The sequence below is a fragment of the Lithobates pipiens genome, unplaced genomic scaffold (genome assembly GCF_037356315.1).
Source record: "Lithobates pipiens isolate NorthernLeopardFrog02 unplaced genomic scaffold, aLitPip1_a1.2 Scaffold_8, whole genome shotgun sequence".
Classification (NCBI taxonomy): domain Eukaryota; kingdom Metazoa; phylum Chordata; class Amphibia; order Anura; family Ranidae; genus Lithobates; species Lithobates pipiens.
In genome coordinates, this window is record NW_027507903.1 from 288,613,032 (window position 1) to 288,757,210 (window position 144,179).

Consider the following 144,179-nt stretch of genomic DNA (forward strand, 5'->3'; position numbering starts at 1 on the left):
GCGGATCTGAATTTCCAGGAGGCTGTCATCCCCTGTGCATGCTCCTTGCACGCGCCATGATCACAGAGTCACTGAGATCTGGGTGATCACCGATCCGAATAAGGGGCCGGTCCTGGCCCCTTACCATGTGATCAGCTGCCAGCCAATGACAGCTGATCACATTATCAAAAGAAAAGCTCGGTTATCGTTTTTTTTTCTCCTCACGCTGACAACGGAGGAGAAAAAAAAGGCCGATCACCGGCTTATCTGAAAAAGACATCGGTACCGAAGAGGAATAGGCAATTATGCCTCATTTATGCCATCTGACAGTGCCCACAGTGCCCACAAGTGCCACCTATCAATGCCCACAAGTGTCACCTATCAATGACCACAAGTGCCACCTATCAATGCCCACCGGTGGTGCCGATCAGTGCCACCTAGAAGTGCTGCCTATCAGTGTAACCAATCAGTGCCCATCACTGCAATCCATCAGTGCCCATCAGTGCTAACTCATGAGCGTACATCAATGACGGACAAAAACTACCCGTTTTAAAATTTTATAACAAAAGAAAAAAAAAATGTAATTGGGTCTTTTTACATTTTTTTTAACAAAAAATAAAAATCGCACAAGTGATCAAATACCACCAAAAGAAATTGTGGCAAAAACATTATAAAAATGTAATTTGGATACAGTGTTATATGACTGTGATTCAAAGTGCATCAGCGCTGAAAGCTGAAAATTGGTCTGGATAGGAGGGGGGTTTAAGTGTTTTCTTCTAAGATTGCTATGTATTTGCTTCCATCCATCTTCCCATCAACTCTGACCAGCTTCCCTGTCCTTGCTGAAGAAAAGTATCCAACAACATGATTCTGCCACCACCATGTTTCACAGTGGGGAGGGTGTGTTCAGGGTGACGTGCAGTGTTCGTTTTCCACCACACACAGCATTTTGTTTTTGGGCCAAAATGTTCAATTTTGGCCTCATCTGACCAGAGAACCTTCTTCCACATGTTTGCTGTGCCCCCCACATGGCATCTTGAAAACTGCAAGTGGGACTCTTATGGGGTTTTTTTTTCCAACAATGGCTTTCTTCTTGCCACTCTTCAATAAAGGGCAGATTTGTGGAGGGCACAAATAATAGTTGTTCTGTGGACAGATTCTCCCACCTGAGCTGTGGATCTCTGGGCCTCTTGGATGCTTCTCTGATTAATGCTCTCTTTGCCTGGCCTGTCAGTTTAGGTGGATGGCCATGTCTTGGTAGGTGTGCAGTTGTGCCATACTCTTTAAATTTTCAGATGATGGATTGAACAATGCAATGATGAGATATTTAAAGCTTGGGAATTTTTTTATAACCTCACTCTGCTTTAAACTTCCCCACAACTTTACCCCTGTCCTGTCTGGTGTGTTCCTTGGCCTTCATGATGCTGTTTGTTCACTAAGGTTCTCTAACAAACCTCTGAGGGCTTCACAGAACAGCTGTATTTATACTGAGAATAAATTACACACAGGTGGACTCTATTTACTAATTAGGTGACTTCTAAAGGCAATTGGTTACACTAGATTTTAGTTAGGGGTATCAGAGTAAAGGGGGCTGAATATAAATGCACGCCACACTTATCAGATATTTATTTGTAAAAAAAAAATGAAAACCATTTATCATTTTCCTTCCACTTCACAATTATGAGCCACTTTGTGTTGGTCTATTACATAAAATCTCAATAAACTACATTTACGTTTTTGGTTGTAATAAGACAAAATGTAGAAAATTTCAAGGGGTGTACTTTTTTAAGGCCCTGTATGTGGACTTTTTAGCAAACTCGAATGGCTTTTGGACCAAGTAAAGGGAAAAAACAGACACATTACGGTGAGGTGGGCTAATAGTAACTAACCCCTCTCTTAATTAGTGAGAGACACAGGAGAGCCTACTGAACCCGGAATTGAACTAAAAAAAAAATCACTGACAATTAGGGTTTCTAATGTTGCGTACACACGACCAGACTTTTTGACGGACTAGGTCTCACGGAATGAATCCATCAGATATTACAATCGTGTATGGGCTCCAGCGGACTTTTTTTTCCCAAAGATCCGACGGACCTAGAAATAATACATGTTTCAAATCTTTCCGACGGAGTCGAGTCCGGTCAAAAAATCAGTTCGTCTGTATGCTAGTCCGACGGACGAAAACCGACGCTAGGGCAGCTATTGGCTACTGGCTATGAACTTCCTTATTCTAGTCTGGTCGTATGTCAACACGTTCGAATTCGTCGAACTTTGGTGTGCTTGTGTGTGGCCAAGTCCAATCATTTGGAAAGTTCGCTGGAACTCCGCTGAAAGTCCATCGGGAAGACCGTCGGACCTAGTCCGTTGAAAAGTCTGGTCATGTGTATGCGACATAAAACAGAAAACCCTGACCCTATCAGTCTCTGTCATAAACCCTTCTCCTGCCTGTCAGCAGTAATACATACTGAGCCATGCATGCACAGCTCTGAGTACATTTATGGTACCGCTTTTTGCCATTCAAGCGGGTGAACAGAGCAAACCTAAACCTGGAAAGAAGACCTGAGAGGATGGAAGCACCCAGGAACGGCAGGAGCACTGACAGTGCACCACTGGAGGTAATTGTTTGACAAGTATGTCTTCCATAAAGTGATAATATGCACTGCATACAAGCACATTATGGTATAAACCTTCTGGGGGCCCATGTATTTAAAAAAAAATCCCGCTTTAAAGGCTAGATCCACCTTTTGCATCATATTATACCCATACTTACATGATACATATGGGACCCCCCTACTCCCAAACCAACACTAATGGCAGGTGCAATGCTTTGCAGGTTCCTATGGAAAAAAAATATATAAGTGCACATTTTGTATAAGGCAAATATACCTGAATTCACTTTTTTTTTTTTACTAAAATGTGGACCAGAAGAATCTGTTTGCATTAAGGGTCTCATTCATGAGTACTGAGATTGACATATAGAGGCTATGAATATTACGGTTGCAGCAAAACACCAAATTACAATACTAGGTGATACTGCTAGGTATAATACTAGGTGATACTGCTAGGTATAATACTAGGTTAAACTGCTAGGTATAATACTAGGTGATACTGCTATGTATAATACTAGGTGATACTGCTAGGTATAATGCTAAGTGTTACTGCTAGGTATAATACTAGGTGATACTGCTAGGTATAATACTAGGTAATACTGCTAGGTATAATACTAGGTGATACTGCTATGTATAATACTAGTTGATACTGCTAGGTATAATACTAGGTGATACTGCTAGGTATAATACTAGGTGATACTGCTATGTATAATACTAGTTGATACTGCTAGGTATAATACTAGGTGATACTGCTAGGTATAATACTAGGTGATACTGCTATGTATAATACTAGTTGATACTGCTAGGTATAATACTAGGTGATACTGCTAGGTATAATACTAGGTGATACTGCTAGGTATAATACTAGGTGATACTGCTAGGTATAATACTAGGTTATACTGCTAGGTATAATACTAGGTGATACTGCTAGGTATAATACTAGGTGATACTGCTAGGTATAATACTAGGTGATACTTAATTATTACAGCTTGGCTCTACAGCTCAGGCAGTGCTAAAAAAATTACAGAGGGGAGGATGGGCCATGTCACTTCTGTTTTGATCATGCGGTCAGGAAACCACACTCTCATTTAATAAATACATGTTTTGATAGGAGAGTGTGTATGTTTCCTGTTCTGGTGACCTGGAGTTCCTGAAAAAATAAGGATAAACATGCATATACAAAGGCATGTATTTGAAAAATAAAAAGCAAAATAATGTTCCTATTAACACTGTTATTTACTATAGGATGACCAACACTTTTTCTTACCTTTAAAACTCAGGTTAGTCCAAGTCTGTGTGCAATACAATAATTATTATGGATTAAAGTAGTTTTTAATATATGCTATTCAAAATATCCATATACTCCTCACTTTCTCTCCTAGTGTAAATGCTGTCACTGGAACAAGAAACGGGGTGACATTTTTCCGATAGGGATCAAGAGGACAATAAACACTTGGCAGGAGGTATAATCATACTACAAACTATTGAAATGTAAAGCCTAACACAAAGTTTACTTTCACGTTAAACAGTCCGTTTGGGCCAAGATATATCTTTAACATGTTAAAGCGTCTGTTATTGCTGTAGACCAGCGGCCATCAACCAGTGGTCTGTGGACCACTGATGGTCCATGGGAAAATTTTGGTGGTCCCCAAGGGTTGTGTCGCAAATCAACAATGGGGCGGATGTATACTTCCCAATGTGGTTTCCAGTGTTGTTCACAATGCGTGCTTACAGTCAATACTGTCAGCACACATTGAAACCCGATGACTCCTCTGTAGTTCCGGTTCCTGTGAACTCAGAGGGAGGTGTCGGGAGTCGGGCAGAGAGGGGGAGGTAAAGAAGGAGGGGAGCAGGTAGCTTGTGTACATGGGTGGATAAGGGGGTGAGATCCAATGAGGAGTCTGTGTTTAGGCAGCAGTGTGCTACAGAGTTCGGGGGAAGGGGGGGCAGAGAGCCAGAGAATTGTGTGTATAAGGCAGCATTGTGAACCAGGGGGAGGGGGCAGAGAGCTGAAGCATCATTTGTATAAGGTAGCAGTGTGAACTGGGGGGCAGAGAGCCGGAAACATTGTGTGCATAAGGCATGTAAAATTCATGTTAATGGTCATGTTAATGTGAGTTTAGTGGTCTGTGAGGTTCGAAAGGTTGGTGACCACTGATATACACCAAGTTCTATCTCAACAGCAAGAGAATACACAAATTTATTTGGATATCCATTTATTATAATAAATATAATATCTCCATATTAGTGTACTCTTAAAGTAGTAGTATTATTGATCTTCACGTTAAGACATTTACAGGAACGGTATCACAGCTTTATATTGATGTATTGGGGTTTTGTCATAAATAAAGGACATATGTTTAGGTAATAATTATATACAGTGTGTTGTATTAATTTTTACTAAACACACACAGTGTAAATCGTCCCTTTCATTTCTGTACAGTGTGTGGATGATAGCACCACATTTATAAAAAAAATAAAATAAATCCAAGTACCTTTTTCCGAATCGATATCCAGCTGTAACGTGACCCAGATCTTTCCCAGCCTGTCTGCAGGGAACCATAAGCAGGAGGAGCTACTAGTCCTCTACTGCTGGTCACATGTTCAAAATAAAAAAAACTGCTTTTGGAATACAGAGTAAAAATAAATAGATAATACCAATAAACTGTTCTAAACTGGAATACAAATTTATATTTGAAATCAAATCTTTATTATTGTGTGGATAAAACAAGATGTGGGCAGATTTCTGCCAGTCACAGGCTGTGTCATGCCCCTCCCGGCTGTGTTAGAATAAGAGGGAGGTGAAGTCACCATTAATCTACATGTAATATGCCACCCCAATTGTATTTAGCTGGTTGGTGGGCATGGAGGAGAGAGGGAGTGGGCTGTCATTTATCACCGTGTATACACCCACATGTGTGATTCTATAATCACATGGGCTGCTCAGATGTGATAGGAAATGCTCAGCATAGAAACTCACTGAAAACTGAGCATGTGCAGAGTTGCCACCAGAGCTGCAAAATGATTTAGCTGAATTGGAGACATGCACAAGATGGAGAACAGCAGGATCAAAAAGGTTGTTTTGAAGAATACAGAAAATAAATCTCAGTTACTGAGTATGAACTGCGTGTAATACACCATTTGTTGAGAGTTTTTTTATGATGTGAGTTTAGTGACATCAATTATTTTCACTGACAGTCTGCTAATACAGTTTTCATCACTTAGGACATAAAAATTGAAGATTCTTCTATAAAGTCTAAATTCAGATTGGGCTATTGGGTACTAGAAATCTACCTCACAGCTTTCAAGCTCAACTCCAGGAAAATAGCAAAATTCCCAGATGAAATACATATTTTACATATCTTCTACCTCTCAAGAGATTTTTTTATCTGTGCAGTCCTAAGATTTATACAGAGCAGCCATGTGTATACAGAGCCCCCCTCACCTGTGCCTGATGGTATAGGGATAGTAAAGCACACATCGGAAATCCCGCCAGAAAAAGTCAGATGAGAGCTTTTGATCGGAAATTCCGACCGTGTGTATGCTCCTTCGGACTTTTGCTGGTGGAATTTCCGCCAGCAAAAGATTGAGAGCAGGTTCTCTATTTTTCCAACAGAAAAAGTTCAGATCGGAAATTCCGATTGTCTGTAGCAATTCCGACGTGCAAAATTCCTACGCATGGCCGGAAACAATTTGACGCATGCTTGGAAGCATTGAACTTCATTTTCTCGTCTCGTCGTAGTGTTGTACGTCACCGCGTTCTTGGTGGTCGAAAGTTCAGAGAACTTTTGTGTGACCGTGTGTATGCAAGCCAAGCTTGAGCGGAATTCTGTCGGAAAAACCATCCAAGATTTTGCAGACGAAAACTCAGATTGTGTGTACGCGACATAATAGAAGCAGCAGTTTAGCTCATCTCTCTCTGCTCTTTCCTATCAGAATGCTCCTTTGTTAGCACATGAGCTCTGCTGCATGACTGATTGGCTACTTGTGCTGCTTTTCACACCTCCAGCCTGAGCTCTACTGTAAAATAGATTGCAAGAGCCTGAAACCAAATCAAATTCAGGTACTTATGCCCTGTACACACCGTCGGAAATTCAGACAGAAAAAGACTGATCGGATTATATTGTCGGAAAATCCAATCGTGTGTGGGCTCTATCTGACTTTTTCCGTCGGAAATTCTGAGGGAAAAAATTTGAGAGCAGGATCTAAAATTTTCCAACAAAAAAAAAAACTGATCAGACTTTTTCCGATCGTTTGTAAAGAATTCTGACGGACAAAGTGCCACGCATGCTCCGATCAAATTACGAGACCAAAGCTATTGGCTACTAGCCTCTACATTGTCCCGTCATACGCAACGAACGTCACCTCGTTCTGAACGATTGGATTGTCTGACAACTTTGTCCGACCGTGTGTATGCAACACCAGTTTCGGACAAAATCCGTCGGAAAAAATCTGACGGATTTTGTGGTCGGAATGTCCGACCGTGTGTACAAGGCATTACACTACTTGTTATAAAAAAAAAACATGTATTAACCACTTCAGCCCCGGACCAATTAACAGCCTAAGGACCAGAGGTCTTTTTACAATTTCGCACTGCACTGTTTTAACTGGCAATTGCGCGGTCATGCAATGTTGTACCCAAACGAAATTTGCGTCCTTTTTTTCCCACAAATAGAGCTTTCTTTTGATGGCATTTGATTGCCTCTGCGATTTTTATTTTTTGCGATATAAATGGAAAAAGACCGAAAATTTTGAGAAAAAATGATATTTTCTACGTTTTGTTATAAGAAAAATCGAATAAACTCAATTTTAGTCATACATTTAGGGCAAAATTTATTCAGCCACATGTCTTCAGTAAAAAAAATGTCAATAAGCGTATATTTATTGGTTTGCGCAAAAGTTATAGCGTCTACAAACTAGAGTACATATTCTGGAATTTACACAGCTTTTAATTTACAACTGCCTATCTCATTTCTTGAGGTGCTAAAATGGCAGGGCAGTACAACCCCCCCACAAATGACCCCATTTTGGAAAGTAGACACCCCAAGGAAGTTGTGGAGAGGCATGTTGAGCCCATTGAGTATTTTTTTTTTGTCCCAAGTGATTGAATAATGACACAAAAAAAAAAAAAGTTTACAAAAAGTTGTCACTAAATGATATATTGCTCACACATGCCATAGTTATATGTGGAATTGCACCCCAAAATATATTCTGCTGCTTCTCCTGAGTATGAGGATACCACATATGTGGGACTTTTTGGGAGTCTAGCCACGTACGGCACCCCGAAACCCAATCACTGCCTTCAGGATTTCTAAGGGTGCAAATTTTTGATTTCACTCCTCACTACCTATCACAGTTTCGAAGGCCATAAAATGCCAAAATAGCACAAAACCCCCCCCCAAATGACCCCATTTTGGAAAGTAGACACCTCAAGCTATTTACTGAGAGGCATATTGAGTCCATGAAATATTTTATATTTTGCCACAAGTTGCAGGAATTTTACAATTTTTTTTTTTGCACAAAGTTGTCACTAAATGATATATTGCTCACACATGCTATGAGCATAAGTCAAATTACACCCCAAAATTAATTCTGCTGCTTCTCCCGAGTACGGGGATACCACATGTGGGGGACTTTTTGGGAGCCTAGCCACGTACGGGACCCCGAAAACCAAGCACTGCCTTCCGGATTTAAATATAAAATGCTACCAAAAAAAACTGTTAGCGATCACAGGGATCAGGCCTGACTCTGCGATCGCTGCAGTTATGTGTTTAGTGTTTTGTAAGTGACAGTGATCGATCGATACTGCACTTGGGTGGGCTGGGCAGAGGGGCAAAACGCAGGTGCCAGCAGGTATCTGGGCTGATCCCGCTAACAATGTGTTTTTCTGGAACCCTAAACTGCTGGGGATGCTAGTATAGATCTGATCAGATCAGATATTGATCTGTTCAGATTCTATACCACTACGGGTGGGTGTTAGCGGTACTGGCACTAACCTAGCGCTGCCTGGGGCGACGCAGACCCTGACCCTAAAACCTAATTGATATCACCTGCCGAGTGATCAGGGGGTTAAACCTTTATTGGGTAATAAATGGTGGGTGCCCTGATGCTATAAAAAGCAAACTAACCAGAGTCACCCGTAACACTTATACGGTGATCACTGGTGAAAGGGTTAACTAGGGGCAATCAGGGGGTTCAAATTTTTATTAGGTAGTATATGGGGGTCCCTGGCGCTATATAAAAACCTGATGGGGAACCTAAATAACTAACTGGCTAACCAGCGTCACCAGTGACACTTATACTGTGATCGCTGGTGAAAGGGTTAGCTAGGGGCAATCAGGGGGTTAAAACCATTATTGGGTAGTATATGGGGGTACCTAGCGCTATAAAAACCTGGCGGTGAACCTAAAAAAATAACTAGCTTCCTAGCGACACTAGTGACACTAATGCAGCGATCAGAAAAATTATCGCTTAGTGACACTGGCAAAAGGGGGTGAAAGGGTTAACTAGGGGCAATCAGGGGGTTAAAACCATTATTGGGTAGTATATCGGGGTACCTAGCGCTATAAAAACCTGGCGGTGAACCTAAAAAAATAACTAGCTACCTAACGACACTAGCGACACTAATGCAGCGATCAGAAAAATGATCTCTTAGTGACACTGGCAAAAGGGGGTGAAAGGATTAACTCTAGGGGCAATCAGGGGGTTAAACCTTTATTGGGGGGTGGTAGGGGGCTACCCTGGACCTAACACTAACTGCCCTGACAGTTTTTACTTTTACAACTGACACTGAATGCAGTGATCAGTAAATAAATGATTACTGCAATCAGTGACACTGTGACTGGGGGGGGGGGGGGGGGGGGTTGTGTGCCTGTGTGTGCCTACATGTCAGTGTAGTGTTGGTGCACACTTACTTTCTGTCTTCTCCTCGTAGTCCGGTCAAAAAGACCACCCCGAGGAGAATGACATCACTTCCTCCCTGCCTGTGTATACAATACACAGTGGGAGGAAGCTTCTCAATCGCCAGGAGCGATCGAGAGGGGATGGCCAGAAACCAACGGCCATCCCCTCATCCCGGATCGCTCCTGAAGCGAAACGGACCGCCGTATCCAGCGGGAGGGGGTCCGATCGGACCCCCCACCCGCTGGAAGGCAAGCACGTACATGTACGTGCTTGTGCCTGTACATGCCATTGCAATGACGTACATTGGCAATACGGCGGTCCTTAAGTGGTTAATAAATACAGGGCTGCATTAATGTGTGCCTTTTACAATCTGCCTGGACATCAGCTGTAAATACAACTTTGGAATACTACAAATTTCAAACGAATCCAAAGCGTTGCACAAACTGTTGGCGCTATATAAATCCTGTAAAATAATATTAATAATAAACATCCTAATTGCAAAGTCATACACCTGCAGCTTTCAGATCAAAGAATCACAGTTCTGTGATGTTGTATCAAGTGTAAAAAGAATGCGGCCCCCCCCCCCAGAATGGAAGGACATATTGTAATGCAGCATATCAGCAATTCTTAGGAGACGTGTATGGAATAGTTCCGGTGTCCTTTTGTGGAAGTTCAGGAGAGGTTGGCTTGGTTTCTGCTTTACCTGCCAAGTTTTGGAGACACCCACTGCGATTCACTCTCTCAGATCTTCATCTCAGCAGCTGTCAGTGACATGCGGATACTTGCTCCAAGGATTTAATGTAAAGGATGTAATTCTCGATGTAGAAAAATCAAGCTAGACAGCTTGCTGTTTTAATGTGAACACCACAAATGGGTAAATTGTAGAACAAACTCAAAAAGGACAAGAGTTCAGTGAGTCACCTTCAAAAGCACATTGTGATGTCTGTCAAGACTTATTTCCCTGTAACTTGTCAGTACCAGATGCACATTTATTTTTTTTACTTTAAAGTCTCAGCATGCAAATCTCTTACTAAGCTGAGAACCACTGCATCATTTCTGTGTTAATAGCGAAAAAGCCACTCTAATCATGTCAAGTGGGGGAATATCCCCCTATATATACACTGTATGACAGAAGCACAAAAAAAAAAGGGTCAGTATTCGCCCCTCTACATGCATCCTCCATATCATGGTGATCAATCAGGCTTAGAAGCTAGGGAGCCAGGCCAGACCATTTGCCCCCTTTGTGTTAACATGTTAACCACATTGCGGTGCAATTCATTTTGGTTGACTTGCATTTAACCACTATGCAAAAATGTGGAAAAGTACTGGTGTGGCTTTAATACTTACACAGTTACTGATCTAGAACAAGCACATGAATTAGATGCAGACCAACTCTCGTGCTGCACTAACAAAAGCATTTTTGAACATTTTTCCATGCGATTTATCACTCGTATGTGCGTTTTAAAACGCTTCAGCATTTTTGGAAGTCAGCACTCACCACCTTCCTAACCAGTGACTCGTTCCTGCTGTCAGCAGCAGGGATGAATAAACAGTTGTTAAGGAACTGGCGTCCTGACAATGACGAGTCATCCCTCCTGTCAGTGGGCATTCCCCACTTACAGCAGAATATAAACTAAAGGCATTGAAAAAAAAAAAAGTGTGATGGTCCCCCAATCCATGTGGGCTTCCCATTAAAATCCACACCGGGCGCTTCAGTCTGGTATAGATTTTAAGGGGCACCCCCCACCATAATCCGTACCAGACTCTTACCTGAACATGCAGCCTGACAGGCCAGGGAAGGGGGGTGCACTTGCCTCCTGAACCATACCAGACCACATAACACTCAAGGGGGAGGGCACTTTGCCAGGTAGGGAGACCCCCCCCCCCCCCCCCCGGCAAAGCACCTTATCACCATGTTGATAGAGACAAGCGCCTCTACCCCAAAACCCTGGCAAAATGCTTGTGGTGGTCTGGGGAATAGCTTATTGGAACCCCAGATCCCCCCCATGTGAATGCATATTGGGTACATAGTACCCTTACTCATTCACCCCCAAAAAATTTTTTAAAGTAAAAAAAGTTTTGACAAGTCCTTTCTTACAAAATAAACAAGAGTGAATCAATCGTCAATCACTATGAACGCCAACCACCATGAATGCCAACCACTGACCTGCACAAAAAAAACCCGCCGAACAATACCGGTCTTGTCGCTTGTCACTTGCCGAATGACAACATTGCTTCCCTCCACTGGGAGGGAAACAAAGGGGTCACCAGGTGATGACAAAGTAGGTCCAAAACTTTTCTGAGCTTCAAGCATTTGGCTTCAGGTGACTTATAGTGAAGATGTGAACCATCTCCATAGAGAATACCTGATTTTTTTTCTCCCTAAGCATTTTGGAGCTTCAGCCTCCAAAACGCTCAGGTGTGAATGAGGCCTTATTCATACATAGTTGGTAAGGTTGAATAAAGACAACAGTCCATCTAGTTTAACCTGTGTAGGTGTCTGTATAAAAATCATTACCCATATCCCTGTATATTGTTTTTGCTAAGATTGCCATCCAAAAGTCTTTTAAAACTATCCATACTTCCTGCCGACACCACCCATTGTGGAAGGGTGTTCCACATCCTTACCGCCCTGACTGTGAAAAACCCCCTACGCAGCTTAAGGTTAAACCGCTTCTCTTCCAGCCTCATTATATGGTCCCTTGTCCTCTTACACTCCCTGGGACTGAAAAGTTTCATACCTGCGCTGGGATCACCGTTGAAATATTTGTATAATGCTATCATCTCTCCTCTCAAGCGTCTCTTCTCCAGGGAGAATAAATTTAGTGTTTCCTCATAATTAAGGTCCTCCAGTCCACATATTAATTTAGTTGCCCTTCTCTGGCTCTCCCCAGCTCCAGCACATCCCTTCTGAGGATTGGTAACCAGAACTGGATGGAATACTCCAGATGCGGCCGAACCAAAGCCTTATAAATTGGCAGAATAATTTTATCTCTGGAGTAAATTTCCTTTTTAATGCATGCTAATATTTTGCTGGCTTTGGTAGCCGCAGATTGACACTGCATGCTATTTCTCAGTCTGTTTTCTACTAGGACCCCTAGATCCTTCTCCATCCTGGAATCACGAAGGAGTTCTCCCCTTAATGAGTAATTTGCATTTATATTTTTACCCCCCAAAGTGCATTGCCTTACATTTTTCAGTGTTAAACTTCATTTGCCATGCATTAGCCCACTCCATTCATTTATTCAGGTCCTCTTGTAAAGTTTCTATATCTTGCTGTGTTGTTATTGGGGCCCCCCAGCCAGCTTTCTATCCAAGAGCAAACCTTACGGTCCATGCCTACAGACCCCAGCTTGTAGATTAAACATTTGTGGGGGACTGTATCAAATGCTTTTGCAAAATCCAGATACACCACATCCACCGGCCTACCCTTGTCCAGGTGGCAGCTCACTTCCTCATAAAACGTTAATAGGTTGGTTTGGGAAGTGCGACCTTTTGTAAACCCTTACTGATTACTACTAATGATACTGTTTTCATCAGCAAATTCTTGGATATAGTCCCTTATCATCCTTTCAAATAGTTTAGAAACTACCAACGTTAGCCTGACAGGCCTATAGTTCCCAGGAATAGATCTCAGCCCTTTTTGAATATTGATACCACATGGGCTTTTCATTAATCTGGTATAATTAATCCTGTGAATATGCTGTCCATGAAGATTAGGAATAGCGGTCTGGCTATAACCCGACTGAGTTCTTTAAGGACTCTCGGGTGTAAGCCATCTGGTTCTGATGATTTATTTATGTTAAGCTTCTCTAATCCTTTCCGGACTCAGGCCTCTGTTAGCCACACGGGTAGATACTGTGACGTGTTACTAACAGTACTGTCCTGGTCGGTATACACCTCCTTTTCCTGTGTGAAGGAACTGAGGAGAAGAAAGCATCTTTTATGGGGTCTATGTGTTCCATCCTCACCTTTTTACTGTTAATATATTTCAAAAACTTTTTGGGATTATTTCTACTCTTCTCCGTTGTGTCTCTCAACCCTCAGATTCCGACAACCAAATTCATCGGATTTTGTCCGCCGGATTTTGTCCGACGGATTTTGTCCGAAACTGTTGTATACTGTAAACTGTTGTATACACACGGTCGGACAAAGTTGTCAATGTCGCAGTCCCGCTAAAAATCGATGATCACCGCCATTACTAGTAAAAAATAAACAACAATTAAATATAAAAGTATATAAGACAAAAATATATATATAAAAAAAAATATATATATATTTATATATATACACACACACATACATACACACTATTCATTCACATCAGTCCCTGACTTACAATCCAAGGTCCCTAACTCACATACATAAGCATTCTAGGGCCAATTTAGTCAGGACCTAGGATTAACCTACCACCATGTCATTGATGCGTTTTAGGAAACCAGAGTACCTGGAGGATACCCACACAGACTCAGGGAGAACATGCAAACTCATTGCAGGTAGTGCCTTGGTTTGGTATTTGAACCAACACCCCAGTGCTGCCAGGTATTGTAGAAGTGCTAACCACATAGCCACTATGCTGCCCATGTGCATAAGGTCTAAGTCTAGATACACACATTACTCACCCTTTGAAAGAAATACAAGACACGTAAAAAAAGAAAAAAAAAAGAAAAAGAAAACTTAGAAATTTAATATTATAAAACATAATATCTAAATGCAATTTGTTGAAAATGTGTCACCCCCCAACCCCCTTCCTCCCACTGTTATGTATCCCATAGTGTTTACTGGCTCTTTTTAATATGTTTCACAAATCAGCCTTACCACACTTTTTGTTCTGCGAAATAAAACACTACATAGCCATTTATAAATTAGAAATACAAATCCAATTTATTTGTACCTCACTCAATTGCTTCACATTTAAAGTCTGAACATAATAAACAACATAAAGGAAAACACAAAAATGTAAAACTACTACAAACTACTACAGGCCCAAACTGTAGTAGTTATGGTCAGAAAACTTTACTTAACGTGTTTGTTCAAGATTTCTGCCTTCCTTCACATGTCCTGCACATGCAGCACAAAGGCTGGTCTAGATTAGATTGATTGGATTGGTTCTGGCTAGCTAATCAGAGCTTTATTAATTTCCTGTGATTGGCACAATTCAGATACAAGGATATTCTCATTCTCAAATGTCCCATGCAATGTGACAAGTCATGGAAGAAAAAAAGTAAACAATAGATGACACAATGCATGTGTTACTCCTTTAACTAAGCTTTCAGAAAGTAACATTTCTGGAGTCAAGTTCTACTTTAATCATAAAATAATTCGGACTGGGTGTACATTTTTGTAGTATCGATATTAGTCTTTCGATTCAGTCTTTACCATGAAGGTTTTATGATTCAGTTACTCTTGCATAACCTGTTTTGAAATCCAAATAAACCACAAAGAGAAAGGACCAGCTTTGTCAAACAGGTTGAAATGACTTAGTCACGCCAGACTAATAAATCTTTTTATTCCAAAGATCACAAATCGCATAGCTAAGCAATGTGAATTGACCATGTTCTTGCCCAAAAGCTCAGGGAAGTAATTTTCAAACTGGGAAGGGGTGGGGATCACTGCAAGGGGGCATGTGTAGGTGGATGCCCCATGTCAAATAATACATAAGAAAATAAATGTGTACAGGTTGGGAGGAAATGAAAGTTGAGAACCACTAGCTTAGGGTATATATACGTATCAGATATGGGTCACCAAATCCTGCTTCAATTGGCAGAACCTTGAAATTATGCAGGTGTCTATGGTAAGATCTCAGCAGACATTAGGCTTAATTCACAAAGCTAACATATTAACAAAAGGACATTTTCATGAAATTTGAAAATTATAGTCACAATATTATAATAAGGAACATTAGCCTAGTGTTATATTTGGCCTGGACTTAAAAAGTGACTTACTATAAGAAACATCTTGAAATGTTTTTGTGTCTAAATGGTACCCATATTAATCTTTTATATTAAATTCTGCATGAAAAAAAGCAGTGCAATTCCTGTGTCTATGCACTTCTGTGGCTTGAAACTCATAGCTGTATATCTGCTAATTGAGATCATCCAAGGCACAGCTGCCTCTGACTGGTGATGACTATGTGTTGTTCGCTGTTCTTTTTAGAGCAGAATTTGTACCCGAGGACCTGAAGAATCTCTCTGCTTGTGCTTAATTCATTCAGTAGATATGTGCTATCTGTACCCCTCCTGTTGCTTCTTGAATATAACCCCACCATCAGGAAGGCAGCTTTGACACAAGGAAGTCCTGCTCCTCTACCAACATGGCCACCACCATAAAAGGTGTCCAAAAAGTACAGAACAAGCCTTAGTAAATCAATATTAGGAAAAAAGCTCCAGGGAACATACAGGCAATTTTATGGACTAGAGATTTGCTCTTTGCTTACTTTTTAAGTACCGTAGCCACAGTTAAGGTCCTCTTTAAAGCTTTATGAATCAAGCCTATTCGCTGCAAACCATTCTAGATGCAAATGTCTGCAAGGTCGTATTTTCTGGCCAGCAGCCTAATATTGCCATGAAATCAGGCTGCGGTCGGGATGTTTTTCTCTACAGTACATTACTGGTGATCTACCTGCTGAATCAGGGTGGCAACATTCAGTGGTTAAAGCAATGTCTAACCACCATTTACTCTATATGGCTAGCTCATCAGAGAACCTTTATCTGACTTTTTTGCTGTGACGTCAGTTAATTACCCTTATGTTTCATCACTTAAAGACTTAAGTGTTTTAAGCTCCTAAAACATAGGTTTGTCTTCACAGCTCATATAAAAAAAAATTAAAGTATTGTCCATAGTGCTGTAAGTCACAAAGGAGAAGTGGCCACAAAGACAAGAGGTAAAGTGCCACATGACCTTTAAACATAGTTGTAAAAACACCACCTTTTCTCATTCTCATGGAGTTATTGTGGAAATACCCTCATACCCTCATGACAATAAATCGATATGGTACATCAGCGTTTACTGATGTATAAAGTCATAAATTGGTTCTTCCCATGGTCATTCAATGCTAGTAACTTCCTCCATGTAATACATAGAATGTTATTGAAGGTCTCATAACTTCTATGAAATATCGCTTTGTTTTCTATCCCCTCTTTGACAGTAGCAGGAGACTTGAGATGAGCAAGTGTCGATGAATAGTCTGACTTGAGGGTGCCATACCATTAATTCCACTGAACACAGCAGTTATAATGAGAATAATGTTGGCTTACTCACATTGTTCCAGCACATAAATAAAATGTTCTGTCACCCTGTACAGGTTTTAGCTTAGTAGTAATATCATGGCATGTTCTGTGTTTCATGTTGTCTCAAATGATTCCATAGCATCCATCCACAATGATGGGGTACTTGGAGACTGTACTGGAACCTGTCTCAGTTCTTGGATCTGCTTCTCAAGAGCCTGGTTACGATAAAACATTTCTAAGTAGCTGGCCTGGATTTCTTTCTGGTACCTTAGTACTTTATCCTTTTCTTCTTTCCATGTTTTTCTTTCCTGCTCAAAACTCAGGATCTGGGCCTCATTCTGACGTGTCTCCAAAATAAGTTCAGCCCTTAGTCTCTCTGTGTCCGCAGACTCCAAACCTTCTTTTGGGTTTCCATGGGTGTCCATTAATGAAGCTGGAGAAAGTTTTTCTTTGGCATCCTCAAAAGCCTGAAGGCGGACTTTTAGATCTGCCGACTCTCTTTCTCTCTCTCTAGCTAATGCTTTTGCCTCCCGAAGTTGTGTCTTCATCAGAAAGACCTCCCCCATCTTCTGTGTAATTTCAGCTTGTGAATCTTTAAGATGACGTTTCAGTAGAGAGATCTCACCAGCTTTCTGAGAAATCTGCAATATAAATAAATTCTGAATAATAAAAATATATATTTTATAGGGAATGTATACTGTAGTTGCATTGTACATATTTTTTCATTACGTTCGGGACTAATATAAATATAAGTTTTACAAATGATATAATAATTCTAATAATAATTATTATAATAAGTTTTCTACAATTTTCACAAGTTGTTTGTGTCATCTTTTCATGGTCATGTTCACATTTAGAGATGGTCAGCCGACTTGGAATGTGTATACTAGTGCAATAAGTATCTTTACTGAATGTCTGTGTTAAAAAAATAAAAACAATTTTTTCAAGATCAGATCAGATAAGCCACTGCTCTGTACCCAGATATCACATTACGACTAACTAACCAGTACACTCAGGTCTGGAAAGTGCTAAATGTAGAGCCCAGTGCCTAAATGTAGCATTCCAGGTTCGTTCCACACTCGTCTAATGCTGTGGAGTTGCTGATCCGGATAGCTGCTATACACAGACTAGCTCAAGCAGAGGCCTCCAAGCAATCCTGACTGAAATTGAAAAAAAAAAAAAAAAAACACTAGGCATGTAACAAAAAATCTTTTTTTGATGTCACTAAGGATAGAAGGCTAGCAAAAAAGTTAGACTGTTTTTCAGAAAAGATGAAGAAAATGTGTCCAATATATTTGGCCCAACCAGCAGTTTTCTTCATCTTTTCTGAAAAACAGTCTAACTTTTTTGCTAGCCTTCTATCCTTTGTGACATCAAAAAAGATTTTTTGTTACATGCCTAGTGTTTTTTTTTTTTTTTTCAATTTCAGTCAGGATTGCTTGGAGGCCTCTGGTTGAGCTAGTCTGTGTATAGCAGCTATCCAGGAAAAAGAGGATCTGGGCTGCTCTGTGCAAATCCATTGCACGTAGCAGGTAAGTATGATATGTTTACTATTTTTAAGAAAAATCAAAAACAAAGAAGAGCATTTAGAACCACTTTAAAGCGGGTCAGGAGGAGGTCAACTGTAAGTCAAAAGGCAGCTGTCAATGAATTCTGATTGAGGTCAGAGTCATTTCAAACTGATGCTTTCCGCACAAGCCCAAAGCTGGTGACACAAGCCTTAACACTAATAAAACTGGTTACATTTATGTAAACATAATATACAATTTTGAAAATTTTCACACATATTAGCAAAAGCACTATGTTAGATAATTCAAAATTGCTTTTATATATGTAAAAGTAAAATACAGATGTAGGGGGATAGGGCTATCCACTTAAATGTTTTGCAGAGGAAGGCAGGAGAATTTTTTTTCCAAGGAACCAACTTAAATGTGTGACTTGAAAACACCATAGATGGATCTAATGTAGACTACATAATTGCAGGTCTTGTCAACATTTCATTTATATAAAATGTGGGATGGGAAAGTGCAGACAAAAAAAGACGTTTAAAATAAACAGAAGTGTTTTTTTTCTCAGAGCAATTATAGACTGCCCTAGTTCACTAATAAACTACAAAATGATATAATGTGGAAAATTCAGTACTGCTATTTCTTAACTCCCACACTTTATTGTGTACCACACAGCACCTATAGTTGTTTGTATTTTATCATTTTAAATCAATACCGGTAGTTTATTTAACAGGATCTACAGTTTTTTGGTATGGGCAAGTTGATTCCCCACTGTTCTTCATTATGAAGCCAAGCTGGAGGAACTGTTACGTTCTACTGAATTTGATATAAATGAAATAGGAAATGCTCTAGAGCTGGGTCTCAAACTGGCATCCCTCTGCCTGTTGCAAACTACAAGTTCCATGAGGCAGTGCAAGGCTGACAGTTACAGGCATGGCTCCCACAGGTAGAGGCATGATGTGATTTGTAGTTTTGCAACAGGAGGGCCGACAGTTTGAGACCCCTGCTAGAGAGAGAGTAAAGAAAACCAGACATTAGTTCAGTTGCCTGAAACATCTGGCAATCCTATGTGTGCACTTGTCTGTGAAAAGTGCAAGCTAGTGATCAGAGAAGTGAGAAAGCATGTCCCAATCACCACTGTACTTCTCAACAAGTTAGCACTAACCGGGACCTTGCTCATGCTTCCTGTTCCTCCCAAACCTTCTCTATTCATATAAAATTGTGAGCCCAGACAAGTGTGCAACTTTATTGAACAACCACCTGCAAATGTAAAAGTTACCTAAACGTAAGAGGGAGAACTGGAGGGAGGTATTGCATTTAGCTGAATTTTGTTCACTATGAGAGACACTGCCCTCTGTGGCCCTCCGTGGCTAACATCTGCACTGTGGGATTGATTTACTAAAACTGGAGAGTGTAAAATCTGGTGTATTTGTGCATGGTGCCAATCAGCTTCTAACTTCAGCTTGTTAAATTAAGGTTTGACAAAAAAAAAACCTGGAAGCTGATTGTTTTTTATGCAGAACTGCACCAGTTTTTGCACTCTCCAGTTTTAGTAAAGTAACCCCACCGTCTCTCTCTACAGAAATTACTTGAAAATTGGCCAGGGAGGTTGGGTCACCCCATGACAGCAACACCACCTACACAACTGGTACAAGCTACACATTTATGCACACAAATTTCAATGCATACCGGTATGTTTTTTTTTGCGTGTAGAAGCTGGCAATGCCACCTGATAATTTTCAGTTGGTTTATTAGTGGCTCTCTGTAGTAATGAAGATGCATCCTTTGCAAAGTCTGTATGGTTGGCAGATGAGTGAGTGTGTAAGACCATAAACACGGGGGGTTCCTCAATGAACCAAAAATAGGATTTTACAGTGATTACAAAAATCCCAACAAAAACTAACTGAGCACTAAAAAAAGAAACAGAACAAACTGGGGATTGTCTGCAGCTTAAAGAGCTGCCTGAGGATCTTACACTCAATGATGGCATCAGATGAGGCCTAAATATCCACCTGGTGAAACCCTAGACTGTCTGAGTAGAGGACAAGGTGGCTGCCTTGCATTCAGGAAATGGTTCCTCCTAAAAGCCCAAGAAGCACTCACAGATCTAGTGGCATGTACTTTGACAGAAAAGCATGAACAATGACCCGTCTAAACCACTGAGAAGAATGGTGGAGCAAGTAGCTGGTTAACTCTGCGGTGACCATCTGAGATGACAAAAGGGAAAACCAGTCTTCCTAATGAAAGCAGTGGATGCAAAGTACACACTAACAGCAAGGACCACATTCAGGCAATGAAGGGAAATATCCTTCTATTGTACTGGAACCAGACAGAAGGATGAAAGTTTAATATACTGGTTGAGGTGAAAGGCTGAAAACACCTTAGGAAGGATAGGGGTTCTGGGCCTCAAAACAACCTTGCTCACAAAGCATTCTGTACAAGAAAAGGCCACCAGTTTAGACATGTTCTTTGTGGAGGTGATGGCAACAAGGAAAGCAACCCTGTGAATAAGCATGGAAAAGTGAATATCCCCTAAATGGTTTAAAGGGCAGTTTTTTTTCCCGTAAGAACCAAATTCCAATCCCACAAAAGTACTGGGTGAACATATACCATAGAGCAGGGATATGCAATTAGTGGACCTCAAGTTGTTGCAAAACTACAAGTCCCATCATGCTTCTGTCTCCGGGTGTCATGCTTGTGTTGCTATGCCTCATGGGACTTGTAGTTCTGCAACAGCTGGAGGTCAACTAATTGTATATCCCTGCCATAGATGGAACCACATAAGAGACAACCTGCAGAAAAGTCTAAATCAAAGAATAAGAGGCTAGTGGTCTGTGGAACAAGATTGCAAGTGTCAAAATTTCCCTTTTAAAAAGGTACAAATGTACTACTGAACAGTGACATTTACATGTCGCCCCCAAATGAGTCAGTCAGTCCGGTATCATCTGCGCAGAGTTTAAGCTCCTTGGATTTATCACACTACTATGACCCAGCCAATCAAATTATACACAGGCCGAAATGGCTCCTCCCACAGACCAGCAGACTTGATGGAGAATGGCAACACACTAAACCATGTAGGCTCTGCCCCCAATGTCCAGTCAGACATTGTGAAAATATCAGCTTCATGGGGCTGAAAACAGAAGACATCCCAAATCTCTGGTGAGGTGCAGGATTTTCCCGCATTTGACTGTGGCTCTCAGACACTCACGAGTGCCAGGCAGTATCCTGATTGAGCCTGTCATTCACCCACAGACAGAAGACAGTGCAGCCCGAGTGGCCGAATGGAGTATGGTCGCAGCTGCCACTCGGGCTGCTCTGTCTGTGGCTGAGTGACAGGCGGGTATGATGAAGTCCTCACCAGGGAAGACCAGTCTGTCTGAGGAGGAGGAGGACTGTAACAAAGTCCCGCCTCCTAGATAGAGGGAACATAGGAGGCGGGACTTTGTTACAGTGATTGCCAGGATATTCAAATCGAAGGCCCGTGACAGAGCTCTGTGTGATCAGGCTGCATTTAATTGGTACTGGTAAGGCTGCATTTCATTGGCACTGATCAGGCTGCATTTCATTGGCACTGATAAGGCTGCATTTCATGGGCACTGATCAGGCTGCATTTCACATACTGACTCCTACCACCATGACCACTTTAAATCACTGAAATGGTCATGGTGGTTAGAGTGTTCCTTTATTATCCTTCAGAAGAAGTAAACCTCTGTATACTGATTCCCCTAGAGCAGGGGTGTCCAAACTTTTTTCAAAGAGGGCCGGATTTGATGAAGTGAACATGAGCGAGGGCCGACCATTTTGCCTGACATTCTTTGAACCATTAAAATTCGGTCTAAGTGTGTTAGTTTGAGCACTAATACACTGCCCAACAAGAATTCTCTTGCTTTTGTGGCTGTGTGTGGGAAGAGATGAGCTTGGACGTATTTGTACATACTGTATTAATTGGTGTACCTTCACTTTAAGAGGGAATTTTCAGGAAATTATTCATTTTTTTAAAATAAAGAACTGTGAAGCAATATAATGGTCAGTGCCCACCAATGCAGCCTAATCAGTGCACATCTGCAGACCCACCATTGCCATGAATGTAGCCTCACCATTGCCAGGAACGCCTTACCATTGCCAGGAACGCAGCACCATTGCCAGGAATGCCTCACCATTGCCAGGAATGCCTCACCATTGCCAGGAACGCAGCACCATTGCCAGGAACGCAGCACCATTGCCAAGAATGCCTCACCATTGCCAGGAATGCCTCACCATTGCCAGGAATGCCTCACTATTGCCAGGAATGCAGCACCATTGCCAGGAATGCCTCACCATTGCTAGGAATGCCTCACCATTGCCAGGAACGCAGCACCATTGCCAGGAATGCCGCACCATTGCCAGGAATGCACTGACGAGCACCAAAGGAGAATCTTCTGTTTACATGGTGGCCTCTTTAATAGAAAGTCCTGCCTCCTTTGATGGACAGAACAGTCGTCCAATGGCAGTGCCGGAGACGGACTTCCTATTACAGAGGCCGCCCGTAAACAGGAAATTCTCCTGTGTACGGCGCTTGGTCCTGTTCTCCCTGTACCTTCCGAAGCATATATATCTTTTGTGGCCCCGACGCTGGGAGATCGTCAGGGGCCACAAAAGATATGTATGTCCAAATAACCAGGCAGGCCGTTCAAAATCGGGCCGCTGGCCGCGATTGGCCCGCGGGCCGGACTTTGGACATGCCTGCCCTAGAGGATTAGATCATCCTCTAGTTGTGTTAAATTGCAGGTGGTGGAGGCAAAGCGCCAGCTTCCTGAAATGTGTTTTTGCAGGTTGGGATGTTTGGAACAGTATACTCCACTGTCCTGAATGCAGACATCATGGGCAACTGATTGCCACAAGAACTGCATGATAAATAATACATACAAGTAGCACTAGCTCTGCTCACAATGCTGTAGGCAGTTAGAGCCATCTAGCATCTTTCATTGCTAGTGTGCAAGTGTATCGGGCCACTTAGCATGCTAGAATCCAATAGTGCACATCTGTGCTAGACACTTGTAAAAGTGAAGAAATTAACAAAATTTACATGTGTACAATGTACCGACACTATGTTACCTAGGATCTTGCTGCCAGCTTCTAGATCCAGAATTGATAGGCCTATTTTATTAAGCCTGTGTGCATGAGCCCTTATACACTTTTTTTATATTAGGTTAAATAAATCAGAAATATTGCACCAATGTAGGAATAGTACATGTGTATGTCAGTTTTCTTACCTCCCATTTAGATTCTTCTAACTTAGGGCTAAGGTTTTCAGATTGAGAGGATTGTTTTTGCCGGAGCTGCTCAAATTCTGTTCTTAAGGAGTTGAGCTCCTCGTGGAGGCGCTTTTTTTCTTGCTGTACTTTATACAGCTGTAGCTGTAAGGCCCGCTGGCTACGCAGTGCCTGCTGGGAGATCTGTTGCAGCTTGGACACATACATCTGTTTTAATTCATCCAATTCCTCCATCCATAAACGGCGCTTGTCCTCAAATACCTGCAAACAATACACAGAAAAAAAAAATGAAAGAAAAGCCTATTTAAATTTTTAAAAAGCGCTACTTGCTTCAGGTATTTCCAGGTCAGTGAGGTAAATACTGTAGCCACTGGATTAACATTGCAGCTAGGCAATCAGCATCAGCAATTGCAGCCTACATACTTTTTAGTAATGTATAAACCTCCTTTAATATTAGCAGTTATACAAGCAAACAAGTGGCTTTATGAGACAGTATTGCTGTGGATTAGAATGGCAATAAAGTGATTTTTTTTTTATTAACTAACAAAACATGTCATACCTACATGTTTTGTGCAATGGAGAGCAGCCCCAATCTTCCTCTTCTGGGGTCCCCTTCTGGCGCTACAGGCTCCTTTCCCCTGTGAGTGCTCCTTGCTATGAGGGCACTGGTATGGGTTCAATCCAAGCTGTGCATGTCCATTTACACACACAGCAAGGCTCAGCACCGCCCCCTGCTCTCTGCTCAATGGATCCCTCTGCTACTTTCATGTTCCATGTTCAGTGAGGAGAGAGCTGCTGCTCTCAGGTACAGAGCTGAATCAAGATAAGCATGGATGGGGAGGGGAGGGGGGGGGGGGCGGCAGGAGCCAACAACAGACGTCTTTCTACCTTAATGCAGAGAACTCATTAAGGTAAAAAAAAAACACATCTACACATTTGTAAACATTATGCAATCGTCTCAAGAAAACAGATGATTACTATGTGTGGGTCATTCTTGTGATGCTATGAAAGCTCTGGATTCGTTACATTTAAATTTTACAGCACAACAGCAGTTTCAAACCTGTACATATAATAAATGATGATGATAGTATATTTACACCACAATTAAACAGCAAGTGGAAAAATAGAGGTAACAACCTCATGGTGCCCAGGGCCCCTGGGAGTGCCAATTCTTCTCCAAATTATTTTCCCTTTTACACTGGAAGCACGAAAATTTTTACAAGGCAGAGGATACTTTCACGATCACCGCTTTGTTATCCTATGTGTAGGTGTAGGTGTAAATAAATAATAAGGAGTGCTGGGTTCTTTTTAACAGATTTGCTCAGGGCTTTAAGGGAGTTTAGCTATGCCTCTGAATAATGGAAACTGCACTATCCACATTAGAATACAAAGCTTCTTTAACGTGGCCATACATCTTTTTTTTTTTTCCCCTTTTTTCCTTTGTTTTCTTTTTACATTGAAGCTTCAGTAAACAAATACAATAGGAATAATACACACACAGACATGTCCCGCAATGCAGCTGTGAAATATAGGAATGTCCAACTTTTAATTCGATGACCTGACCTCATCAAGTATTAAGTTAAAAAAAAAAATCCTCTTTTTTTCCTCCTCTTCGTTTATATATTATCTTGGTAAGGTATATCCTTGACAATCATTGGACATACATTGTATCATTGTATAATGAATTGTGTTGGGTCCTTTTTAACAGATTTGTTCATGGCTCAATGGATTTTAGCTATGCCTTTGAATAATGGAAACTACACCAATCACATTAGAATACAAACCTTCCTTAATGTGGCCATGGGTCCTAAAAGTGATCAGAAAATGTCAGCCTTATACATTTTCATATTAAATCGCCTTTGTAATTCTTTAAAAATATTTACTGTATTCCCACTAGGGGTACAGACACTTGAATTTTATGATATATGATATTCTGTAGTGCCAGATATGCCCTCTGTTGTTAAAGTGACCCTGTTGCCTGAACATTAATTACAACAAAAATCCTTTCCATAAGTTAATACATGCATTAAACATACATTATGCATTTCACTACCTTGTAAAAGCATAACATACACACACACCTTACGAGGGTTATGACAATTGGAGGAAGGGGAGGGGGCTGTGCTAAGAAATTGACCTATAAAATTTTGCAACAAGTTCAACATTTCAAGTGCATAAAAAGAATGATTTATGTAAAGGAAAAATACTGCAAATAAGCATTTAAACTCTGCAATTTTTAGTTTAGATTGGTGAGAGGGTCTCTTTAAAGACTGGCTCGAGTGTTTCCTACAAAGCGTCCACAATGCACACCCACTCACCTGAGTAAAGGGATCGTCTTTGTCACTTGGATTCCTTCTTAGTTGTCTCAGCTCTACCCCTTTCTCATGGAGTTTTTCTTCAAGTTGACGGGCTACATCTTCTACAGACTGAGAGTACTCATACGGTGGAGGAGGTTCTCCTGAACACTGTAGGCGGCTTAGTGTTGCCATGCTCTTGCAGGACAGTGGAATTTTTTCACCAGGTGCCATGTCTCGACCTGTCCGTGATGCTCGGTCTAATGAGCCTCCAATATGGTTTATATGTCCAGTGGATGCACTGATTTGACCCCGTGCCACACTGAATCCAGGGCTATAACCTGAAAAGCTGTTGACTGAATTTTGTCTGCAGTCAGACAAGCTGTCATTTTCTTCACTTTCACTTTCGTGATGGCTGACAGAATGGTTATTTGTTGACTTCAGAGGCCCATGACGTGGTGGACTGTTAAGACTGCCTAGGGTATTTAGACTGCCATTGCTTTTTGATAGCTTGTGCCCACCGGAAGAACATAAACTCTGCATTGACATGAAATTCTTTCCATTGGAAGGCTTCAAAGCAGCTGGTCCAAAACGAGACTGCAAACAGAAAAAAATAAGTGTCACAAGCAGAGCCAACAATGATACATTTTAACCCTTTCGCTGCCAAAGCCATTTTTTCACACGTTTAAAAAATAATTTTAGCCCTGGAGATTACATAAAACCCCCCAAATATTATTTAATATTTCTAAAAGCGGACACCTTAGTGAATAAAATGGTTGTAGTTCCAATTATTTATGTTAAACAGTATTAGTGCAGCGGTTTAGGAAACTCACTAAGGTTCATTTAAGGGCACACAATCGCATTCAATTCACAATTTTTAGAGTCAAATCTAAAAGATGAGGTTGTACCGAGTAAATAGATACCAAACATGTCAAACCTTAAATTTGCATGCACCATTGAAATTGCAATAAACTTTGGTACCCTATTTTGCATAGTCGATCCTTTAAAAGCCCCTACAATCATCAGCTTAGAGTTACCCAGCAGCTCTGGTGCTAGAATTATTGCTCTTACTCTTGAGTACATGGCAATATGTAACATGTGTAGGGGGGTCTCCTGTTACTAGGAATGCTTCCTACCAGTTGCGCCACTGGAACTTGACACTCGGCATCTCTTGCAGGAGGCTCGAGTTCCCAAGGCTTTGACCAATTGCTGTCAAAATCACCAGCCGCATTCATAATATCCTACATGAAATTTTCTGCCATCAACCCGTGTGTGGCTCACAGCATCATCCAGTTGCTCCCCTTTGTACCACATGCAGCCACATGTAATCCTGCACTTAACATGAATAAGCTGTAATCTGCTGGGGGTACAATGGTGGGGCAGATATGCCAGGGAGTACAGCAGTGGAATAGGCATACTGATGGTGCAGTAGTAGTGGAACATGTGTGTGGGGGTACAGTGGTGAAACCGGTGTGCAGGCACAATGCGGTAGTGGAACAGGGTGGTACAGTGGCAGAATATGTATACAGAGAGGGTACAGTGATAGATCGCGTGTCAGAGTAATACAGTGGTGGAACACATGTGCTGATGGCACAGTGGTGGAGCCGAAAGTGAGTAGGATAGATGGAGGCCAAGGTGTAAAGAGTGTACAGTCGTGGAAGAGATGTGTTTTGGTGGAGGAGGTGTGTGTGTGTGTTTGTGTGGGGGGGTGGGGGAGGATGCAATGCTGGAACATGCCTGAGGGGGTGCAACATGTATTAGTGGAAAAGAGGTCCAAAGAGTGCATATGTGAGTAGCGATGAAGGATAGGCATGGAAAGTGCAGAAGAGATCAGTGGTGAGCAGAGTAATGACAGGAAATTGCATACTAGACTGTCAACTACAAAGACTGGCCCATGGCCCACCTACCACCCTGACGATACTGAAAGAGGATTTCCAGTCAGTGGCTGGGTATTCCAGTATGTTAAAGAAGGCCCACACACCTACATTCTTCCTCTTGCTTAAAACTTGCAACAGGTACGTAAAACTCTTGTGTTTCTGACAGTGCAGGGCTTGGAACTGATCTGAAGTGTGAAATTGCAGGAACTGGGGGTAATCTAAAGTCTAAGCCCCTGTACACACGGTCGGACATTCTGCCAACCAAATCTGTTGGATTTTGTCCGACGGATTGTGTCCAACGGATTGTGTCCGAAACTGTTGCATACACACGGTCGGACCAAGTTGTCGGAAAATCCGATCATTCAGAACGTGATGACGTTATTTCGTTACGGCGGGACTACATTCAGGCTAGTAGCCAATAGCTTTGGTGTAGGAATTTGATCTGAGCATGCGTGGCACTTTGTCCGATCGGAATTCTCTACACATGATCGGAGTATGTCCAATCGGACCAGTTGGTCGGAAAATACTTCCAACATGTTGGAAAACTTGGTCCAACGGATATTCCGAAGCAATCAGTCCGATGCATACCACACACAGTCGGATTATCTGACAACACAGTCCGATAGGACACATTCCGACGGATTCTCCGACCGTGTGTACAAGGGCTAAAGGTGCATGAATTGGAACTGATCTTAACTTTGAATGTGCAGGAAATAAAGCTGATCTGAGATCGGATATTGCGGGAATCTGATCTGAGGTCTGAAGATGCATGAATTAAAGATAATCTGGGGCTGACCTGATGTTGAAGGTGCAGGAATCAGGGCTGATGTGTGGCCTGGAGGTTATGCATTGGGGCTGATCTAAAATCTGGTGATTTTAGGTCTGAACATGAATGAATTAAAGATGATCTGAGATCTGAAGTTGCAGGAATTGTGGCTGATCAGTGGTCTGAAGGTATAGGAGATCTGAAGTTGAAGGTGCTGATGTGAGGTCTGAAGGTACATGCATTGGAACTAAATATAAACATGTTTTATGTGTGCACCAGTTAATATAAGAATAAATAATGAGTTAGCAGTACAACTATGAGTGCAAAATCTGAAAACAAACAGAATATGACATGCTATTGTTCAATGACACTTAATGTAGAACAATTTGGGTTCAACATGAGCTCTATTAATTTTCTGTATTGCATAATTTAAGCTTCACAAAAAAGACACCCCATCTTAGGAACTGAAAAGGACATACCTTTTCAAAACGTCCCCGTTCCGGAAGTGATGTCTTGGTGAAGTCTGTATTCCTGTGCTCTTTTTGATACAAGCCAGGGTAGTCATTTTCTTCTCCTTCCATGCTGTGTTCCCTCCTGAATCCCAGTCCAGAAGGTATCTTCTTGGCACTCTTGCCATCTTTCTTTGTAATACTCAAGTAGCTGAGCAGTTCTCTTTGATTCAGACTCCTCTTCAGGATATTCCCTGGGCTGTGAGAATCTGGGAGGGGCTTAAAGTCTAATCTGAAATCATCTTGTGAAAAGTCATGTTTCTCTATCAGACTGCTCACACTACCCATATTGCACCTGTAGATGTCCGTATTAAACGAATGGAGGATTTGGTTCCCAGGTTCACAGGCTAGGCTGAACGTCTGTGCAGCTGCCATGGAGAATTAACAGAAGGCCTGACTGATCTGCAAAAAGGAAAATAAACATAATTTAAAACTGTGCATTTCATATCGTAGTTTTTAGACAGTTTTCTTTACCTGTCAGCTGGCACAAACATTTAAATATAATAACTATGCCCAACAGAGGTACTATAAGACTTCTGTTAGCCAAGAAAGACTATTATATTCTCCATTTGATCTTGCTTTTACTTTGTTATGAAGTGCTCACTTTCTCAACTTTTGGGTTTAGGCCTCATCCAATAGAGTGACAACTGCCACTATTAAAAAAAAAAAAAAATATATATATATATAAATATATATATATATATATATATATATATATATATATATATAAATAAAATAACATATATCCAATAGTTATTTTCTTACAATATACACATAAATAATGTTAAAAACGTGTGCAACATCAACACAGGCAAGAAGTGGTTAAATATTCTAGTCCAAATAAGTGCTAACACTTAGGTCTTAAAAAGAAAAATCCAGCAAAAATCACACTTATGCGAATTGGATGCGGAGAAACTGTATTACTGTCTTCATTTAATTCAATCTCCATCTTACACCATCTTAAAAAAAAAATCGACCCTAGGAATTGTATAATACGCAAAGGCGAACATCAGCAGAAGAGCTTCCTAGCATTACACACAGCATGGCTGTAAGGCAGCAAATGAAAGGACTGGAGTTCTTCTTTACCAGTCATACAATTAAAGAAAGTAAAGTAACAGAATAGTTAGCAAAAGAATAAGAAAGAAAGGAGCACTGAGTCAGTGACAGCTGAAGGCCACCCACATGCTTTCATACGAAAATCAAACACATGTTCTTTCACAGATATCCTGATACATGCAGTATGTTCACTTCTTTTATGCAAAAACTGGGAAAAAAAGAAAAAGTGCCTTTTAAAGACATCAATTTTATTCAGTTCATAGACAAAATGATTATTTCAATTAAGCATGGAAATTAAAGGCAACCCCATACAGCCATAGCACCATAATTATAGTTTTAACTCTTATAATTGCTCATAAATATTGGATGCAGTGCAGCTTACAGTAACCTTGTGGGATGGTGGATTGATGGAGGCCTGCATGTGTTCAGACCAACCCTATATCTAAAATCTGTATTCCCATTACCAGAACATTAACAATACGTGGTGGTAATTTTATTACTACTGCTATCCCCCTAGTATACATTGCCAGTATACAGAGTGTGGTGTAGGGAGTCTGCACACAGCTATGGAACAAGCATGGAACCGGGATGTCCCCTGTGCTTCTGCATCTGTGACCTGTTCTGTAAAACCCACAACAACTCCCCTCAGTCTGACACGGGTCCTGTACTACTGAGCAGGTTAGAGAAAACCTTCTGTAACATCACATGCACTACAAGAACTGCCACAGGGATCCACAGTACCTGTAATGCCAGAACCAGAACATTTTGAACTAAATGAATAGACTAAGTAGACAAAGTTTGGATTATCTTTTCTTCTGACACTTTTTGTGCTGCCCAACCAATTTTTCATATGTATTTTTCGATCTTATATAATGGATCTTACTGTAGGGAACATAACATGCAGTCACAGTAATTTGTAAAGGGGGATACTTTTTAGATGTGTGCTTTCACATGTGGAAGAATTCTTATATAACATATCCCCAATCTTGTACCATCTTTTGTAGCAGGTCTGTAGTTTTCTGTAGTAGCATTTACATATTAAAGAATGTTACCCCAACATTTCATATTCCAGATATGTGTCTATTGTACCATGTACTTGGGTTTAAAGGTGTCCTGCTCTCCTTGTAATTCTTCTTTAGTGTGAACTGCCTGGTGATCCTGCCAGTTCCCCTGCCTTCCTATTTTAAACTGACCACACTAGGCACAGACGCACATCCATTCCAGCCTGTTCATTTTCTGGCTCTGCTGGCGGAACAGCCTGTCTGTCCTCCAATGGCCAAGACCTGTGATGACATGCTCTCCACCCCCCCCCCCCCCCCATGCACAGCCATTCACTGGGAAGATTGTTTATACACCTCACCTCTCTAAGCCCCCTATGCAGCTGAGAACAGAGATTATCTGATCAAAAAAAAAAGGTATTGAAAATGTTTAATATATATATATATATATATATATATATATATATATATATATATATATGTATGTGTATATATATATATATATATATATATATATATATACTTTTTGTGGGGGGAAAAGCAAGTAAAAAAATAAAAATATAGCATATACAATTGAGACAAAAGTCATATTATGATGGAATATTATTAAAAAAGACCTTTCTGTCATCTGCAATGCAATCTGTGTACAGAACACCTTGAAGTAGCCATATTGCATTGCATCTTACAGAACATGTAATTTCCTGCTTGGCTTACTGATTTTCCCAGAAGTATGAAACACGTCAGAGTTTTGGCATCCCCTGCAACAAAAATGTAATTTTTTTGTGAGATACTACTAAAGGGAAGTCATGTCTAAAGGGATGCAGACCATGCCACTTTCCTCATTAGAGCCCTACAATTACAGCAGCTGATTGATAATTGTACAATTACTCATAAACAGATTCACTGTGTACACGAACAGACTAACAAACAGCTATTTCGTCAGAACAACAAAAAGGTAGGAATTTGCAACAAAGTTTGTTAGAATCTTTGCATTGTACATAGATCACCCAGAGGGGAATGTTTTTTGTCAATAAAACTGGAGTTACTCTTTAAAAAGGTAAGTTCAGCTTTTCACAAAAAATTAGGTGGTAAACCAACTCCAAATATCCGGACCAACCTTTTGGACCCTGCTGCACATAGAGGCTGTCATGCCTTGTGCTGCTGTCCATACACAATACGCAGCCCTGGAGTGAATATCCATCATAATGCTCCCAATGGCAAACGGCGACTGGTCAGCACAGCCACATGATTATGAGTGAATATCCATCATAATGGAGTGAATATCCATCATAATGCTCCCAATGGCAAGCACCGACTGGTCAGCACAGCCACATGATTATGAGTGAATATCCATCATAATGGAGTGAATATCCATCATAATGCTCCCAATGGCAAGCACCGACTGGTCAGCACAGCCACATGATTATGAGTGAATATCCATCATAATGGAGTGAATATCCATCATAATGCTCCCAATGGCAAGCACCGACTGGTCAGCACAGCCACATGATTATGAGTGAATATCCATCATAATGGAGTGAATATCCATCATAATGCTCCCAATGGCAAGCACCGACTGGTCAGCACAGCCACATGATTATGAGTGAATATCCATCATAATGGAGTGAATATCCATCATAATGCTCCCAATGGCAAGCACCGACTAGTCAGCACAGCCATGTGATTATGAGTGAATTTCCATCATAATGGAGTGAATATCCATCATAATGGAGTGAATATCCATCATAATGCTCCCAATGGCAAGCACCGACTAGTCAGCACAGCCATGTGATTATGCTGAACAGTGAGAAGTGCATCTGAGGTGTCTCTTCCAGGCAGGTGTCCCAGAAGAAATTAGTGTTTGCCATTGCAAGAATAATAATGGAAACTTGCTTCAGGGCTGTGTTTTGAGGTGTACGGACCTCTATACAGGCAGCACAGGGCATCATGGCCACTAAGTGCAGCAAGATCTAGTGGCCAAGATATTTGGAGCTAGTACACCAATCCAAGGCACTTATCAAAGCAAATTTCCACATAAGAAATAATGGAAAAGCAAATGATTTGTTCCACAATCAAACCCTCAGTTTATAGTCCATATAAAAAGATTATAGCAATGTGATAGGTTGTGTAACCATAAAATGTCCATCCACAAATGGAAGCCTCCACAAGGGGATTAGAAGCAAAATCCAGCAGGAGCTACAGAGTATAAAAGAGAAGAGAGGCGCATCTAAGTGTAGCAATATGATTACATTTAATGAAGGAACATTTACCAACTCACATGGTTGATGATTAAAAAAGGCACATCTAAGTATGCAGGCATCCGAGGTAAAGCTGTCCAGATAGACCTTCCACCGCACCGCCAGCTTTCACCAATGTCAGTCTGCAATCGTGACTGGGAAGACTACCCTGCAGTAGAGTTATCTAAAAGTGAGGCTTGAAGCAATCGTGGTGCACGGCGTGGAAGGGACAACATCGATGGCGGTGAGGAGGATGGTCTATGTGGACAGCTTTACACATAGACAGAGAGAGCTGTGTACAAAATAGAATGGGTTGTGTTTTACATTCAGATAGACAGACAGAAACATGAAAGCTGCCAATGCTGACTTCTCCTAAAAATGTTTTATCACCTGTCTTTTAGTTTCCAATCTCATACTGGTTCCAGGTCACGATTGGCTGATCTTTACTTTCAGCACCGATGTAATCAAGTGCCTTCACATACATGGTTAGTACTGAAGTGAGCCTGGGGTAGCATTTTCTCCATGAAAGTTATTTTAGTCTATTCATCTGTAAAGCGGATAACATAGCTTTAGGGTTGAGTTTTGACTAGATGGGCCACTTCATTATCCAAATGAATGCCAGTAAAGAGTTGACCAAACTTTTCAGATTTTTGGCTAAACATTTGTAGGAAAATCATTTGTCAGAACATTCTCTTTCTTGCCATCACTGAGTCAACTAATTTCATCAAAAACCCTTATGTTTACTTAAACCGGCTATTTCTTATAATGGAATCCCAAAAGTAATAACAGGCTTCATTGCAAAATGATTAAAAGAGAAGTATGGATTTTTTTTTTTTTTTTACATTATACTGAGCCAGGTGGCGGTCCAGGCATGTGGGTGGATCCCTACCATATGGTCGCGATCTTTCTTGAGCCTGGACCGGCTCTGTGACATCAGACGACAGCAGCCTTCAGCCCTCTCTCTGCTGAAAACGGGAATGGAAAATGGAGAACTTTTCTCAAACAAACTAAATTCTAACTGTGAATATGGCATTCATTCGGGTAAAAACGTTTGACTGTACTTCCATGGATCACAGGAGTGCAGTTCGTGTTCTACACTCCTGTGATCATAGAAGTACAGTCAAACGTTTTTACCCGAATGAATGCCATATTTACATTTAGAATTTAGTTTGTTCCAGAAAAGTTTTCCATTCTGCTCCTTTGAGTTTTGTTGTCACTGTGGTTGAAAATGAATGTCAATTTGACCCCGACTAACTATTAGAAAATCAATTGAACGTTCTGGAAACAAACATTTTCAAATGGAAATCTACTGGTGTATGGCCAGCTATGGCTTTAGCTTGAATGTCAATCTGCCGAATAATCCCTTTGTTTAGTTGAAGCTTTAGTGAATTTGTATATGTAGAGCTGCAGAACGTAACTTAATTACAAACTAAGACCTTGTTTACACTTGGTTGGGCTCAGCAAAAACATGCAGTTGAGCTACTTTTTTTTTTTAAGTTGCAGAGGTAGCAGATAGGGTTGTACACATGCTGTCATGCTTTGCAACGCCGAGTGGCCAGTGTTAATTTAGGCCTCATGCACACGAGACGCAGTTAAACGCGCGTTCAGATGCAGTTGGACAGTTTTTTCAACTGCCCCTGAACTCATTCAATGTTATCCTATGTGTCCATGCACACAGTCTCGTTTTTTTCCGTTTTTATGCAGTTGCGTTTAGTCTCGTTTTTCCAGAAGCAAAAAAATGCGTTCAGAAACAAAAATTTCCACGTTTCAGACGCAAAACGCGGTAAAACGCGGCAAAACGCCGCTACCGCGTTTAGCCGCGTTTGCGTTTATATGCGTTTTTAAAGGTGACCTTTTTTTTTACATTAAAAATCTCAAAAATGATTGCAAATGATGAAAAACCATTAGAAAAATATTTTAAACAATTGCAATTGCAAGTGGACAATCCACAACTTGTGGCAAGTGACATGGCAGGTGGCAAGTGACGTGGCAAGTGGACAATCCACAACTTGTGGCAAGTGACATGGCAGGTGGCAAGTGATGTGGCAAGTGGACAATCCACAACTTGTGGCAAGTGACGTGGCAGGTGAAGTGGCAAGTGACGTGGAAAGTGGACAATCCACAACTTGTGGCAGGTGACGTGGCAAGTGACCTGGCAGGTGACGCGGCAAGTGACCTGGCAGGTGACGTGGCAAGTGGAAAATCAACAACTTGTGGCAGGTGACTGGCATGTGACGTGGCAAGTGGACAATCCATAACTTGTGGCAGGTGACGTGGCAAGTGACGTGGCAAGTGGACAATCCACTTGTGGCAGGGGACGTGGCAAGTGACGTGGCAAGTGGACAATCCACTTGTGGCAGGGGATGTGGCAAGTGACGTGGCGAGTGGACAATCCACAACTTGTGTCAGGTGACGTGGCAAGTGGACAATCCACAACTTGTGGCAGGTGATGTGGCAAGTGATGTGGCAAGTGGACAATCCACTTGTGGCAGGTGACGTGGCAGGGGACGTGGCAAGGGACGTGGCAAGTGGACAATCCACAACTTGTGGCAGGTGATGTGGCAAGTGATGTGGCAAGTGGACAATCCACTTGTGGCAGGTGACGTGGCAGGGGACGTGGCAAGGGACGTGGCAAGGGACGTGGCAAGTGGACAATCCACAACTTGTGGCAGGTGACGTGGCAGGTGATGTGGCAAGTGATGTGGCAGGTGATGTGACAAGTGGACAATCCACATCTTGTGGCAAGTGACGTGGCAGCTGACGTGGCAGCTGACGTGGCAAGTGGACAATCCAAAACTTGTGGCAGGTGACGTGGCAGGTGACGTGGCAAGTGACGTGGCAAGTGGACAATCCACATCTCGTGGCAAGTGACGTGGCAGGTGATGTGGCAAGTGACGTGGCAAGTGGACAATCCACAACTTGTGGCAGGTGATGTGGCAAGTGACGTGGCAGGTGATGTGGACAATCCCCAACTTGTGGCAGGTGACGTGGCAAGTGACGTGGCAAGTGGACAATCCACAACTTGTGGCAGGTGACGTGGCAGGTGACGTGGCAAGTGGACAATCCACAACTTGTGGCAGGTGACGTGGCAAGTGACGTGGCAGGTGATGTGGCAAGTGACGTGGCAAGTAGACAATCCACAACTTGTGGCAGGTAATGTGGCAAGTGACGTGGCAGGTGATGTGGCAAGTCACGTGGCAAGTGGACAATCCACAACTTGTGGCAGGTGATGTGGCTGGTGACGTGGCAAGTGGACAATCCACAGCTTGTGGCAGGTGGCATGGCAGATGATGTGGAAAGTGGACAATCCACATCTCGTGGCAAGTGACGTGGCAGGTGATGTGGCAAGTGACGTGGCAAGTGGACAATCCACAACTTGTGGCAGGTGATGTGGCAAGTGGACAATCCCCAACTTGTGGCAAGTGACGTGGCAAGTGACGTGGCAAGTGGACAATCCAAAACTTGTGGCAGGTGACGTGGCAAGTGACGTGGCAGGTGATGTGGCAAGTGACGTGGCAAGTAGACAATCCACAACTTGTGGCAGGTGATGTGGCAAGTGACGTGGCAGGTGATGTGGCAAGTCATGTGGCAAGTGGACAATCCACAACTTGTGGCAGGTGATGTGGCTGGTGACGTGGCAAGTGGACAATCCACAACTTGTGGCAGGTGGCATGGCAGGTGACATGGAAAGTGGACAATCCACATCTTGTGGCAAGTGACGTGGCAGGTGATGTGGCAAGTGACGTGGCAAGTGGACAATCCACAACTTGTGGCAGGTGATGTGGCAAGTGACGTGGCAGGTGATGTGGACAATCCCCAACTTGTGGCAGGTGACGTGGCAAGTGACGTGGCAAGTGGACAATCCACAACTTGTGGCAGGTGACGTGGCAAGTGGACAATCCACAACTTGTGGCAGGTGACGTGGCAAGTGACATGGCAGGTGATGTGGCAAGTGACGTGGCAAGTAGACAATCCACAACTTGTGGCAGGTGATGTGGCAAGTGACGTGGCAGGTGATGTGGCAAGTCACGTGGCAAGTGGACAATCCACAACTTGTGGCAGGTGATGTGGCTGGTGACGTGGCAAGTGGACAATCCACAGCTTGTGGCAGGTGGCATGGCAGATGACGTGGAAAGTGGACAATCCACATCTCGTGGCAAGTGACGTGGCCGGTGATGTGGCAAGTGACGTGGCAAGTGGACAATCCACAACTTGTGGCAGGTGATGTGGCAAGTGGACAATCCCCAACTTGTGGCAAGTGACGTGGCAAGTGACGTGGCAAGTGGACAATCCAAAACTTGTGGCAGGTGACGTGGCAAGTGACGTGGCAGGTGATGTGGCAAGTCACGTGGCAAGTGGACAATCCACAACTTGTGGCAGGTGACGTGGCAAGTGACGTGGCAGGTGATGTGGCAAGTGACGTGGCAAGTAGACAATCCACAACTTGTGGCAGGTGATGTGGCAAGTGACGTGGCAGGTGATGTGGCAAGTCACGTGGCAAGTGGACAATCCACAACTTGTGGCAGGTGATGTGGCTGGTGACATGGCAAGTGGACAATCCACAGCTTGTGGCAGGTGGCATGGCAGATGACGTGGAAAGTGGACAATCCACATCTCGTGGCAAGTGACGTGGCAGGTGATGTGGCAAGTGACGTGGCAAGTGGACAATCCACAACTTGTGGCAGGTGATGTGGCAAGTGGACAATCCCCAACTTGTGGCAAGTGACGTGGCAAGTGACGTGGCAGGTGGACAATCCAAAACTTGTGGCAGGTGACGTGGCAAGTGACGTGGCAGGTGATGTGGCAAGTCACGTGGCAAGTGGACAATCCACAACTTGTGGCAGGTGACGTGGCAGTTGGACAATCCACAACTTGTGGCAGATGACATGGCAAGTGACGTGGCAGGTGATGTGGCAAGTCATGTGGCAAGTGGACAATCCACAACTTGTGGCAGGTGCCGTGGCAAGTGACATGCTAAATACAAGTACACTGCAGCTCTCACAGCTGCTGCTACTCACTCTGGTCTCACAAAATTGCTGAAATAGTTAATTTTTGAGCTGGGGAGGGTCTATGATGTTAGCTTAACTAAACGCTTCTAGACGCAAACGCGGTAAAACGCGGTAAAACGCCGCTAAATCGCGGTAAAAATCGCGGCAAAACGCGCGTTTCTAAACGCCGGTTTCAACATGTGTCCAGCAGCGTTTGCATCTGCGTCTCGTGTGCATGAAGCCTTAGTCGACTAAAATGACTAAAACAATTTAGTCTACTAAAATGACTAAAACATTTTAGTCTACTAAATGAATACTATTTTAGTCTAATAAAAAACGACTAAAACAATTGAGATGACTAAAATACGACTAAAACTAAAATGCCATTTTAGTCAAAAGACTATGACTACAACTAAATTGCAATTAATGAAATGTACTGGAGATTTTAGTCAACTAAATTGTACTGGAGATTTAGTTGACTAAATTTGACTAAAACTAAAACAATTGCAGAAGACTAAAATGGGACTAAAACTAAAATGCCATTTTAGTCCTATAACTAAAATGAACACTGCGAGTGTATTCAGCGGGTAGAACTACTTGCCAAACACAGCCCACCCAAATGAATAGTACAAAAGGGAGAGAAAGTGTGCCAGACTAAGTGCAGTATACAGGAAAAGGCATTTATTAAAATTAAAACATACAGCCATTTCATTTTAATAAATGCCTTTTCCTTTATACTGCACTTAGTCTGACACACTTTCTCTCCCTTTTGCACATTGTATCCTTTAGAGAGCCCTGCTTCTCCTCTCAAGATTGTTGCAGCCAACGGTGCATCTTCATTTTATCCCAATTGATTTTGACATTTTAGCCTATTTACCATTGTTTTTATCCGTGTAAAGAGACTTTACAGTGACTGATCCCTTGCGCCATCTGATCCCATGTGTGCTCTTACCCAAATGAATAGGGCCACCTAGGCATACATGACATGACACCTCCTCACTGCTTGTCAAACGCCCTATGAATTGCAAGCTTTTGTGGATCGCTCTTCAGAGGTTAAGGCTACTGTAAATGAGCACTTAGGCTAATATTATTATGCAGGATTTATACTGCGCCAACAGTTTGCGCAGCGCTTTACTACATGAGGGCACACATTACAGTTACAATACAATTCAATTCAGCAGGGATCAGAGGGCCCTGCTGAATACCAGGGCAGAAGAGGGTTAAGTACACCTGTCTGATCACCTAAACACCTATTCCCACAGTAGGCTTCCTTATCGCACATTCCTTCACTGATATTACTGTTTGTTTTATTAATTAAACAGTTCAAACATTTCATGAGTAGGCTGCAGGGTCAGGGCTGCTGGTGGCTGGAATGTGCTGCTTAAACCCATTGTTACAGACACAATGGCAGATCCTTCAAAGATCTGCGGAGCAAATTCCTTGCATGCCTGGCAGAACCATGATTAATTCATGCTAAAGAGACTGCTGTATGGGCTAATCGTCTTTCCAAGAAGCTAACACCACAAAACATGCCCACCAAGCCATTTTACCATCTGCCACCAAGAATCCAGACATACTGTAGATATTCACTACGTTTAGCTCTGTTGGCTTCACTCAACTGCTAATGATCCAGAAATAAGACAATGTATGCATCTTGGACATGTTTGTCTTTACTGTCGCACATGGATTTTCTGCCACACATGGGACAATTCAGGTAGTTTAATGAAGGCACACACATAAATGATGTCATTCTATAAAACATACAGTACAGCTAACAGGTGCAGTTATTGGGTCATGTAAGTTTTGTTTAACCACTTGCTTACCCGGTACTTAAACCCCCCTCCTATCCAGACCAATTTTCAGCTTTCAGCTCTGATGCACTTTGAATGACAATTTCGCAGTCATACAACACTGTACCCAAATTTATAATCCCCCCCCCCCCCCCAAATAGAGCTTTATTTTGGTGGTATTTGATCACCTGTGCGATTTTTATTTTTTGTTAAAAAAATGTAAAAAGACCAAATAAAAAAAAAAAATGTTTTCTTAATTTTGTTATAAAAATTTAAAACGGGATATTTTTGTCCGTCATTGATATATGCTGATGAGGTGGCAGTGATGGGCACTGATAGGTGGCAGTGATGGGCATTGATCGGTTACACTGATATGTGGCACTGATTGGCACCACTCGTGGGCATTGATAGGTGGGAATTCACATCCATGCTGTGGCCGTCATTCGGACATAGCGTGGATGTCAGGTGGTTAAGGTTTTGGTATGTGTCTTCATGTGTTCTTTGAATTACTCTTTGTTATCCTGAATTATAGTGTATTAAAGTGAACTTGTTCTATATCCTTGCAGGAAAAGCAACAGGTTTGCCTAAATCTTGCCCCTATTAAAGAGGTATTAAACCCAAAAGCAAACATTTCTTATACTGCAGCTTACCAATTCTTAGGCTCTAATGTACACTGCAGCTGCTAACTAAACTCACGTTAGGAGCAGTTGGGCGTTCTTTTTCAGCACCCCCTAAACTCTCCTCACTGTTATCTTATGTGTACATGTAAACTCAGTCCTTTATATAGAGGTAGTTGAGTTTACTGACTTTTTTTTAAAGCAGATAAATCGCATACAGGACTGTAGTTTACCGGCATTTCAAACGCAAAATGCTTAGAACTGCTTGTAAACGCGTGGAAATGTTAAGATACAACTTTTAGCCACATAAAGCGTTTTTTTTGGACGTGTCAAAATCAATGGTGCCCTATGAGAGCCGTCTTAACTGATCTGACTTTCAGCCCATGGATTTGAATGGGATCCGCATCCAAGTTGGATCATCATAATCTTTTTTTTTTTTTTTTTACTAGTAATGGCGGTGATCAGTGATTTTTAGCGGGACTACGACATTGTTGACTTTCTTTGGGAATCAGTGACATTATTAGTGATCGGTGCTAAAAATATGTACTGACATTGTACTAATGACACTGGCAGGGAAGGGGTTAACATTAGGGGCGATCAAAGGGTTAAATGGGTTTCCCCTCAATGTGTTTCTTACTGTATGGGGGGATGGGCTGCCTGGGATAACACACAGATCCATCTTCCTGCATAGCAGAAATCTCTGTGTGATCCCCTGTCAGAATGGAGATCTGCCTTGTTTAGTGTCACTGCATGGAGCGATCATGGGTGGCCAGCGGACTGAGTCAGTTGAACCTGCTGATTGGCTCCCCCACTGGCCAATGGGCGCCCACAGCTGAGCCAACCTGCTGCAGTATAACTGCGACGGCTGGTCGGCAAGAGGTTAAAGGGGAACCCCACACAAAAAAAACCCAAAAAACAAAAACACCCCCAAGATCCATACCAGAACCTTATACGAGCATGAAGCCCGGCCGGTCAGGAATGGCAGGGGGTGACGAGCAAGTGCCCACCCCCTGGACCATACCAGGCCACACGTTCTCAACATGGGTGGTGTGGGTGCTTTGGGGCAGGGATCTGCGCCCCGCTTATCCCCCCCTTTCCTGACCTGCCAGGCTGCATGCTCAGATAAGGGTCTGGTATGGATTTTGATGGGGGGGCCCACACCTTTTTTTGTTGTTGTAGGGTTTACCCTTAAAATCTTCGGTCTGGTATGGCTGTTTTTTTTCCCCATTTTGGTGTGGGGTTCCCCCTCAAGATCATCAGAGCACAAGCCGCACCACAAGACGGATCAGGATGATCTGACTCAGATGCAACTTCTATTCAAATCAATGGGTAGAAAGTCAGATCAAAGACGGCTCTCATAGGGAACAATTGATTTTGAATACAGGCAGAGAAACGCTGCTAAAAGCTAACACAGCTAAGCGCGCATTAACGGCAATGCAAAAAGCTACTAAAAGCACGTTTTTACAGCTGTTTTTTATGGCATTGCTAGTGGCTTTGCAGCTATTTTTTTCTAACTCCCTTAGTGCATGAAGCCTTTTTAGGCTATTTCTGTTTTCATCTGGTAATCCAACCAATAGGTCTGTTTTTAAAAAGAACAAGCTCTCTGTTACAAAAAAAAATTTGAATGAAACGGTGTTTCATGTATTACTATTTCTATGTGTGAAATGATAAATGAACAGACTGGTGGACCACAGAAAACCAACACAGTATTCTTAGTGCCTGGATCTGTTTGGAAACTCCTGAATGATACTGTAAGGCTAAGTTCATACTGGCATGAAAAGCAGGCATTTGAGGGGTGTTAAAAATGCTCCTCAAACGCCTATACAAATGATATCAGCACATAGTAAATGTAATTCTAAACAAAATAAAAAAATGGGGTGAAATGGGGGGGGGGGACGATGTGGGTTCCCCCCCACTCCATACCATACCTGGATTTTAGGACCCCACACCAAAATTAAAAAAGAAAAAAAAATGGTGTGCCCCCCCATACCAGACCCTTATTTGAGCATGCAGCCCAGAATATGTTAAGGGAGAGGGCAAGCGAGTGCCCCCGCCCCCCCCTGAACCATACCAGGCTGGCCACATGCACTCAACATGGGGGGGGGGTATCAGCCCCCAGGTCCTGCCCCCCCGCAGACCCGCACAACCACCGCCCAGGGTTGTGGGGAAGAAGCTCTTGTTCCCATCAACATAGGGACAAGGTGCCCGAAGGCACCCCCCATGTTCAGTTGAATGTGTCTGCGGATGTGAATAATAATTACTTTATGAGAATGTTATTTCAACCGTGGCCACCTTTAAGAAATCTGTGCAGATTATGTCACATTTGATCAGTAGTAGTTGGACTAGCTGGCAATACACCTGTACTGCTGGAAGCCATGCTTCCTTGTTTTGAAGTCTCCTCTTGGAGAGGGAACGCTAGCAGTGAAGCATTGGTGTGAGAGGAGGGGAAAAAAAGAGCACAATAGCAATTCACAGGGGAGGATTAAAGAGGAAGCAGGTGAGGCTGTTTGGACAGGACGCACCTCGCATCTTGTTAAAAGTACAATCATGATGTTTTTACAGCAAGATGATTTACTACAGCTTGTTATTTCCCCCCAGTTCTGGCAATGACTGGTCACAAAGCTAAAAAAAAAAAGAGATAAAACGTATGTTTTTATACAACAGCTATCAAAGGTGTCATTTTATTATTGCAGGACAGTCATTTTGAAACTTCTGTGCTATAACTCATGGTTAGGTGTCAGATGTGCAATTACCCCTATTAAATAATAGACACCTAAATAAAGGAGACAGAAGCTTGGTGTGAAATGGTACCAGTTGCTCGCTCATATGCCATTAAGCAACTATAATATATATATATATTTAATTAACCCTATTGGAGGGATAACAATTTAAATAATTATTATAAGATGTACTTTCAATAATATAATATAATACCTAGCCGATTAGGTTTATTTATTTATTTTATTTGTGACCAAAGTTATGTAAAATCCATGGATGAGTTATTCCTATTTTATTTTATTTTTTTATTAGTTTTATTTTTAAATAAAAATAGATTGTATTTAGCAATACAGAAAGTATTTGTATTTATCTCATTCTCTGATAGGGTGTCTATCCATTCCTAACACTGGAGTGTGTGTTAGGGGCGAGTTACAGTATCTCACAAAAGTGAGTACACCCCTCACATTTTTGTAAATATTTTATCTTTTCATGTGACAACACTGAAGAAATGACACTTTGCTACAATGTAAAGTAGTGAGTGTACAGCTTGTATAACAGTGTAAATTTGCTGTCCCCTCAAAATAACTCAACACACAGCCATTAATGTCTAAACCACTGGCAACAAAAGTGAGTACACCCCTGGAAAATAAAGGTGGCCACATAAAATATTGACACTTTGGGCCCAATTTGGACAGTGTCATTTCTGCAGTGGTGTCATATTAAGAGATTCAATAAAATATTTACAAAAATGTGAGGGGTGTACTCACTTTTGTGAGATACTGTACATAAAAACAGCCTATTCATTTGAATGGGATGCCTAACACACCAAAAAATGTGTATGTACCATTTCTGGCAGCACACTGCATGATAGTATGTTCACATACATTGCTTGAACAAAAAGCATGTTCGTGAATCAAACCAACATATTTAACGTAATGTGTGTATGTACTAGTTCTTCCTCTGTGTGTAAATGGCCCCTTAAAAGTCCTTGTTTAAGCTTGAATATACACAAATGGGATACTGACACTGTAAAATTAGGCTTTTGCTCCTGTTACCCTTAAACTTTATATATTGACCTAAATACTCTATGCCCATGGACAAACACAGGATGATTCATGTTAATGTGACAGTCAACAATCGTTTAAATTAAACCGATCACATTCACATGGATATAGAAAAAAAAATCTATAATTTCCCTTAAGGTATTTAACAAAATGGGAGACATACTAGTTAGTTTGTAAAGCTGGCCACACATGGATTGACATTTAGCTGGTTCAGCAGGAACCAGCCAAATTATGTTCCATATATGGGCAGGCGAGAAAAGTAATTTTCTTTCGTTCAACTTGCTGGCTGAACGAAAAAAAAAGAATAAAAAAAGACTCGTGTATGGCCAGCCTGAGACAACAGATTACATAATAAAGAAAAGTGGCAGAAAAAAAATGAAACAATGCTGCCAAATTGTGTACAGAATCTAATTTGGAATATAAAAGTATATAAATGCCATATGGTAAATAAGAGGGATTAACAGTTAGGCAAGCCATAGGTTAAATCGATTTTCTTTCTTTCCACCAGGGGTGGAAGGAAAGCAAATGACTTGATTGTATTCTGCCAGTTGGAGAGCCATCCAGCCAATGAATATGTAGAAAATTTGGACAGGCTGGTTGTACCCAAGTTGATCAATGGATTGACTTTCGTACAATCAGCCTGCCCATACATAGATTGAAATTCAGTCGGTCCCTGTTGAACTGGCCAAATTTTGATCCATGTATGGCTGACTTTAGGCACAGGCCCAGGAAGCGTTGCTCCTTCTGCACTCCATGCAGTGATGTCCTGTTTACCTTTTATCCATTTAGAATACAGTGGAGTTTTAAGCTACAAACTACTCATTACAGTTCCAAGCTTTTGACATTTAGTCAGTAGGTCTTACATAGTACATAGTGTTCTACAAAGTACAGTATATACATTAATATAGTGCACCAGTACATCCCAACAGATCTATACTGAAATAGTGGGCTCCTTACAATCTCTCATGTATCAAAATGTCAGTATTGAAGAAAATCCATAGATTCAGGAAACCAATCTACCCATGTCGTGTTAGGAGCTCAAAAGAATTTGATTACGGAGAATTATAGAGGACTCGTATTATGAGAAATCAAATGGGCTTCTTGACTATAGTAAAATTGCAGTATGTCCTGGTTAGCATTATCGCTTCACTGATTGATTTGAATTATTGACTGAAATTGTCCTTTAAATAAAATTTATTTAGTACATTCAATGAATCTGGCCAAGATATTAGGCTCAATTTACAAAGCTAAAACATCAGGATAGGAATCCTGTAAATATAAGTGACAGTGGCATAAGTGTGGCCTTGTCTGAAAGAGAATCAGCAAAGTGTTATGTTGGTCACATAGAAAACCGCGGCTAGCTAAATAAAATAGAACATAGCAAATATATATGTACATTCAAGCCCTACAAGTGATCCATATGTATAGATCTAGGATGACCAATGAAAGATCCAATTGATTTAAATGATAGCAATAACTTTGAGACACAGTACACCTTCACAGACACAGATCTAGGGGTAGGGAACCTCGGCTCTCCAGCTGTTTTGAAACAAGTCCCATGAGACATTGCAAGACCCTAACAATCACAGGCATGACTTCTAGAGGCAGAGGCATGATGGGATTTGTAGTTTCAAAACAGCTGGAGAGCCAATGTTCCCTACCCCATTTGGTTGAGCTAAATTTCCCAGTCAATAAGCTACTTTTCCCTTGACATAACAGAGATGAGAGTGGGTTGCATGTCTTTTCCCCATTCTAGCCAAAGTAAACACAAGTTCCCTGGCTCCCTAAAAGGGTTCACTTGCTCCTGGACTGGCCTGCAGGGCTTCTGAAGACAATATTAAAGCACAACTCCATAAAACTGAAAGTGTAAATTCACCTTTTCACATTACATGCAAAGGTGAACTAGCACCGTATACCCTTCCCACCCCCAGTCTTCACTGCACTTACCTTCATGGGTGATTACCTGTCACTGCCCAGCAAGCAAGAATAGCGGTCCAGGGGATTTCAAATCCCCACTCCTCTTCTGCTTTTTTCTGTAGGTCTTCTGGGATGGATCAGAGTGATTCCAATTGGTCAGCGCTGGCACCAATAGGATAGCAGGGTTTAAAATCCCTTTACCGCTGCTCCAGCTGCATGGGCAGTGACAGCTAATCATCCATGAACGTAAGTAAGTTCATCGGGGAATGGGGGAGTATTGTGGGGAGAATATAGGGCGAGTTCACATTAGAAACTATCTGGTGGTGGAAATTCTAAAAAAAAAAGCTTGTTCTGTAATTATATCTTTAAATGGCCTATTCTTTTTACCTTGTTGTTTTTGCCAGGGGTTCAGCTTTAAATATTATCCATTTGAAAACCAGAATATTTCACACACTATTAAATAAAGCCAACATTTTTTACTAGTCCAACTGCCAATCGTTTCCACTGGTATTCGATATTTCAACCAATGACAAATACACAGCACCTTGCCATGTTTACAGCCAAGCCCAAGCCTCTAATCTCAGAGCAGTCAAACCTGATCTGAAAGTAGAAAAGAATACCTGCTTTCAGGCCCAGAGCAGAGCTCTCATTTGTCCCTGCAACAGAAATCACTAAAGCGGCATCTAAACCAGAGATGGGAAAGATTACAGGATACTAATCTTCTGAGAACTGTCTTGTCAATACTGGGCCAGGAGATGCTGGTAGGAACAATGAGTCTTTCTGACTGTGCAGCCATGCATAGGTGCATGTCTATAGAGTAGTCGCACTAGTGCTAGCGCTTACATAATGGGACGTGCACCTTTGCTGGCCCTTGCTCAACCATGAGAAAAGTTCAGACTTTTCTATAGTACACATCGTATAAGTAATACAGTAACTGGATTTAAACATTACAGCGATAAAAGAATGGATAATTATTTAATTTGTGGTAGGATGTTAAGTAGTACAAGAAATTATGACCTGCCATAAACTGTGAAGCCAACTTAGTCAAAGTGACAGCCTGATGAAAATGACTGACGGCACTAAAAAAGTGTAGGCAGGTATAAAACCGCGAGCAGCTGATGACAGACTTATCTATTATAGCAGAGCAAAAAATCAATGATAATGTACAAACTGTATTAATTACAAACAACCAATTAGAACTCATCTCTTGTTGAGTGATGGAAGCATTTGTTGCACATAAATCTTGCTCAATGGGCACATTCATGTTCTTACTAATGAACTTTAGAAGACATGATGTATGCCTTAAAACCTAATAAGTGTGCCACTAAAATGACAAATATGTATAAACAAAGTGTGGACATCAAGACAAGTTTTCTTTTTTTAAGTGTTCTTTCTTCTATTTTCATCTTGTGATCCGACCAGTGTTATTTTTCAATAGAACAAGCTCTCCTGCAGATGTAGCAGTTATAAGGATGAGACAAACCATTTTCTACTGACAGGGGTGCTCACAATGATAAACTTATATTTATGTAAAAACTTTATCCCAAAAGGAAAAAAAAAGTTTGTTTCTAAAGTGTCAGCTGGAAGTGTAGTTTTTCTAAGCCCCTGTACACACGGTCGGAGATTTCGACAACCAAATCCGTCGGATTTTGTCCGTCGGATCTTGTCCGAAACTGTTGCATACACACGGTCAGACAAAGTTGTCGAAAAATCCGATCTTTCAGAACGTGATGACGTAATTTCGTTACGATGGGACTACATTCAGGCTAGTAGCCAATAGCTTTGATGTAGGAATTTGATCTGAACATGCGTGGCAGTATGTCCGATCGGACCAGTTTGTCTGGAAATATTTCCAACAAGTTGGAAAATTGGGTCCGATGGATATTCCGACAGAATCAGTCCGCTGCATACCACACACAGTCGGATTATCCGACAACACAGTCCGATAGGACACATTCCGACGGATTCTCCGACCGTGTGTACAAGGGCTAAGAGTAGTGTATCTAAATCTGCTAATACATCTAACATTCCCCTCTACCCAGATGGACAGTGCTGTTGTCTGTTGTGAAGGAAGTGTGTTACTGGCCAAGTCACCAAGTGAAAAAAGAGTGAAAAAAGCCTAAAAACAGAAAACGAATGCAGCCATCACATGTAATGACTGGTAAGCTGTAATATATAACATTTTTGGTTTAAAACTGCTTTAATCCTACCCTAAAAGAGTAGAAAGAATGAAGTCTTAACCATGCTGTGGTCTGTTACTTTAAAGTATAATTCCACTTTTGTTGAGAAAAAAACATTCCCCCCAGGTGATCAATGTACATTGCAAGGATTATAGCAACCTTTGCTGCAGATTCCTATCTTTTGTTATTCTGAAGAAATTCATGTGTGTTTGTGCCAAGTGAGTTTAATGGGAGCGGTTTCATAATTACCAGTCAGTTGTGGCAGCTGCAGGGCACTAATGAGGAAAGCTGCTGGGCCTGCATCCCAGTAGATGCATTTCTGTTGGAAATAGCTCACCAAAAATGACATTTTTGTTGCAGGGGATGCCTGAAATCTGACTTGTATCTTAGTTTAGACTTCTGGGAAAATTAATGAGCCAATTACACAAGCAGGAAATTATGTTTTCTGGGGAGTGGTCAGTACACACTGTGCGTACAGAACACCTCCAGGTTGCCATATTGCATTGCATTTATAGAAAATTAATGCGGCTTCAGATTGGAAAGGAAAGGTAATTTTTAATAACATTAAATTACAATATAACTTGTATCACAATGTACATGCTATATTATTTTTGTTTTTTATTTGCTATTTTTTTTTTCCACACAAAAGTGGACTTACCCTTTAAAAGGAGAAGTAAAGCCAAAGCTCATTTGGCTGTATTTTTCCTGTGCATCACAGGACTACAGTTCGTTCTGCACTCCTATGACCTATTTTCAGCAGAGAGCAGGCTGAAGTCCGCTCTCTGCTGACATCACAGAGTCGATCCAGGCTCAGGCAAGATCGCAACACTGGGGTCGGGATCCACCCACATGCCTGGAACTGCACCTGACTCAGCCACTCAGCGAGACACTGAGAGCCTGAACCAGCCGCTCCCACAGCTCAGCACTCCAGTGAGTGAAGAGGGGGCAGAGCAGAGAGCTGTTGCTGACAGTCAGCAGCTCTCTGTTCAGGGAGCTGTGAGGACCCAGCGATATGAGGTGTTAGATTGCTCGGTTTTCAGTGTTATGCTGCGCACACACGACCGGACTTTTCGGCGGGCTAGGTCTGACGGTCTTCCCGACGGACTTTCAGCGGAGGTCCAACGGACTTTCCAAACGAACGGACTTGGCCACACACGAATGGACTAAGTCCGTTCGGTTTGAACGTGATGACGTAAGATGGGACTAAACAAGGAAGTTCAATAGCCATTAGCCAATAGCTGTCCTTGCGTCGTATTTGGTCCATCGGATTAGCATACAGACAAACTGATTTTTCGACCAGACTCGAGTCTGTCGGCAAAATTTGAAACATGTTTTATTTCTAGGTCCGTCTGATTTTTCCCCCCGAAAAACGATTGTACTAGCACACACACTGTCTGACGGACTGATCCCATCGGACCTGGTCTGCTGTAAAGTCCGGTCTAGTGTACGCTGCATTAGAGTCAGCAGGGGACAGGTGCAGCATTAGACCGATGCTGCATCCACCTAGTTAAGTATAAATCTGAAAAAAAAAACATATTTCTCTTTTAAGTAGAAATAAGTGGTATTTAAATTCTACCTTCAGAGCTGGTCAAATTGATTATTGCCAACAGGAAGTGTTCAAATATACAAATGTAAAAACAAGCAAAGCCCTCTTGTCCCTTCAGTATTGAACTATATTGTAATTGTGCTGTCCCCCCTCTACATCGTAAAGTACTGTGCAAACTGTTGGCACTATATAAATCCTGTATAATAATAATAAAAAAGTAGAAGGCTGACCCACAGCCCTAAATCACACTCCGTGTTTTATTATCCCACTGCATATTCTAGCGTAAAAACCAACACCCACTTGGTGGTTCCAGTTTTCATTACTAAATCCCATTATGGAACTCCACTACAAAGGCGCTACAACATTTTCTTTACAAATGGCTCATTAATGGGAAATGAAAAAGTCCTAAAATTAGATGTTTCTTTAACCACTTGGGATCCGCGCTATTGCAAAATGACGGCAATAGCGCGGACCCACATTTTCGGGACTACGTCTATTGACGTAGTCCCGGTTACGAGCGGCCTGCGCGCCCCCTGAGGGGCGCGCGCGGCGCGCTCTGTGATCGGCGAGTCCGTGAGACTCGCCTGATCACCGATCCGTGTAAGGGGTCGATCCCGACCCCTTATCACGTGATCAGCTGTCAGCCAATGACAGCTGATCATGTGATAAAACGGAGCCGGTAATCGGCTAGTATTCCTCCTCGCGCTGACAGCGCGAGGAGAAAAAAAAAAAGGCCGATCGCCGGCGGCCGTGTTCGGGACATCAGTCCCGATCACGGCCAGCAATTTAAAAGGACACCTGCCCCCTGCCAGTGCCCACCTGCCACCCGCAGTGCCATCCTGAAATAAAGTAAGTGCCCCCCTGTCAGTGCCACCCAGCAGTGCCCATAGTGCCCACAGTGCCACCCAGCAGTGCCCACAGTGCCACCCAGCAGTGCCCACAGTGCCACCCACAGTGCCACCCAGCAGTGCCACCCACAGTGCCACCCAAAATCTGCCTCAGGTGCTGCACCCCAGTGCCGCCCATCAGTGCCCAGCAGTGCCGCCCATCAGTGCCCAGCAGTGCCGCCCATCAGTGCCCAGCAGTGCCACCTATCAGAGCCACCTATCAGTGCCACCTATCAGTGCCCATCAGTCCCATCTATCTGTGGTACCTATCAGTGCCCATCCGTGCCACCCATCCGTGCCACTTATCCGTGCCACCCATCCGTGCCATCTTATCTGTGCCCATCTTTGCCCATCAGTGCCGCCTTATCTGTGCCCATCGGTGCCGCCTTATCTGTGCCTATTAGTGCCGCCTTAACTATGCCTATCAGTGCCCACCAGTGCAGCCTATCAGTGCCCACCAATGCAGCCCATCAGTGCCCACCAATGCAGCCCATCAGTGCCCACCAATGCAGCCTATCAGTGCCGCCTAATCAGCGCACTTCAATGAAGGAGAAAAATGACCCGTTTGCAAAATTTTATAACAAACTATTAAAACATGATTTTTTTTTTTTGCATCTTTTTTTGTTTGTTTAGCAAAAAATAAAACTCCGAGCTGTAACTAAATACCACCAAAAGAAAGCTCTATTTGTGGGAAAAAAATGATAAAAAATTCATTTGGGTACAGTGTTGTATGGCCGCGCAATTGTCACTCAAAGTGCATCAGCGCTGAAAGCTGAAAATTGGTCTGGGACTGAGGGGGGTTTAAGTGCCCAGTAAGCAAGTGGTTAAATAACAAATCCCCTTTTGACTTAGTCATGTAAAAGCTTTCATCTCCAACATTTCTCCATCATACACTCCCAGGTGATACATAGTTTATCAAAGTCAATTATTTGCCAGTGAAGCCCTCAGTCACTTATAAATGTAAGCAGAAACTGTTCCACTTTTGCTCTCGGCAAAATAAAATCCCAGCAGATCGAGTTTCGCCCATTATGAATGCAAGCATGCTGTCATGTTCTGGATGTGAAACCGCAAGATGTCTTAAGAAAAAGATTTGAAAAAAATCCCGGTGCTTATTAAATTCTAATTGGACAAACTGACTTTACAAAAAAAAATAAAAAAATGGTAGATCTAAACCCCAACTGGATGTAAGTTTGTTAGCAAAGTATAAAGTTTTGTTTGTGCATCATAAACAATTTTCTTTATTTCCGTAGAATACTATTTTCACTTTTTTTGCCTCTGCTTTTTAGCACTGTAAACTATATAGTCACGTGGGCTTCATTTATCGGTCACATATCCCATTTTCCTCCTTTTACTTCCCAGCGGGATTTCTATGATGTCCTTGCACTCACCCGGGGATCACAGGTTCTTGTGCTTTTTCAGTATTAAGTACCAACAGACAATTTTATTAATTTTAATTAAATTCATTTAAATTTAATTGGATATAAGTAAAACTTTTTGTGACAATTTATCATGTATTCATACAGAAGTATTCACCCTCCCGATGAAGCCGATTATGTTTGAGAAATGTGTAGAGCAGGGGCCTCCAAACGTTCAAAATGCCAGTTTACTGCCCTACAAATATTAGAAGGGCCGGGCCGTGACCAGTGGAAGTAGAAAATGCTCTGGCAACAGTGGGAGTAAACAAAGCCATAGGCTTGGTGCTCAGTGGGAGTTAAAAATATCATCATTGGTGTCAGTGAGAAGAACAGTGTCCCATTGTTGGTGGCAATTGAAGGGATTGTGCCCCATTGTTGGTGGCAAAGGAAGGGATTATGCCCCATTGTTGGTGGCAATGGAAGGGATTGTGCCCCATTGTTGGTGGCAATGGGAGCAATATTGTTCAAATGTTGGTGTCAATAGAAGGAATAGTGTCCGATTGTTGGTGTCAATGAAAGAGTAGTGTCCCATTGTTGGTGTGAATAGAAGGAATAGTGTCCCATTGTTGGTGTCAATGGAGGGAGTTGTGTCCCATTGTTGGTGGCAGTGGAAGGGATTGTGACCCATTGTTGGTGGCAATTGAAGGGATTGTGCCCCATTGTTGGTAGCAATGGAAGGGATTGTGCCCCATTGTTGGTGGCAATGGGAGGAATATTGTCCAAATGTTGGTGTCAATGGAAGGAATAGTGTCCGATTGTTGGTGTCAATGAAAGAGTAGTGTCCCATTGTTGGTGTCAATGGAAGGAGTTGTGTCCCAATGTTGGTGTCAATGGAAGGAATAGTGCCCCAAGAGCCAGATAAAGGCAAGCAAAGGGCTACATCCAACCTGTCGAGACCCCCAACTTATAGGAAACTAAGCAACTTGGTAACTCAAAAGTTCAATTATATTTTTCATTTTTGAATTCTTATTAGCATCTTATAACTTCTGATCTGCTCCAGCTTTGTTCAGCCACTTCCTATCTACAAGCATATCATTGCTCTGAATGGGCTTCCTGGTGGAGACAACACTGGAACATGCCTGAGCCAAGTGTGTGAGGAGAGCTGCTTGTAGTCTTCACCATAGGACAAGGTAACAATGCTGGTGGACAACTGGAAGATAGTTGTCACCATAAGCAGGAAGTGTCTGAACAAGGACTTCATTTCATGGTCACCAGGTTTTTTTTTTCAATACAAGCTGCAGGGGTAAAAAAATGAAAGCAACTTTTAAAACTGCATGTTAAAGCTTATGAGAGCTTCATGATTGGGATTAGATCTACAGTATATTAACTTATAAAATATTTTTTATAAGAACTTATAAGAGAGACTAGTATGTAAAATCAGTAACTGTCCATTGTAAGCTAATAGTGTCATGTTTATGCAAATTAAAACTTCTATATGGGTCTAACAGTTTTATAAATATATCCCATTATTATGAGAATTTTATACAGCTTTACAGCCAATAAAGTGTATTTTTTACTGTTTTTGGGAACCTCATTTTTGCTTGACGTCCCCCCTTTTTAAACTCCTTTGGACACAGCTGATCACAAATCGAGGTAAAGGGCCAATCACAGCCGCCCTTTACCATGTAATCAGCTGTGTCTGATCACAGCTAACCACATGTAAACAAACTTGCTGGTTCTTGCCATTCCTTTCCCCACGCACTGTCACAGCTCAAGGAAAGTAGAGCCAGTAACCGGAAAGTGCAACAGGGAAAATATACACTGACAATCAGGTCACTAATTAACAGTGCCCTGAATACCAGTGCAGCTCCAACATTGCCAATCAGTGCCCATTAGTGCTGCCTATCAGTTCCACCTTTAAGTGTCGCCCATCAGTGCTACCTATGCGTGCCACCCATCAGTGCCACCTATGAGTGCCGCCCATTGCCACCAGTGCTGCCTATCAGTGCCCATCAATGCCACCTATCAGTGCCACCTATGAGTGCTGCCCATCAGTGCTACATATGAGTGCTGCCCATCAGTGCCACCTATGAGTGCTGCCCATTGCCACCAGTGCTGCCTATCAGTGCCCATCAATGCCACCTATCAGTGCCAATCAGTGCCACCTATGAGTGCCCCCAAGTGCCACCTATGAGTGCTGCCCATCAGTGCCACTTATGAGTGCCGCCCATCAGTGGCACCTATGAGTGCCGCCCATCAGTGGCACCTATGAGTGCTGCCCATCAGTGCCACCTATTAGTGCCCGTCAGTGCTGCTTCACCAGTGCACATCAGTGCAGCCTCATTAGCGAGAAGTGAAGAATTAAAAATACTGATTTCCAAACTTTTATAACAGAAACAGGTTTGTTTGTTTTTTCAAAATTTTCTGTTTGTTTAGAAAAAAAATAAAAAATAAACTGTGGTGATTAAATACCACCAAAAGAGAGCTCTATTTGTGTGAAAAAATTATAAACATTTCATGAGTACAGTGTTGTATGACTGTGCAATTTTCATTCAAAGTGCGACATCACTAAAAGCTGAAAATTGGCCTGGGCAGGAAGGGGGTGAAAGTGCCCAGTATTGAGGTGGTTAAAATAAGTGGGGAGCCTCCATGATGTCCGTGGTTCCATAGAAACCAGTGACTTTAGGAATATCGCTTCTATATATGATTTTTGGCTCTCACCAAACAGAGGGTCAAACAGGCTAAAATTTGGTGTCCTTCCCTACACCCAGACAGTCAAAGTTTAGACCAAATGTTGGCTCATCCCTAACATACACAATTCCTTAAACAGTCATGTAGACACAATAAGAACACTCCCAGATTACTAAGAATTACCAGAAAGGTCAGATATATGTGTTCTCTTAATTGGCTGTTTCTAAACAAGTAATTCCGTTTAGTGTGAAATGTGTCATGGTTCTTTGTCATCAATGCCTTGCTATTAGGTGTCTTCTTTGAAAATAAGCCTCCAATTGAGCAGTGAGCACTTGCATACAGTACTTACAGCAAACCACAACAGCACAGTAGTGTGAACTGACTACATAGAATATCGGGAACATTTATTTATCTTTGTGCTGGGACTTCACTGGGTAAGGGTGCTCAATGCAAACAGTGTGAATGGACCCTAAGTGCTTGATTATCCTTAACTTACTTGTTTCGCACTGTTAAATGATAAGGTTACTAGGCCTGTTCTAGTAAGGGCTTTTAGTAGCCTTTCATAACCTTTTCAACACAGAGGAACCCTTGAAATAGTTCTACGGTCTCGGGGAACCCCTGCTAAATATTAGAATTCTACAACTCATGATACATTAGTGTGATGGTCAGTGGGATGAAAGGTCCTTACACTGGTGGTCATTGGGAAGCATTATCTCCTTACAGATAGCTAAAAAGATCAATGGTGTCAGTGGGAACGTATCTGGGAAGCAGAAATTGCCCAATGCTGAAGGAACCCCTAGCAACCTCTGGAGGAACCCTGGTTGAGAATCACTGGCTTATAGTAAGTTACAAAGTGACACAATTAACATTAAGCACAATGATAAATCCAAGAAAGACAGGTGTCTCAATTTGACAACAATGTATACATTTAAAACCAGGACGGCATCACCTCTAAGTTTCAGGTGAACGATTCCTATCAGAATGTCAAAACATTTTGTAGAGATGACATATGACTTCTTTTTTTTTTTTTAAGATCCAGCGGGCTCTTTAGGTTCCTGGAATTTCAGGTTGACAGCAAGCAATTAGTAGCAACCTTTTTATCTTCCGGTTCTATTGATTTCTGGAATTTCCAAAACCAAGACAAAAAGGGCGACTGAGCGTTATCGTTCTTAGATATCAATGTCTCCATCAAAGGGGTTAGTCAAAATAATGGAATAAATTTGTCAGGTGATAAACTACTCATTCACAGAGGAATGTCTGCTAAAATGGAAAAATAGAAAGAGTTGAATTGTTTAGCCCACAGCGATTTATAGAATGGAAGGCAAGACAACGCATACTTTCAATATACACTCACTGACCACTTTATTGGGTACACCTTGATAGTTCCAGGTTGGACCCCCTTTTGCCTTCAGATTTGCCTTAATTCTTCATGGCATAGCTGCAACAAGGTGTTGGAAACATTCCTCAGAGATTTTGGCCCATATCGACATGATCGCATCACAGTTGCTGTAGATTTGTTGGCTGCACATTCATGATGTGAATCTCCCATTCCATCACATCCTAAAGGTGCCCTACTGGATTGAGATATGATGACTCTGGAGGCCATTGGAGTACAGTGATCTCGTTGTCATGTTCAAGAAACCAGTGGTGAGATGATTTAACCACTTTCAGACCGGACCATTTTGCTGGTAAATGACCAGAGGTCTTTTTACAATTTGGCACTGCGCTGCTTTAACTGGTAATTGCGCGGTCATGCAATGTTGTACCCAAACAAAATTTGCGTCCTTTTTTTCCCACAAATAGAGCTTTCTTTTGATGGTATTTGATTGCCTCTGCGATTTTTATTTTTTGCGATATAAACGTAAAAAGACCGCAAATTTTGAAAAAAAAAGATATTTTCTACTTTTTGTTATTAGAAAAATCCAATAAACTCAATTTTAGTCATACATTTAGGCCAAAATGTATTCAGCCACATGTCTTTGGTAAAAAAAAAAGTCAATAACTGTATATTTATTGGTTTGCGCAAAAGTTGTCACATCTACAAACTAAGGTACGTTTTCTGGAATTTACGCAGCTTTTAGTTTACGACTGCCTATCTCATTTCTTGAGGTGCTAAAATGGCAGGGCAGTACAAAACCCCCCCAAATGACCCCATTTTGGAAAGTAGACCCCCTAAGGAAATTGATAAGTGGCATGTTGAGCCCATTGAATATTTTATTTTTTTGCCTCAAGCGATTGAATAATGACAAAAAAAAAATTTTTTTTTTTTTTACACAAAGTTGTCACTAAATGATATATTGCTTACACATGCTATGGGCATATGTGAAATGACACCCCAAAATAAATTCTGCTGCTTCTCCTGAGTACGGGGATACCACATATGTGGGACTTTTTGGGAGCCTAGCCGCGTACGGGGCCCCCGAAAACCAAGCACCGCCTTCAGGATTTCTAAGGGCATACATTTTTGATTTCACTTCTCACTACCTATTATAGTTTTGAAGGCCATAAAATGCCAAGATGGCACAAAACCCCCACAAATGACCCCATTTTAGAAAGTAGACACCCCAAGCTATTTGCTGAGAGGCATGTTGAGTCCATGGAATATTTTATATTTTGCCACAAGTTGCGGGAAAATTACAAACTTTTTTTTATTTTTCACAAAGTTGTCACTAAATGATATATTGCTCACGCATGCCATGGGCATATGTGAAATGACACCCCAAAATAAATTCTGCTGCTTCTCCTGAGTACGGGGATACCACATATGTGGGACTTTTTGGGAGCCTAGCCGCGTACGGGGCCCCGAAAACCAAGCACCGCCTTCAGGCTTTCTAAGGGCGTTACAGTTTTGAAGGCCATAAAATGCCAAGATGGCACAAACCCCCCCAAATGACCCCATTTTGGAAAGTAGACACCCCTAAATTTAGGGGTACACTAGTGAGACTAGGTAATAAATGGCGGGTGCCCTGAAACTATAAAAAAATAACTAACCAACCAGTGTCACCTGTAACAGTTATATGGTGATCACTGGTAAAAGGGTTAACTAGGGGGCAATCAGGGGGCTTTATGCGGTAGTATATGGGGGTCCCTGGCGCTATAAAAAGCTGCAGCGAACCTAAATACCTACCTGCCTAACTAGCGTCACCTGTGACACTAATACAGCGATCAGAAAAACGATCGCTTATTAGGCTGGGTTCACACTGGAGCGATGCGGGAACGCCACGAATCCGCGGCGGGTTCCCGCATCGCATGCCTCCCGGTGGCAGTTCACACTGCCCTATGCGAACTGCTGGGAGTGTCAGTGAAATGTTAATTACACCCCCAGATCAGTTTGCATATCGCAGTGCGATCTGCAAACTCGGATCGCATGGTGTGAACACCCATGCGAGCCGATTCTGCTGCGGACCAAAAAAAGGGTCCCGTGCGAGTTTGCGGCGGGTGCGACACGAATTCAGCCATACTATCTGTATGGCTGAACTCGAATCGCACAGAGATCGGATGTGATTTGCACTGCAGTGCGGTGCGAATCACATCCGTTCTCATAAACCGCTGCAATGTGAACCCAGCCTTAGTGACACTGGCGACGGGGGGTGATCACGGGGTTAAACCTTTATTGGGGGGGTTAGGGGGGTACCTTAGAACTAAAGGGGGCTAACCCTAACTGCCCTAACAGTTATTACAGTCACAAATGACACCCGCCGGGTGATCAGGGGGTTAAACCTTTATTAGGTAATAAATGGCGGGTGCCCTGAAACTATAAAAAAATAACTAACCAACCAGCGTCACCTGTAACAGTTATATGGTGATCACTGGTGAAAGGGTTAACTAGGGGGCAATCAGGGGGCTTTATGCGGTAGTATATGGGGGTCCCTGGCGCTATAAAAAACTGCGGCGAACCTAAATACCTACCTGCCTAACTAGCGTCACCTGTGACACTAATACAGCGATCAGAAAAATGATCGCTTATTAGGCTGGGTTCACACTGGAGCGATGCAGGAACGCCACGAATCTGCGGCGGGTTCCCGCATCGCATGCCTCCCGGCGGCAGTTCACACTGCCCTATGCGAACTGCTGGGAGTGTCAGTGAAATGTTAATGACACCCCAGATCAGTTCGCATATCGCAGTGCGATCTGCAAACTCGGATCGCATGGTGTGAACACCCATGCGATCCGATTCTGCTGCGGACCAAAAAAAGGGTCCCGTGCGAATTTGCGGCGGGTGCGGCGCAAATTCAGCCATACTATCTGTATGGCTGAACTCGAATCGCACAGAGATCGGATGTGATTTGCACTGCAGTGCGGTGCGAATCACATTCGTTCTCATAAACCGCTGCAATGTGAACCCAGCCTTAGTGACACTGGCGACGGGGGGTGATCACGGGGTTACACCTTTATTGGGGGGGTTAGGGGGGTACATTAGAACTAAAGGGGGCTAACCCTAACTGCCCTAACAGTTATTACAGTCACAAATGACACCAATGCAAAAAAAATAAATAAAATGACATTGGTGTCACTGTGACTGGGGGGCAGGGGTAATTGGGGGGGTGATCGGGGGGGGTGTGAGTGTGCCTGGCATGTTCTACTGTGTAGTGTCGTGTTGGTGCAACTCACCGATCCTCTCTCCTCGGTGTCGGAACGAAAAATACCGACACGGAGGAGAGATTACATCACTTCCTCTCCTGTGTTTACATTACAGGAGAGGAAGTGATGTCACGGAGCATTTCCATTCGTCGGGAGCGATCGCGAGGGGGTGGCCATGAATGAATGGCCGCCCCCTCATCCCGGATCGCTCCCGAACGAATACCGACCGCCGCAGGCACCGGGGGGGGGGCCCGATCGGGCCCCCCACCCGCGGGAAGGCAGGGACGTATATATACGCCCATATGCCTGCCCGTGCCATTCTGTCGACGTATATCGTCGTGCGGCGGTCGGCAAGTGGTTAAGCTTTGTGGTATGGTGCATTATCCTGCTGGAAGTAGCCATCAGAAGATGGGCACACTGTAGTCATAAAGGGATGGACATGGTCAGAAACAATACTCAGGTAGGCCGTGGGGTTTAAACGATGCTCAATTAGTACTAAGGGGCCCAAAGTGTGCCAAGAAAATATCCCCCCCACACCATCACCACCAATATGAACTGTTAATACATCCATGATTTTGTGTTGTTTATGCCAAATTCTGACCCTACCATCTGAATGTCACAGCTGAAATCTTCTATTGTCCAAGTCTGGTGAGCATGTGTGAATTGTAGACTCAGTTTCCTGTTCTTAGCTGACAGGAGTGGCACCTGGGGGGGTCTTCTGCTGCTGTAGTCCATCTGCTTCAAGGTTCGATTCGATGTGCTTTCAGAGGTGGTATTCTGCATACCTTTGTTGTACTGAGTGGTTATTTGAGTTGCTGTTGCCTTTCTGTCATCTCGGACCTGTTTGCCTAATCCCCTCTGACATCAACAAGGCATTTTCGTCCACACAACTGCCGCTCACTGGATAGTTTCTCTTTTTTGGACCATTCTATTAGCTTGTAAGCTCTTCTGAGCAAGGCCTTCTTAATCCTCTTGTATTTTATTGTATTGTAACTGTATTGTCACCTTTTTATATTGTAAAATGCTGCGTAAAATGCTGGCACTATATAAATCCTGAATAATAATAATAATAATAATTCTCTGTAAAACCTAGAGATGGTTGTGCGTGAAAATCCCAGTAGGTCAGAAGTTTTTCAAATACTCAGACCAGCCTGTCTGGCACTAACAATCATGTCATGTTCTAAGTCACTTAAATTCCCTTTCTTCTCCATTCTGATTCTCGTTTGAACTTCAGCAAGTCATCTTTGCCACGTCTAGATGCCTAAATGCATTGAGTTGCTGCCATGTGATTGGCTGATTATTCATTTTTGTTACCAAGCAATTGGACAGGTGTAACTAATAAAGTGGACAGTGAGTGTAGGTTTCAATAATTACAGCAATATGTTTGTATATGTACAAAAAGGACTGCCATAATCCTTTTATCTTGCATACAATAAATAAAATCAGCCTCTATAATTATATACAATAAAAAAAACAATAAAACAAGGCATGCAGGTTAGAATTAAAGTGGATGTAAACCCTAACCATGAACTTCTCTAATTTGCAAAAAATACCTGTTGATCCTTTCAGAAATTCAGAACCTGTCATGTGACTACAAAATAATTAGTGTCTATGTTGTAGACAACTGGGCAGGGCTGACACCACTCAGACCAGAAATATGCGTGCTGTCAACTCTCAACAGGATTTAAAAGCCGAGTACATTTTTTTTTTTTTGCAGATTAACAAGTATTTGTACTTTAAAGGGAAAAACATGGGAAAATGGGCATGTATTGCATATGTTTTTTTGCTCCAATATACACTTTAATATATTTATCCCTGAAGTGCTTTCGTATTCTTGCTGCTTTAAAAGTACGACCCTTGGTAGATTTAATGTGTTCTATTATTAAATACAGATCTATGTTTTATTTGAGCATTATTTGCTATACAGAACATGTTATGAACATTCCACCTATTTGTATTTTAAGAACATTGCACTTAAAGCGGAGTTTGTCATATTTGTGTTTATTAAAAGTCAGCAGCTACAAAAAGTGTAGCTGCTGACTTTTAATAAACAGCCACTCCCCTGTCCCACGATCCAGCGGTGCACTCACCCACTCTGTGTTCTCCCCATGTCCTCTCTTGGCAGTGCTGGCATCTCTACTATAAGCACCCGGCTGTGACAGCTTGTGGATTCACAGCCGGGGTGCCCACTGCGCATGTGCAAGCAGCGCTGCGCTCTATGACTGGTCCCGAAGTCTTCTAATCCCAAAGTCTTCCCTAGCGTACTTCGGAAGGGAGAACTTCCGCTTCCAATCGCCTATGGCAACTGTAACAGAAGTGGAAGCAGGTACCTGACAAAATCAGGTACCTGCTCCCCCCTCCACTCCTCATCAGAAGCTCCATTTCACAAACAGGAGCTGGGGAGTAGGCCTTAAAGCAAAAGTTCCACTTTTGGGTGGCACTCCGCTTTAACTAAGCGAGGTAATGTAAATTAACTGATTTCCTATTCTGTTCAGTTTTTTTGTGTGATTCGTATATATTGACAATCAGTCAGTATGGACAAAAGGGTGACATCAATTTATTTATTAGAGTAAAGAGACACTAAGGGGTTTATTTACTAAGATTGAAGAATACAAAATCTGGTGCAGCTGTGCATGGAACCCAATCAGCTTCTAATTTCAGCTTGTTCAGTTTAAGGGGTTGTAAAGGTTTTTTTTTTTTTTTATAAAAATAAAAAACATGTTATACTTACCTGCTCTGTGAAATCGTTTTTCACAGAGAACCCCTAATCCTCCTCTGATCCGCCCCGCTGGGACTCCAGCCCCTTTCTCTTCATTGGGTGCTCCCATGGGAAGCAGCTTTCCATGGGGGTACCCGTGCGTGCTCGCTCCCGACTCCTGCTGCATCCATTGACAGAGACAACGGTACTCCGCCCTGCACCCTCTGCATCACTGGATTTGATTGACAGCAGCAGAAGTCAATGGCTCCTTCTGCTATCAATCTGTCCATTGAGGAGATAGACAGCGGCTGGAGCTGGTATGCTCCTGCGCATCGCTGGATCAGATCGGGCTCAGAGGAAGAAGAAAGAGTAAGAAGAAGGGAGGGGGGTCTGGGGGAAGCCTGGAGCAAGGAAGGTTTTTTACTTTATTGCATAGAATACATTAAGGTCAAAAACCTTGAGACTTTACAATCACTTTAAGCTTTGACAAAATAACCTGGAAGCTGATTGATTTCTATGCAAAGCTGCCCCAGATTTTGCACTTTCCGGTTTTAATAAATCAACCCCACTGTCAAATTGGAGTATATACAGAGTGAAGGGAAAGGTGAATTTACTAGTCCCTTGTCACCACTCCTCCCTTCATTGCAGCTAGAAACAATTATTAGTGCTTCTAGGTGAGGAGGAGCACGGGACCGCCTTCCTGGTCTATCAGCAAAACACAAGGCAGTATGACATGACTGATGGAGTGACATCACCATTTACCCTAGCATTGAAACTCAGCCAACAATTATGCCCTGTACACACGGTCGAACATTCCGACGTCAAAATCCGTTGGATTTTTTCAGATGGATTTTGGCCCAAATTTGTCTTGCATACACACAGTTGCACAAAGTTGTTGGAAAATCTGATCGTTCAGAACGTGGTGACGTAAACCACGTACAACGGGACTATAAAGAGGGCAGTAGCCAATAGCTTTCACCTCGTAATTTATTCTGAGCATGCGTGGCACTTTGTCCGTCTAAATTGTCTACACACGATCGGAATTTAAACAATCGGATTTTGTTGTCAGATAATTTTAGATCCTGCTCTCAAACTTTGTGTGTCGGAAATTTCCACGGAAAAAGTCCGATGGAGCCCACACATGATCAGATTTTCCGACAACACGATCCGATCGCACATTTTCCATCGGAAAGTCCGACCGTGTGTACAGGGCATTAGAGTTTTAGTGCCAGCTGCAACGGATGAAGGAGATGTGTATACAGCTCAGTCTCATTGCCTCTTAGCCCTTGTACACACGGTCGGAAATTCCGACAGAAAATGTGCGATCGGACCGTGTTGTCGGGTAATCCGACCTTGTGTGGGCTCCATCTGACTTTTTCCATCGGAATGTCTGACCAACAAAGTTTGAGAGCTGGATCTAAAATTTTCCAACAACAAAATCCGATCGTTTAAATTCCGATCGCGTGTAGACAATTCCGACGGACAAAGTGCCATGCATGGACTTTGTCCGATCGTTTGTAGAGAATTCCGATCGGACAAGGTGCCACGCATGCTCATATCAAATTACGAGACCAAAGCTATTGGCTACTAGCCTGAACGTAGTCCTGCCGTAATGTACAAACGTCATCACGTTCCGAACGATCGGATTTTCCGACAACTTTGTCCGACCGTGTGTATGCAACACCAGTTTCAGACAAACTCCGTCTGAAAAAATCCAATGGATTTTGTTGTTGGAATGTCCGACCATGTGTACAAGGGCTAAGGCCCCTTTCACGTTTGTGCCATTTTACTGCAATTTATTTACATGATTTTGACACGACTTGAAGCAATGTCTGTGTAATGTTAAGGTCTATGGACCTCAAGTCGCATCAAAGTCTGACCAAAGTAGTGCAGGGACCAAGTCGTACAGATATGAGTGGTGGTCTGGAAATCATGGGGTACGACTTGTCATGGGACTCTGCGGTCCCAAGTCACAGGACAAGTGGCACAAGTGTGAAAGGGGCCTTATATCTGAACTTTTTCATTCAGTTGTATGTAAAAATACATAGGATTTAATTTAAAGGAATACGCAACTGTCTTAAATGGTGTTTTTTTTCTTTTAATTTAATCTTCCTGAGGTGCAAGGTCAATGCTCTCTCTCAATGATATCTGTTTAAGCCTGGTACACGCTGAATGAAAAAAAAAACCTGACAGCTCAGGTCAGAGCAACAATCCAATGTTAGTACAGGCATCCTCCTCTGCTGTTCTATTGCATTCTGACAGGGGTTCTGCCCCCCCACCAAAACACTCTGGTCAGCGCTTTCCTCCATTGGCTCAGGGCGCTGATCGGGAGGCAGCCTTCAGACTTTTTTTGGTCATGCCCCTTCGGTGGCTTCTGTTGAGCCGAGCCGGATGCCATACACACGGGCCAAATGTCAATTCAACATAAGCCAGCCAATGCCACCTGAAGGTTGTATGAGCCACTTCCCACCATTATGTCTTTTAGTGGGTTAAACAATAGACTTCCTGCTGTACCCATAATGCTTGTAAATGAAGATGAAGCTAACAGTCCCTATAACATACTAAACCTGCATGTGGGCCAGAGCAGTAGAAAAGTTCAGAAGGAAAATTCATTAACCAAACCCAATTTTCCTGCAGATGATACAGTTCTGTGTAAAGTAACCAATCATTTCAACTACCTCTGAAGACAAAGCTCATAAGCTTACGCAAAGCTGAAAATAGCAACCCACACGCTGTCATTGCAGGGTTTGACCCAGAAATGCAGTAATATACCATCTCACATGTCTGCACCCGATAGAGGCGGCTCTTGTGAAATATAAACTGCATCATATGTGCAACAACAAGTGTGCACTGCACTTTGTTTTCCTACTCATGTTAGCAAGGGCTGTTTCTCTCTGCTAATAGCTGCACCCTATTTACTACAAGGAGTGGTATGCTATAGACTTCTGCTTCAAGTGAGTCAATGTCTGCACTAAAATGTGGTTGACTCGTAGCTTGTGTCAAGAAATGGCAACAAACTAACCGATTGAAGCAGTATTAACCCCAAAACCAAAAAAGTTATATTGTAGCTTACCAATCATTGGATGTGACGGCTGCATTTGTTTTCTTTTTTAAGTTTTTCCCTTCTGTTTTCACCTGATGGTCTGGCCATCTTTATTACAGTGCCCCCATTTAGGATAAATGAGCACAGGGGGCACCTTTGGACAGCAGTATTATCAGTCTGGGGGCAGAGGAGTGTTAGGCCCCTTTCATACTGGGGCGGTGCGGGCGACGCTTAAGCATAATTTTAACGGCGCTATTCGGCCACTAGTGGGGCGGTTTTAGCCCCCGCTAGCAGCCGAAAAAGGGTTATAGCCGCGCTGCCCCATTGATTTCAATGGGTAGGAGCGCTGAATACACCACTCCTTCACCGCTCCAAAGATGCTGCTAACAGGACTTTTTTTTACCGCCCTGCAAGCGCACCGCTCCAGTGCGAAAGCCCTCCGAGTTTCACACTGGAGTGAAAGGAACGCCTTTTTCAGGCGCTATACAGGCACTATTTTTAGCTCTGTAGTGCCTGAAAAACGCCTCAGTGTGAAAGGGGCCTTAGATGTACTAGCAGATTTAGATAAATCAACAAATAGAAGCCAAACTCCAGCTAAAAGTTTTTAAGCAGTTACAGCAACAGTTTTTTCCTTTTTTTAAAATAAATAAGTCCATTTTCACACTGAGTGCTAAAAATAGTGCCTGTAAAGCGCCTCTCCTGTCACTCCAATGTGAAAGCCCGAGTGCTTATTCATTTAAGTCAATGAATAGGCACCATTACTGTACATCACTGTCTAAGCATCAAGGCGTATGACCCACTAGATATTGCATTAAAATGTTTAACCACTTGGGTACCGCGCTATTGCCGAATGACGGCATTAGCGCGGACCTAGATTGCCGGGACTACGTCTATTGACGTCGTCCCGGTTACGAGCGGCCTGCGCGCCCCCTGAGGGGCGCGCGCGGCGCGCTCTGTGATCGGCGAGTCCGTGAGACTCGCCTGATCACCGATCCGTGTAAGGGGTCGATCCCGACCCCTTATCACGTGATCAGCTGTCAGCCAATGACAGCTGATCATGTGATAAAACGGAGCCGGTAATCGGCTAGTATTCCTCCTCGCGCTGACAGCGCGAGGAGAAAAAAAAAAGCCGATCGCCGGCGGCCGTGTTCGGGACATCAGTCCCGATCACGGCCAGCAATTCCAGCGGACACCTGCCCCCTGCCAGTGCCCACCTGCCACCCGCAGTGCCATCCTGAAATAAAGTAAGTGCCCCCCTGTCAGTGCCACCCAGCAGTGCCCATAGTGCCCACAGTGCCACCCAGCAGTGCCCACAGTGCCACCCAGCAGTGCCCACAGTGCCACCCACAGTGCCACCCAGCAGTGCCACCCACAGTGCCACCCAAAATCTGCCTCAAAGGTGCTGCACCCCAGTGCCGCCCATCAGTGCCCAGCAGTGCCGCCCATCAGTGCCCAGCAGTGCCGCCCATCAGTGCCCAGCAGTGCCACCTATCAGAGCCACCTATCAGTGCCACCTATCAGTGCCCATCAGTCCCATCTATCTGTGGTACCTATCAGTGCCCATCCGTGCCACCCATCCGTGCCACTTATCCGTGCCACCCATCCGTGCCATCTTATCTGTGCCCATCTTTGCCCATCAGTGCCGCCTTATCTGTGCCCATCGGTGCCGCCTTATCTGTGCCTATTAGTGCCGCCTTAACTATGCCTATCAGTGCCCACCAGTGCAGCCTATCAGTGCCCACCAATGCAGCCCATCAGTGCCCACCAATGCAGCCCATCAGTGCCCACCAATGCAGCCTATCAGTGCCGCCTAATCAGCGCACTTCAATGAAGGAGAAAAATGACCCGTTTGCAAAATTTTATAACAAACTATTAAAACATGATTTTTTTTTTTTTTTTTTTGCATCTTTTTTTGTTTGTTTAGCAAAAAATAAAACTCCGAGCTGTAACTAAATACCACCAAAAGAAAGCTCTATTTGTGGGAAAAAAATGATAAAAATTTCATTTGGGTACAGTGTTGTATGACCGCGTAATTGTCACTCAAAGTGCATCAGCGCTGAAAGCTGAAAATTGGTCTGGGACTGAGGGGGGTTTAAGTGCCCAGTAAGCAAGTGGTTAAAGGATGCAGATTGGCTGCTTTGACCTATCTTACCCTGCTTTAAGACAAATTGCAAAATCGCACTTTATTGCATTAAAACATTATACTCTTGGCTGTCTAAACGCTGAACACCATCTAGTAAAGTCACAATTTATTAAAAAAAATGTATTTTTTTAGTCATTATATTATGTTTTAGCCCTATTCACACACATTTTTCTGCTCATTTCCCGACTACATTCGTCATCTCAGCATCCTGTTCCCAATTGATTTTAACATTTGTACATTCAGTAGCTCTACACTTAAAGTATAGGAATTTTCTTGGGTGTATTCAGGCATTTTTGGCCCCACAGACTTCGATGGGCGCGCCTTTACATTTAGATTGCACTTCTTTTTCGTGCATTTGGACAACTGAAAAACTCCTCCTATAGAACTTCTCTCTTCCCCTTGCCCAGTAAATGGAAACAAACTCCTAAGGCCCCTTTCACACTACTGTGACTTGAAAGTTTTCGTTCTTTTGCCTCAATTTTGCGACCACGATTTTGACGCGTTTTTATCGCGATTTCAGGGAATGCTTGTGTAAACCTGAGGTCTAGTCGGATCAAAGTAGTGCAAGGACTACTTTGACATTGGTGTGACTTGAAGTCGCACAGCCATTGGGAACCATAGGGTATGGCTTGTCATGCGACTCTGACGTTCAAAGTCGCAGGAAAAGTCGCACAAGTGTGAAAGGGGCCTAAAGCATGATACACATGCAAAAACCCTTGTAAAACATTGGTAATACCCCTGTAAAATGCTCCAGGGTACTCTCACATTATAGGGTTTCATGAATGAGCACAAAATCGCGCATGCATAGGTCAGCCCATTCATTTCAATTACCTACCCTATGCACACCACACATGGCAAAGTAGCTCATGCACCTTCTTAAGCTTTGAGCTCCCTGTGTTTTGCTGTGTTTATCGAACAAAAAAATGCACTTGTGTTTTGCCGTGTTTGGGGTGTGATTAACAATAAATGACTGACGTGTTTTCTGCGTGTTTCCTGAATGTGCACAAAATTGCACATTTACAAAACACTTTAGCGTGAATGCAGCCTCAAAATCCCCAGGATTCTTCCACTTTGCATACAGTCGGGCACTCTTTATGAGTGCCTATCGCAGCCCCTTAGTTAACCACTGCCACTGCAGGAGATTGCAGGGGTGGGGGTAAAACGAAGGAGGAAGATTTTGCAGCACAAGGCATACATCTCGCTGAGCCCCTGTTCACACCAATGTAACTGGTCATGCGATTTGACAGATTAAAGTCACATGACAAGTCGCACCCTACTTCTGGCTATGGAACTGTTCAAATTGGTATGACTCCAGCTTGTACTGACTTTGAAAAGGTTTCTGCACTACTTTTGGTGATTTTATGCGCGACTCGTATTGACATCTGTACATGAAATTGCACAGATGTCGGCAAGCTGCACATGAAATTGCGCTGAAGTAGCACACATTTGGTGTGAACTGGAGATGAAAGTAAGTCATGTCCCTTGCGCTAATTATTTTTGCTTGTTTTAGGTAAACTAATGCTGTGTACACATGATCGGAATTCTCGTCGGAAAAAGCTCTGATGGTTTTCCCGACGGAATTCCAACGGCTGTTTTGCCTACACACGGTCACACCAAATTCCGATAGTTTAGAACGTGGTGACGTACAACACGTACGACATGACTAGAAAAAGGAAGTTCAATAGCCAGTAGCTAATAGCTTCTGTCTCGTAGTTGAATCTGAGCATGCGTGATTTTTTGGAGTGTCGGAATTACCGATAGAAAGTTTTTCCGTCGGGAAAATTGAGAACATGCTATCAATTTTTGGCTGGCGAAAATTCGGACAGCTAAATTCCGATGGAGCATACACACGGTCGCATTTTCAGATGAAAAGCTCTCATCAGTCTTTTTCTGGCCGGAATTCCGACCGTGTGTACGCGGCATTAGGTTTTAAAAAGTTGGAGGTGGCAGTGCACTATAGGCACTGAATAATTACAAAGGCTAAAAATAGGTAAAGTCAAATATCTTTTTCATTGGTTCACCCAAAAGTGGAAGTTCACTTTTCAGTAGTTGCTAGAATCTTGATAAATCACACACAAGGAGATCTCCACACCAGAACTATACGGTCTGCCAACCTACAGCAATCATTATGCAAATGGCATCATTTATTTTACATTACGAAGAATGCAGCAGAGGCACTGAAACTCCATGGCATGAAGGAACAGGAGGTGAAAACCATGACAAGGACATCTCGCTACATGAGTTTCTCGGAATGAAAGAAGCTGTGGATGATTCAGCCAAATGGCATTCACTTTACCAAACAGCAGTTTTGGGACAGCTTGGCTGTTTAAAAGAAACCTGTAGTGAAAGAATATGGTAGCTGTGATTGCTGACCTCCTTCTGAATATTGGTCTGGGTCAATGACTCAGAAAGCACTGAAGCCCCTGGATCAGCATGACAATATAAGAACTGACCTATCCAGAAGGAGAAATCAGCAATGCCAGATTACAATTCTTTCCTGTCGATGCAGATTTACTTTAAGCCAACATGTACATAGGCGTAGGAAATTTACTGATCAAATAGACATGGTTTTTCTGGCACACAAGTTCCTGCATAAAGGGTTTAGATGTGTATAAATGATTAAATCACTAGTTTATTTCTATATCCTCCGGCTTTGTTTTCAGTCCCAGAATGCATTTTTTGCATCTATGTATATCCGTATACATGCATTTACACACGCATAAAAAAGCATGTCCTTAGTCGCAGATTATCTGATAATCTGAATGCATCGAATGTTTATGTACCTGCACCTCCAGCACTGCAGTCTTGTGCAGCTTGTCAGCCACACGGGCACCCAAGGAAGGACCCTACCACTCTGCAGTAAAGAAGATAGAAGACTTGGGAACCCAGATGGTTGCATGACCACAGAGTAAACCTTGGTTCACACCAGAACGCGGTGCGGGAAACCCACAACCTGCGTGCGCTTCCTGCGCCACATACAAATCGCACTGCCCTTGCAATCTGCAGTGGATGTCGGTGCAATATTACTGATACCCCAAACACAGATCGCAAAAGCAGTGCATCTGCCTGCATCAGATCCCATGGTACAAAACGACCATTTGATCAATTTGGTCCGATGCGTTGAGATCTGACTCCATTCTGAATCGTATGTGACTTGCACAGTAATGTGGTGCACTTCCTGTACGATTCACAGGTGATTCATAGTGTGAACCGAGGTGTGAACCGAGGCTTGGGTAATTAAAAGGGGTTAAAATAAAACAATCATTCTCACACTTAGGTAGACGTAGCATCAGTTTGATGCTGCATCTGCCCCCCACCACCTCTAATGCTGCGTACACACAATCGGACTATCCGGAGGACTTGGTTCCGCGGACCAGAGTCCGCCGGACAAGCCGCCCGTGTGTGGGCTCTTTCTCTTTCCAAAAGTCCGGCGGACTTAGAAATTGTCCGCCGGAATCGGCAGTCCGGTGGACAATCCGCCCATCTGTGTGCTAGTCCGTCAGACTTTTGAAATGAACGGACTTGCCCACACGGAGAAAAGTCAGTTCATTTTGAACGTGGCTCCAGGTAGAAGGGACTAGTGAAGGAAGTGAATGTCGCCGTCTCCACCGGCGAGATTGACACCTCGCTGGCCCCATCACCTGGTATGGATTTAAAGGGGAACCCCTACGCCTAAAAAATGGTGTGGGGGTCCCCCTAAGGACCCTAGCAGACCCTTATCTGAGCACACAGCCCGGCCGGTCAGGAAAGGGGTGGGGACGAGCAAGCGACCCCCCCTCCTGAGCCGTACCAGGCCGCGCGCCCTCAACATGGGGGGTGATTTGGGAAAGGGGGGCCCTGCGGCCCCCCCACCCCAAAGCACCTTGTCCCCATGTTGATGAGGACAAGGGCCTCTTCCCGACAACCCTGGCCCCCAGATACCGGCCCCCACCCTATGTGAATGTGTATGGGGTGCGATGTACCCCTACCCATTCACCTGGTGAAAAAAAATGTAAATAAAAAAAACACAAGTTTTTAAAATAATTTATTAGACAGCTCCAGTGGTCTTCTTCCGTCTTGGGGGGGGGGCCTTCTCGCCGGACTCCTCCGCTATCTTCTGCTATTTTACTAGCTTTTTTACTAGCGGAGGAGCCCGGCTTTCTTCTTCATCATCGCCGCCGCCATTTGGGGGTCTTCTTCCGACTTCGGGGTCTTGTCCCGCTCTTCTGGGGTCTTGTCCTGCTCTTCGGTTCTTGTGCCGGGCCTCCCCTATCTTCTTATAGCTCTTTTACTAGCGTTGGCCCGGTCTTCTGTCGCCGCCTTCTTCTCTTCTTCTTCCTTGCGATGTTGACATATATAGGGGCAAGGGGCGGGATCACCGGGTGATGTCACATGGCGACCCCACCCCTTATGATGTCACAGTCCCAGCATCCTCCGGGACTGTGACATCATAAGGGGCGAGGTCACCATGTGATATCACCCGGTGACCCTGCCCCTTGTCCCTATATAAGTTGCCGCACAACGTGACCCTGCCATTGCGGCCAAAGAGAGCGTTGTGTCAACATCGCAAGAAAGAAGAAGAGGAGAAGAACCGAAGAGCGGGACAAGGCCCCAGAAGAGCGGGACAAGACCCCAGAAGAGCGGGACAGGACCCCGAAGTCGGAAGAAGACCCCCGGATGTCGGCGGCGACGACAAAGAAGAAAGCCGGACTCCTCCGCTAGTAAAAGAGCAGAAGATAGAGGAGAAGTCTGGCGAGAAGACCCCCCCAGACGGAAGAAGACCACCGAAGCTGTCTAATAAACTTATGTTGTTTTTTTATTTACACTTTTTTTCACCAGGTGAATGGGTAGGGGTACATCGTACCCCAAAATAATTCACATAGGGTGGGGGGCCGGTATATGGTGGCCCCCTTATTAAAGGGGGCTCCCGGATTCTGATAAGCCCCCCCGCCCGCAGACCCCGACAACCAATGGCCAGGGTTGTCGGGAAGAGGCCCTTGTCCTCATCAACATGTGGACAAGGTGTTTTGGGGTAGGGGGGCGGCAGGGCCCCACCTTTCCCAAAGCACCCCCCATGTTGAGGGCACGCGGCATGGTACAGGTCAGGAGGGGGGCGCTTGCTCGTCCTCACCCCCTTTCCTGACCGGCCGGGCTGCGTGCTCGGATAAGGATCTGCTATGGACTTTGGGGGGACCCCCGCGCTGTTTTTTCGGTGTAGGGTTCCCCTTTAAATCCATACCAGGTGACGGGGCCAGCGAGGTGTCAATCTCACTGATGGAGGCGGCGACATTCACTTCCTTCGCTAGTCCCGGCTACCTGGAGCAATGTTCAAAATGAACGGACTTTTCTCTATGTGTGGGCAAGTCCATTCATTTCAAAAGTCTGGCGGTCTCCCGCCATAGTCCACCAGAAAAGTCCGGTCGTGTGTGGGCAGGTCCGCTCGTTCGGAAAGTCCGGCGGACCTCAGCTGCAAAGTCAGGCAGTTTGTCCGCCGGATTAAGGCCGCCAGATAGTCCGATCGTGTGTACACGGCATAAGGCTAAAAACTGAGCGATCAAAGACCACTGATGGCTCATTTCTTGGTTTTCGGTGAGCAAGGATCGGTTATTGTCTGTCATTGGCTCTCTGCTCTGTCCCTCCAGTGCACCCTGGAGCACTGGGCTGTGGAGGGGGTTGAAGTTGCTGGCTCAAGCTTCTGGGTGGATCCTGACATTAATGTGGGGATCCCTTCAGAGTCTGGATAGGCTGAGTGATCTCAGCCAAGAGCAAACCTTAGCCTTAGTTGGATGGATTCATTCAAACCTTAGTTGGATGAATCTGGTTCACAGGAGGGCAGAACTAAGTGTAATCCTTTGACCCACAGGAGAAGTGGGGCCAAAAGAGCATTGACCCTACTTCTCCTTTAAGGTAGCTTTTTTTTTTTTAACCCACTGATTAGCTAGGGTAGGATCACATTCCTAGAGATCATCTTTAAAGAGTAACTTCCAACTAAACTGAAAATGCATTTACACTTTAAGCGCGGCATACACTATACTGGCTTCTAGCCCCACAGATACTAACCAGTCTCTAAATGTCCAATTTCAAAAAATAAACAAAGTAAAACAAACACTTGATTTATTGCTATGAACAGTACTTCATTTTTTTTTCTGCTGTCAAAATTGAGAGCCACAATGAGCTGATTATTTTCTGATTGATTCCTGTGTAAACAGGGCTGTTCTGACATCCATGGAATAAGAACACCACGCTGTGTACAAACTCTATAACACAAAGCATATTACAGCATGAGTTACCAATTAAAGTGGAAGATTTATTATTACGCTTGTTCAAGCAATCATTAAGCAACCAAGTGACCTCTGCTGCTCCTTGGATGAGACTATCCATAGAGCCAATGCATCCTTTTTGTTGGGCTGTCAAAGAGGAAAATAATAACTTAAAGTGGTAATAAACCCAAAAGCAAACATTCAATTACAGCTTACTAATTTTTAGATCTGATGGCTGCATTAGTTTTCCTATTTTAGGCCTGGTAATCTGGCCACTAACACACCTCCTGTATTAGAGTGCCTACACTCTGGATGAAGGAGAACAGGGGGCGACATTTGACAGCAGCTTTGTCAGTCTGAGAGGAGTGTTAGATGTACTAGCAGATTTAGATACACTAACAAACTGAACACAAGTAGTTACAGCAACAGTTGTGTTCCTTTTAGGATAAAGGTTTTACATAAAAAGAGAAAAGCTGATCATTGTAAGCACCCCTGTCAGTGGTAAATGGTTTGTCTCATCCTTATAACAAACACTACATTTATAGGAAAGCTTGTTCTGTTTAAAATCAAAAGAATTGCTGGCCAGATTTGCAGGCGAAAACAAAAGAAGGAAAGCCTAAAAGAATACAAATGCAGTCATCACATCTAAGAATTAATCAGCTATAACTGTTTGCTTTTGGGGTTTAACCTGCTTTAAATTTTTCCCAGTAGGTAGTTTCCACTTTGGGAACTGTGAGCTGTTATGAAGTCAGACCGTTCCTGCAAGACAGGGATAGTGAAGCCACAGGGCCAGCATGACAGATAAGGAAATTGCATTTACAGAATGAGAAGTCATTCTGGGGAATTCAGGAAAGTCTTAACACTAGTATTAAGAACTACCTGCACCTAATTCAGGTAACAATTTGCATCAGTGTTGGAAACATTAGCCCCCACGTGCAGCAAATTCCAGTAGTTCTTAAAGCCATTTTAAGAACCGGTTGCCTAAAGTGGTTGTATACCCCGCTTGGTGATATGTACCTACAGGTAAGCCTATAATAAGGCTTACCTGTAGGTATTATGAATATCTCCTATACCTGTACTGTTTAGGAGATATTCACCCTGCATGCAGCCGCTGAAGTCAGCAGTGCATGTGCTCTGAAGGTCCGGCGTATCGCGCTGGAACCTCAGAGCGTTGCATACTAGCACACTGTCTTGCAGCTTTTTTCGTTTCAGCGGTTTACTACTGCTTTGATTCCTAAAGAATTACTGCCAGTTCTCATATTGGGAAAGTGGCAGTAATGCACATAAACTCTGAGTTGGTGTATAGAGGTACCCTAGTACTCCAAGTGGGCCGTGTCTCAGCTTGAAAAATGCATGTGACAGTTTCTCGCACAGGGCTCTATCCCTAACCCCATTCAGCTATCTATAGGGAGATTTCCCCACCCAAAAGCTAAATGTAAACAGAGGGGCTGAGAATAGTGGTGGTGTCATTGCCCAAATATGCCAATGCTCATATTTGGGGGCATCATTGAAAGCGGCTATTGGACTAAATAGTGGCTTTTGATCTGCCCACTGAAGTGCGCTGTCAATCAAAAATAAAGTGGACCTAATGGGGAACTAGTCTCCCAGTTCCGTGCCATGCTTCACCAATTTCTGGTACAAAACTTCCCAGCCATGCGCCTGCCAGTGTGATGGGCAGACTGGCTGGGGCAGGAGGGTGTGCAATGAGGAAGGGTTTCCAGTGTGGACACGGACTTCAGTGCAGGAAGCAATAGATTTGAGTACCTGTCTGTGACTGGAACATGAATCTGGTGCACCCACACCCATACGTTCGATGCTGCGCCACAATGGAATTCTTAAAGTGGTAGTAAAGTCATTTTTGGACTTGTACCTACAGGTAAGCCTATAAAAAGGCTCACCTGTCTGTACATTAAATATCTTCTAGACTTGCAGTGTTTAGGAGATATTCCCACTGGATGCAGCTGGTGACGTCACCGGCGCATGCTCTCTGAAGGTCCAAGATACCATGCCGCATGCGTGGGAGTGATGTCATTGCGGTCCCAGCCACTCATACAGCTGGAGCCTAAGAACCCGGAAGGAAGACCGAGTGAAGATGGAAGCCCGGTCAGCGGTGACAATGTGCCGCTGGAGGGCTTCATTCTAAGGTAAGTATTTGATAATATGCTAGCATGCCATGCACACTAGCAGATTATGCCATTGCTTTTGCTGGGGATTTTATTTTCTTTGCAAGCAGCAGTTTACTCCTTGAGTAATGGAAACCTCTATTGTTTCTCTCATTTACTAATTTTGTAGAGATATATCGATTTATATAGAAAATATATTAGCACTCTTAGCCAGTTGTGGGTACTCTGGCTGTCTGAGTTCAATAGTTAGTGGAGATACCTCCACCCATGCTGTTTAGCATGAATGAGGGAATCAATTCATTTTCTCTTGTTTAGCCTAGGTTCACATTGGTGCGCTTTGGCATGCGATTTGACATGTCAAATTGCATTCCAAATCGGCAGCTATTGCCATCAAAGGCACCGTCCAAATCGGTGCAGCGCCACATCGATTCCCAAAAGTAGTTCCTGTACTACTTTTGGTGACTTCGGGAGGTGATTTGTAACTATAGACATCTGTGCAGGAACCCGCACCGATGTATCTGAAACCGCTCCCGAAGTCGGACTGACATGTGGATATGAAACAGTACGAGTTCAGATGAAATTCTAAGCCGCAGTCAGTGTGAACCTAGGCTTAGACTGTAAGCTAAGCAAGAGAAAATAAAGCTGTGTATGGCTAGCTGTAAACAGAGTAAAGCTGGCCACAGATATTAGTGTGTTCAGGTCGGACACACGGTCGGACATTCCGACAACAAAATCTGTCGGATTTTGTCCGAAACTGCTGTTGCATACACACGGTCGGACAAAGTTGTCGTAAAATCCGATCGTTCGGAACATGATGACGTTATTTCGTTACGATGGGACTACGTTCAGGCTAGTAGCCAATAGCTTTGGTCTAGGAATTTGATCTGAGCATGCGTGGCACTTTGTCCGATCGGAATTCTCTACAAACGATCTGACAAAGTCCGATTGGATCATGTTGTCGAAATTTTTTTATATCCAGCTCTCAAACTTTGTTGGTCAGACATTCCGACGGAAAAAGTCAGATGAAGCCCACACACGGTCAGATTATCCAACAACACGGTCCGATAGGACATTTTCCGTCAGAATGTCCGACCGTGTGTGCAAGGGCTTAGAGTACAATGTGAATGTGAAATATTTGACTTTCACAGACAGCTGCATAATGGTCCATGTGTGCCTATTGTGGGGCAAAGAAGGCGACACACCCAAAAGTCAACTAATTTTAGGTGAAAAGACAGCAATCAAATCAAAACTACTGCAATACAGCCAATTGCCGTTTTATCCTAGGTCTGTCTGGCAATATATCTAATGGGGCCTGAAGGTGGCCATAAACATAATGATCATTACGTAATATAATCTCAAAGCTTATCACAGAACTCATGTCAATTACTGCTTTAACTTAAAGCATAATTACTGTGTTGCACAGTGTTTATGCTTGACAAGTAGATATTGCTGATCTGCGTATATACAGTATATTAATAAATAGAACTATAAATACATTGGGGTGATTCACTAAAACCAGTGCGCACAGGTTCTGCTACAGCTGCGCATTGAAACAATAAAATCAGCTTCCAGGTTTTATTGTCAAAGCTTAAAGCGGTTGTATACCCGCACAAAAAAACCCTAAAAAACCTGTAAAGCAAAGGCACAATGAGCTAGTATGCACCGCAAACAAGCCCATTATGAAATACTTACCTTAGAACGAGGCATTGGCATCTGATCCCGCTCACCACCAAGGGAGCTGACATGTTACCCTTGGCGCGTCTTGAGGGTTCACGACTCCGGCACTGTGAGTGATGTCACTTCCATAAATGTGCATGAAAGTCTTCTTTCCGGCAAGGTCCGTCAGCATCCGCAGGACCTTCACATCGCATGTGCCGCTGACATCAGCAGCTGCATGCAAAGTGAATATCTCCTCAACCGTACAGGTTGAGGAGATATTCATTTTACCTACAGGTAAGCCCTATTATAGGCTTACCTGTAAGTAAAAATGAGTATACAACCACTTTAAGGCTGGGTTCACACTATAGCGATGTTAGACATTGCATGTGATTCGCGCCGCACTGCTGTGCAGATCACATGCAATGTCTGCGGAAGATTGCAGCCACACAAATTGTATTCGGACCAAAATGGTGCAGGAACCCTTTTTCTTTGTTGGCACTGGAATTGACTCCTGCACCATTTGACAATTTGCACTGCAATCTGATCTGGGGGTGTCTTTAACTTTGTATTGACACTCGCAGCTCTCCGCATCGCAATAGTGTGAACCTAGCCTAATTGACCAAGCTGAAGTTAGAAGCTGACCAGATTCCAAGTGCACTAGTTTTAGTATGTCGCCCCCCCCCCCCATGTTTGTAAGTATATTTCCGGCCAAATATTTTTTATTGTTTAGGATAGAGTAGGGAGGGGCTAGAACCTCTGTAGAGTGTTTTTTGCTGTGTCTCTAAGCTAAATTCACTTTTTGTCCCGAACCAAAACTAAGAAAAAAATCTGGCCTGGAATTACGCTTTAAGCATTTATGAACGTTGATAAAATTTAATTCTACTAATCCCAATTACAGTTACATCTTAAAAAAAAATTCAAAAGAAAAAAAAGTATAAAAACTCTTTGCATAAATTGTTTAACTGGCCTAGACTATCTGTGCTACAAACCAGATGTTCTGGGGTAAAATAACTTAATCTGCATGACAATGATAATGCCATACTTTATATATATATATATATATATATAAACCAACCAAGCAGGGCCATCTTTAATATTGAATGGACCTTAGGCAAACATTATCTTGGGTCCTCCAGAATCCACTTGGCAACTATTTTCAGGCAGTGTAGGCTCAAGGGGCAGCTGCTTTGAGTCCCACAACGACTGGGCCTGCCTAAAAGACGGCCCTGCAACCAAGACCTGATGAGATCTGTTACTGAAGTACATTTCCAGTTCACAGCAAGAGCTGAAATCTTCCTCCAGTGGTCACTGTAGACTTTAGAGTAGAAATAAACCTGAACAATGTCCCTCTTAGTGGGTACCTTTGGTCTGCTATATACAATTGGAAATGTTTTGTTATTTATCTGAAAAAAATACCAGCCGATTCTGCCAGAAATCTTGTAAACTGATAACATCTTGTGCACACTGAGGGGTTATGGAGAAAAGGAAGAAGACTGGAGATGAGAAGAGGGACTGTGTCCTATCCATCAAGCAATGTAGTAGGCAGGGCTGACACCAGGTGCTGGGATTTCGGAGCTCAAAATCATCGTGTTTTCAGCTCAAACAGGAAGATAGGGGAACACTCATTCTGACACATCAAGGTTTTTTTTATCTGTACCTGCAGTATGGTAAAGGAAAAAACACGGGGAAATGTGAATGTATTCCAGAGATGTACAAAATACTTTTTTGCTTTGACACACTGTACGTTTAAGCCAGGACTCGACATATCCCAGGTCGCCAGGTTGCCACGGTGACCAGAAATTGCACACTGGTGCCTGGACTTTTGTCAGCAGAGCTAATTTTTTGCTTCTTCTTCACATACTGGCACTCTGGACTCTGCATTGCTGTGTGTGGGGTGTCTACTTTCTCTGGGAACACATGGCTCCCAGCCATCTCTCCATCAGTCGGTCTTTGAGCACCGATCCAGGGGGATGACAGAGATGTGACAGGGCGGACATTGGGGATGGAAGAATGAGCCTGACTGCTGACTTCCAACTCAACCAGAGCCACTCTCCTCAGAGGCTGTGCATGGACACCCGTTCCTGCTGGCGCCCATCAGGGATCATATCTGGATCAACGATCGGGGCAGGAGATCGGGATGGGTGTGGGGGATCATGGGTTGCCCAGGCTGTGTTGGTGCAGATCTGGTAGTAGGCAGAAGAGCACAGCCAGCCGATTATTATGTGCTAGGAGGAGAGGAGAGTGAGCCATTGACACAGAGCAAAGCCCGTAGAGGGGTCAAAATGAAGGGGGGGGGGGGGGGGATTTGTGTAGAGTGATTGGTGAGGGGCAATAAGGAGTTTCCCCCTATAACAGGATTTTATCATCATTTTTTCTGGCCAGCCTATAACCCTGTCATAACCGTTACATTGTGGTTATTTGCTGGCCGCTCTGCTGTAAGTAAGTTTGGACTCGGGGGGGTTAGGGGGCACAAGCTACTTGCCTTGCTCCTGGCTCCTAACTTTTTTAGCTGGCTCCTAGATTCAAAGCAAATATACCAAGCCCTGGTTTAAGCCATTTAGACCAGGGGTTGCCAAATTGTTCAGTTACAGGGCCACATTGTATATTTTACAAATAATCACAGGCCAAAAAAAAAAAAAAATGAATTAAGTAAAGAAATCAAGTCTAAAAGAATTAATATGCTAATAAGCTGATTTTTTTGTAATCAGCATGATATACACTCACTGGCCACTTTATTAGATACAACTGTTCAATTGTTGATAATACAAATTGCTAATCAGCCAATCACATGGCAGCAACTCAATGCATTTAGGCATTTAGACATGGTGAAGACAACTTGCTGAAGTTCAAACCGAGCATCAGAATGGGGAAGAAAGGGGATTTAAGTGACTGAAGGTTTCATGGTTATTGGTGCCAGATGGGCTGGTCTGAGTATTTCAATAATTGCTGATCTACTGGGATTTTCATGCACAACCATTTCTGGGGTTTACAGGGAATGGTCTGCAAAAGAGTAAATATCCAGTGAGTGCCAGTTGTGTGGATGAAATAGCACCTCTGAATGCACAACACATCAGGCAGGTTACAGTAGCAAAAGACCCCACCGGGTGCCGGTCCTGTCAGCTAAGAACAGGAAACTGAGGCTACAATTCGCACAGGCTCACCAATATTGGACAATAGAAGATTGGAAAAAACGTTGCCTGGTCTTATGAGTCTTGATTTCAGCTGTGACATTCAGATCATAGGGTCAGAATTTAATTGTAAACAACATGAAAGCATGGATCCATCCTGCCTTGTATCAACGCTTCAGGCTGGTGGTGATGGTGTGGGGGGGATATTTTCTTGGCACACTTTGGGCCCCTTGGTACCAATTGAGCATCGTTTAAATGCCACAGCCTACCTGTGTATTGTTGCTGACCATGTCTATCCCTTTATGACTACAGTGTGCCCATCTTCTGATGGCTCCTTGCAGCAGGATAATGCACCATGTCACAAAGCTTAAATCATCTCACCACTGGTTTCTTGAACATGACAATGAGGTCACTGTACTCCAATGGCATCCACAGTCATCATATCTCAATCCAGTAGAGAACCTTTAGGGCGTGGTCGAATGGGAGATTCACATCATGGATGTGCATCCAACAAATCTGCAGCAACTGTATGATGCTATCATGTCAGTATGGATCAAAATTTGTGAGGGATGTTTGCATCGCCTTGTTGAATCTATGCCACAAAGAATTAAGGCAGTTCTGAAGGCAAAAGGGGTCCAACCCGGTACTAGTAAGGTGTACCTAATAAAGTGGCCGGTGAGTGTAATTTAAAACAAGAGGGAAGAAACTTCAGTAAAACAAAGCAAATAAATTCCAAGCAAACTTAGGCCCCCTTTACACCAGCATCTCCATCAAGGTCCGCCCTAAATTAGAGACCCGTTAAAGGCCCACCTTACATGAGAGTCCCCCTCAGAGGGCCGGAACAAATCTTGCAACTGTCCATAGTTTGGAGACCTCCGATTTAGACTACCATGCATTTACACTGGGCTCTTATACTTCAAATTGTGCAACTCACATCTGAGAGTAGAAAAGGGAACAAAACTCACTGGTGATTAGTGTACTTTTCTCAATACTATGAGCCATCCTATGACTGATTTCTGGGAATAAGGATAGATATAGAAGGTAAACCACAGCAATGTAAACAAGAAGAACTCACAGACTTAGAAGGCAAACCACCTGCAGGCAAAACTAGTTGAAACTTTGCTAAGTGCCCTCAATGTAAGCTGCCATGGAAAGAGGAAGCTGTGCCCAGGGTTTCATTAAGCCAGGCTATAAATAAACAAGGAAAATGGAACAGATGTTATAAGTATACCAGACAAGTCAAGCTGGACCTGAAATGAGCTACACCTAAGGGTGACACCCTCACTACAACACAAAAGTATGGGAAAGTTAACCCGCCTAATAACAATTACAAGGACCTAATTCAGCCGCTTACATCACATCTGTACGTCTAAATATTGTTAGCATACCATTAGGTCTTCTTACTCATTCACATACCTTAATGTGATATTGAGAAATACATCCCTTGGATCTTGGCTGCCACATAACCCGTCACACAGCCAGTACAGGCACTAGACATCTTCTATCACAGGAAATACTCTCTGTACTTCTCATTGTGAACAACAGAAAACAGCGAAAGCCAACACTGAACAAAACAGTAACCAGATAAATGAACATTTACAAAACTGTAACAGGATAAGGGACTTTCATTTTACAGGAAACTTGTACAGGCCAAAATATTTAGGCTTTAATTGCTGACCTCCCTGGAAAATGCTATTTGCTATTTGGCTGTCCTGCTCTTCCAATAGATTCAATACTATTTGAGCTCCTAAAATACATAAACACAAGGTGTTTTGACTTCACTCTGAGCCCGCAATGACAGCCTACGCATTTCTTCTGTATGGGTTGCTGTTAATGTTCAAGAAATATAAACAAAGCATGTATCTGATTTACTTCAATCCACAACATGAGGTTTTGCCTTTGACTGTTCATAAGTCATAACTAGCTTCAGAAGAGTCTTGGATGATTTTTCCACGCAACCTACAAATGCACAATTGAATTCTACAAATATAGGTGTACTTATCATTAAGTGAGGAACACTCTAGGCCAGTGATGGGGAACCTTGGCAGTCCAGATGTGTTGGAACTACATTTCCCATGATGCTCAACTACACCGCAGAGTGCATGAGCATCACAGGAAATGTAGTTCCAAAACATCTGGGGTGCCAAGGTTCGCCATCACTGCTCTAGGCTGCTGGTGAAAACATTCGGACTAGGGGTACGTATCAAATGCCAGGAACCAGCCAACCTTCGTCCCGTGTGTACAGCTATCACAACTTCTGTCAAAAGGCCATGCTGGAAAACCAGCATCCGATTAGCACTAGCAGCCAATGGCTTGTGTTAATATAGAAGTGGATGTAAACCCCAAAATTTTTTAATTTTTTTGTGTGGCACAATATATAGAGTATGGGATTTCAGATCAGCTGTGCCCAGTCTTGCCACAAAGAGTTAATATAGCTCTAAGCAATCCTCATATCTTTTTTCAGTGAAATAAAACTGACAAACTGTAAATTCTTTGTCCGTTCTTCCCCCTTGCTGTGAGTGACAGGTGATTTACATATTAGCCTAAGACATGTATTATTTTTTAATTCCCTTCCACTCCTTTCTTCTGCTGCTCTGCAAGGATTGGCTGTTCCACACCTCAACTTGATTTGGCATGCTGGAGTCATGTGGGGACTGTTCTGGGCCTTGACTGGATGTTAGTGATCATAGCAGAAGTTCAGTGTAAGAAGTACACAGGAGAAAATGCATGTTGATAAGGGGAGTGTAGAGGTGGGCGGGAAGTCTACTGACATCACGACTCCACCCACTGAGCCCTGGAAAACAGACCCACCCAAAAAAATCTGCAGTTTTTCGGGTCTCATAGCAGACAGAGGTGAGACATTTGACACATAAGTATACATGCAGGAGGCATGTATATCCTTCTAAATAACCAATATTGCAGTCGTTTAGAAAGGATGAGAATGGGTTTACATCCACTTTAAACTGATCTGTCAGATTTTTTTTTCTTTTAGCCTGCTGGGTTGAAGGAAAAAAATAAACTTATAGTGTGTACCAGGCTTAAAGATGAAGTAAACCCTGATGAGTTTACTTCCTCTTTCATTCCCTGCAAAGGTAAAGCATAATGGACTACTATGCATCGCATAGTAGTCCATTATGTGTCACTTACCTGACACAGGAGCCAGCGAAGTCACCGCTGTCCCCTGTAGTCCGGCGCATCCATCTTCTCGTGGGTCTCGCTGCTCCGCCGCTGTCATTCGGCGAAGCAGCAATTACATCACTCCCGCGCATGCGCATGGGAGCCGCCATTTGCGGCATATCGCAGTTGACCACGGCTCACTCAGTGCGCCTGCATGCCACTGTCTACAGCGCATGCGCCGTAGACAGCGGTGCCTGTCTTTCAGCAAATATCTCCTAAACCGTGTAGGTTTAGGAGATATTTCTTGGACCTACAGGTAAGCCTTAATCTAGGCTTACCTGTAGGTCAAAGTTGGTTGTAAGGGTTTACAACCACTTTAAGGACATTCTCACACTGTGCAACATTGATTGGAACCCCCTCCCCACTCCCCCATGTTGTGTGCTCATACTATGCTGGTCCTAATCACATTTACGTGTTATGCTGGTCCTAATCACATTTACGTGTTATGCTGGTCCTGATCACATTTACGTACTATGCTGGTCCTTATTACATTTACGTGCTATTCTGGTCCTGATCACATTTACATACTATACAGGGCCTGATCACATTTACGTACTATGCGGGTCCTGATCACATTTACGTGCTATGCTGGTCCTGATCACATTTACATGCTATGCTGGTCCTGATCACATTTATGTGCTATGCTGGTCCTGATCACATTTACGTACTATGCTGGTCCTGATCAAACTTACGTACTATGCTGGTCCTAATCAAATTTACGTACTATGCTGGTCCTGATCACATTAGGCGATTTACAGCATCACCTCTGATCCCTGCTTCATGAGTGCTCAGTGAGACTTCTGCCCTTTTCGCTTACACTGAGGTGAACCATGCCTCAGACTACCTTTTCCAAGCAGTCCAGGACATGGTATGCCTAACTATGCAAAAGAACTGGACTAAGTGGGTAAACTATGGCTGGGCATGATTAAAACACCTAGTGTGAGATCCCCCCCAAGGCAGAGGTGCCCTAAAGTTATCTGCACCCAGTTATTCACACACAAAGGTGGCATGATTATCACCTTAGTTTGTTTGTCAGTATCTACGGTGATGGACATCAAATTGCCATTGTACCCAACACTTGGATCATTACACAACCAAGGTTGTGTAATTTGATCTGATACGCCAGTAATGACAACAAAATACATCAACATGACAGTACATGATGGCTTTATATAAAACCAAAGTTATTTTCACTGAACCCCACTGCTGTATGAGCTGTTACTAAATAAAACTCAAAAAGCATACTTTCTCACCTTGTAGCATGATTTGCAGTCTGTTACAGTAACAAAGGATACATTTAAAGTGGTAGTAAACTCTGTTTTTTTAACTTGAACCTTCAGGTAGGCATCTAAAAAGACCTACCTGTAGGTACAATGAGTGTCTCCTAAACTTACGCTGCTTAGGAGATATTCAAACTTAAACCAGCTGGTGACATGACTGGCACATGCGCACTGAATTGAAAGCACACAATAGTTTAAACTGCCCGGGGGCCCACATTTTTTTAGTTATGTTTACTACTGCTTTAAGTCGCATCTTATGATTGTTAGGCCTCTTGCACACTATACTGATGTATGAGCATCAGACATTCCTGTCAGAAAATAATGCGAAGACGAGCTGTCTTAGGAGTCCATAGGTGAGCAAAGTCTGCCTTGGGCCTCATGCACACTCATGGGCCCCAGATTCTGGCTTTCAGCTGCAGGCGGGAGACACAGCCGCTGGCAGCTGTCAAACTCTATGATAGGCTAAAGCTGCTGTGGCTGAATGGTGCACCAAGTGGTACAAGCATTTAGGGTAGTATGCGCCCAGGAAGGAATGCCCAGTACAAATACTGCTTGTGTTCTGGGCATTTGTCCCTGGATGCGTACTGCCCTAAACACTAGCACCACTCAGTGCACTGTCCAGCCCAATCCAGCTGCAGTAGCTTTCAGACTCTTATAACATTTTCTGCATCTACCTAGGTAAATAAGATGGGTTAAAAAAACAAACAAACAAAAAAAAAAAAAACAACATCCTTCTCTTTTAAGGAAGTATATGCTGACCCTTAATAATGTCTAAACAAACATGTTACCATCCTTCTGGACAGAAAAGCACATGAAGGCATAGTCAGGGAGGGTACTGAGTCCGTAAGAGGTGAAAAATATTGATATGTATTTTTACTTACACATTGCTAGCATGCATGCAGTTAACGTGGCGCTTTAATCCCAAAAACGAGTAAAGTCTCGTACACACGATTGGATTTTCCGATGGGAATTGGCAGAAAATCGGACAACTGTTGTCAGATTTTCCACGGACAAATGTTGGATGGCAGGCTTTAATATTTTCCATGGACAAATGTCTGTTGTCGGATTTTCCTAGCGTGTGTACACAAATCCGTCGGACAAAAGTCCAAAGTACAAACACACATGCTCGGAAGCAAGGACGAGCCAGAAGCGGTCGGTCTTGTAAACTAGCGCTCGTAATGGCGAATTCACATTTGTGGCGCAGCAAATTATGAAATGTCGAAATGCAGCGCACATTCTCTTCTTCTTTAATGGGATAATAATGAAGCTACTTTGCTGGTAATACTGATGGAGTTCTGCCAAACATATTTTAAAAGGCTTTTATTTTCTAGTGATATAAAGAATAATATTATTATGCTTGTGTTTTTTTTTTTTTTTACCACAACATCATTATCCCGTAGTTTTTAGGATCAAAGATACAACTATGTTGGTGGTGTCCCTTGTTAATTTTACATTGGATGCTTTAAGGGAAGGTGACCCCCTGACATGCCACATTTGGCATGTCATTTTTATATTTTTTTTGGAGGGGGGGGGGGCGATACTCTCTTTTTAGAGGGCCTCAGCTCCGACTTCCTCCCGGCACACCGCAAAACCGGAAGGGAGATCACCGCTCCCCCCTTCCTCTTGCCAATCATTTGGGACACATTACAGGTCCCAGATGATTGCCTGGCCAGTCGCGACACGCTGCGCGGCTCAAGCATGCACAGTGCGAGTGCGTGCCCGGCTGTGAAGCCACAGCCGGGCGCCCACAGTAACAATGATGGCGCCACAGAGAGGAGGGGGAGACAAGTGGGGCCTCATCCCCCACATCGCTGGACCGTGGGACAGGTGAGTGTCCAATTATTAAAAGTCATCAGCTGCAGTATTTGTAGCTGTTGACTTAATTTTTTATTTTAAGCGGAACTCCGCTTTAATGCATTCTATGCATTAACATAAAAAAACTTGTGTGTAGCAACCTCCCCAGCACCCCCTAGCAATTATTTACCTGAGAGAAAAACTCTCTAGCAACTCTCTCTCCAGAAACTGAGTATGTGCAGAGTGCCCCCAAGGCTCTGTACTATCAGGAGATGAATTATGGACAGTGGAAGAAGGGGAGGATCAGAGAAAACAGGATCAAACAGCCTTTTAACAGAATGAGCAGGATTAACTACTTAGCTTCCACAGTAAGTATAACAAGCATGCTTTGCTGCATATACAGGCTGTTGTGGGGTTAGTAACACTGTAAAGGATAACGCTACTTTAACCACTTGCCGACCGTATCACTTACATGTACGAAAACGGCAAGATGGTACTTCCAGGTAGGGAGCGCGCATCATTATCCCGTAGTTTTTAGGATCAAAGATACAACTATGTTTGTGGTGTCCCTTGTTAATTTTACATTGCATTTTTTTTTTATGTAACTGCCTAATGTCATTTGAAGTAAAACACATAGCCAAGTATTATTGTACACATTTTTTTTATTGTGCATTAAAAAAAGAAAACAAATGAAATTACACATGCTATATGCCAATAGAACTTAACCAAAAAGTGCATTCTATGCATCCAAAACTATAGAAAATATACCAAATCAAATTATTCAACCAAAAAATAAAATAAAAGCCTCATCCATGTGTCCTGCTTCTTAATATAGGGGGTCAACAATGCCAAGAGTTGGTGAAAGCAGGGGTCCGTCATCCGGTGATGATTCCAAAAATAATCCGGATTATTCTCCTGGCATATGACATAATTGGGCACGATTAATAAAGCAACCAATTTTTGGTCCAAGAAAACCTCCTCCTCCTGTTCCTGGACTGGACTTGGGTCAAAGCAATAACTCCAAGGCCAAAAATAAATAACACGTTATCTCCTCCGATTCTGCAACATGTCTGGTTGACGAACAGCTGTTTAGAAACAAACCGAAAAGTGTGAATCAACACTCAAACTTCTACTAACACAAAATTAGCAGAAGAAGCCCAAAGGATGGCGCCTGACAATTGAACTTCCTCTTTATCGGCTCGTAGTATGTCTAGTACATCACTACGTTTGTGTTTGTTAGCCGACAATTGTGTACCGTTTGTATTCAAGACAAAATCCAGGCACGCGCCCTTCGGACAAAAGTCTAATGCTTTGTCTGCGGAAAATCCGATCGTGTGTACGAGGCTTTAGTTCCCATCCAATTTTCCCATCCGAGGTTTTTTTCTGTCTGTATATGTTTTCTTTAAATTTTACTTCTGGCCCAGCCCCTGCCACCATACCCATGTCACATCTCCCAGGAGGTTGTAGAACCAGGAACACAGGACAGAGGGTGGGTCCAGGGCACCATTGGAGGCGAGTTGCCTGAACCTGGAAGAGAGAGCCAGCTCTCATCAGTGAGGAGGACCGAGATGGCAGCACAGGACCTAAACTATATAACCAGCAGATTGAGGCTGGACAATGCTGGATCCACTGGGTGAAGGAGAATGTGTTTTGAAGATAACTCAACAATACAGGTAATAGAGTGAAGTTCCTCTTTAACATAAAAATATATATATATATATCTGATCATAGGTCCATTTAAAAAAAAAAAAAGGCACAGGGTAAACTGAAATGACTGATGAACAGATGTTAGACCAGTTTTGCGAATGGAAAGAAAGCATCACTATAGATGTTAACATGTATTTCCATGTATCCATCTTTTAATTGCTGATATATTTTCCAGTTGCAGCTCCCCAGTATCCTGGTGTTACACTTTCTGGATCACATCCAACAGTCTGATGCTGCTACATAAACATCACTGTCTGAACAAGATGCTTACAAAGCTGTCCAAAATGTTCTGCAACTGCAAGAATTGAGGCTATATTGGAACGTTATAATTTGTGTTTGTACATATGGGATTAAACTGTCAGCTCCATGAATTTCTGACCACTCAGCGCTATCCAAACCCCACAATCAAGCGTTGTTTTTCAGAGACGCCAGCAAACACATTGCTAGTTCAGGGCTACTTATGTGGTAAATTGATGATTATGTATGTAGGAGGACTTGTACACATTGAGAACTGAAGGAAGGATTATGGCACATCAGGAATGTCCTCTGTGCATTCAGCTGAAAGAAGTTTACTACTGTTTAATTAATGGGGATAGTTGGCAGGTGACAATCTTCCTTTTCCACTTCAGTGAATAGTAAATATAGTATTAGTATTATAATATATACATAAAACTGATCTTGTGTGCGTTAGTCAAGTACAAACATTATTTTAATCATAGGAAAATTGGAGACCTTCTAGATAAGATTGCGTTTTTTAAATGGCATCATTTGTAACTCCCATTGGGGTTAAATGAGAACTCCATTCAGGATTAAAATCACCAATGAGATCAGGTCTAGTGCACTCTGTTTATGGTCTGTGTCTGAAGTTACAATAATACAAATTGTAGCAACTAGGTGTAATCTGCAATCTTGGCATGTGCGTCTATGAGATTGCAATCCAGTATTAGGCCCAAGTGCAATGGCTAGTTGTATCCACAACACAGAAACAGAAATGTGTCACTAGAAGGCTTGTCTTTCTGTTATGGGCAAAAATCATTTTGAACCCATACCATTTTTTGTGACACAAAAATGAAAAAGAGGCACGGGTAGATAGATAGTCACGTTGTGCTTTTTTGCTGACTATTGTGTTTTCCTAGTGCCCTCTTTTAACAAAAAATTTAAATGATTTTTAAGTACAATCCATACCAGAACTTAAAGGAGTTGTAAAGGCAGAAGATTTTTTATCTTAAAGTGGAGTTCCACCCAAAAATGGAACTTCCGCTTTAAGGGAAGGTGACCCCCTGACATGCCACATTTGGCATGTCATTTTTATATTTTTTTTGGAGGGAGGGCGATACTCTCTTTTTAGAGGGCCTCAGCTCCGACTTCCTCCCGGCACACCGCAAAACCGGAAGGGAGATCACCGCTCCCCCCTTCCTCTTGCCAATCATTTGGGACACATTACAGGTCCCAGATGATTGCCCGGCCAGTCGCGACACGCCGCGCGGCTCACGCATGCACAGTGCGTGCCCGGCTGTGAAGCCACAGCCGGGCGCCCACAGTAACAATGATGGCGCAACAGAGAGGAGGGGGAGACAAGTGGGGCCTCACCCCCCACATCGCTGGACCGTGGGACAGGTGAGTGTCCAATTATTAAAAGTCATCAGCTGCAGTATTTGTAGCTGTTGACTTAATTTTTTATTTTAAGCGGAACTCCGCTTTAATGCATTCTATGCATTAACATAAAAAAACTTGTGTGTAGTAACCTCCCCAGCACCCCCTAGCAATTATTTACCTGAGAGAAAAACTCTCTAGCAACTCTCTCTCCAGAAACTGAGTATGTGCAGAGTGCCCCCAAGGCTCTGTACTATCAGGAGATGAATTATGGACAGTGGAAGAAGGGGAGGATCAGAGAAAACAGGATCACACAGCCTTTTAACAGAATGAGCAGGATTAACTCCTTAGGTTCCACAGTAAGTATAACAAGCATGCTTTGCTGCATATACAGGCTGTTGTGGGGTTAGTAACACTTTAAGGATAACGCTACTTTAACCACTTGCCGACCGTATCACTTACATGTACGAAAACGGCAAGATGGTACTTCCAGGTAGGGGGTGCGTGAACGCTGCCGGCGTCCCGGCTGTGCTACGATTATACACAGCAGAGGCCGATCAGCGGGGGCCAGCCAAGGGATGACCGCTGGCACCTGCCGATCATCGGGAAGACATATAGAACTATACTGTACTGTTTATACAGTAAACAAAGGAGGGCTTTGTCTTGTCAGCAGGGAAGTAATGTTTTTTGTTTCCCTGCAAGGCAGGAAATAAAATCCATCACTTCCCTTAGTAAAAGCACTACACACAGTACACCAAAACACCGGTTAGGCACTTTGATCGCCCTAGATATCATTAGTACAGTGACAGTGCAAATCTTTAGCACTGATCACTGTATTAGTGTCACTGGTTCACAAAAGGTGTCAGAGTCTAATTCTCCACTGCAATATCGCAGTCCCGCTATAAGTCACTGATCACCGCCATTACTAGTAATAAATAAATAAAATTCATTAAATAAATTCTAGTGTATATACGATAGTTTGTAGACACTATAACTTTTGCGCAAATCAATCAACGTATACTTATTGGGATTTTTTTTACCAAAAATATGTAGCAGAATATTGGCCCACATTAATTGAAGAAATTTGACTTCTTAAATGTTTTATCTGGTATGTTTTATAGCAGAATGTAAAAAAGTATTGTTTTTTTTTATTCAAAATGATCAGACTTTTTATAGCACAAAAAAATAAAAATTATGTGGTGATCAAGTACCACCAAAAGAAAGCTCTATTTGTGTGGGAAAAAGGACGTAAATTGAATTTATGTACAGCATTGCCTGACTGCGCAATTCTCAGTTAAAGTAAAGCAGTGCATTATCGCAACAAATGGCCTGGTCATGAAGGGGGTAAATCTTCCGGAGGTCAAGTGGTAAAATACTCTTAATTTATAGGACATCAAGATATTTGTAAACCTAACCTCTTATGTATACCTTTTCATTCAGAGCTGTCACCTGCTCAGGCCAGTGTATACATTGCTTTATTTACATTCAGCTTGGCTGCAGTGTAACGGCAAACAAGAGAAGAAAGCAAGGAAACCATCTGGTTGCCATAATGTCTTCATTCACTGTCTGCACTTCCAGGAGCCATAATGATGGATTCTATGTTGCAATACACTCTAAATAATCAGCAGAGATCCCAAACTGCTACAAGAAAGTAGCCTCTGTATGAGTAACGTTACAGAGTAGATGGACACCTCTGCAGACCAGGACCGAGAAGGCTTTAGTTATCCTTCTAGGTGTGTTGTTGGCTTTTCAAATTTTCATGTCTGTAATCATAAGGGATGAGACATAGTTAAACCTGTACAGAGGCAGTTTTTGAAGTACAGTTAGCAGCAGTTAAAGAGTTAATGGGAGACTCCAGCGACAAACAATGTGCGATATGCCTGTCACTTTGCTTAGGTGTGTCTGTAGTAACTCACAACTCATCCTAGCTTAGTGCAGCCTCAATAATTGCACCTCCTAACAAACGCTGGCTGCATGTAGGACAGAGAATCCAATATGCACCTTGGGAATCGTGCTTTCAATTTCAGCGATGCCTGCGTTGTATGTTACAGCTGTGGCTTCCAGCTCTGTAATAGGCTTCTAAGGCAAAGCCATAAGCTCCTCTTAGATAAGTGGTTCTCTTCAGGTCACAGCGAATCAATATAACGATCAACACAAAAAACTGATTCCTTTGTCAGCTAACTAGTTATATCTCAATAGCAGGAAGCAGTTCATAGAGACCATAAAATTGTTTTTCAACAAATCCAGTGGTAATAAATTGTCCCACTGTTTCTACTGTTTATTAAGACTTAATATAGCAGGAAATCACGTTAGATGAGAGAAAGCTGCACATGCATTTAAAAACTCCCAGTCTATGCCAATGGTGCCACATATGACATTTATTTATTACAGGTACTTCTATAGCGCTGTGTAAATTTACACAGCACTTCACACACACACACACACACACACACACAGACACAGGCGTCCCCAGGTTACAATCTAATGTCCCTAACTCACTACATATATATATATAAAACAGGGAGAACATGGTTGGGATTTGAACCGGCAACCCCAGTGCTACTATGTGTAAGTGCTAAGGTCTTTCCTTTTAGAGATCTGTAGATGGCTCATGTTCATGGTTGTAAGAAGCCCTGTCACACAGAATAGAAGTTTCCACTCTATACAAGATCTCAGATTGTGTCTGCAGACCTTATAATCCAGCTATTCACAACCAGGGTTCCTCCAGAGATTCCTCCTAGAAGTTCATTGAACTGTGGCTGATTGACCTTCCATTTGATGGTGCCTGCCTAGTTCTTTAGCCAATGCCACTTAGAATAGGCAGTGCCATGACACCAATGATCTTTTTTTTAGCAGTCTGTAGAGGGAAAATCTTCCCAATGACTGGAAATGTAAGGTGCATTTTTCCCAATAACGCCAAATAATATTTAGCAAGCATTCGCCTAGGATCCTAAAATTATTTCAAGGGTTCATTTGGGGTAGGAAGGTTGAGAAAGACTGCTAAAATTAGTAACCATGGTCACAATGACATTGGAGTGCCATGGCATGTCATTGGGGTTTATGTACTAAAACTGGAGATGGAAAAATAAGGCTCACTTCTGCATAGAAACCAATCAGCTTCTAACCTCAGCCTCCCCTTAGGCTGCTAACACACTGTGGTGGGCGGGCGCTGGCGGTAAAGCAGCACTGATTCTTTAGCGCTGCTTTACTGTTGTTTTAACGGCGATATTTGGCCGGTAGTATGGCGGTTTTAACCCCCGCTAGCGGTCGAAAAAGGGGTAAAATCACTCGCATAGCTCTGCTACAGCAATGCTATGCCGGCGGTTTGGCGGCACTGCCCCATTGTTTTTGTCTATACATCGCTCCTATAGCGCTGCAAAGATGTGGCTTGCAGGACTTTTTTTGACTGTCCTGCAAGCGCACCGCTCCAGTGTGAAAGCCCTCGGGCTCTCAAACTGGAGAGACAGGCGAGGCTCTTTACAGGCACTATTTTTAGCCCTGTGGGCCTGCAAAGCGCCTTAGTGTGAAAGTAGCCTTAGCGTCCCCATATGCATCATTGGAAGAGTACCTCTTATCATCAATCAGAGGTCATCCAGAAAGGAGCTGTATTAGTAATGTGTATTCCACTAAAAAAATGTGAACAATGTTAAAAAAAAAAAAGGAGCATTACTTCCCTTCAAATGTCAAAAAAAAAAAGACTTGCGGTCTTTAACTACAGGTTTTAGGAAGTATAACGATTTTTAGCACCATATCAATTAATAATTCCCAGTGTCACCTATTAGAGCAGGCTTCTGACAGTACATACACAAAACTGCACCTTTGTTTGACAACACTCCAAGGCAGCCATCTAAAGGGAGAATTGTGCTTTCGCCAGAAATCTGGATGGAAGACTGCCTGGTGGCCTGTTTGCACATTTGGAGACATTCCTCTCCACATAGCTTCAAGCATTTGGTGCTGCTAGTAGATATGTTTGTCTAGGATGTTGAAGAAGACTCAACAATTTGTTAAAGGTCACAAAGAAATATGATGAGGTTTGGGGAATGCCAAGGTCTTCTGTGACGTAGAGGACCTTTATATCAACAACTATGGTTACCCAAAAGCAGCACTTGACAGCTGTCCAGATTAAAACACTTCTCAGTATATGGAGAGTTTATGAAGCAAGCAATCCCAAAAACCCTCAAATGTCAAAGCTTGTTGTATGATATTGTCGAATACACAATCATGTGGTACAAAGAAACCCACCACCAAAATCAGAGCTCATGGCCTATCTATAGAACCACTTTAAATGTATACATACAGCTGTCGCATACACAAGTCTTTAAATGCTTGGAATCTTTTAGAACAAACTGGCAAGATTAAATATGTACGAGTAGCGGACCTAAGCGGACCTCCTGTGGTTGTGCATAAACAAAACAAGGTCCAATAACAAAAACATAAAGGCCCTCTGGGCCTCCCAAGTTTAAAAGGTACAAAGTGTATGCCATTCTAATGCAGTAACAATCAATAAAACATATTAACTGTGTTCCTAGGAATCTGGCAGACATACAGAAAATCTGCTAGAACATAATGTTTTCCACAATTATATGGCAAACGCTTCTCCTAATCCACCATCTTGTAGCCAGGCCACACAGATCCACTGTTTTGATGGTCTCAAAATACCTATTTGGTCTACTATGACAAAGCCTCATAACTTTAAGGGTCTCATGGCCTTCTAAGCTAAGGTAGGTGATAGATTATGTAACAGGTGGAAGGAAAGAAAATTGCTTGATTCCCCCATCAACATGATCAGTGTTGATGGAGCAATTCCTCCTGCAGCACACGTCCCTGCAATCATTCGCCCATTTGACAAATCCACCCCCACAAGCATCGGCAGCGTGCGACAGAATGTAGTATTAAGTGCGCACCTGGTGTGTACAGCTGATGAACAGCTGTACATCTTCGGAGACTTTCAGCATCTCCTTTGTCCTCCGTACTGTACAAGCGATGTGCCTGCGCAGTACAGGGCGGACACTATCCGATGGGGGGACCTTTCTCATCAGAACACCGGCAGGAAGCCTTACCTGCCAACAGAACACAATGATTAGGGTTGCCAGCAACAGGCATTTCAAACTAATCGTTGAGGGAAAAAAATTACTGGCTGGCTGTACACAAGTCAATCGATTGACTTGTGTACAACCAGGGTGCTCATGCATGGATCAAAATTTGACCAATCCCTCCTGAAACTGCGGAAATTTGATCCTGACTCCCTTCCAGACATGGTATCTTCCTGAAAAAGACTGGTAGATCGGTCCCCAATCGATCACTCATAGAGAAAGTTTTGAAGGACTATCTCGTACCAACTTATACAGCATATACTCAAGATTTAGTAAAAATATTCAATTCTTTATTAGTACAAAAAGCCAAAAAACAGGATATCCAAATACTTAATAGTAAATATCATAAACAATGATAACAATCCACGTAATTCACCAGCATTCATGTCCCTTGCTAGGGAGGATCTGGTGGATTTTTCATTTTTCAAGGTGACGTTTCACCTTACAAAGAATACCAATTATATGCAAGGAAAATAAGTAAAAAAACAGCATTTTTGCTTGCACATAACAGGATGAAGTCAGCAGAAGTTCCCCTTATTTACTAAACTCTGGGGCAAATTCCCATGCAAGGGGCAACTTCCCTTGGAAAGTGAACAGTCTCTCTGCCCTTAGTAAATCAACCCCATAGAGTCCCCCATCCATGCTCACCAGTGCAGGTAGACGAATCTCCCCTGTTGGCTATTGTACACTAAGGCCGCGTACACACGCAGGGACTGTTCGCCCAACTTTGTCCGCTGAACAGTGTTTCGGCGGACAGTCCGCTCTTGTGTGGGCTTCAGCGGACAGTTTCAGCGGACAGTCTGACGAACAAAGTTTTCCGGAAATTCCGTAAAACTGACCGCTGAAACTTGGTTTGAGCGGACAGTCCGCCCGTGTGTAGGCTTGTTCGTCAAACTAAGTTCCGCGCATGCTCAGAAAGGATTTACACGCCGAAGGTTGCATTGCAGTGTATAGGACGTTGTATTTCTAGTCCCGTCGTACGTGCCGTTCACGTCATCGCGCAAGTTTCAGCGGACTGTTCGTTCGTCGTGTGTGGCCAAGTCCGTCCATGCTAATTTTGAGCGGACTGTCCGCTCAAACTGTTTGACGAACAAAGTTGGGCGAACAGTCCCCGCGTGTGTACGCGGCCTTACAGCAAGCAGCCATAGCTGTCAGAATACATTGACATCTGATTGCATACAGGCACTGTTGGGCTTCCACCCGGCACCTTTGCCAAAATCCGACTGAACAATTCACTTTTGTTGAGCCGGGTGGTGCTGATACGGGCACCCATGGCTCAAATTTCCTACAAAATCAGCTGAAACTTGAGCCGTGAACAGTAGCCTAAGGGTCCATTCACATGCACTGTGCACATTCCATGCATTGCCATACTATTCATTTTGAATACGTCCCAATGCACTACAGAAAAGTTTTGCAAATTGTGCAATTTTTCTGAACATTTTTAGTACATTAGGAGCCTACTGATCTCAATGGGCTGCCTTGCCGCGATGCATGGTTTACCATGCGTTAATGCATATGTATTATATATGTACTGCAGAAATCCTAGGGGGAAAAAAAATCTATACATCTATATATATATTTTTTCAATTAATAATATTACTACTACTAATAATAATACTGATACCACCACTACTACTACTAAAAATTATTTCTCTTTGTTCCTCCCAAGACCTCTTGCTCTCCACTTCCCTTGTCGCCTCCTCCCACGCTCGCTTCCAGGACTTTTCCCAAGCCTCTCCTACCCAATGGAATTCCCTACCCCAATCTGTCAAATACCCAATTTCCTAGTCGGTTTGCCTGAAAACCCTCCTTATCAGAGAAGCCTTTTCTGCCCACATCTAACAATTTTATTTTCTCCATCAGCTTATCCCGCAGAGTTATTAACTTTTGTATCACCCGACCCTCCCTCCAAGATTGTAAGCTCTAACAAGCAGGGCCCTCTGATTCCTCCTGTATTGAATTCTATTGTAACTGTACTGTCTGCCCTCATGTTGCAGACCACTCATACACAAATCTGGATTTCTTTTCAATAAATAAACAACAAAGGTAATAATAATACTGATACCAATAAATATTAATTATAATATACATATAAACACAATTAAACTTCTATATATATGCTTTCAATTAATAATAATACTAATATTGATACTACTACTACCACCAATTATTATTAAATAATAGTAATAATAATAATAATAAAAAAACACACACACACATATATATATATATATATATATATATATATATATATATATATATATATATACTCACACACACACACACACATACATACACTATATAATACTACTACTATTACTAAAAAATATTTGTATTATTATTTAAAATATATACATATATATATAAAAAAAACTATTTATTTTCAGTTGACAGTAATACTAACACCACTACTTCTACTACTAAACATTATATTATTATTTAGAATATTATTATTAAAAAAAAACTATTTATACTGATATTAATAACATTTAATATTATTGAGACTATATATATATATATATATATATATATATATATATATATATATATATATACACACACACACAATATTATTGAGACTATATATATATATATATATATATATATATACACACACACACACACACACATATATATATATATTAATTAATCTGTGAACAAATAACAATACTGAATATATATATATATATATATATATATATATATATGTAGGCAGTGTTGTACTGTAGTTGCAGAGAGAGCTGTGGTATGGTAGACAGGCAGTGATGTGGGTACTGGGGCCCCCTATACATACCTGTAAATTGATGCAGGTACTGGGGCTCCCCATACACACCTGTACAGTGATGCAGGTACTGGGGCTCCCCATACAGACCTGTACAGTGATGCGGGTACTGGGGCTCCCCATAAATACTTGTACAATGATGTGGGTACAGGGGCTCCCCATACATACCTGTAAATTAATGCGGGTACTGGGGCTCCCCATACATACCTGTACAGTGGTGCAGGTACTGGGGCTCCCCATGCATACCTGTACAGTGAGGGGGGTACTGGGGCTCCCCAAACATACCTGTACAGTGATGCGGGTACTGGGGCTCCCCATACATACCTGTACTGTGGTGCAGGTACTGGGGCTCCCCATACATACCTGTACAGTGATGTGGGTACTGGGGCTCCCCATATATACCTGTACAGTGATGTGGGTACTGGGGCTCCCCATATATACCTGTACAGTGATGTGGGTACTGGGGCTCCCCATACATACCTGTACAGTGATGTGGGTACTGGGGCTCCCCATATATACCTGTACAGTGATGTGGGTACTGGGGCTCCCCATACATACCTGTAAAGTGGTGCAGGTACTGGGGCTCCCCATACATACCTGTACAGTGATGCGGGTACTGGGGCTCCCCATACATACCTGTAAAGTGATGCGGGTACTGGGGCTCCCCATACATACCTGTAAAGTGATGCATTGAACCATCCCAACCTGTGGTGGTCCTTCCATCAGCAGCCCGCCTCACACTCCCTCCTCTCCTCTCTATTGAAGCAGCAATGGCCGGGGATAACAATGAGAAGAGCCCACACACAGCCTCCCATAGGTCACACTGGGAAAAGTTGTCCCCCAGACTGCGATATAATGCCGGACACACAATGCACCTGCTCCTGGCCGGAGAAGGGAAGGCTGCAGCCCCAGTCACACACAGAGAAGTCACTCACCATCATCCAGTGAGGGTGCAGTCCTGACGGGGAGTCTGTACAGTGCGCTCCGCTGACACTTCCCTCTCTCACGTTTGAACACTCCTCTCCGTATCTCCGTATACCAGAATGGCACTGAGAGCTGGGGACAGCGCTACCCACACAGGCAAACCACGGACTGGAGTCCCTCCTCAAACTGGACTGCCCCGCGGACTTTCCACTCACTAATCCCAGCCGAAGTCACACATAAACTCTGGTGTGGATTACACGGAGCAGTGTGCTGTTCTCCAGGCGCATGGCTCTGCTCCCAGAAGAGATAATACCGCCTTATGTAATACACGTCACTGTGACAGCTGGCCCAACCATTTCCACGGAATTTTCACTCCTTTACGTTCTATTCTCCTTTCCAAATCTGGTTTATGTCAGTGAGGCATTTAAATATCGAATCAACTATAGAGATATAAAAAAAAAAAATGGAAAAATATTTTTTGCTCTCTTGAAGAAAAGGAAAAGACTACAGGTCTAGCACATTATATATCAAAATATGCACACTTATCATATCAATATGGAAGTAATGTATGCATCCCCATATCATGCCTGTATATTTAACCCTGCCACTGCCAGAGACATTTTTGTTTTTGCACAAATTTAAAATCATTTTAGGCTTGAAGATGTAAAACCACCAAATATTATATTATTTCCAAATATTATATTATTTCCAAAAGCAGACACCCGCGAATAAAATAGCAGTAGTTCCATTTTTTATGTCACACAATATTAGCACAACCTCTAGGCAGCATGAGGCAACCAAGTATACTAGGTGGTGTATATCACCTATGTCCTAGGCAACATGGGCTGCCTGCGTCCTAGCAACCAGGACACTGGGCATCATGAACCATCTGTGTCCTAGCAACTACTAGGCAGCATGGGCCACCTGCATCCTAGAAACCAGAACACTGGGCATCGTAAACCCCCTGTGTCCTAGAAACTACTAGGCAGCCTGGGCCACCTGCATCCTAGCAACCAGGACACTGGGCATCGTAAACCCCCTGTGTCCTAGCAACTACTAGGCAGCCTGGGCCACCTGCATCCCAGCAATCAGGACACTGGGCATCGTGAGCCACCTGTGTCCTAGTAACTACTAGGCAGCCTGGGCCACCTGCATCCTAGCAACCAGGACACTGGGCACCACCAAGCACCTGTGTCCTAGTAACTACTAGGCAGCCTGGGCCACCTGCATCCTAGCAACCAGGACACTGGGCATCGTGAACCACCAGTGTCCTAGCAACTACTAGGCACCTTGGGCCACCTGCATCCTAGCAACCAGGACACTGGGCATCGTGAACCACCTGTGTCCTAGCAACTACTAGGCAGCTTGGGCCACCTGCATCCTAGCAACCAGGACACTGGGCATCGTGAACCACCTGTGTCCTAGCAACTACTAGACAGCTCGGGCCATCTGCATCCTAGAAACCAAGGATAATATTCATCATGAGCTGCTTTTGTCCTAGAAATTAAGGATGGGGGACATCAATTTGCTAAATACAGCATAACCTGTGTCCCAAATTAAATCAATACAGGATGCACAAATTTACACTAGGAGGATCCCGTATGATACAGAATGTGTGGCAATCCTACCTGTATGCCTAATGCAGACAAAATCTCACTGTCTCCTTAGTTGAAACCTGATGAGATAGCTGAGGTTTGTAGTTCTGCAAAAAAGACAGAGTCTAAAGAAGTCTTTATTACAGATATAGTTGCTTGATGTGGTACATTTCTTGTATGCTGGCCAGATTAACCATTTGCTGACCTCCCCACGCAGATATACTGCAGCAGGGCGGCTGCTCCACCCTGGATCACATATCTGATACGTGATCAGAACTTCCAGGTAGGGGATGTGCGTGCACGTGCACGTGCCTCGGCTGTGCTGGGATTTGTTACAGTAAAAGCTGCTCAGTGGGTGTAAGCCAAGGACTGACCACCGACACCCACTGATCTGCTCCGTCATGCAGGGGAGGGAGCTCTGTGTTGTAAACAACACAGAGCTCTAAACACTTAAAGGTGACCTTGCTGTTTTTTATTCCCTGAAAAGTAGGGGGGGGGGGGAGGGGACCCAGCAAGATCTCTTAGTAAAAGCAGCACATAACACACAGTAAACATTGTTAGGAACGCATTTAACCCCTTGATAACCCTGAGATGTTAACCCCTTCCCAGCCAGTGTCATTAGTACAATGACAGTGTATAGTATTAGCACTGATCACTGTTTAAAGCGGGAGTCCACCGGGACTCCGCGTTTTTTTTTTTTTTTTTTAAAAGCCAGCAGCTACAAATACTGCAGCTGCTGACTTTTAAATAGTGACACTTACCTGTCCAGCGCGCCCGCGATGTCGGCACCCGAAGCCGATCGCTCGCTCGGCTGCCGGGTCCCGCCGCCATCTTGGGTATGGGAATCAGGAAATGGAGCCTTTCGGCTTCATTTCCCGGTTCCCTACTGCGCATGCGCGAGCCGCGCGGCGCAATCCGGACGGTCCCCGCTGCCTCTGGGAGCTGTGTGTTTCCCAGCAGGCAGCGGGGCACTTGCTGAAGGGGGCGGGCGCTTGCGGAACGGGGCGTAACGTACGCCCCGTTCCGCAGAGAGCTAGCCCGGAAGTGGGTGCAGTTGCCTGGATTATCCAGGTAACTGCACCCCCCTCCCCCCTGAAAGGTGCCGATTGTGGCGCCGGAGGGGGGGGGGATTCCGATGAGCGGAGGTCCATTTTAGGGTGGACCTCCGCTTTAAGTGTCACTATTGATGTCAGAGTCATTTAGTGTACCCTTCCAGCCAAAGTTAGTTAGTGTCAGATTGCTCACCATGCTATCACAGTCGCTGATCACCACCATTACTAGTATAAAAAAAAAATCTATATTAGACGTTATAACTTTCATGCAAGCCAAATAATATACACTTATTGGCGCAAAATACATTTTGGCCTAAATTCATGAAGAAATTAGATTTTAAAAATTATTTATTGGATATGTTTTATAAAAAATAACTTATTTTTTTTTTAATTTTCATCTTTTTTCATTTATATCACAAAAAATAAAATCCCCAGATGTTATCAAATAATTGCAAAGGAAACAAAAGAAAGCTCTATTTGTGTGAGAAAAAAATGATAGCAATGTAATTTCCGTACAGTGTTACATGACCGTGCAATTGCCAGTTAAAGTAGCACAGTGCTGAATATCAAAAAATGCCCTGGTCATGAATGGGATGACCTTCTGGAGGTCAAGTGGTTAAGGCTGGCCATAGATAGGAGGATGTCTCTTCAGATGACATCTAACCATCCTAATATTGAGAGGGAGTCTTAGTCAACAAGCTGGGAAATATATATATGAGCACCACGTTCATTATTCCCCTTTAGTTCTAAATAGCCAGGTCCTTGTGCCAGTGCCATACTGTGCCATTGAACTTGGGACAGAGACATTTTGAGGATTTATGGCCAACCTGACTGCTTTGTAAACTTTTCCTAGAGCAGTGATGGCGAACCTTGGCAGTCCAGATGTTTTGGAAGTACATTTCCCATGATGCTCACCTACACTGCAGAGTGCATGAGCATCATGGGAAATGTAGTTCCAAAACATCTGGGGTGCCAAGGTTCACCATCACTGGCCTAGAGCTATACATATGATGCTGATACTGAGCTGTCTGCTATGCTAATCTCTCCCAGAAGAAGATAGTTTCATGTGGATGGAAACTGTTGCCACAATAAATACAAAATATTTGTGTGTATGAGGGGCAAATAATCATCTTAAGTAAATGGGATTACATAGTGCTGACATCAGTAGATTTCGAACATGTTTATTGATTCCATTGTTTTCTGCTAGATGGATAAGATTAGCTGGCACCACCCGACATGCTCAGTGTATAATGGGGCTTCCAATTATTTGCAAACTAATTGTCAAAATACCAAATCTATTGCCAACAGTCAGAATCCCAACTACCCATAAACATCATCTCCCAGTACCTGTAAGCGGCATGTTTAAGAATAACCCCAGGTAGCATCATTATGCAGCTTTGGGGGGTAGAGATGTCAAATGTGTAATTTATAGAGGAGTAAAGAGGGTAACCTGCAAAGTACACACTAGCACATTTTGTGAAACTTATCTGCAAACTAGACATGTGCACTGACCAAAAAATGTTTGTTTTAGTTTTTGTTTCATTCGTTTTTTTTTGTTTTTTTTTTGCTTTTTTTTGGAAATTCTGCAATTCTGAAAACTTGAAAATTCAAAAATTTGAATTTCAGAGTTTCCATATTTCCAAATTTCGAATTTTCAAATTTCTGAATTTCTGAATTTTGAATTTTTGAATTTGCTAATTTTCGAATTTGCTAATTTTCGAATTTGCAATTTCCGAATTTTCAAATTTTCTGAATTTGAATTTTCAAATGCAGAATTTCCAAATTCTGAATTTCTGAATTTAGACTTTTCAAATTTTCACATTTCTGATTTTTTTCGGAATTTGAAAATTCAGAAACCCAGAAATTTGAAAATTTGAGAATCTGAAAAAAGAAAGAAAATCAGTGAAATTTGAAATAATAACTAATAACTAACTATTTCATTATAGGTATTGGAATTTCTTTTCAAATTTGGCTGTTTGCGAATGGAACAAATACAAATATATCTGAAGTTATAAATTATCCAAATATTGAATGCCACATATAAACAAATGGAATGGAACAAATTAATAATAAATAATAATAATAAAAATGTTTTATTATTATGATTGTTATTTATTATTATTATTAGATCGTTATGTTCCATTCGTTTAGATATGGCATTCGTTATTTCAGATAATTCGTACTCATTACGTTCACTAACAGCCAAATTTGAAAGGAAATTCCAATACCAATACCCCAATATTTAATATTTATTATTAGTTATTATTTCCGATTTTCGAGTTTTTGAATATTCAGATTTTCATTCTTTTGAATGTTCAGATTTTCATTCTTTTTAATGTTCAGATTTTCATTCTTATTTTTTGGATTTTCAAATTTCCAAATTTTCGAATTTTCGAATTTCCTAATTTTGAATTTTCAAATTTCCGAAATTTTGAATTTCCTCGACTTCCGAATTCCTGAAATTTAAAATTTCGGAATTTTCCAATTTCCAAAATTTAAAATTTCGGAATTTTCCAATTTCCCAAAATGTAGAATTCTCCAATTTCCAAAATTTAGAATTTCCGAATTTAGAATTTTCTAAATTTCTGATTTCTGAAATTTTGAATTTCTGAATTTCGAATTTTCTAAATTTCATATTTCTGAATTTCGAATTTTCGAAATTTCAAATTTACAAAATTTCTGATTTCCGAAAATTCGAATTGACAAAATTTCGGATTTCCAACATTTCTGAAATTTCGAATCTCCTAATTTACATAATTCCGAATTTCTAAAAGGCGGACATTTTTCATTTTTGAATATTCGGAAATTTGAAAATTCCGAAATTTGAAAATTCCGAAATGAGGAAATTTGAGATTTCGGACATTGAAAAAATTAGAATTTGTCAAAATTTGTTAAAAAATGAATTCGGAACTAAACAAATTGTACATGTCTACTACAAACAAAGCCCTCCACCGATGCAATGTCACTGCTTGAAGGCGCATACATCTTCACCCGTTTTCCTTCCGCAGACTCTGGCTGTGTGACTGGCCGGAGCCGCGCGACGTCATTGTGTATGCGCACAGGAGCCGCCGGTCACAGGTGCCAATGTCGTCTGCGGCTTTACATACAGTAAATGTCTCCTAAACGGTGCACATTTAGGAGATATTTACAGTACCTATAGATAAGCCTTATTGTAGGCTTACCTATAGGTACAAATTCCGCATAAACTTACCTCTATGGCACTTCACCAGATCTCTTGCTGAAAAATCTTATCTCTCCCCACTGTTTAGCCCCTACCTACATTCTGACATTCTTATGATGCCTGCTGTAGGTGTTTGATAGTCAAGAAATCTCTATAGACTTCTATGGGGGTGATTGCTTCAAATCCAAATAGGCAGACTGAAATTGTGCAAGCAACGGCTGAACTGGAAGAAGACAGAAAATTTTACAGTAGTAGATCAAGTAAAGGATGACCTCTTATGTCATTTCATATTCGCCTTGGGCGTTGTTGGCCAGCAGATATCTGTCTAACCCCATAGACATATGTAGTGCCACAGTAGACTGCTGGAGCTTAAAGTTTTTGGCCTCCCTGTAGCCAGAACGAGCAATGACCATTTGATAATGTCTTCTTCTGGGTCCTGTTGGTGCAGGCTATGTTACTTTCCCCTGCATCCCACTGAACTATGGGACACAGTGGGGGAAGAACCTAGATCCTGGCCTGCATATTAACATTACTCCTAACTGTTCTTGACTTCGAGGGACTGTCCCTGATTTGGAACAATGTCCCTCTGTCCCTCTTTCCTCCTCGTTTGTCCCTCATTTTGGTCTGATCTATATAGTTGTATATAAAATGCACTTTTTATCCCTGAAAAAGTGTTTCCTAGTGCTAAACCTTTCATCCATTTTCTAACTTGTTGCCTTTGTACATTTTAAAAATGCATTTTTTAAAAATAATTCTTGCTTAAGGGGGCGTGACAGGGGGTATGTCCTATTCCTACATTCTTTTGCTAATAGATGTCCCTCATTCCCATCTCAAAAAGTTGGGAGGTATGAATTAATACTTCTCCAGCCAAACCCTGGTCAGGTGTATGAATGACCAGCATGGGGGTGAGAGGGGTATAAATGAACTAGAATACAGAACAGAAGTCTTTTTTTCCTGGGGGGAGTAAGTCCAAGCCTGAGGGCTGTGGTATCCCTGGGAGGCTACCTGCAGCTGCAAGAATCTTTTTTGAGGTCACAGCTTCTGCTTTGGCTGGGTGACCTCTGGCCTAGCCTCCTGAAGATTTGCAGGGGGCTCATCTAAGCTTCCAGGACAGGGGCAAACTAAGCACAGAAACTGACTGATACTGCAGGCAGCTACACAGTGTTCAGGAAACAGCCTCTTGGACTTGGAGACGTTCTTTAGCTTGATTTGAGAGAGCTTATTCTTTGTACATCCAGGACTATACTTCTGTTTAGGAGTTCCTGTTTTAGTACCAGTTCACCTTCCCTTTAAGGTTTGGTGCACATATATTCGGTGCGGGAAACGCACAGCGTTCATGTGAACTGCAGCAGATGTCAATGTTAAGTTAACAACACACCAAAATGGTTCCAAAAATGCAGTTAGATTGACAAAATCAGATCGCATAGGAGTGAACACCCATGCAATCTGATTCCAGCCCAGGGAAAAAAAGGTTCCTGCACTTTTTTTGTGCAGATACTGTGCAATATGAGCCTTACAAATTAGTCTCTCAAATCGTACCTCAAAGACATTGCATGCGATTTGCACAGGAATGCACCGCATTAATGTGAACTGAGCCTAAAGGGGGTGCCCTCATCCTGAAGGAATATTTCAGATTTAGTGTTTTCTACTGCAAGTTTTTTTAAGTTTGTTGTATCCCTAGGCTCACGCTATTCCCAGTTCTATAACAAAATAAAAACCACAAAAAAGACACATGCAGCCTGTTTCCTGAATGCAAAATACTGTGTGCCTATAAGGGAATGGACCTGGGACCAAACAGTACCGGGTCTGCGCTACACATCATCATAACATGATTTGACTTAACTGGACCAAGATATTGTTACCCATGTCTGTGGACAAAACTGCTTTCAGATTTTTTTGCAAGCTGGTGTAAAATATGTGAAAAAAATAACACAAAAATGATTACATTTATGCTTTTCAAATATGATAGGCAAGCCACAGGTGGGCAGAAGTCTCTTTCATCTGGCTATCCACTGTAGCGTCATTAGCCGCTACTATTGTTTGTGTTCTTTGCCTGATAGATTGAAGTAGCGCATACTTCATAAAAGCCTTCCATCCATTCTGGAGCTATCAGACAGGTCTCATGATCTTTCAAGTTGGAGAATCTTTAAACAGTAATGACTGCTTCCAACTTTGAAAGCACCCATTATCCCTTCCTAAGGATATTCCTGAAAAGCCCAATCATGGCCCAGGCATCACATCAGTCTATCAGATTAAGGTGGATTTGAGCTGTTTTAGGCCAGGCTTATAAACATCATTGTTGTGCATCTCTAATGAAATTGTTATACATTCTGCTAGCATGTGTCAGTACACTCAAATAAGCACACTCATAAATGTTTTGTGAAAGGCTTTTCGGATAAACCTTCAGCTTTAAATTGAGAAGTGGATTACATCTGGGTGTTTTTTTATGGAGCCTTTTCATGCATTATTCAGTGAAGCAAATGTACATCTTTTGAGAGGAAACTCAAATTAGACCATAAGAATCATTAAAGCTAAACAGTTTAATATAAGGCATATCATATATGCACTGGTCCCTCTCAACTCTGACAGTCCATTGAGATGCTCAGTAGAGGATTCAACCATTTAGGATACTCCTGAGAAAACATACAGTGTATTGAGAGATAAATGCTCACACTTTTTAAAACAAATACCAAAACGATCCACATTCTCCATGGATAATCTCTTTACTTTACAGTACCCTGATATCTAAATACTCTCCAGCCCTTGGTAACAGCCTTGGAACATGAGGACTGGGCCCAAATTTGGGACACCTCAAAATCATGCTTACGCGAAGCAACAGCACTGGAAGCCAACTATAAAGTATTACTTAGATTGGTATATGTTATCTAACTGATTAATGCATCTACTCCCAGTGGCAACCCTACTATGTTTTATCGAGGCTGTTCAAAAATAGGCACATTTCTACATACTTGATGGACCTGTCCCGTTGTTTAAAGTTTTTGGGCACAGGTTTACAGAATCCTACATATCCAGCTTCAGCAAACAATTCCCATTTGAAGTTCTCTTTAAAAAAAAGCAGAGCTTCACCCAAAAGGGGAAGTTCCGCTTTAAAGTCTCTTCCCCTACTCCTCTTTTAAAAATAGCACTTTTTTGGGGGAGAGGGAGCAGGTACCTAATTTTGACAGGTACCCGCTCCCACTTTTCCACTCAGATTGCCTAGGCGATCTGAGGAGAAGTTCTCCTCCTCCCTTTCTTCCCACAGTCTTCTGGCAGATGGCACGGGTCCCAAAAGACTGAGGGACCATTCACAATGTGCAGCACCGCAGTGACAGCTTGCAGCTTCACAGCACGGTTGAGATGTCAGCGCCAGGACAGAAGATGGGTGTTGAAAACAGCTTGGGTGAGTACAGCGCTGGATCCTGGGACAGGTGAGTGTCTGTTTATTAAAGGCCAGCAGCTACAGTTTTTGTAGCTGCTGGCTTTTAATTTTATAAGGCAGGAACCCCTCTTTAATGTGAAACCATCATGCATCTCCAAATGACAGTTTACACTAATGCCTTATGTTTTGACAGCTGGGAAACAAATGATAGCAAAGACATGGCTCTGCAACTCTATAAGTGTGACAGAAGCCAAATCTAGACTACACTAGACACTGATCAATGGAAAACAGATAAGCAAAACTGCAAGGCACAATAGCCCAAATACCAAAAATTCTGGGAACCGTGGGTCACACATTTTTGGCTGCTGACTTTGATCGTTGTCTCCTTGAACTCTACTATAACCCTTTTATCACTTCTTTTACATCTAGTGTTTCCACCAGCCAAACTCCACTCCCCCAATCCCGTTTCTCTGTTCTCATTATATCTCTTTGTCTCAGGACCCCATCTGTTTTACTTTCCTTCCCTTTTCCCAACAAGTAGCATCCCAGGACAGTGTTACCTGGGTCTTTACATTTGTCACTATTATCTGAAAGATTTCATAATTGTTTTACCTACGTATGCTTTCTACAGTACTGTGAAAATGTTTTAGGCAAGTGTGAAAAATGCTGTCAATTAAGAACGCTTTCAGAAATAGAAGGATTAATAGTTTATTTTTATCAATTAACAAAATGGCAAGTTCTCCAAGTATCTGCCTGTATTTCTCAGCACTGAGGACACCATTGATCCTGATCAAATCTCCAACTAAATTTGCAGAAATGCAGCCCCAGATTTACACGGAACTTCCACTATGCTTAACTGTTAGCTGCAGACACTCAATATTGTACTGCTCTCCGGCCCTTTATGAACAAACTACCTTTTGCTACAGTAAAATATTTCAAATTTAGAGTCATCAGTTCAGAGCACCTGCTATTTTTCTGCACCCCAGTTTTGACAAGCTTTGTATCACCCCTACAAGTAGGTATTTGTGATACCCCCTATTGGAAGTTAATCATGTCACCCATATCAGCAGGTAATTGTATCACCCTTTATCAATAGATAATTATGACACCCCTATCAGTAGGTAATCATGTTGCCCCTTATCAGCAGTTAAATGTGATACCCCCTTTCATTAAATAATTGTCTGACCTGCCATAAGTACTTATCAGTGACACCCAATATTAGTAGGTAATAATGTCACTCCTGCCAGTAGGCTATCATAACTCTATCAGTAAGTAATCAGTTATACAGTAGGAATTTTGATAACATTTCCTCTAGCAGCTATCAATGGCACTAGCTCTTGCCGCTTTAAAGCACAAATATATAAGATATCAGAAAAAGGCACAGGCTATACTGTCAATTGAAAGAAAAAAAAACCCACAATGTTTATTAAAGTAAAACCTCAACAGAACTTGCATAGAGGTACAAAAGAAGACATTCTCAAGATGACCACAATACCAATCAAGCAGAGGGAACCAGCTGTAAGATTGTGAGTCGCACAAGAAATTGAGATTGTTGTACACAGTTTGTTCATCCTTTAAGTCCAATCAAATCTGGCAACTCAGTTTTGGGGGAATTCAGGCAGATAATGAAAACCAATGATTTCTAGTAATATTGGGAGGACCAGGATGGAAAAATGCACATCAAGGTCCTAGCTATTGCCCTTGGAGGGTTGCTTAAAAAGCAAGTAAGTAGCTCACTTGGAAGTTGATCAGGGTACCTTGTGTTAGGTTTAATTCACACAGGCATTGACTAGTAACCAATGAAATGCCTGTAGCATTAGTTTGCATATAAGATTAATTTTATATGCGTTTGCGGGGGGTTAGAATAGGATTTATTATTATTATACAGAATTTATATAGTGCCAAGAGTTCACGCAGCACTTTACAATATAAATAGGGATTCAGTATAGTTACAATACAATAAGATACAAGAGGCTTAGGAGGGCCCTGCTCATAAGAGCTTACGATCTACTCATTTATTAATGTATGTATTTTTATACATCCTTTTTAAGCAAAAGGAAAACAAGGAAATAGTCTTGCTGTATAACTCTACAAGTGCATGCCAAATGCATTGGGAGGATTTAGAACACATTTGCACCGAGGTTGCATTGACTTTAATGGAGGCGTTTGTTTTTTACACCAGTGTGAACGAGGCCTTACCAGATGGAGAGCAGCTCCATTCATTTGCACAGCAGGTGAGAGGCCATTTATGCTCAGGGAAGTGTTGCATAGTATAGATGCCTGAGTGTACATGCATGTCTATAAGTACAGTGGCTGAGCCCACTGCAGGGTGCAGAAACGACAGCTGCTGCCCATTAACCTAGAGTTACCATCATTTTTAGTCCAAGGGATGGTTTAATTGTGTGAGATTAAACCTGTATGATGTAGTCACAAACATGGTAAAAGAAAGTCAGATTTTTAATAACATAATAATAACTAACATTTTCTTCCCTTTTGGGACTAAACTAGGTTAAAACAGTTTTCTCCAATTATTTTGCAGTTTACAGTATTTCAATATTTTGATTATTTTTCAATGCAGCACAAACAAAAAAAACAAAAAGGAAAAAGTTTACTTAAAAATAGTAAGCATAGGGGATTTTTTATCTACAAGGGAAGTGCACAGACTAGCGCAATTAATCTTTTTATTAGGATTGTGCCTGTAACAGCCTCAAATATAATCCCTGTATGGCCTTGTCAAAGCTGTGGCTGATGGAAGTACTTCCAATTGCATTCCCAAAACTTGTGCTATTAGACTAGAAGGAAGGGGCTGCATACACTAGTTGCAGCGTCTGTCTGTGAAATCACAGGGCTGGTGTAGAGCTGTCATCGGCCACATGATAAGTGTAAAAAGTGCAACAAGTGTGAAAAGGTTTTCGGAGGTTTTTTTTTTTATCTAGAAACTATATATATCCTCTGGAATATTAAAAACACAAACTACCCTCATCTGAACTGTACCGATATACCCAGACCAAATCTATCCTTGGAGCTAAACTAAAACAGACGTCCGCTATCCCTCACGGTGCAAAGGGTGAGCAAAGGCTTGAATTTTAATACTATATATACTGTTAGGCAGGCCATAGATGATGCGATTTTCTTACCTACAACCATGGGTTGCGCGAAAGAAATTCGCTGAATTCCCCCATCAAAACAGTCAGTGTTGTTGGGGAAATTGCTCCCGCGGAGCTATTGTGTTCTTACCAATGGGGGGACATGGGGAGCTGTCCCTGCCGGGAGAAAACAGTGATTATTGCTAACGCTGGCATTAATTGCATGCTATAGCTGCCGGCATTAATTGCATGCTAGAAAACCAACATGCTAGTTGTACCCAACTAGATTGATAGTTCGAGTTGGGTACATTCTGACTGCCTTGCCTGGGTCAAATCTCGACTGGTCCCTGCTGAACTAGCTGAGATTTGAACCATCTATGGCTGGCTTTAGTGGATCTGGAGTATAGCCTTCCACATATAGAACAATGGGAGTGAGACTTGTTTAATTCAATAGATTTACCAGAATGGCAATACATAGTAAATGATGAATCTAAAATTTCTATTAATACAACACTGGTAGAACCTAATTATAAAACTCTATTTAGATGGTACATGGTCCCTATATAGGTAGCCAAAATGTGCTGCAGACATCTTCTTACTACTTCAGAAGATGTCCACAGGTGGGCACTATGTTCCATATCTGGTGGCAATGCCGTCAGGGCATCGCAATGCCATCGGGGTCCAATGGCAATTTGCCAGGGGTCACCAAATCATGGACTGTTCCTGAAGCCAGTGCCGCTCTCCCAGCAGAGCTGTCCCTGAAGCCTGTGGCTGCCCAGCTTTGCTGTTCCTGGAGCCCGCGGCCGTCCACTCAGCCTCTTCACAGCCGCCCATTCAGTTCACGGCATGGCTGGGGGACAGAGAATTAAGGTCAGCTGACTGGGGAGGAATTTTAAGTGGGAAGGGCTGGAGGAGATCCTATCTCCTGATTTCGACATAGGTGTCACTGCTACGAAACACCCCAAAGTCGGAGACACAGTGCGTAACACTACCTGTGATTATAGTTGCCATTAAAAGTCCCCACTACAGTTTTCAGATCAGCAGATGACCTTGATTAAGAGCACCTAAGTTGGCTGATCAGAACTCCCCTAGCACTGCCACTGATCCCACCAGCACTGCCACTCATTCCATTCCCCCCATTCCCCCCATCCCCCCCCCCCAACCAAGGAGTAAGAGAAAGAATAAAAATAGAGAATTTGTGAATACATGGAAGGGAGAGGGAAAGGAGGGTGAGGAACAAAGAAAAGGGAAGAAAAGGGAAGAGAGAGAATAAGAGAAAGAACAAGAAAGATGGCTAGAGAGAGGGATGGGGGAAAAAAACAAGAAATAAGCATAGAGAGAGATAAAGGGGAAATAAAGGAGAACAAAGAGAAATATTAGTACATTCCAAAATGTACCATAAGGGGTTTTAATACTGTACAAGTAGAAAGGACCCAGGAAGCGTTAAATGTCTGTGGGTTAGGGGCACAAATTACTTGTCTTGACTTGGGTGCCGACAACCCACGATACAAAAATAATTTTACTGTTAGGGGTCCCCACAACTTGGTAAATTTTATCAAGGGGTCACGGCACTAGAAAGGTTGAGAAACACTGCCCTAGGGCATGGGTGCTTGAACCTGTGGCCCTCTAGCTGTTGCAGAACTACAACCCATCTTGCCTCTGCCTTTGGGAGTCATGCTTGTAACTATCAGAGGCTTGTAATGCCTCATGGGACTTGTATTTCTGCAACAGCTGGAGGGCCAAAGGTTGAGCACCCATGCTCTACAGTAACTAAGTTTTGGATCAGATATTTTCATTTGAATTTATTTGAGTGTATATTTATGTTTTTACTTTATTTAATATTTTGCTATAGGACTTGCCCTGGGGTGGGATCACGGCTTTTCTTATAACAACTACTCAAACGTGGTTGAGGTTTAAGCTTATATTACTTATCACCCCTTTGGTAAGTGTTTGTCTTTTGCTCCCCTTTTTTCCTTATAGCTTCTTTGCTGTTAATTCTGAGATACCTCTATTTGCCATTGAGTGTTTTATATCAAAATATGACTGGGATGGAAATTGGTATTGTTTCTTATTCTCATTCAATTTTAGACACAGTATATTACTGTGGAATCAAATCAAATGGAAGCAACATTGAGATGCATCCAGTTTGGGTATGAAATTCTTCTATTTATGACCCTGAGATCCAGCTATGCTTCATCTATCCCACCGCCTACAAAGCCTTTAATCTTTTTGATCTTCTTGGCCTGAGGGCAATGCCATGGTGGTACGTATGTTATGCGGTATCTTGATTGGTAACATTATATTGAAATATGAATTAGAAACATAATCTTATATTTCAATTCATTATAGTGCTTGCAGGGGCAATGTAGATCTGCTCCCATGCTCGCCCAGGGATATGTGTCTTGGTGCCTCTTTTGATTTGCTGACTAACCTGACTCAGTCTTTGAGGTAAAAATCTTCTATACTACTTCTTTAAATGTACAGTTGGACGATATGCAAAATATGTGTCATCAATAGAATATTATGACATGTACTTATGCTTTTGATAATTATTTTTAGTGTTTGGTTCCCCCTTGTCTTTTCTCCGGAAGAAGCGGGTGACATATTGAGAGCCTGACAGCCCACACCTTCACATTATCCTTGGAGATATCCTTAGGTACTAGTACTACTACTAGTGACCTACTAGTATGGTGTAGTGTCTAGAGCAGGGGTGCTCAACCTGTGGCTCTCCAGCTGTTGCAGAACTACAAGTCCCATGAGGCATTGCAAGGCTGACAGTTACACAAGCATGACTCCCGAAAGCAGAAGCATGATGGGACTTGTAGTTCTGCAACAGCTGGAGAGCCACGGGTTGAGCACCCCTGGTCTAGAGGGACCCACTATGCATTTTGAGTGTTTTTTATGATCCCTTTTTATATTGTAATCTTGATTATCCACTTGCTGCCCACAAAAGCAAAGCGGCATAGTGGTTTCAAAATCCTGACCGGACGTCATATGACGTGATCAGGATTTTGAGCCGCTGCACGCCCCCGGGGGCGTGCATCGCGGCGATCACCCCGCAACTACGATCTCAGTAAAGAGTCTCCGACAGAGACTCTTTACCACGTGATCAGCCTTGTCCAATCACGGCTGATCACAGTGTAAATAGGAAGAGCTGGTGTCAGACGCGAGTAGAGGAGAGCCGATCGGCTGCTCCTCTGACAGGGGGGGTCTGTGCTGATCGATTATCAGCGCAGCCCCCCCGAGGATGCCCACACTGGACCACCAGGGACGCCACCAGACCACGAGGGATGCCCAGCACAAGGTATGCCACCCTAGACCACCAGGGATTCCAGTCAGTGCCCACAATGGATGCCAATCAGTGCCCATAATGGATGCCAATCAGTGCCCACAATGGGCATCACTGATTGGCATGCAATATTGTTTGGCACTGATTGGTATCCATTAGCACAGTATAAAACAATACAATGCTGCCCATCAGTGCCCATCCGTGCCACCTATCCATGCCCATCTGTGCCACCTATCCATGCCAATCCATGCCAGCTATCACTGCCAATTTGTGCTACTTATCAGTGCCCATCCGTGTCGCCCATCAGTGCCGCCTATCAGTGTCCATCAGTGCCGCCTATCAGTGCCACATATCAGTGTCCATCAATGCCACCTCATCAGTGCAACTTCATTGGTGCCACCTCATCAGTGCCCATCAGTGTAGCCCCATCAGTGCCCATCAGTGAAGGAGAAAACTTACTTATTTACAAAGTTTTGAAACTGAAACAAAAAAAAAACATATTTTTTTTCAAAATTTTTGGTATTTTTTTTTATTTGTTTAGCAAAAAATAAAAACCGTAGAGGTGATCAAATACCATCAAAAGAAAGTTCTATTTGTGGGAAAAAAATGATAAAAATTTCATTTGGGTACAGTATAGCATGACCGCGCAATTGTCATTCAAAGTGCGACAGCGCTGAAAGCTGAAAATTGGTCTGGACAGGAAGGTGTTTAAGTGCCCAGTATTGAAGTGGTTAAATATGTAAAATAAAATCTATTTGTTTTAAAAAAAAAGTGTTTGTAATGTCTCATGACGGTACCCAAAAAATCCTGCTGCCCCACCCCTCCAATTGTGCTTTCTTATGATTCTTAGAATGTGGGTACCTGTACTCTGAACATTTTCCTGAACAGCCACCTCAAAAATAAATTCCTAAAAGGCTGGCTAATGTTTGTGCAAAAGTATTTTAGCTAGGAATTCCCTGATACCGCTATTGTAAAGAAAGACTCTTAGGCCTCTTTCACACGGGGCGGATCAGTAATGATCCGCCCCGTGATGATCCGCTCGCTCAGCGGGGATCGCTCCGTTGTCCCCGCTGAGCCGGCTGCGGACAGGGCGGTCTCCGCACACTGTGCAGGGACTGCCCTGTCAGCTCTCCGCTCTCCTCTATGGGGATCAGATGAACACGGACCTTGTGTCCGTGTTCATCCGATCCGCTCTGCAGACGGATAGAAAAATAGGATTTTCCTCCGTCTGCAGAATCGGACTGTTGCGGAGGCAGAGGAAATCGAGTGTCTGCGGATATTCATCCGCAGACACCCGCTATCCCATAGGGATGAATGTATGCCCGTATTTCATCCGCAAACGGATGGATGAAATGCGGACATATCATCCGCATGTGTGAAAGGGGCCTTACCTGCCAATATCATGTGAGGATGTGTCTTTAATGGGGTGGAAGCTTGTATTAGCACAGCTATGCACAAAAGAGCTAAAAAATGTTCTTACATAAGCCTGAATTTTGCAGACAAGCAACTCAAAATAACAACATGATGGCAATGGCTAATCTGCAACACAACTGAGTTCAATGTGCTGCAGATGAAAATATAAATATGAAAGTAATGTTGGCCATTAACAACCCAAGACCAATATGCAATGTTTCCAATTTAAAGTTCGCTTGTGATGACTGGACCATTTATTTGACCTGTTTCTGGAAAATCTCACTGCAAGAAAAGTCCAGTGCGTCATCCTATGTTGAAAAAAGCCCCCAGTAATTTATGCATGTGATATAGTCCATTGAATGAGTATCATTAGGATACTGACTCATTAGAGGTTAGGCCAATATCTTCCTGTGTTATGTACCTGATAGAGGCTGAGCTGATGAGAGAGCCTCCTTTATACCCCCTTTCACAGTCCCCCTGGACTGGGTGACAGAGTATAGCAAAATGAGGGGTGATGGCATGGGTGCCAGTGGCAGGTCCTGGCAAGATGACAGTCTGGGTAATGTTGAGATACTCCAAATGCAGGGCTGGAATTCTCACAGGATGCTGTCCCACAGATGGAGCACAGGAATTTGCAGGTGCAGATTTAGAAGACGGAGGCAGGATCAGAAACCAGGCCGAGGCTGGCATCAGACAGACAGAAGCAGTACAAACATGGCAGGCAGAGGATGGAGTCAGACTACAAACCAAGAGTGATAATGGGACATCAGGAAAAGCACTGAAGACACAGAAAGTAGATAACCAGTCACAGATCACAGAAGCTGACGGCCACTCAGAAACTTGCCTAAATTCTGTATTACCTTAAAGTGGTTCTAAAGGCAGAAGCTTTTTTATTGTAATGTCCCATCTTTATCCAGAGATGTTGCACAAGAGCCTTGGCTGTCCGGAACTCTCCCCCCTGACTGGTTGAGACACAGCAGTGGGCGCCATTGGCTCCTGCTGCTGTCAATCAGGGAGCCAATTTAGGAGAGAGAGGGGTGAGGCTGAGCCGAGCTGTGGTTCCTTGCCTAAATGGACACACTGAGCAGCAGCTCAGCTCAGGTGCTCCCATAGAAGGATCTGGGCTGCTCTGTGCAAAACCACTGCACAGAGCAGGTAAATATTACATGTTCATTATTTTTAAACAAAAAAACCCAACATTTTAATATCACTTTAAATAGGCTATTGGGCACCAAGACGCCAGTGCCAAACATGCACGTTCACGCTCAGGCCTGACATGCATATATATATATATATATATATATATATAGATAGATATATATAGATAGATATATCTATATATAAGCATTGTAAATAGAGGTCATTAATCGTAAAGAGAGGCAAAGGCATCAGAGACAAGTTATCCAATTTGTAGGGAGTGGATTAGGTTACTATAGTGCATTGTCAGGGGAGATGCAAATAAACTTAGACAGGATAGCTCAACCAAGCACAATAAATCTCACATAACTTATAATTCTCTTGAGTGGAAGTATAGGGACAGAGTCTTATGCTATGTGATCAAGGGCTTCCCTTGGTCTTAAAACTTTATGGCAGCCATTTATTTGTTTACATTCTGAAAGCCAGGCACTGGGCTGCTGTCCCGGATTCCAACACCAAATGTAAAATAATATATAATTGTAACTAGTGTTTTTTTTAAAAAGAATAACAGAAATGATCTGTGTTAATTAAAAAATATATATATTAATTAGGTATGTATTATATCAGCCACTTTTTTACACATAAATAACATTTTACATAGTTACATAGTAGGTGAGGTTGGAAAGAGACACAAGTCCATCAAGTCCAACCTATGTGTGTGATTATATGTCAGTATTACATTTTATATCCCTGTATGTTGCGGTCGTTCAAGTGGTTATCTAATAGTTTCTTAAAACTATCAATGCCCCCCGCTGAGACCACCGCCTTTGGAAGGGAATTCCACATCCTTACTGTTCTTACAGTAAAGAACCCTCTACATAGTTTAAGGTTAAGCCTCTTTTCCAGGGCCGTCTTTAAGGCAGGGCAAAAGGGGCAGCTGCCCTGGGCCCTGTCATTGTTGTGGGGCCCAAAACAGCTGCCTCATACTTGCCAACTATCCAGGTTTAAACTTCCTTGTCCCTTGAAGTTTTATTCCTGTGCTGTGTCCTAATATCTGTGTGAAGTGCTGGTACTAATGCTGCCCAGATCTGCCCTATTGTTGTGTGCAAGTGACTCACCTGCAGACCCTGTGTTTACATATAAATAACCGGCATTCATATGTAAATAGCGGCGACAATACTAAGTAAATAGCTGCGGCTGGCGGCATTGATATGTAAATAAAGGCGGCATTCCTATTTATATCATGCTCCCCTGCTGTGAGGAGGTGATGTGCTGTAACCTCTAGCAACTAATCAGTGAGCCGTAACGTGTGCTGTAACTTCTAGCAACCAGTCATTAAGCAGTAATGATATGCTGTAACTGCTGGCAACCAATCGCAATTGCTGCCTGATCTGATACAGAAAACAGATTTTAGGTCTAGCTGCTATTTATTGTATGTCTCAGAGTAGGTGGAGAGGGAAATTGCATGGGGGGGGGGGGGGCCAAGAAAATTTTTGCCCAGGGCCCAATCTATATTAAAGACAGCCCTGCTCTTTTCTTCTAATTTTAATGAGTGGCCACGAGTCTTGTTAAACTCCCTTTCGCGAAAAAGTTTTATCTCTATTGTGGGGTCACCAGTATGGTATTTGTATATTGAAATCATATCCCCTCTCAAGCATCTCTTCTCCAGAGAGAATAAGTTCAGTGCTCGCAGCCTTTCCCCATATCTAATATCCTCCAGACCCTTTATTAGCTTTGTTGCCCTTCTTTGTACTTGCTCCATTTCCAGTACATCCTTCCTAAGGACTGGTGCCCAGATACCCCAGGAGTCATGTAGAGTGGGAGAATTATCGTTTTATCTCTGGAGGTGATCCCCTTTTTAATGCATGCCAATATTCTGTTTGCTTTGTTAGTAGCAGCTTGGCCTTGCATGCCATTACTGAGCCTATCATCTACTAGGACCCCAAGGTCCTTTTCCATCCTGGATTCCCCCAGAGGTTCTCCCCCCAGCGTATAGATTGCATTCATATTTTTGCCACCCAAATGCATTATTTTACATTTTTCTACATTGAACCTCATTTGCCATGTAGTTGCCCACCCCATTAATTTGTTCAGATCTTTTTGCAAGGTTTCCATATCCTGTGGAGAAGTTATTGCCCTGTTTAGCTTAGTATCGTCCACAAATACAGAGATTGAACTGTTTACCCCATCCTCCAGGCCGTTTATGAACAAATTAAATAGGATTGGTCCCAGCACAGAACCCTCAGGAACCCCACTACCCACCCCTGACCATTCTGAGTACTCCCCATTTATCAGCACCCTCTGAACTCGTCCTTGTAGCCAGTTTTCAATCCATGTACTCACCCTATGGTCCATGCCAACGGACCTTATTTTGTACAGTAAAGGTTTATGGGGAACTGTGTCAAATGCTTTTGCAAAATCCATATAAACCACATCTACAGGCCTTCCTTTATCTAGCTGGCAACTCACCTCCACATAGAAGGTTAGTAGATTGGTTTGGGAAGAATGATTCTTCATGAATCCATGCTGATTACTGCTAATGATACCATTCTCATTACTAAAATCTTGTATATATTCCTTTAGCATCCCCTCCAAGAGTTTACATACTATTGATGTGAGGCAAACTGGTCTGTAATTCCCAGGGATGTATGTTGGGCCCTTTTTAAATATTGGTGCTACGTTGGCTTTTCTCCAATCAGCTGGTACCATTCCAGTCAGTAGACTGTCAGTAAAAATTAGGAACAATCGTCTGGCAATTACTTGACTGAGTTCCTTAAGTACCCTCAGGTGCAAGCCATCTGGTCCCGGCGATTTATTAGTGTTAAGTTTCCAAAGTCTAATTTTAATTCTGTCCTCTGTTAACCATGGAGGTGCTTCCTGTGATGTGTCATGAGGATAAACCCTGCAGTTTTGGTTATTGAAGCCCCCCGATTCCCTTGTGAAGACCGAGGAGAAGAATAAATTCAATACCTTCGCCATCTCCCCATCCTTTGTAACCAGATGCCCTTCCTCATTCTTTATGGGGCCAATATGGTCTGTCCTCTCTTTTTTACTGTTTATATACTTAAAGAATTTCTTGGGATTTTTTTTGCTCTCCTCCGCTCTGTGTCTTTCATGTTCTATCTTAGCCATCCTTATTGCACCCTTAGGCCGCGTACACACGCGGGGACTGTTCGCTCAACTTTGTCCGCTGAACAGTGTTTCGGCGGACAGTCCGCTCGTGTGTGGGCTTTCAGCGGACAGTTTCAGCGGACAGTCTGCTGAACAAAGTTTTTCGGAAATTCCGAAAAACTGTCCGCTGAAACTCTGTTTCAGCGAACAGTCCCCTCGTGTGTAGGCTTGTTCGTCAAACTAAGTTCCGCGCGTGCTCAGAAAGGATTTACACGCCGAAGTTTGCATTGCAGTGTATAGGACGTCGTATTTTTCGTCCTGTCGTACGTGCCGTTCACGTCATCGCGCACGGTTTCAGCGGACTGTTCGTTCGTCGTGTGTGGGCAAGTCCGTCCATGCTAATTTTGAGCGGACTGTCCGCTGAAACTGTTTGACGGACAAAGTTGAGCGAACAGTCCCCGCGTGTGTACGCGGCCTTACATTTCTTGTTGCATTCTTTATAAAGTCTGAATGCTGATGATGATCCCTCAACCTTGTATTTTTTGAAGGCCTTCTCCTTTGCTTTTATATGCATTTTTATATTGGAGTTAAGCCATCCAGGACTTTTGTTCGCTCTTTTAAATTTATTACCCAATGGGATGCATTGGCTAATGCCCTTATTTAATATGCTCTTAAAGCAAACCCATCTCTCCTCCGTGTTCTTTGTTCCTAAGATTTTATCCCAATTTATGTCTTCTAGTAAGGTTCGTAGTTTAGGGAAGTTGGCTCTTTTGAAATTCAGTGTCTTTGTATTCCCTTTATGTTTCCTATTGGTGTGATTTATACGGAAGCCAATTGACTTGTGATCGCTTCTCCCTAAATTGCCCCGTATTTCCCCATCCGTGATCAGGTCTGTATTATTGGTAATCAGTAGATCCAGTAACGCTTTATTTCTAGTTGGTGCGTCTACCATCTGATCCATAAAATTGTCCTGCAAGACATTTAGGAACTGGCGAGCCTTAGATGAATGCGTGGTTCCCTCCGCCCAGTTTATGTCTGGATAGTTAAAATCCCCCATTATGATAACACTTCCCATCCTTGCTGCTAATCCAAATTGTGATAGGAGATCTATCCCTCTCTTCCTCCCTCAGGTTAGGGGGTCTATAGCATACTCCCAGTATTATTTTCCCCTTAGCTTCATCCCTTTGGAGCTCTACCCATAAGGATTCCACCTCCTCCCTAGCTCCCTTAGTGATGTCTTCTCTCACATTCACTTGTACATTATTCTTGATATATAGGCATACCTCTCCCCCTTTTTTACCCTCTCTATCCTTGCGATAAAGCTTATACCCTTGAATGTTTGCCAGCCAATCATGAGAGCTGTTGAACCAGGTCTCTGAAATTTCCACAAAATCCAAATCCTCCTTGTACAATAGTATCTCTAGTTCACCCATCCCGTCCACCAGGCTCTTGGCATTGGTGAACATGCCACGTAGTTTAGACTGGTTGCATATTATCCTTTTATTGGGTGTTTGATATTGCAACTTTTCGGCCATCTTCATTCTCAGCTTATCTGTATCACCCCTTCGAATGTATAAGCAAATTTCCCTACACTTAGACCCCTTTCACACCGAGTCGCTTTTCAGGCACTTTCACGCTAAAAAAAAGTGCCTGAAAAGCTCACAAAAACCTATTTTCAAAATCAATAAATACTTTCACACTGGGGCAGTGCACTGGCAGGGTGGTGAAAAAAAAAATGGATGGAAAGTGCTTCAAAAGCACCTGAAAAGCTCTTTAAAAGTGCTCAGTGTTTTACTGGCAGTTTACAAGCACCTCAGTGTGAAGGACTGTCATTCTATTCTATTGTAGCACTACCCCTATAGGGGTCACTGATGGCCAGGTCTCCATTGCTGCACAGCCAGTCACACAACATTTCCTTCATTCACTGAAATGCAGTAAACAGTCCTTGACTTGTTTTTGTTGTTTTATTAGGGGATGATAAATTGGATAGGGTAGGGAATTATGGGATACCCAACTTGAAAATGTCCAGAACACAGATTAAAAAGGGGATAACTTCCTCCCTATTTACAAAGAAATCCTCTTCTTCCTTCCTCCTGCACAAACTTGGGTCACTATATACAGCCCCCTCTGATCACACCAGTGGAATTTAAGTGATTGTAAAGGCAGAAGTTTTTTTTTTTATCTTAATGCAGGTTATGCAGTAAGATAAAAAGCCTTCTGTGTCCAGCGGCACCCCTCAGCACCCCTAATACTCGCTTGAGCCACAGCTAGATCCAGCAATGTCACAGCAGTGTCCCGGCTGCCTGGGATTTCCCTTCTCTTTGGCTGAGACACCAACATGGCACCATTGGCTCTCGCTGCTGTCAATCAAAGTCAGTCAGCCAATGAGAAGAAAAAGGGGCTGGAAATATGTCAGGGCTCCATGTCTGAATGGACACAGGGAGCTGCGGCTTGGTTTGAGTGCCCCCATAGCAAGCTGCTTGCTGTGGGGGCACTCAATAGGAGGGAGGGGCCAGGAGCACCAAAGAGGGACCCGAGAAGAGGAGGATCTGGGCTGCTCTGTGCAAAACCACTGCACAGGGCTGGTAATTATAACATGTTTGTTTTTTTTGTTTTTTTTAAAGAGACTTTACAATCACTTTAAGTCCAGAGTCAGATTAGTACAGTAAATGTCCAACATTAGCAGAACTTTATAAATAAATAATGGTTGAGACCAGTCACATTAGCCTAATTTTGGGGTATCCAATGCAAGTGTGAACATCAGCATGAGGTTGAACTTTGTTCAAGGTGTAGAAATACAAATGCCATAGCATGAATCGCCCTTAATTTTCTGAGATTACCTCTATAAAACCTTGGGCTCATAGTACAATACAATATTTCAGAGTAAATAAACAGAGTCTGAAAATTCCTTTTCAGAGGGCATTCTATGAACAGGGCTTAAAGGCAGAAGAATGTTGACAGATCATATTTTGGTGACACATGCCAGCGGATACAAGAGCAGGCTGGTGTGATAAAGCCTCTCACCAGTTTGTCTGTCAACACTACGAGACAGGTATGTGCTATGATTCAGAGCTAAAATAATAAGAACCAATCACAAAGCCACACTTTTCTATACCGACGTGCCTTCAGAGCAGTTATAGCAAACTTTACAAGGTAATATGTTAGAAAAAGAGCTCTGCTATTTTCATTTATTGGTATTTATATACAGTATATAAAATGCAGCAATATATCAAGTTTTATTGCTCTGGAATAAATTATAATACATCGTTGTAAATGTATAGAATGTTGGTACATTACATTTCTGAATATTTTGTTATCACAAATACTAATCTGAAAGTGACCCTGTCACTAACTGGCAGAAGTGAGACAAGAATATCTCTGTAAAAGAAAAAAAGTTAATTTCACCTATCCGGCGGGTGTCAAATTAAAATATATCTGAAAGCAAAATCCTTTTTTTTTTAGTTTTGGATAGAGTGCAGAGAGATTATTGCCCCTGTCAGGTTTTTATTGCTACCTGTTGTGTCCCTGTTAGGGGGATTCGCCCTCTCTATTTATGCTGGCTACTGTTATCATCAATATAAAAGTGTAAGGAACTCTCAAATTTTGGCTAGTCACCAGAACAGGAATAGAGGAGAATTTTTTCCAATAGGGACACTAGTTCTGGTGATCCTGGTGACTACCAGGGATTTCCCTCAATTTGGAGGAATTTCCTCCTACTTCCAGTTCTAGATATGGGACATGAAGCAGTCTCCCCAATGGGACATAGATGGCAAATATAAATAGATAAAAATAGGGGTTATATCCCTCCCTTACTTTATCCAAAATTGAAAAAAATGTTTTGCCTAAAGAAAATCTATCATTATATTTTGTACTGTTCTGTCTCCTAAGAGTGAGACAGCTAAGAGGGAGGTGGATGCTGCGAAATGACAACCTGTAAGGGCTCTGAGCACTTTTCCCAGACAAGCAACAGCAAGAGAAATGCAGAAATCATCTCTCCCTGCATTCCCCTTTCCATTGCTTATCTGGGGAAAGTACTGAAAGTCAAGACAAGCTGCTAAAATTGAACAAAACAGACCAGATGGCTGCACTCCAATGAAAACGATTTCTTTATTGTTATAATAAATTCATGCAGCAAGGATAAAGCTATTGACGCGTTTCACACCATTACAGCAGATGCTTATTCGTAGCTCAATTTTGTTCAATTTTTGCATATGGTTGCATATCGAGCTGCACCTACGCCTGGAGAGGGGAGAGATCATTAGGAAGTAGACACCTGGATTGGGTTCTTCTCCAAGACAAGCTGCTGTAATATTTTAGCAATACTTGAATACTTGAAATTGATCGCTTCACAAATTAAAAATATAAAGCCCTTAATTATTGTGAATATATAGAAAACCTTATGAGCCGCTATATAGATCTACTAGAGCTGCCAGCACTAACCACACTTCCTGAACATGTGCAATAAACAAAAGTAAAATCAGAATAAGTGCAGCGCTAAATAAAACGAAGAATATCTCTGGAGGACTATAAGGTGCATATATGTAAACAATACTAAATAAGAGCAATATACAATTTTTCCAACGTGTCCTTAAATAAATCAAACAATATAGTTAATAATAAAGTGCAGTGTGCAAATTTTCTATATAATGTCCTTATATAAATCAAACAATATTAGATACTGTATATCGTGCCAGTCCATTATATATTATATAAATATATCAATCTCTCCTCAATCATCCACCGATAAGTGCATTGTTCATAGTCCTTGTGCTCCCTCCATCGGTTGTGGCTCACCTTATAGGATTTAAAAAAAAAAGCCTTTGAAAATGATAAATCCTCCGAAACGCTCCTTATAATATTCCTTCTCCTTATAAGTGGCCCGTGAACTTCAATCACATCGATCACTTCAGGTATTGAGCCTCCCTACTGCTGCCCGTGAACTCCAATCACATTGACACATGCAAAGCAATCAAATCTTGCAATAGTGCTTTATCGTTTTAAAATGTTTTATTCAAAAAAGTCATAACAAAATTTACACTCACACTTTAAAAAATGTAAGCAGGCTTGTGTGTGTTTAACTTATACCAACGGTGCTAGGATGAATGTGTCACCTTTCAGTTGGCTATGCAGCCTCGGTCGTCAGTGCTCCCTCCTCCTGTTACATTCTGAGTAGTCCTTTCTGGTTCCACATTTGTCAGCCTCTCAGGTCCCTCCTACTAGTTTCGTCACTTCTTGTGACTTCTTCTGTGACTACTGACGACCGGGGCTGCAGAGCTGGCTGAAATTTGACACATTCATCATGGCACCATTGGTATAAGTTAAACACACATAGGCCTACTTAAGTGTGAGTGTACATTTTGTTATGGCTTTTTTGAATAAAACATTTTAAAATGATAAAGCACTATTGCAAGATCCGTGATCTGATTATCAGTGCAGTCCCTACAGTGCCCACCAGTGCTGCCAATCTGTGGCCACCTGTACTGCCAATCAGAGCCCACCAATGCTTCCCATCAGTGTCACCTACCAGTGCTCATCAGTGCAGCCTACTAGTGCCGCCTATCAGAGCCCATCAGTGCCACCTATCAGTGCAGCCTCCTCAGTGCCCACCAGTGTCTCCTCATCAGTGCCCACCAGTGCTGCGTCATCAGTGCCCCCAAGTGCCTCCTCATCAGTTCCCACAAATCTGGCCTCTTCAATGCCCATCAGTGCAGTCCATCAGTGTCCATCAGTTCTGCCTCATCAGTGCCCATTAGTGCAGCCTCATCAGCGCACATCAGTGAAGGAGAAAATTACCTGTTTGCAAAATTTTATAACAAACTTTTTTTTTTGTCTTCTTTTCAACATTTTGGGTATTTATTTTTTTATTTAGCAAACAATGAAAAACATGTCAGTGATTAAATACCACCACAAGAAAGCTCTATTTATGTGAAAAATATTATACAAATTTTGTTTGGGTACAGTTTTGCATGTACGTGCAGTTGTCATTCACAGTGTGACAGCGCTGAAAGCTGAAAATTGGCCTGGGCAGGAAGGGGGTAAACGTGCCCAGTAGGCAAGTGGTTATAGTAATTCAATTCTTTATTTCTCCAATGCCTTCTTGATCTCCTGGCGCTGCTGAACATACGCTGCTTGGTGCTATGGTTCCTCTTGCTGACCCCTGCATCAATACAGGACACAGTTGTGACATAATGGTCAACGAGAGGAACCACATAGCCCAGTATGCTATCCAACACACCTGCAAATTATTCTATAGTGTTCTTTGGTTCCAGCTAAGCTTTCTCTCAGTACTGTACCATGTATATGAATGAGAAACCACAGAGTCATGTAAAAAGGGGCAGAAGTCCTACCCAGAAGCAATGTGGGAAGCCGTCTGAATGTGGGGTTAATATAAAGCATATATATTATCATAAAAGTTAAGATTTCTGGATAACAGGTTAGCTGTTCGCTGATTGATTTTACATTTGCTTTAATTGGAGGACAGCTGGCCAATCTGGTATGTTTGCGAAGAGTAAGGATTTGTTTGGATTGTTTGTACGTTAGTGCTGCCATACTAAGGTAAAGTGTCAAGCAAACCACAAGAAGTGTGTGTTTGTTAAGGGAGAACCATTAAATGTTAGACAAACATCAGACACTTATAGAGTACATGTTACATGTACGGTCAATGCGTTTAAGTTTACTGAATAGAAGAGGGCTAACTGCTGTCACCAGATGTTCTGAGAAAATACAGTAATTATTTGTTTTAACCATTTTGTTTAACGTACTGATACAGTTGTGATGTCAATTTCTGTACAAGTCAATGGATATAATAAACACTGCTATAAAATAAATTCTATTACAGTATATGTGCAATAATGCACTGTGCAATTATCAAAGATATTAATGTTGTCTTTATTAGGTGGTGGGATTGCCTTCAAGATGGGCACCTTAGGGCCTATTAATACTATGGCACTGCATTAGCACATGCACACTAACATGCATTATGCTACACATCAATTTGCATTACATGTGCATGGCCTGCCAGATGCACCAAAATACATAAAATATGTTGCATGTAGCATTTCTGACTTTGCATTGCCCCACAATGCAATGCATATTAGTTCCTCGGCAAGGTGTATTGGAGTGCTATTCAAAATGAAGGGCACCACGTTATACCATTGTGAGTAACCCCCATTAACATGTGTTGCATTAATGTGTGCATTACATCAACACGGTAGTATGAATAGGCCCTGAACTCAAAAAGTGAAGATTCACTGCGCTACAAGGAATATATTAAAAGGTTAGTTTGGCCTTGAATACTTCCAGAAAGATAGCAGTGTAAGGATCAGGGCTGGTGCAAGGATTTTTGACACCCTAGGTGAAACCTTATTTTGCGTTCCCCCTGGCTCCACCCCTGACTCCATCTCTTTGCCCTGCCCATGTATACCCCACCTTTTTAATGAAATGCCCATTAAATGCAGCCTCGCCAGCACCCATCAAATTCAGCCTCACCAGCGCCCATCAATGCAGCCTCACCAGTGCCCATCAATGAATGTTTGCTTGCTTTTATTCCTTTGGGAGTCGGGACACAGATACAGTCCTCCTCTGCTGCTGCGCCTCTGACACTATGTGCGAACAGAGTAGCAGCTGTCTGCTGATGCTGAGACTTAGTTGCTTGCTGCAGAGAGAAGAGAGTAGGAACACCAGCGGCCAGGCGCCCTAGGCAGTAGTGCACTCTAGGTGGCTGCCTAGTTTACCTAGTGGTAGCAACAGCCCTGGTAAGAATTCCCCTGCTTATGCATCACTTAATTTTTAGATCTGGGCTTTTCTACCTCTTCGGATGCTTTTTGATGAAGTGTTGATGGTAATCTTAAAGAACACCAGCACTCACCAGTCATCAGAGGGGTAGATCTGATAGGAGGAAACAAAACTATGCCTCTACCAAGATGGCCACCTCCACACATAACCTCAGTTCAGAACAAGGCATGGTAAGACACATAACTGCAGAGAGACCACAGGCAAAGCTGGTGACTATTCCTTTGCTCTCTGCATGCCTTTTTTTGGCCATAGCTTTCACAGTACAAATCTGCATTAAAGTTGAAAGTGTGGAATTGGAATTATTAGGGTCCTGATTAGGTAAAAAGGGTATAAAGAAAAGGAAGAGTTGGACAGTCCTAAAGTATTTGTTCACATTCATTTTATTTGTCAATGTATTTGATAGGTCAACACATTTTGGGGGTTCCAAGGGGCTCAGTTTATAAGGGATTGAGAATACAAAACGTTGTTGAGGTCTGGAAGATTGTTAATGAGGCATTCAAAGGAAAACTTACCAATTTGTCTGAGAAAGTCTGCAATGCTCAGCTCTGACCCTTGGAGCCTGTTTTAACAAATGCAGATTGGCACTTTGTTTCTTATCTCTTTACTTCATTAAAGCCTGCTTTTTCTCTACTTCAGTAAACCAACACAGCTAGGTCACCTGCTTGCTCATAGAATATGACTGGACAGAAATTGAGCAGCAACAGGCTTATGAGGTCATCTCTCTGCTCTGTCCTCCTGTTGCCATGTTTTTTGTTAGTACATATGTATTCAGGCTGGGTTCACATCTAATACCGAAGCGGTTCACAGCAAGGGTCTGGTGCTTCCCTGTTCTTCATTTCAGGTATGAATCAGGCCCAAATTTTTGCCTGAATTTGGACCTGAAACAGAGTCAAAGATGCAAAGGACCCCCTGTGCAATCCGCTCCATAGCCACCACGAATATGTGTGAACTGGCTCCATTGAGAGCCGGTCACAATCTCTTGTCGTGCAAATTGAATGTGGGGAAACCCACATCCAATTCACAGTAATGTGAACGCAGCCTTAGGCTACCTAACTTTCCCAAACTGCTACTCTTCCTTACTGCGTTACAGGAAAATACAAGAGGTTGAAACAAGGTCAAATTCTGGTATTTAACCCAGTTACTGGTACATTTTATGAATCAAAACATAAATCGATTAATTTGTGTTTTTTTCATATATGCTTGGATTTATGCTAGCCATACGCTTAACAATTATGGATCCCATCCACACTTTTAATAGTTTACTCCATTTTGAGTAACTAGATGATCAATTAAATATTGGTTTGGGAAATTCAGCAAAAATAACTTTAGCTGGCACTAGTGGTTTTCACTTGATTTTCTCTGCAATTTATATTTTTTGGAAGCTCAAAAGTGTAAATAAAAAAGAAATGCATGATGCATTGCTCACATACAAGCACTGGAAGGGAACATAAGTTCATGCCACCCAACACATTCTCCCCATTTTTTTATCATAAAATTGTTACAGATTGCAGTTATTAGGAGATAGTTTGAATAGTAAGAGATTTTTCCAAGTAATGCATATCTAAACATATACAATGATGGTTTATTGATGCGTACAGATAGTAAACTACAGAGCCATGTTATTATCAACTTTTATACAACATACCTACCATCACTGTAAAACTCAGAACTAGGACAGCTCTGACCCATTTTTAACAAACTCCACCCTGATTCCCCAATATTTTGGTTAAGGCTATTCTATTGTTGATAAGCTTAGTTAGCTATGGGTCCATAGAAGGGACTATCACAGCATGATTGGAAGATATGACACAGGAGATATTTTGGCTGTTGGCAAAAAAAATTCCAACCCAACCAAAAAATGTAGATTGGCCATAAAAAGCCTAACTACGGTTCCACTCCAATGATCCAATGCAACACTCAGGTCATATGGGGGCACCCATAGGAGATCATAATTCTTTTTGCCTGCCCATGGATAGATTTAAGGTGGGTACACACTATAAGAAAATCGGGCGAATGATCCTTCCTGTTTCCCTCTATGATTCACAGCCAGTCGTAACCGGGGATGGAAATATTGCACAAAAATGCTCATTAGACAAATTATTTTTTGTTATTTATTGTTTCTGATCATGCATAGTCTTCTATATCTGATTTTTCTTCTATGAGAACCGTATGAAACCATTAGTTCTGTTCAAGTACGAGAAATTTTTTTGAGTTGTCAGACTTGGAAAGTCTGAATCGGATGTCAAAACTCGTGGACACACTATATGAAAATTGAAAGATCATGCTTCATATGGAATTTTACTTCCAATGTACCCCACTTTACTGAAATAGCTTTGCCCATTACATTGTGGGCTTTGCACACAGACTGCTTCATTGTTGCTTGCACTTGTTGAAAGGAATTCTTAAACAATGGACATCTAATGCTTCTGGGCAACCTAAATTATGCTACACAATTTAATGTACAACAGGAGAAAAAACACAGGTGCAGACAAGAACTGACAAATAAATTTTTGCAAAATAAAACATTAGATAATTACAGAGGAGTACTTTATTACACAAAATTAGCAAAATTCCACTGTGTTGGATTTCTAAGTAAACAAAAGCAGTGACTAGTGCTTTGTAAATACCGAGTTTGCATACAAAATCTGTAGTACCGTCTGTCTTTTCATGGTTATGAATGAGCCACTCTCATTTTATGGCCACTTAGCTCCATAGTTTGCATCAGACATGACTTTGGTTTCTATTCCCTAATGAAACAGTTTCAATAACGAAACCATCCCCCATGGCTTGCCAGTAATAGACAAAGACTGAATAAACCAGATTGATCTAGGCTTCCTGATGTAGCCCCTGTCTTGATCTCTCTATTGTTCAAGTGCCTAGTGGATAATTAACGTGGCCCACTTCAATGGTATTTGATGGATGAAGACATTACATCATCATGCAGCCATATTTTTTTTTTTGCATTGCAAATAATCCCCCTTATTCATTCGTCTACATCTTTGGTGCTGGCATAGAAAAGGTTTATTTAAGTTACTTAAATTAAAAATATTTTCCTATAATGCTGTATATGTCATGTTACCGTGGGGAAATTCAGTTGTTGTTTCTAATGACAGTAGACAATAATGGCTTTCTTTTACACACATATCTTAGATGCCGAATGGATAGGTAATGCCTATTTTCAGAAATGTTTTTTTTGTGTATTTTTCCTTGATTTTCTGTCTCATCAGTTACTCTAGTTCTTCTCTCTTTGGCAACTGGGTTGTGTTAAAAAATGAAGTGGGAATTGCTGGATAACAAACTCTCCTCCCTGCTTTTCCTAGAGTCTCTAATCTTTTGTCATATGACACATTGGGGTTGATTTACTAAAGACAAATAGACTGTGCACTCTGCAAGTATAGTTGTTCCAGATCTTAGTAAATGAGGTAAAGATCACTTTGCAAAGAATAGCCAATCACATGAAAGGAAAATTAAAAAAAAAACAGCATTTTTTCTTGCACATGATTGGATGATGGAAGTCAGCAGAGCTCTCCCTCATTTACAGGCATACCCCACTTTTAAGTACACAATGGAGTTTATTTACTAAAGCTATAATGTGCAAACTCAGGCTCACGTCTGCATAGAAACCAATGCACTTCCAGGTTTTATTACCAAAGCTTAATTGAACAAGCTGGGGTTAGAAGCTCATTGGTTTCTATGCAGAAGTTAGCCTGATTTTGCACATTTTAGCTTTAGTAAATAAACCCCATTGTGTACTTAAAAGTGGGGTATGCCTGTACTAAGCTCTGAAGCAATTGTACTCACATAGGGCAATTGTGCTTTGCAAAGTGTACAGTGTATTTGCCTTTAATAAATCAACCCCTATGCTGCCATTGTTTTATAGCTACACGTGTTGTCACCTGCACTTGGCTCACTATGTATTTAATTATTTGACTTTTAAAAGAGACACATATCTACCTTATATATTGTAGCATAGCATCCCAGAGAGAGCTGGGAAAAGTCCTGTTTGGGGGTTTATACATCTCCCAGGCTCCTCTCATACATGTTCAGGGATCTCTGATCTATGATCCAGTTCTGGTCTTTGTCCTCTTCCCCCAGGCTAATTTAAGCTCACCTGAGACAGCCAGCCTTTTCTCTCGGCCTGGGAAACACAGACAACACTGATCTGCATCGCTCCCAACTGTCCCTGATTTCGAGGGACTGTCCCTGATTTATCCCTCTGTCCCTCTTCCCTCCTCATTTGTCCCTCATTTTGGTTTAATCTCTATAGCTGTATGTAAAATGCACTTTTTATCTTCCAAAAAGTGTTTCCCAGTGCTAAACCTTTCATCCGAATTCTAAATTGCTGTATTTTTTAATTTTAAAAGCCAATATAAAGGAAGAGTAGTGGTAACAAAAAGCACTCATGGATTTAATTAACCTTTTTTTTGTTATTTACCCATTAAGTGGGCGTGGCAGGGGGCATGTCCTATGCCTACATACGTTTGCTAGTAGGTGTCCCTCATTCCCATCTCAAAATGTTGGGAGGTATGCTGGTCTGCGAGAGCAAAAGGTTGGTAAAAAGCTGTTAAGCTGTACCTGTGGAAGGTGACAAGGCTTGCTCAGCCTGGTAGTTAGGGCCTGTATATATTTTATAGTTAATGCCGAGACACGGCTAGGTTTTTATTTGGCTACCTCTCTGTTATCGGCATCTCTGCCTAAAAGACTGCTTATCCCAGAGAGCTTTGTTCTTGCTACCTGTCCCCAGGTTACAATATATACACAAATGCCATTTGTTTTCAAGATGAACTTCGGACAAAGCTCATAAATTTTAGAAAAATAGGAAAATTATCAATTATCCCATTTAGCTAATTCAGTGATTAGAACCTTGTGTATTTTCAAGAGCAAATTAGGCTATTTCAGCACTCACCCCAATCCAGCATGCAGCATTAAAGTCAGGATCTCTTCAGAGCCTGGAGTGACATCAACTGACAGCGGCCTATAGCCCATTGTAGGCTGAATACAGGTTACAGAAGTGCAGAGATTTGGCCCTACTTCTTTAAATTAATGCAAATACCTTTGTGGCACAAAATTCTACCTCCTGCTTTCTCCGTTTCTGACATCCGTGTACTCATTTCCAAGGTTTGTACAAAGCTTTTGGCAAAATTTCTTCTTAGGACTCCACTTACTTATAAACAGAAATGGGAAAGAGATCTAGGTCCCATATCGAATGACACCTGGGAAGATATTTACAAATTGTTAAAATATAATTTTTTTTATCTTACTCACACAAGGTAACGCAGCTTTTTTTACATAAGAAGTATCCTACATCAGAATTTCTTTATAGAATTGGCTTACACTATGACCCCTGTTGCAGCAAATGTGGTTGACCCCAAGGAGATGTGATACACTTCCTATGGCGGTGTCCCAAGCTTAAAAGATATTAAAAAGAAGTTATCATAAGGCAACTCATACACCAAGCAAATTTCTTTCCTGCAACCATGGGTAGCAGAAAAGAAAAATCACTTGATTTCCCCCATTAACAGTCAATGTTGATGAGGGAATTCCTCATGCGGAGCCATTGCATTCTCCCAGTAGGGGAAGCAGAGACATCACAGTGATTATTGCTATCGACTATACCAGCCGCTAGTGATAATCTTATGTAAAATCCAGCAGGCTGGTTGTACCCAAGTTGTTCGAACGATCAACTTGTTACATTCAGCCTGCCTGGGATTCGAACTGTCTATGGCCGGCCTTACCCTCATAAATCACATCATTTGTACCTTAGGCTGGCCATACTTATTAACATTGTCTTGTACGACTTTCCTTTAAATTTACCAAAACCATATAATATGAGGTCAAACCTAAAAACTTTCAATTTGTATGCAATCAGGCAGGCCCTTGCACTACATAGTCAAAGGTAAATCTAAAGGAAATTGAAAAAGAAAATTGTATAATGTACAGTATGGCCATCCTTATTGGAGTCAGACCCTATTACCTTTCTGAGATGAATACAAGATTCTAGCAGTTTCTAGAGCACTATTTGCTGCATGTAGAATACATGCCATTAAATGGGATTCTTCATCAAACCCCCACCTTTCCTCACTGCAGGAGAATGGTTATCAGGGACGGTGCGTCCATTAGGGGAGCATGGGCACCGCTCCCTCTCTCCAGCCACCCCCTTTGTGTAGTATGGATAGATTCATGCATTGCATGAATCTATCCATGGTCGTTGTAGTCATCCCCCTATTCAGACATTTGGACCCCTTTCGGGCACCGGGCGCTTGAATTCCAGTGGTGGGGGGATGTTTTTGAAGCACCCAATTAGAGCCATAGGCTCTAATGGCGTCAATAAAAGTGACCTGCGAGCGCAAACCATTGTGCTCACAGTGCACCCAGGAGTGTTAGCAAAGCAAATTAATAAATTGCTTTGCTAACACAGAACCACCTCAGCCAATCAGGAGATGCGGATGTAATACCAGGCACCTGATTGGCTGAAGGCAGAGGCGATCCCATTAGCCGCCTAGCAGAAATACAGGAATAAGGAATAAGACATGCACGGAAGATATAGGAGCCATTGCCGCGCTACCCATCCCACAACACAGCTCACCGCCTGACCCACCACGATGGGGTAAGTGCCAGCCAGGCGGCAGGCAGGGGGGGCACAGTTGTCTACATATTATGGGCACAGAGGCTGCAATTGATGGGGCACAGTTGGCTGAATATTATTGGCACAGAGGCTGCAATTGATGGGGCACAGTTGGCTGGATTTGCTGGGCACAGTGGCTTCATTTGATGGGCACAGTTGGCTGCATTTGCTGGGCACAGTGGCTGCATATTATGGGCACACAGGCTGCAATTGATGGGGCACAGTTGGATGCATTTGCTGGGCACAGTGGCTGCATATGATGGGTACAGAGGCTGCATATGATGAGCACAGAGGCTGCATATAATAGGCAGAATTGGCTGCATATGATGGGCAGAGTAGGCTGCATATGATGGGCAGAGTTGGCTGCATATGATGGGCAGAGTTGGCTGCAATTGATGGCACAGTGGCTGCAATTGATGGCACAGTGAGGCTGCAATTGATGTTTGTGTTTTAGCATTTTTTTGAATTTTTCAGTTTGTTTGTGCCCCCCAAAAATTTTGAGCACCAGCTGCCACTGATGGTTACAAAAACGATATAGGTGTGTGAAAACACAACTATTATTTGTGGAACACCCTGTGAAAATTTGGCCATATTTGGTCTTGCTGGCAAGACTCCTCAATTCCTCTAAATTTTTGATTAGTTAAATATTATCAGAGCCATACTTCCATCTTTACAAGATTATTTTTTTAACCCATTTTCAGCGAACAAATAATTGTATAAGATATGTGTGCAAGTATTATTGCAGAATTTATTCTGAATAATGTTTTTCTGTAATGAAATTTATTTTCTTCTCTTTTTCTGTTCTTCTTGTGCCTTGTTCAACATGTGTCGTCAAGTCTGTACCCTTAATTAGAAAACTATCAATAAAAAACATCTGATATAAAAAAAAAAAAAAATTCATGCTGAATTGATTTGTAGAATTCATCAATGTTACTAACCTTAATGTGCATGCATCAATGTTTTATGGGCAGAGCATCTGACAATTAAAGAACCAGTTTGTATATAAAAGAGCATTAATAACATTTGTGAATCTGCTTGTATAGTTATATATAGAAAATAAGTTAGCTGACATTTAACATTACCTGTACTCGTGGACTGTATTTAGAGCTCATGCTGCCCTGATGATGATAGCCTTTTCTTTAAGTGCCGCCTATTGAGTCATATGATTATTTTAGTAAATATAATGCTAGAATGCACTATCGAAGGTGGCATGAGTTCTACTCTATATGCAAGATTACTTTCCATATGTTTAGACTGCCATAAATGAGAAATGGATTCATGTTATCTGAATTATACAAGACCTTGTGAACAATTTCCCCTGCACTCCCATTTCCCATGCAGTTCTTCAGCTAATGGTAGCGACAAATGTCCAGTGGTGGTCACTACAATTTATAAATGTTGTATGGTGCTGTAACCCTGCACCTCTAGGCACTCATCCATGAGTGCTATTATGGAAAATACAGCCCTATATGTAGCCTAAAGATGAGTGGAGAAATCACATTTGTAGAGAGGCTCTTTGGGTAAAGGATTTTAATACAATATCTACTCCTTAGCTGTGCCATGTGAATGACCTTACAAGTTTCCAAGGTGACCAAAGTGAGGTCTCTCAGGCACACAAGCCCCTATGGTAGATATGGCTCAGTTTGCATTATTATTATTATTATTATTATTATACAGGAAGGATTTATATAGCGCCAACAGTTTACACATCTCTTTGCCAAATTATTACAGAGGATTTTAGAGGTAAGTACAGAGCCAAATTATACACAAGAAAATAAGCAAGAACCTAGGGTATAGTGGATGTCCCAGGGGCCAAGCTACATCCCTCATGCTCCTGTGGTAAATCAGTAGGATAGCCTAACTGGTCAACATTAGTGTCTGACGGAGCAGGTCCAAGTCAGTTCAGACAATCCAATGAGTGTGTGTAGAGTTCTCTGCACATATACCAATTCATTTTAATTTTGGTCTCATAAAGGAGGCCAAAGCTGCTACTTTTCTATGGCCAGAATCAGCCTTATGTGACTCTAGGGAAGTGTAATGGAATTTGTAGTTACCATCCATCCACGACAAAATTATTTGTTGCAAAAAATATCCTAAAATCCAAATTACTGCTAATGACTTGTCTGTGTTAACCTTCTAAGCGCACTTGAAAGCTTCCGTAACCCTGCCCATCTACAGGGGTGAAACATTTGAACCCTGATTAACCTGATCATTACTAGAAATGTTTTTCCAGACTAGAAAAGTCCTTTGAGAGTCACACATGGCCTGCATGTCACAGGCATAGAGCAAAATACACATTAGGATAATATCAAGTAATCACATACTACACACAGCAAAGGAAAATGATCTCAGCTCTTTATATATGAACCACTGCCTTTTGTTTCTTCTTTTGTCTCTGTACACAGAGGAGACATGATGCTTTAGAAAAGGAAATACAGCTTGCAAAATCTCAGATACTAAATCTGTGTTTGATAATATTATTTCTACGTTTGTTGAATCTCAGGTTTCGTAAAATGACCATTGATTTAAAAAGAGGCACATTAGGAATTTGTCCAGTGTAACTCATTATGTACTCCATAAATTCCACAAGCTAAATTTCTATCCATGTATGGGTAGGCTAGTTGTCAGAATACAATATCTCAATAGCATACCCCCCAACATTTTGAGATGGGAATGAGGGACACCTACTAGCAAATGTATGTAGGCATAGGACCCACCCTCTGTCACACCCCATTAAAGTTAAATTAACCCAAAAAAAGTTAATTAAATCGACAAGTGCTTTTTTTTTTTACCACTGCTATTCCTTTATATTGGCTTTTAAAATTTACAAATTCAGCAATTTAGAAATTGGATGAAAGGTTTAGCACTGAGAACCTCTTTTTTGAAAGATAAAAATTGCATTTTATAGACAACTATATAGATCAGACCAAAATGAGGGACAAATGAGGAGGAAAGAGGGACAGAGGGACATTGCTCAAAATCAGGGACAGTCCCTTGAAATCAGGGACAGTAGGGAGCTATACAATAGGGAGGAATCCCTCATCTGCCTTAAATGTGGGAAATCAAGTCATTTTTTCTTTGTTCAACTCGCTGGTTGAATTTAAAAAAAATAATCACTAATTGGCCGCCCTAGGCTGGCCATACATGGAGCGCAGGGAAGAAATTCACTGGATTCCCCCATCAACACAGACAGCGTTGATGGGGGAATCCCTCCTGCCAGGCCATTGTCTAGCAGGGGAAGCCAACCTTGCCAAGAGAAGACAGTGATTATCGCTAGCAGCTGCTATCGCAAGAGAATCCATCAAGCTGGCTATACCCAAGCTGATGAACTTGGTACATTCAGCCTGCTCATTAACGGTTAGAATCTCTGCAGTTTCCTGCTGAACCAGCCAAGATTCGAACTGTGTATGGCCAGCCTTAGGCTTGCCATACGCATGGCAATTTGACAGCGGAATTAGAATTTTTCTTTTTTTTTCTTTGTGGCTACAATTGAAGACATAAAGCGGTGGTTTTGATTGACCGGAAGGGGATGGGATCAAAATTGCACACAAAGGACCCTGAAAACTGTGTTGAAGCTGTAATTTTATTGATCCATAATCATTCAAGTTCTGGTGGTCGATTGAAATCATGGTGGATTGCTATGTTTCTGGTAATTACTTGAATCATATGTGCAATTGCCAATTAATAGATAGGGGTTGAGTTTGACTGAAAATTGGCACGTGTATGGGAAGTTTTAGGGGGTTTCTATTTCATTTCAAGGGCCAAGAAAAAAAAAATTCTACATTTACAAAGTGGCTGTGCAAGTTTAATATTCTTCAGTGACACCTTATTACATGTGCCGTACAATTTTTTTGCTGTGTAGTGTAACTCCCAATTTAGACATCACTTACATTTCCTCGTGTTTTTTTTTTAGTTGCTTTATGATTCAATGTATTTTAAGTGCTTCCTGTAATTTGCACATTAAACTTTGTCCAATTTACACCCAGAAAATGACACCCAAAATACGGTATAGTAAGAACTTCCTGGCAACCTGTACTTCAAGACTATTGTGATAAATGCTACCACTACTATATATAATTACAACGCTGAATCACTCTGTATGCAATACAATGTTTTTGTTTCTGTGTGTGGAAAAAGCCTAGAAGTAGCGAGTATATTGTAATGCAACAGTTGCGCAGATGAGGAAAATGTAACACAATAGGCAGACATAACATAAAACTCTTGGACTATACCTTATAGTGTTGTATGGCCCTATTACAGTTCAGCATGTCTATATTTTTGTGCTCATCAGATTGTATTTTTTTCATGTGTTTTTATATATGGTTCCTGTATATGTTTTCCAGAAGGGGGGGGGGGGGGGTGAAACACTCTACCTGTGCATTTTATGTGCATGGCCTTTCTGTAGTATGCAAAAAGCAGTTGTAGGAGAGGCTATGCTGTAGCAGACAGAATTTTTTTAAAGTATAACTCTGGCCAGATAGAAAATCCACAAAGTAATGTACCTCTCTAATAGTCAATACATCAGTAAATGTATTTTTAAATCTCTTTTCATTGTCCAGTCATAGGCTGGAGCGAGTTCAGGACAACCTGGGCTCAAGGGAAGTGGGTTGATTGATGGAGAGCAGCTGGCAGCAAAAAAAAAAAAGCACTGCAAGGAAAATCTCTGGATTGAAGTAAAATATTGCAAAAGTTGCCTTTGCATTATTATATACAGGCCAGTTTAACGTACAGCTTTTGGAGCTGTAGCTCCAGGTCCCTACCCTAATATAGGCCTGGCACCCAAAAAGAACAGGCTATGGAAAGCTATGGGCCAACAAGGAGAGATCTCCCTTGGCTGGTCCTGCATTCCACATGCACCACATGCACCGCCTGGGCTGGTTGCAGGGGCAGACTGGTCAATCGGGCCGTAGGAGGCACCGTCAAAAGGGTCCGTAGGAGGCACCATAAGAAGCTCAGTCCATCCTAAAAGGTACTCACAGTTTTATAACCCAAGAAGAGGAGGCAGGAGGAGGCCGTGAACCATGACATTCCTGCCAGCAGTTCATGCAACAATGGGAGAAGACTCAGAGGGATCACTTGTCTACCAAGTTGCATTTAAAAACAGAGTGGTTAAATCAAGCTAACAGCTACTTCTGTGAAGGGTTTTCTGATAAAAATTATTGGGATGCTCTAGAGCTGCTCAGTCACTTTTATGGGGCTGTCAAAGTGCGCCCCTTCCCACCGGTGGCACTCACAGTGGTTCCCAGGCTCTCCCGTCTCACAGAGGAGCCCTGGACTATTGAAAATGGCTTTGCCAGTAAGAGCAGGAGGACCCCTGGGAATATCTATTCTCCAATCCCTCCTGTAACTAATGGCCCCAGAAGTGATGTGAATTTCGGGATCATGGCTATCATTCCTTGGCTACTGTAGCTGAGGTTGCAGTTATTCATATACAACCTGTGTTTGAATATCTGCATTGGAGGGCAGGGGAGACATTGGGGGTCTAACAATACCTGTCACCTGCACATGCTATCACAAATAGATAACTTGTCAAAGTTTAAAAAAGTCCACCAAAATCCTCAGTACCAGGCCCATGATGCTCTTAATTCAGCTTTTTCACCTAGTGATACAGCCAGTAACATGCTTGTTAGAAGAATTTTCTGCTGTTTCCTTCTATTATGTGTGCATTATTGGGGAGATAAAAAGCCAAGGCAGTGTTTCAGTGTGACGAAACGCATTGGAAGGGGCTTGTTGGTGTTGCTTTCGCATTCCGAACACAGATGAGTATAGGAGGTAATTGGAGTGCTCCTGGCTTGTGTAATATGAGCACTATTATCCTGTGAGTAGTTTTTTCATGTTTTTATGGCATAAATAAAACTGAATTATGCTATTGGAGGCTGCCTTGTCTTTTTCGGGACTAGAAAAGGAGACAGTATGCAAATTCCAAAGCGCTTGCACACCCACTTTCATAAGGGGTTATCATGTTCTGGTAAGTGCGGTGGCAACGGAGTGGTTGCACTAATGAACACTGGATGCTATGAAGTTTGAGCACTGATCACTTTAATCAGCACACAGTGAATTCCATATTTGAGACTTTATTTAAAGACTTTGTTGCGTTTAGCACTAACAAATTGTATATACAGTATACAGTATTTATAGCACTTTAAATGTATTCCACTGGTATATATATATATCTATATATCTCTATCTATATATGTATATATATATATATATATATATATAGGCAATTCACATATGGCAATGAGTTTATACTTATAGAAACATAAAACCAAGGTATTGGTTAAGATACACAAATGAGACTTATGTACTATTGCACTTTATATTTCATAGGTTTGCTTTTTTTAAATGTATTTATTAATTAGTAAGCTCCGCACTAATCTAAAAACTCATACAGGGAATAGCAACAATTTTGCTTAATCAGTGGGAAGTGGAGCTACACTGATGCTAAGAACGTAAGACGGCCTCTTTAATGACATTCTGTGGCTTACTATTAGACTGTGTAACTCGATTCATAACTCCCTTACTCTGTTGATAAAAGTAGCACCGGTCTGAACTAAAACGTATTCCTAGCTATATCTTAGGCGTGTGAGCTTAAAATGCTTAAACTTTCCAAGCACCATGATAACTCTTCTACTGATTTTTGGAAGCTAATTCGCCTCTGTCTAGGGATGCAGATGTCACAATCACAAAAACGTAGTAAATGAGTGTCAGACTGATTTGCACGAGAAAGGTGCCTGATTATGATGGTAACTAAGGCTAGCAAAAGATGGGCAGATGTCTGAGAATAACAGTGTAGCTTGTCTGATGGACTGAATTGGTACATGCATGGTTAACAGCTTTTCCCTCCTCTCACAATGAAAAGGGAAGGACGGGCCCGGTTGCCCTGAGATATTCCAACAAGCTGGAAAAACCTTCATGAGATAACGTGCAGCATCAGAACACTTGTTATCATCTTCTAGAACTTTGGATGAGCATCCCAGAAAACTGGGGTCTGATAAAAAAGCCATTTACAACCTTCCCGTGGCAATATTGTAACTCTTGAAGGGAAATCTACCCATACTTACAGCGCCAATATTGAGTTTCTTTGATTGTATGTATCATGAACTGCCCATTTCCTTCATTTAATACATGTAAGTAGTGACATTTTTAGCATCACTGAATTCTCTGTGCTGGATACTGATTGCACTGGGCACAGCAATAAAGACATTGTTCCCCCATAGAAAGGAGTGTCATACACACACTGGTTATGAGCTGGGAGTGGTGTGTTCCATTCTGTGAACCTAAAGATCAAAGACCTTACGCTAAGTCATCCCACCCGCAAATAGTTCCCGATTAACCCCTACGCAACTGAAAGGCATTCACATCATTTTCTGTGTTGTTCTCCTGGTTTCTGGGGTAACATTGTTTATCTAAGACCAGTCTTTTAATACAGAACGCATTCCTCTGCTATTATATTCTTTATCTTCATTCTTATTAAAATAATTTAGATTTTCATGCTTAGGCAGACAAGAGATGCAAAGAGCAATGAAGATGTACAAAGCAGTCATTCACATAATCAGATTTCAGTTCCCATAAAAGAGATCAGTGAAAGCTGAATTGTAATTGGTTTTGTGATTTCATAAACTTTTGTATACTGCTCTAAAGGGCCGGTTCACAATGATGCATTGTGTTAAGAAGCTGGTCAATTCTTTTTTTTAACAATTCTGAATGGGTCAAGATACACCTAAAATGGTGCATGCCACATTTTTTGGTTAAAGCAGAACTATACTTACTTCTAGATATGGGCCGAATAGCCCCCTGTTTGGTTCGAAGCAGGACTCCTGAACAGGGGAGAAGTTCTAACCCGAATGGCAAACCAAACTGAAGTCTATAGGAGCCGAAGAGGAAAAATCAAAAGTACCAATTTTGAAGGCTTATCTGCAAGCAATTGGCCATAAAAGTTGTATTGGGTCCGGGTACTGCCCTGGGAGACATGTATCAATGCAATTTTTTTTCTTAAAAACTATGTTTTTTTTTTAGGAGCAGTGATTTTAATGATGCTTAAAGTGCAAAAATAAAAACAAAAAAACATCTTTAAATATAGTGCCTGGGGGGTCCCCTTAGTCTGCCTGTAAAGTGGCTTATCTGTACCATGCATAGAACATACTGCAACAAAAATTAAATGTCTAAATAAAAAAAAAAAGAGTCAAATCACATTTAAATAAAAAAAAAACTTGAAAAAAAAAATAAAGAAAAACACGGCCTGCCCCAGTCCATGGCAACATTTTAAATAGAAAATGGCATGGGGTCAGGGGATCCCCCCCAATATCCGTACCAGACCCTTATCCAAGAGTGAAGCCTTGCAGGTCAGGAGAGAGGGGGGACGAGAGAGTGCCCCCCGATCCATGCCGGGCCCCATGCCCTCAAAATGGGGGGGGGTGCTTTGGGGCAGAGCGCTCTGTGGTCTCTTCCCCACAACCCTCGTCAATGGTTGTGGGGGTATGCGGGCAGGGGGCTAATCGGTATATGGAAGCCCCTTTTAATAAGGGGTCCCCCAGATCCTGTCTGCCCCTATGTGAATGAGTAGGGGGTACATAGTATCCCTACTCATTCACCAAACAAGTGTCAAAAAGTAATAAGAACACAGAGACAGATTTTACAATTTTTACACCCTGCAAATTTGGGTGTTCCGCAAACGGAGTGAACAGCCAATGTTCGGGCCAAACTCAAGCTCGGGCTAAACCGTTCTCCCAACTCTACTTACCTCTACTCTGTTGCTCTGGTACCCTGAACCTCCCTCACTGGCCAATGACATCTTCAGCTGGTCTTCTTCCGCTCTCCAATCTTTGGCCATTTTGATTGGCTGGGCTGTGATGATTTCACTCCTTGGCAGGTGCTGAAATTTTCAATTTTTGCTTGTACACTGTGGTCAGGCAGGTGAGAAATTTTAAGGCTTGAGTTTGAACAAAAAAAAAAAAATGTGCTCCTTGTGCTGCTGGCCTTTGGATTCCTTGCACCACCCCTACAACCCGACATCATAATATTTTGGTGCAATGGAAGTTAATAGAACTGAGAGAGCAGGGACAGGCACTTGTTAGGAGGGCTCAACTATTCCTGCCCTTTCCCCCCAGCTGCCCCACTCACAGAAGCCGAAACTACAGCTTCTATCAATGTGACGTGATCTATGAATGGAGGACAGATGGATGATTGAAAGATCTGCCCCCTCCATTCATAGATTGTTTCATTTGTTGGAGCTAAAGTATGGCTTCTATGAAAGGTGGAGTCGGGAAGAGAGATGGCATAGCTGGGCACTCTTAATGAATGCCAGTCACAGCTCCTTCCATTTCAATAATCCTCACCACAATGTTCCAGTGGGCGGTTTCGGAGGATGAAGATTAAAAGGAAGCCAGGAGCCAGCAGCACAAGGAATCCAGGAGCCAGCAGCACAAGGAATCCAGGAGCCAGCAGCACAAGGAATCCAGGAGCCCACAGCACAAGGAATCCAGGAGCCAGCAGCACAAGGAACCCAGGAGCCAGCAGCACAAGGAACCCAGGAGCCAGCAGCACAAGGAACCCATGAGCCAGCAGCACATGGAACCCAGGA

The 144,179-nt window shown here is 42.4% G+C and overlaps 1 protein-coding gene across 2 annotated transcripts; it reads right to left on the minus strand.

Annotated features, from left to right (window-relative positions):
• Window positions 1-14,348: 14,348 nt before the first annotated feature.
• Window positions 14,349-99,143, minus strand: N4BP3 (NEDD4 binding protein 3). 2 transcript variants are annotated; one of them, XM_077472370.1, is made up of 6 exons: window positions 98,946-99,143; window positions 33,608-33,764; window positions 28,897-29,328; window positions 25,799-26,371; window positions 23,481-23,741; window positions 14,349-17,361 (listed from the first exon to the last, which is right to left on the minus strand). In XM_077472370.1, exons 3-6 carry the CDS (start codon window positions 29,299-29,301, stop codon window positions 16,834-16,836), a joined length of 1,767 nt encoding a protein of 588 aa, XP_077328496.1. In that variant the 5' UTR covers window positions 29,302-29,328; window positions 33,608-33,764; window positions 98,946-99,143; the 3' UTR covers window positions 14,349-16,833. The 2 variants fall into 2 exon arrangements, with proteins under 2 accessions (XP_077328496.1, XP_077328495.1); XM_077472369.1 differs by lacking the exon at window positions 33,608-33,764 and having other exon boundaries at window positions 98,946-99,141.
• Window positions 99,144-144,179: the final 45,036 nt, after the last annotated feature.

Coding starts and splice junctions, on each gene's coding strand:
- N4BP3 (XM_077472370.1), bottom strand. CDS start 29,301: ATGGCAGCTGCACAGACGTTCAGCCTAGCCTGTGAACCTGGGAACCAA. Junction 23,742..25,798: donor AAGACGATCCCTTTACTCAG/GTGAGTGGGTGT, acceptor TATTGTTTGCAG/GTATTTGAGGACAAGCGCCG. Junction 17,362..23,480: donor TAGAAGAATCTAAATGGGAG/GTAAGAAAACTG, acceptor TTTATATTGCAG/ATTTCTCAGAAAGCTGGTGA.